Genomic DNA, 143,445 nt, shown 5'->3' on the forward strand with positions numbered 1-143,445 from the left:
CGCAGCGTGTCTCCAAAACCGCTTGTCAGATTCACTTAGAATTTCATAAAGTGGTAGACTAATATGTCTAGGTGAGCCATCAATCTTTCGTTTGTGAATTGGGGTCTATTAAGGGGTTTTTTTTTGGGGGGGGGGGGGTAGAAAGGAGGGAGGGGTTAACTTTAGAACCCTATGGGATTTTATTTTCTAAAATTTTCAAATGAATATAACTTGAAAACTGTAAGAGATAGATACATGCAGTCTTTAGAATTGATTTTAGGACAAATCATATGAAATATAGGGGGAGTCCCTGGGAGTTCATCCCCACCCCCTTCAATTTGAGAATATGCTTATATCTTGTAAACTGTACAGATTCCCATCCCTTAACCATATATATTCTTAAATGGGACGATAAAACAAATCAAATGCAATTAAAGGGATGTCCCCGGGAGTCATCCCCAGCCCGTTCAATTTGAGAATGTGCTATTATCTTGTAAACGGTCCAGATTCCCACCCCTAAACCGTATATATTGTTATAGGGGACAATAAAACAAATGAAATGAAATTAAAGGGAAGTCCCTAGGGGGTCACCCCACCCCCTTTTATTTGAAAGCTTGTAAACGGTCAACAACCCCACCCCTAAACCATATATATTCTTATAGGGGACAATAAAACAAATCAAATGAAATAAAGGGAAGTTCGGGGGGGGGGGTCACTCAAACCCCTCTTGTTCGAAAACTTGTAAACGGTCAACATCCCCACCCCTAAACCATATATATTCTTGTAGGGGACAATAAAACAAATGAAATGAAATAAGAGGGAAGTCCCAAGGGGGTCACCCCATCCCCTCTTGTTTGAAAACTTGTATACGGTCAACATCCCCACCCCTAAACCCTATATATTCTTGTATGGGACAATAAAGCTAATCAAATAAAATTAAAGGGAAGTTTCTGGGGGTCGCCCTACCCCGTTCAATTTGAGAATGTGCTATTATCGTGTAAACGGTCCAGATCCTCACCCTTAAACCATATACATTCTTGTAGGGGACAATAAAACAAATCAAATGAAATGTAGGTAAATTTACTAAGGGTCACCACCATCCCCTCCTGTTTGAATACTTGTAAATGGTGGAGATCCCTACTCGTAAGCCATATATATTCTTGTATGGGACAGAAAATCAAATCCAATGAACATGGGACCATATGAATGGCAAGTTATGGGAGCTTTGTTTGGGAAACTTCGTAACAGCATCCTGTTACAATTACTTCTTGTTTGTATTGTGATTGAGGACAAATTAAGTACTTCTTTGTTCCTCTCGCTTTTTTGTTGTTGCTAAAATTATCATTACAGGCTCAGAATTGTCTTATCTGAGCCTGTGATACTATTCTGAGGATTTACATTATTTTTTTTTTGTTTGTTTAAAGCTATGTGATTTGTTCTACCTTGATGACTTTTTTGTCTAATTAGAAAAAAAAAACAGATTCAGTAACATCTGTTTTTGACACTTTCTAACGAAAAGAAATGAATTTTAAAATTCTAATAGAGCGTGGCAAATATCTTTAAACTTCATTTAAAAGTGTGTCGAATCGAGCAAAATACAAAACAAAGTTAAGGTAGTTAAACCAAAGAGTTGCAATGAAAAATAGTTTCTTCAATCTTTCTTTGTAGGGTATTCGTGCTTTGCTGATGATTGTTTAAAATGGTATTCACCACTAGATGGCATTTACAGGCATCACTGCTACTGGTACAAAAGGTCAACCTTTTCAACGAATGCCTTTGAAGCTAACAGGCTTTGTGCTGAAGACGGTCATGGGTTGGCGCCATATATAGATACAAAACAGTACAATTATGTGGAAGGTTTAAGACCAAATGGCGCGTATGTTTTATTTGAATTTGGTATTGTGCATAACATGGAAAAAATAAAACAAATCAAGGGGTTAAACACATGTTATTTATGTTTAGCGTTAGTGTTATAAGGGTTGCTGCTGTATTTAGGTATATAGATAATTATACCTTACATGTCCTTTCTGAGAGTCAAATATATGCTCAAAAGGGACGTTTATATGTATCATTTTCCACTAGACGGTTTAAAGGTTCGAAAGGTTTCCAAAATCGGATAATAAATCTGAAATAGATCACATTCAAACTTTTCAATTACGTTTTATTCGAATTTTAACACCCCATATTTTTTAAACGAACTTTTCAGCTCTTACTTAAATTGCATCATTTTTGCCATCGTTCGTTGTCAATATAACGAAACATAAGTTTACGTGTTCTGACACATTCTTTAATGCCTGTCCAAAGCCAAAAGTCTGTAATTTAGTGCCTTCAGTTGCAGTCTCTATCATATTACTTTTAGTTTATTCTTTTGTTGGCTTTCCCTTTTTAATTGTTTTACATTTTGTTGTGTCGGCTCCTTATATAGCTTAATATGCGGTATGAATTTTGCTCATTGCAGAAAACCGTAAGGTAACATAAAGCTGCGTTAATCTACATTATTTGATCTAGTTTTCTCGATGGCAATCATTCCATATTTTTGTTATATTCATGGCATTTAATAGTATGATAAACCTGAAAACACAAATTACTTCACGTACCTGCCATCTGTTGCAATATCATTGATCGCGGTAATTGTGCCACATATATGTGTTTTTCTATTGGTATTTTGTTTTCATTCCATGATTTTGATCAGAGGTGAAGAGAATAAGATAAAACATAATACCTTAAGCTGCATTGACTATTATGTGGTCTCAAAAGCATCTTTAAACATCAAATAATATTTATACAGTAACAAGCGTGCAATAAAATTACTCGACTGATATCATGTATGTATATAACATTGCTTTTATAGAGGGGAAACATTTATTGGCGTGATGGATGTGGCTGTAGAAGACACATGGACCCATTTAGACGGATCAAGCATAGCAAACAATGATTTTTGGTCAACTTTTTGGGTTGACGCAGACTTAAGACTTAACCAGCCGAACGGAGGAACGGATCAAAACTGTGCAGTGATTAACAAAAGATCCTTTCGTCTTCCAAATAAAACTCAGGACAAGTCATGCACAAATGTTTTTCGGGACGAAATGCTATGTTATAAAAAAGGTAGGTTACTATTATTCATATCGTATTTTGACATGGCGATTTTCTTGTATATTCAACTCTCGCCTCGATATAGCCTGTTTGTGCTGATGTGGCGTAAAATAATCATCAATCAATCAATTATATTCAGCTTAATCTTACATGTGCTAAGGACCCTTTTGAACATATTTTCAAGTGCAGATTTTGTGTGTCATTGTTTCAGACCACACTGTCACATTGAGATTGTGAACAATACTAAAAGCGCTGCTACTTTGCTTTTAATATGTCTTTTTTGTTGATGTTGTCCCATAGATGTATACACCATATCATTTCTAATCCACAATTAAAAACACATCTAAATATTTGTAAAAATAATATATAAATACCAAAAGGTTAATTCCTGACATAAAATCACTACACTCAGTTGACAAAGCCAATAACTTACAAATAGCGGTTTTCTTGAGATTTCTCCTCTCGAAGTCACAGTAAAGCCGTTAAAACAAAAATAAAGCTCACTCCCTGCTGCAGCTATCTCCGACGTGAGGGGCAAAGTTAGCTATATGTTGACGATACCTTTACGACTTTTCTGCGGGGAGATATCACATGTATCAGCAAAAGCAAATATAAAGTATAATATATCATATAAAGAAATCTTAAGAAACTCCTTAAAAGAACAATCGACAATCTCATTGCTAACTTAGAAACAATCAGAACATTTACACAACCAAAGGTCACCTCAAGATATACATTTTAGAATACTATATGTCGGCCGGCAATTACGCCATGATATGTTTATAGGATGAAATGCAAAATGATTTGTATAAATTGCTACAATCTCGCGGAGGTAAATCACAGACACAAATTGGATCGTTCGCAAATTAAAACAGTCGGAAGTTAACGAAAGATGAACTTTAATCTGCAATAATTCTATCCACAAATCATTTTTAATTGTTAACGGTATAATGAGAGGAATAATGAATTTTAATTAAAATAATTAGAGACATATTTCAGAACCTAGCGGGGCACTACCATTTATGTTTTATATTATGAATATGAATATGAAAAACAATATTTTGCTGCAATATAAATTGATCTTTGAATAATTATAAATTGTGTATTCTTTTTCCGTATAAAAAGTGAACAGCAACTTTAAAACATTATTTAACATAAGTTCAAGAAAAGAATTATACCCGCATTGCTAAATTTGTTTTTAAAAGAAATGAACTGAGATCCGTAAATGAACATGTGAATCAGGTATATCGTCCGAGATATAACACGAACTTTGAATATCCGAGGGCCAGGATTTGGTTTACGGAAAGGAGAATCGTAGACAAAAAGTAGAGAATATATATGAAAATGGAATAAAGTTAAAGAAATATTATCTAAAAACTAAAGAATACAGTAAATGAGTTACTCCTCATCAAGCCTCTCATATTTACAATCTTTATTCGTCTTAATTCATCTTTTGGCTGGATCCTATTATTAAGTTGAGGTACTGCTGTCGCAGAACTATTAGTATCATGAGCACAGTGGCCAGTGCCTTCGATATTATTATGACTCAAATGATACAATAAAAAATAATTAACAAATGTTAAGAAGGAGGCATTTTTTTTTACCAATAGCTGGACCACGAAATGGGCATGTATATGTAGGATTATAAAGTGCGATGGTACTCTAAAGTGCGATGGTCACGCTAAAGTGCGATGGTCTACGCTGAAGTACGATGGTGTATCACGGCGTGACGCTAAAGTGCGATGGTTGTTTTGTTTATTAACGTACGATTGTATATCACGCTAAAGTGCAATGAACCAATATAGTAAGGTTCGAGTATAGCTAATTTCCTAATACTTGTAGAGTAAGACTTTTTAGTCAGCTTGCTTGCATATATGCAATATTCGCCAAGCTTTCTTCTTCTTCGTAATGAGTACCAATAGATATAGGTAGATGTTGTATGAGTGCCAATGAGACAACTTTTCATCCAACTGCATTGCAAATTTATAAAAGTAAACCATTATAAGTCAAGATAAGGCCTTCAACACAAAGGCATCACCGTATGTTATATTTTCCTACACTGTACAAAATAATGTTTTAGCGGACAATTTATGATTTACGTATGAATCTTCTAAATTACGAACGAAAAGGTGAGAATTCAATGAACTTGAATCCATTCTTAAGCGAGCATGAAGAATTTGACCAAAACGATGTTCTATATAATAATACACTGGGACCTTACTATTTTTGGTACTAATTTGTGTTTTGAATAATGACAGAGATTTACATTTTCTTATGTTTAGGTTAAGAGTGTTCCATAGTTTTGTTGTTGCAGGGATGAAATATTTAGATTATAAACAGGTCCGTGTGTTGACTTCTGTAATATTATTTCTTGTTTTGTATTATGATCATGCCTACTTCCTACTAAATCAGGCAATAAGTCTATTAAATATTTGAACGGGGACCGCAAAGTAGAAAGAAAACTGCAACATAAACAATAATTTCAATTATCCGTTATAGCTTCTAATATAGAAACAAGATCAAGGATACTTTTGTATCTCATCTGTATAGTAAAATGGTCGACTGCAGGACATCAGTCCTTCCAGAACCCGGAAAAAACATTTACTTCAGCCAACAAAGCACGGTTAGGTTTGAATTAAGTAAGTCATGGACATTTCGTTTAAAGTTATTGATCAAATACATTTTTTGTATTTTAAACATTTATCCTTCGGCATGTTCATTTTCGTTTGTATAAACGACTGTTCTCGTCATAATTCATTGTACGTTTATTACGTCTATGCTTTCGCGGACAATCGCACTTTAGCGTGTGTAGGCATCGTACTTTAGCGTAGACCATCGCACTTTAGCGTGACTATCGTACTTTAGCGTCCCCATCGCACTTTATATATATGGCAAAAGTAAAAAAAATATTGAAGACTTTCAAAAATATGTGATAGTTATTGAACAATCAATTTGATGTATGTTAGTTGTCAATATAATGGAATTACAAGTGAGAGGTTTAACTACATTTTTGTAGATATAAAACAAGGTTTTATCTACCATTTTATACATAAGCAAATGCTTGTACCAAGTCAGGAATATATCAGTTGTTATCCATTCGTGTTTGAGTTTTCTATTTTTCTATATGACGAGGGACTTTCCGTTAAGAATTTTCCGCGGAGTTCGTATTTTTGTTATTTTACTTTTTAGTTATACTGCTTAGCTTCGGTGACCCAATTTGACCCGAACGACGTCAGAAGTTCAGATTAACAAGTCACCGAATTTAAAAGTATTACTAACATATACCGATTTGATTGGTCAATAACAGTTATAACACATGACGTCATCAATTTACATGTTAAGGTTTTAGAGACAATTTGCAAGTCTTTACATACATTAACGCGCTTTCGTCGGTCTATGCGTCCTGTGAAAATTTGCTGCAATTAATATAGAAAGGAAAATACACTTAAGTAAAACAGACTAGTTACTGTTAAATTAGTAACTTTTTTTATTCCGAGACATTTTCCTTTATGATATGGCCACCTTATTTTTCAAGAATTAATTATAAGTTTTAATTTCAGATATTTGATAGCTTCTGTTTAATATTTTGGAAAGAGAAATTTATATAATTATGCTTGTATGAAATATTGACAAATCTTTGGCACAACTCAGCATAAAACAAATTAATGTACACATATGAACGACGTTTTTTTTTTTTAAATAATGAAGCAGTACCTTGAATTACATGTATATGATACTGTTGCATGGAGGTAAAACAAAAAATATATTGTACATTCTTCACGATGAAAAGGAAATGGCAATGTCTTTTAAACTGGCTATTATATATCTCAGAACCAACATTCGGTAATGATTATGAATAAAGTTATGTCTACCTGAAACGCCTGCAACAGTGTGTATTCACGATTTGTTTTTAGTAAAAAGCTTAAAATAAAACTGGAAATGTTGACAATATTTAAATATAATAAGAGCACAAGGCCCAACTGCACAGCCTCTACTCTGGTTAATAAGTTGCGATGCATACAACATTAACATATATTTTATTACATGGAATTAAACTCTTTCAGTAAATTGTTTGAAATGGAACTCCACCGCTGATCAACTATACCGAGAACACTGTTACTGGTTTACTAGTAAGCCTTCATCATTGACGTCATGGACAATTGTTGATGCAATGAACAAATGTCGGGATGACGGCGGCTACCTCGCACCATTAATAGATGACCTAAATTATCAGTTTATCAGGGTTGACGTTTTGAGTACTGTATTTTCGTAAGTAGATAAATTCAAGTTTCTAGGGTAAAAGTGTCTCAACTCATTTGTGTGAAGTCGGCGTATTGGTCTGCCTTTCACTCACAACGCGGGGATATATTGGAAGAGTCTCCATCCGTCCGACCGAAACACATCGATTCTTGTAGACCGTTTGAAAGAAAGCTTGATGATTTGTCGTTCTATTTTGTTAATCATACTATATTGTCATTTAAATTTGACCGTGTTTACAGGAGTTGTTGAAGTTTGTCTAATTTTAACAGTGCCACATTGTGAACGCATTTCTGCTGATATCGTGTTACTGAATGCTCTTTTACTTGGAAGCATTGCTTGCTGTCCTGTGCAGTGAACCATATTCTACCTTCATTTCTATGTGATCATTTTTTTAGTATCAAAATACTGAAACCTTGTTACACTATTTGACAAAAGGCTCCCATAATTGTTTACTACTGCATAACATTGACCATACTGTATTCTGATCGGTTTTTTTATTGGAATTATGGAACTTTGACCATAAGATAAGATAATCACAACGACCTACTGTGAACGAAACCTGTATGCGAACCTTTATCAGAAACCTCTCATACTATACCACATTTATGATTATTTTTATAACGGATGTTGTTTGTTAAACTTTAAAAATATGACATTCGGCATTCCACCTTTCTTTATTAAAACGTAGGCGATCCTTATTACAATTTAACTTTAAAACAGATCGATTTTTAACATCCTTGGGTAATGTGTTGACTCGAACTTTTATATGACGGCTATTACACACGAGTTAATGATTTGATCATTTGATGATAAAAGAACACCACATAATGAAAATTTAAAACTCATTATACCCCCTGTGATGAAAATAATAGATATATCGAGCTAAAAAAAATAGTTTTTCTGTTCACTCGAGTAATCCAAAGCCTTTTGTCGTTCATTTATTCATGACCAATGCATATATGATTATGGCTATCGATGCCTTATTCGGGTAATAGGACATTAACATATTTTAACACCCGAAGGCTAAAGAATAATTAAAACTTCACTTTCAAATCAACTATTAGGGTTTTTCACTTATAATAGCCTTTTTAATAGATTGTGTTTAACAGCTATGGTTGAGTATACTCTGCATTTCTAGCTGAATCGATATGTAATATTTTCATGTTATATTTAACATTCTTTAACTTGTCGGATATCGAAATATAAAATTATGTGAACCGTATGGATACAATCATGTCTGAGCATTACAGAATAAATAGACAAATGATATGCTATATTCTATAGATAATTGTATTCATTCGTGGTAAAAAAAAATGAATAAGACAGGCGTTTTACACGAAATGTTTTGATGAATTTAAATTATTAGAAGCAATTGTTGAATTTCGAAAAGAAAACCAAATTTCGGCAAACTAGAGATTGTGAGTTATCCTGTCCTAATCCACACTTCTGTTAAATGTTCTCATTCATATTTATAGTTACAATTTGTAATGCCATGATGTCGTGGTTAATTACCGCATGTTCGCTAATCATCTGTCCTGAATCAACTGGTTTCATATTAACGACTTTGTATGGTATAACTCAATATGGAATAGTCATTACTTAATGCTATTTCGATATTACACGATATTGTTTCGTATCGTCTTGATATAGTTTTGTCATTGTAATATATGGAACGCCAACACTGTCTTGTTATGACCATTTTCATTATATGATGTGCATTTACCTTTATATGATGTGCATTTACCTTTATATGATGTGCACTTGTCATTGTATGATGTGCAAACACCTTTATATGGTGTGCAAATATCCTTATATGATGTGCAAAATTACTTATATGATGTGCATATATACTTATATGATGTGCAAATATACTTATATGATGTGCATATATACTTATATGATGTGCATATACACGTATATGATGTGCACATATACTTATATGATGTGCAAACATTCTTATATGATGTGCAAACATTCTTATATGATGTGCAAACATTATTATATGATGTGCAAATGTACTTATATTATGTGCAAATATCCTTATATGATGTGCAAATATACTTATATGATGTGCACAGATCCTTATATGATGTGTACATATCATTATTTGATGTGCAGTTTCCCTTATATAAAGTGTAAACATCTTATATTATGTGCTTGTAATCTAATATGATGTGGTTAGGGTTACTTCATTATATGATGTCGAAACAACATTATATGATGTGCTTTTATCGGCGTTATGGTCAATGAACATGATTACGATTACAATGATTACTGTCTACGTCATAACTGATTCCGATCTGCTTCTGTAAACTATTAACCCGGCTCAAATATGTCTATTGCTAGCGAAAGTGAAATTTATAGGGAAAATGAGACAATGCAATTTAACAAAATCAACGTTTCAAACAGTTCAGAGGAAGATTAAGATCAGTTAATACAGGAACTAGTTGAAGAAATTCCCGGCTGTGGAGAAAATATGATAAAACAAATTTTGCAGCTCTTTATAGCTTATTATTCGGTTTAAGCATAGGCTCCGTGTTGAAGGTCGTACTTTGACCTATAACTGTTTCCTGTTACAAATTATGACTTGGATGGAGAGTTGTCTCAGTGGATCTCATACCAAATTCTCTTACTTCTATTCATTGCAAAAGACATCATTGAAATCACAGTCAGTTTTTAAAATATTTCATAACAATAGCTATAAAATTATCTACTCATGCATAATATGGCGAGATGATTTTTTTTATAAAATGTTATTGAATAATATTAATCTGTAAATGGTAAGATGTATAATGTAGTATTGAATATGTACAATGATATTAAATCTAGTATGTCATATAATCTATGCTACTTAAGGAAGAGACCGATTTCATTGAGCCGCAACTCTTCTAAAACCATACAAAGTCGGAAATATTTGTCATACGACGTATACATGTAGTTTTTTTTTTTACTTCTTTAATTTGTCTTTGAACCAATCTTTTTTCCACAGAAAATGCTAGTTATGTGAGAAAATACCCAATTTCGGAGACAGCAGGCTTAGTCGACGTAGTGTCAGCGAAATGCGAAATGGTCATGTTGGGTAATTATAAAAAATGAAGATGTGGTATGATTGCCAATGAGCAACTCTCCACAACAGACCAAATGACACATAAATTAACAACTATTAATAGGTCACCGTACGGTCTTCAACAATGAGCACATATTTGCATAATACAGATTGTTTATTTTCAACTTATTTTAATGGAGATTTTTTTAATTGCTAATAAAATTCTACAACTTGAGTTTGTTAATAGATTTGGAGTAGCGTCAACGATTTCTGAGATACAAGGGGTTGATTCCTGATGATGTCTTTTAGATTTAGTTTTTCGTCCGATTAGATCGGATTTTTTTCATTGTGGTACTCATTTTGATCCTTTTCGGTAATGTCTACAGATTTTACGTAGATGATACAGTTATGAAGTTAAAAGGGGTAAAAAAACACTGAAAATCACATTTTGCCACACTTTTTCCAATTTAGGGTATTTAATATTTTTATTTTCCAACCGAGATGAATGGGGTGACGCCCGTCTTTTGCATTTTGTTCCTCGTTTTCGATAGAATAGAATAAATAATATGAATGTGTACTTCAATCTAAACATAATAAATTTACTGTTGTTTTAAGAAATGATTTGGTCGTAGGTTGGTGATTAGAGAAGTCTCATTATTTTCCAAAAACAAGAACGCTAACTAAAAACATGTGCAAATACTTGTCAAAGAAGTTGGCGCTCGTCTCATCCGATATGATTCTATATTCATTGCAACTCTTTTTCTGATAGAAGGCCACTGTGTGTGCGTAATAAGTGTAGCTTTTTCAATAATTGGCATTGAAATCTTTTATACATATTTTATTTTTCGATATTTTATTCAGAGAAGAAGCGTTGTGTATGGTGTATAGCTGACCACATACATCCTTCTGTACGGTGCATATGTGAATGAATGTACGGTATATAGTTTTTCACGCTTTGAAGTACCTATAAAAAGCTATATCCGCTGTACCGATGATACACGGTGGTAATTATAATTCGGAATACTTTGCTTGCTTGTGACAATGGTGTTCGTCAAGGAGAAAACTTATCACCTTTCCTATTTTATTTACTTTTGATTGACTAACATAATTTCTTAGTGAGTAAAAATATTACAGGACTTAACAGAACTATACCAGAAGATCTGGAAAGAGAATTAGAAATATATCTTAAGTGTTTTGTTATATTGTTTGCAGATGATACGGTTTTGTTGGCTGAAACAGCACAGGACCTGCAGACTCAACTCTATTCTTTCCATGATTATTGTAAGGCTCGGAACTTGAAAGTAAAGTTGACAAAATCAAAGTCTTAGTGGTTTTTTTGGACGGATGACCAAAAATCTCCAATTTTCTTACAATGATACTAACATTGAGATGATAAAACAATATAACCATTTGGGAATTGTTGTTACTAAAACAGGAAATTTTAATATGACAAAAAAAATTTATTCGATAAGGCCTTAAAGCCATGTACGAAAACCTGAGAATGGGAAGGATGTATAAGCTTTCTGTAAAATGTCAACTTGATCTTTTTGACAAAATTATCAAGCCCATTCTGGTGTATGGGTGCGAAGTATGGGGTTTTAGAAAATAATTATAGATTACAAAAGATAAATTTAAAATTCTGTAAATTACTTTTAAATCTGAAATCCTAAATACCAATTATATGGTGAACTAAAAACTGTTACCTGTATAAAGCAAAGATTGTTAGACCAGTTTTTCGGTTTCGGAACTGTAATTCGCTAATCCAAAATTCATCAAAAGCTATTAATTACAATTTTTAAAAAACAGGAATTTGTGGAATATTTTAATATTTTGAACTTTAAACATGACGTTGTCTTCCGTCGATTTCAAATCACTAATAACAAATTGCCGATAGAAACAGGAAGATGGCAAAATGTGTTAAGATAAAACCATGTTTGCCATCAATGTAGCAATCGACAAATTGGAGACGTATATCACTTTAAAAACGTAAAGAGTATTTATCCTCCAATTTTTATACAACGACATGATACACTACAGTTAAATTCTTTGAACTTAAGTCGAGTACTCGAAACCCAGTCCTGCAGAAGCTTTGTTTATTTATAAAAAAGATATATATAAACACGTGCGTTTGTCCTCCAGCCCTCTTAGTAATTTTGAAACCTTTCTCTCTTGTTTTGTAAATATTGTAAATAGTTATTATTGTTATCTCTGTATACTGATGTCATACATTGACTTTGTGAGAATAAATGTATAGATTTAAAGGCCATGATTATACCGGTATGGATGATTGATTGGCTGTTATTTAGCGCCACTTTAAACACTATCATGCTATTTCGTGGCGGTGAGTTTATATTGGTGGAGAAAGCCGAAGTGCCCGGAGAGACCCCCTGACCTTCGTTTGGAAAACAGACCATTCTGGTCAATTAAGACTGAAGTCGAGCTTACCTGCCACGTGCGGGATTCGAACTCGCACACCTAAGTGTTGACATGCTAGTGATACAGTGTTCGACTACTTATAAAAAAGAAAAGGTGGTATGACTGCCAATGAGACAACTCTCCAAAAGAGGCCAAAATGACACAGAAATTAACAACTATAGGTCACAGTACGGCCTTCAACAATGAGCAAAGCCCATATCGCATAGTCAGCTATAAAAGGCCCCGAAATGATAATGTAACCACTCGACCACCGAGCGCCCACCCCTTTCACCCGAAATTAATTAAAGGAGATATGGAATGAACCTGAACTCGTTGCATTACATTTGCGTGCAACGTTTTGTTTTGTTTTTGTGCATATATTTCACAGTTTCAACTATAAATGATTATGGATGGATTCTTGACGTCCAGCGGCAAACTGATATGCATATTCGTACAAGAACATGTTAATGAGATATGAATAATAACCCTGCTTTGTACTAGACCGACACCCTGCGCTGGATTTTTAACATGCTAGTTCAAAAGGTAACATTCAGAAGGAAGACATGTTACCTTACCCGGACACATTATTCTGATTCCAAGCCGATCAGCTTTTCCTCTTAATCCTTAATCCCGCGTGCTTAGCAGGGACGCAACATGCAAATATGAATTTTAAAGTCTTTAGTTTCGACCCGGCCAGGGTTCGAACCACCACGACCTCCCTCACTCAAGACGAACATGCTAATATAAAAGGTTTCCTGGGAAGCCATTAATATACTAGTATACACCTCTAGACTCAATTAAACAGGGCTAACGTACCGACCATTGATTTTTTTTTGTGAGTGTGTGAGGGGGGGGGGGGGGGGGGGGGGCAAGTTTTTTTGTAAATGTTTGATTCTAAATTTCTTGAAAGAGATTTTATCTATTTCAGAAGGGAAGCGAAATGGTTCGTTTCCATTTTAAAAGAGGGGGAAATAAAACAATGATGAAATTTAAAAAAAAATAAACCATGTTATTTTTTTATTAATGTCGAACAAGGAAATACACGTGCTCCTTCCCACACTATAGTCGGTGTCTAACACATTTAATTAACATATAATGTACAGATCATCTGTTTAAGCTTTGGATACAAGGATCTGACAACACTGCATTTTACTTTCTGTCCTTGTATATATTACATCAGCCAATGAAATTTCAGCCTTCAAATTTTTGAAGGTGTGTATCAATCCGACAAAACCAGAGAATCCCAATCTTCTTGAATTGAGCGTTTTTAGATCGGCGTAAGCAAAGCTTGAACACACAATATCTGTAATCTAATCAGATTAGTGTCTAAATGAACTTAAAACAATGGATTTATGTATTGTTTACTGAGACCTGTTGTTCTCTTACAGATAAGTGAGTTGTGTTTTGAATTTTTCAAAGTAAAGATTTACGGCAGCAGCTTTTAATATTTTGTGTTTATCATGGAAACATAATAGATTTAAAAGAAAAGTAGTGTAATGTGTCTAAATATACTCTATAGTAAAGGTCCTTTTTGGGCAATTTTGGCCTTTCAGAGTTTTCTTGTTTTATTGGCTATTATCTTCATGACTAATAACAGAGAAACCTTTTCTTGCAAGGTATAGACAATATGTATGTGCCTGTCCCAAGTCAGGAGCCTGTAATTCAGTGGTTGTTGTTTGTTTATGTGTTACATATTAGTTTTTCGTTCATTTTTTTTTATAAATAAGGCCGTTAGTTGTCTCGTTTGTATAGTTTTACATTGTCATTTCGGGGCCTTTTATAGCTGACTATGCAGTATGGGCTTTGCACATTGTTGAAGGGCGAACGGTGACCTATAGTTTTTAATTTCTGTGTCATTTTGGTCTCTTGTGGAGAGTTGTCTCATTGGTAATCATACCACATCTTCTTTTTTATAAGAACAAATATAATCAAAGGTCTGAAGTATGAAAGTTATTTGCAACTTCAGGAAACAATTCAGGTGAGCGGAGCGAGGCGTACAGATTAATGCCTACGGATGACGAAGAATTCGTCATAACATAATACCGCGGCAAATTTATAACTATATAAAACTGAATGCCACTTTTCCATTCCCAAAATTATAAAATGAAAGGCCCCTTTCATTTCTTCCTATCCCCTCTTTTTTCGGTTACAAATGACCGGTCCCTTACATGAGCCATTACCCTATCAAAGTCCGATTTATTTTCCATTCTTTTGTGTCTATCTTGAGAATATATAAAGAGAAACTCGAACAGCTAAAATGATCAGCAAGGCAATATTTACATAAATGAACATACTAGAATTCGTGTATTAACTTCTTATAGAAAAAATGCTAACGTTGGTATACGGAAATTGACAAATATAATGCCTTCCCTCGTTAAAAAGATCATAGAGCATGACATAAAAGACTTATTTCTTAAATTTGATAACCTTAACCGTATGTTCATTATTGTAGACTGCGTATGTTCATTATTGAAGACCCGTCGATTTAAACAAAACTTTGCAATTCATATATATTTTGACAATTTTCCAACAATATCAGATGTGATTTATTGCATCTTAAAACGAGGTACCAATATGCCAAGGTCTATTTCTTTTAAGTCTCACCCATTTTCCAGACGGTATTTACAGATTTGAGCCTAATTAGTAGTTACTCCGCAGAAGCAGATCGGAATCAGTTATGACGTAGACAGTAATCATTCTAATCATAATCATGTTCATTGACCATAACGACGATGAAAGCACTTCATATAATGACGTTTCGACATCATATAATGAAGTAAATAAAACCACATCATATAAGATTATAAGCACATAATATAATGACACAAACACATCATATAAAGATGTGTGCACGTAATATAAGGGAAACTGCACATCATATAATGATATGTCCACATCATATAAGTATATATGCACAGTATATAAATATATTTGCACATCATATAAGGATATTTGCACATAATATAAGTATATTTGCACATCATATAAGAATGTTTGCAAATCATATAAGTACATTTGCACATTATATAAGTATATTTTCACATCATACAAGTATATATGTACATCATATAATGATGTTTGCACGTCACATAAGGATATTTGCACATCATATAAGGATATTTGCACATCATATAAAGATGTTTGCACATCATATGATGACAAGTGCACATCATATAAAGGTAAATGTACATCATATAAAGGTAAATGCACATCATATAAAGGTAAATGCACATCATATAATGAAAAATGGGCATAACAAGACAGTGTTGGCGTTCCATAGTAATATGGTTTTGTCATTACTCGATGTGGTTTCACCATTATTTAATGTGGTTTTAACATTACTTGATGTGTAGTGGTGTATGTGACTTAACGTTATGTAGTTGATTCATTACATGATGTGGTTTTGTTATTTCGTAATGATGATTTGCTAATTCTTTATATGACTTTACATTACGTAATGATGATTCAAAATTTGACGATTTTACACTACATGATGTGTTTGTTTCAGTATTTGATGTTGTCCTGTCATTCTTTGGTGTGATTATCACATTACGTGATGAGGTAAAACCACGTGACCATTTCGGAAAAAAATATGTTCTATTTTTAAACCGATTTCCATATGTCGTTTGTTTAATGTGCTTTGGATGAGTATCGTTATCCATTGAGTTAAAGTCAAGCAAGAGTAACGTAAAGAAGTAAAATTAAGCTTCCAATCGATTCAATTTTTTGGGAAATGATCGGCAAACAGTAAGCCTCCACCCCCCCCCCCCAACCACCCCCCCCCCCCCCCCGCAATTGCATTGTAACGTGTTTGATATATCTTCTTTTGGTTGCTCTTATTGAAAGAGTACCAGGATGTCCAACCACAGATTTAGTAATCATGGTTTATTTGCTAAAGCCAATGTCACAAAATATAGAAGACATTAATCCTATATGTTTTTGTGTTCTGTATAGAAACACATCTAGCATTTGTAAGAGGTTATAACTTCTTTAAGAAAAAGCAATAGTCCTTTTAAGAAAAGTAAAAGACGGAAATACTAACAAATGTATATGAAATAAAACAGAGACAACATAATGACAAAGATAAACACAGTTCGCAAAGACTCTTAAGACAAATCAAGATTTAGCAAAGAAACAACATCAAAACCACGCTGGTGCTTGGGATAAGTAATCAATGCGAAAAATTCCTGTTGAACTATTCGGACCTGTCATGTTTCGATTGGAATTTTGAAATTTGTGCATCAATATTTTAGTCTGACTGAAAAAACGTAATTTGTGATTACAACATTTAGATTGATTCGTAATGAAAACAAGCAACAATATTGCCTTACACTTGGAAACTGCATGTACAAAAATGTCTGGTCAATTGTAAACAATTCACGTTATGTATGGAAATGGTCAAGTCGCGATTTGTTTCATTTCATATTGTAAATACGCCTGGTCATTTTATTGATTTGATGAACTTGTTTTAAGGATGAAATTTCTGGAGAAATTTCGAAAACCTTTTTTGATAACAGAACATTATTTATATTTGCAGATTAAAAAGTACCCAAGTTTGGCTTGGTACCCATTCTATAATTGGTTCCCCATCAAACTGGAATAATGACCCAGCGTTTGTGTCATTGCTTTCACCGAGCTCTTCTAGTGAGAAATGTGTTGTTATTGATTCAAATCAAATTCAGTCATGGATACCCTGCAACACAAACAGTAGTGCTTTGACAGGAGCAGTATGCTTCAAGCATGGACTAGGTAAAACTATATGCACGCTTTTCACGTCGTCTTATAGTGATTTAAAGGTAAACTCGTCGCAGAAACCCAGCTTTAAATGTTTTACGCAAGATGAGCTCCTCTTCTACAAAGAATCAGCAGTGACGATCGAATCAAAAACGTAATGCTAAATAAGATACGAAATTGAGACCTAAACATCCGAAAAAAACCACATACAGCTAAGTTAACCTTTTCCTACGGTTTAACATCATAAGAATTAGAACGCAATCGTAGTTTAAGATCAAATCAATTTAGAATGTACTAATTGAAATAAAAAAACAAAACACGAGGGAGTCGCATGAAGTCCAAAAAAGGAATTGGTGTGACGTCAAGGTAAGCGTCTCTAATTTTTCGTGCATAACACGCCACGAAGATTCGCATCTAGTCTGAATTGTCCTTAAGGGCATACGATACAGTAACAGGGGAGGTATTGACCTTGCTAACGTAAAATTTTATATTTGCGACGTCAAACTGCGATACATCGAAGACACATGGATGTTTCGATTGAGTGTAATCATTACCTTGAAGCGACGCTCTAAATATTACAAACGGTATAATCAAAATATCAATCAATTAATATTATTCTGCAAACGTGCATTTTTTCACGCTGACGTTATAGATATTCAAAACAATGCTGTATATAGACAGTGACTGTATCACTGTGTACAGCGGCAACTGTTATGCAGTCAATATATTTTGACTGCGCAAAAATTACACATGCGTCACGCGGTATACACATCTGGATAAAATATAGGTCTTATTATCAATTGTAAAATATCTGCTTACAGCAGGAGACATCCCTCTTATAAGTCCAGAACCTATAACATGTGAACCTGAGATATCTTCTGTGAATATCAATTCAACAACTGTAGAGGAATTAAAACGTATCCTGTTTATTGACCCTGAACATACAAACGGTAAGCATGACCTATTGGAGACCTTCGGCTGTTGTCTGCTCTTTGGTCGGGTTGTTGTCTCTTTGACATATTCCCCATTTCCATTCTCAATTTTAATTTTACATATCACATGTGAAGCTTACATATGAATACGGTAACTATATTTATATTTTAGAATCGTATTTCCTTTTTATAAAATTGTTGCTAGTTTTCGAAATTAGGCAACGGTATTCAATCAGTGTTCAAATCCACTAGATCGATATAAAAAATCAAGGTAACAGAAAGAAATGCATAAACCCCAAAAGGATCATGTATTAGCAATATCTTTGGACGAAATAACAAATATCTTGTTGAAATTGTCATTTTAACCTTATTATCATGATTATGTATACATGTATATAATGTAATTATTTTTAAAAATAAAACACCTAAAATGAAATAACCACTGGATTATGACATTTCAATAGTTTAATACAAAAATAAAATGACGCAGACCCCTTACAATTTGAACGAACAAAACATATCATACTATAAAGAAAATATAGAAATAACATTTAAAAATAAGTAGACACAAGATAATATGTTTATATCTAATTTGATTATAATAAGAAATACCTTTTTTGAATATTTTTACACATTAAGATATTATTTATAGATTTTTCTCGTCTGTTAACTTTTTTGCAACCCTTTAGTAAGCAACCCGAGATTTGTTGTCACTTAAGGACGATGCACGTTAGTTATTAGATTGTTCATAACATCCAGAATTCAAGTATACAGTAAACGTATTTTAGCATTTTCATGTACTGTACATGTAATATTACTAAACAACATCGTAAAAAAGTGTTCATCAGAATGAAAAGACAAAAACATTTTGTTTTTGGCGACGAAGCAAGGCGTTAAAGGTATATTTGCTCTTTCTTTACCAAGACTGTTAAAATTGATAAATGACAAATTCGTTATTCGATACTCTTACTGTATAGTGTTTGAGAGCCAACTTACATCATCAAATAATTCTATTTCAGCGTATAAACTAACGAAGATCAGTGTGTACGAAGATAGACCAGTAGCAAAGGCTATAGGTGGTGTAGGAGTCGCCATCCTTATTTCTGTTATCTTATTCTTTGTGTTGTTAGATTGTCAACGAATGGAACAGTGTATTTCCAAAAAGAAAACAAATACATCGACTAATATGTAGTTTTTCTACGGTCGCAACGTTTTACTTTGTAAGAAAAATTTATAACAGTGACCAATGTTCTGTAATTGTAGTTGGAAATTACAGAACTGATATTGTTATACAATTTACTGCTGTTACGATGATCATGAACATTTTATACAAGAAGACTCTAGATTTTGGTTTGTCTTGTACCATGCACAGGTGTAGTTTACACTGAAACACAAACATCCTTCCCGAGTACTGGATATTTGGTTATGTTAATCATATTAATGTTTCTCATTATTTGAATTATTTTTGTAGTTTTTCTTGGATTGTTGTTTTTCTATACCGTATAAATTTTGTGGTTCATTTGCGCAAGGCATCACTTATATAATGCTTATAATATCTGACACCATCTTCAAATTGTCAGTGCATAAAATCATGATGTATATTATATACTAGGCGAGAAAGGGAACTCAATTGATGTGTCTGGCCTCTACGAAATCGCGTTGGTTCTTTTTATTGCGTTTGTTGTGACTTCTATAATCTATTGAATCACATTCAAGCCTAACAGCTAATCGCCATTCAGAATATTTGATATGCAGTTGTTTTACCATCAGATCATATATGGGCTATAACTGGGATCCCTCAGTCGTGGTTCATTGACAAAAACTAGTACACAATTTACATGTTAAAATTTTGATTGTGTATGTACAAAGGGAATCGCTTTTGATAGGTCGATGAAATTTGGAATTTTATTGAATTGATATGTATGAGGAAGTTTGAAAAGTAGGATCACTCAGTCGTTGTTAGTACACAGAAATACAAGTGCTAGATACTATTTACAACTCAACTAAGCCCCAAACATACATCAACGTTTATATTTCACTTTTGTTTAGTACTAAACAGTTCCTTTGTAAGTTTTGACATATTATTTGAAAATTACCCAGTATATTAATAATGCATATGTAGTTAAAATTTCATACTTATCTATATGCAACATTTTTAAAGGTGGCACTACGCATTAATAACAGTATATTCACCTTGTTAGCCTGGACTTGTATTATATTGGGTTATATGTGTCAGTTCCTGGTCACTTTCTTAAAAAAAAAAATTTTTTGTCATAACAGAGGTGTCATAATTTATAGAATGACAGACGAACTGTAGGGACTATTTTGTTGGCAATGTCCTGACATTCATGTTCAGTTCGACTGGTTTTAATATACTTGTAACGCAGAAAAGCAGCCTTTATTTAATAAATTTTACACAATTTAATATCAATAATTTTTATATCTCTTTTCTCACATAATAGTATTTATTTTGCAATTAGATTAATAAAACGTTTTAATATTTCCTTATTGAAAAATGTGGCTGTACCCTTAGACAATGAAAATATATTTGTAATTAGATTGCGGAAACGATATATTAATTGGAATGTTTCAAAAACAAAATAATATAAAATAAATCACATAATCACCTCTTGAATACATAAAACACAATAATATTTATAGGTCTAAGTTCGATTTTCATTACCATGTGATTCAGAAAGAGTCCCTATTTTTGTTTGGAATATTCTTTTATCAATGTGATACAATTTGGTTTTTTTAGAATACAAATATTACCCTTTAAATACGATGTGTCAGGATTGCCCAAAGCAAAAACAAAAAAAGGGAAAATAAAGGCAACAGTATACCGCTGTTTGATAGTCATAAATCGATTAGGCGAAAACACTACCCGGTAACAAACAAAAACCTAGGGAACACATCAACTCCAACGGGGAAACAACGGAACAGCAGAAACACTGAACTGCAACAAAAACAAACGCCAACAAACATAGGCACGGATTATTGGATAACAACTGCCTCGTCACTTGATACAGGGCATTATAAGAAAACATGGTTAGTTTTTATGGATAGTCAAACCTCCCGCCTATCTTTTAATGTTAAAGATACCGCTACGTGACAGGAATACAGTACAAACAAATGTAAGTACATTCAGTACAGAGAAACACTTGAATAAATAATATAACAGTACATTACAACTTCTACACCGAAGAATATTAAAAACGAACACCTCCCATAAATTTACGAGAGCACACCAGGACACCAAAAACGAAGTATAAACTGCACATCACATGAATTCACCAACGCCACAAAAAGTTACGTGTTTTTTGTGACGTCTATATTATCACAAGTAGATTACTAAAAAAATAGATTTGTTTTATTTAGGTACAAGAATATTAAATTGGATTTGAGTTTGAGTAAATTTGTTATGCACTAACAACAACAAGCCATAAAACGTATATAAAAGAAAACAACAGATGTATAACAAATGTAATGTCAATTTAATAAAACAAGAATAACATTTTATTTCGTAAAAAACAACACCCAAAAAATAAAAATTACCTGTCCTAACAACTATTCCACAAATTTGAAGTGTGAGAACCAGTTCTAGTGTAGGACTGTTAAAATCTTTTATATAGTATAACATATCAATAATAGAACTGTCAAAATCGTTTTAAGAGTAGAACTGTAAATATATTTTATAAAGTAAAACTGTGCAAAATTGTTTTATATCTATTATGTCATATCTCCGTGTAAGTATATTCGAGAAATTAAGAATTATATCACTCCACAAATTAGTCAATGTACACCTCATTGACATAGAATTGAATAGTTGAAAGATACCAAAGGGATATTCATATTCATAAGTATACAAACTGACAATGCCTTGCAAAAAAATGAAACTAATCAACACGAACGCAAGCAAACAATTAATATATTGTCACCTATTGTTTTAAAATCTCTGCGTTGCACACATAGAAAATCAAACGATATACTACACCTAAAACTATCTACAGCTTGGATATTTGACAAAAGTGTCCTGCAACACGTCCAGTTCTTAACTAGCTTGAATTATTTGAAGATAATAAAAAAAAAATGCTAGATTAATGTATAAAAATACAAAGTTAGAAAATTCAACACTATTTCTGATTTCCTTGTTTTCCTAACAGCAACAACCCTACTTTCAAGTGGCCATTCATCCTCGTAAAATGAAGAGGAGATTGGTCAGAAGTGTCTCATATATACGACATCGGCCGAATGTTGTAACAATTGTTTAACAATGTGAACATGTCCTTGTTGACTTGCTATACAAATAGGTGTCACACCGATATCATTCCTATTATCTACCATAGCTGAATTTTGTAACAATTCTGTAACAACATTTTCATGTCCTTCACGAATTGCCCCAAAAAGTGGAGAAGATTTATCATTATCACAGAGGTTAATATCATCAACATCATGCGCAAGAAGTTCTTTCACAACATTGACATGTCCGTTGTAACATGCTTTCAACAGTGGTGATATAAAATCATAGCGAATTACGTTTGCTGAATGTTGTGACAGTCTTTTGACAACGTTAACTTGTCCATTCTGACTTGCTTTACACAAAGGTGGTTCCCCATTAGTAAGGCTGCAGTTCATTCTGATACGTAATGTTGCCGAAAAAAATAAAATAAACAAAAACGATAAAAAGTGTAGGTTTACACAATTGTTTGTCAAATTTGTTTGTTTTCACAAGTTTATGCCATTCTAATGAAACTGTCAATTCTTAATAAATGAGAGCAGAGTGAGTGTAAAGGCAGGCTTCACTGTACAGCATTGTCTTAAAAGTAAATTAAAATCACGAAGCACTGTATTATGAAGAACAACCATAATATAGTATTGTAACTAGTATAACAATTCAGTAAACTATACAGTACTACATTCTATTGAAAAACTGTATACGATAGAATTCAAGTTTACATTATTCCATTATCGCATATCAGTTTAAAGAAAAGATATGTGTATCGTATTGTTTATTTAAAATAGGACACGCTTCATTCATTTGTTTACCATGAAGAATCAACTACAAGATATATTCATATTGGATTTATAAAGTGTCGCATGAATGAACCTATGCTTTGTTTTTTACATGAATGATTTCCCCTTATAGTATTTAACGGTGTTCATTGCAGAAACAAATGTTTTGCGTGTGTAGATTACCAACCGTGACCTTACTATTGTAAAACATGCGTTTTATTATATTGTTTCTGTATTACGAGAAAGGCAGTCATTGGTATATTTGTAATGTTATTTTTTTTATTGATGAACATATTATCTAAATCTGCTTTGCAGATCAAAGTGATATCTTAGATTAACTTAGTTTCTTTAAATTACTTACATATACTTCTGGTAGCTGATAATTCAGCCATAATGTATCTATATTTGACTTAGCAATCAGTTTAGCTGCACATTTATAGCTTTTTCGCAATGCTTGATCACTTAGTGTTTGCAATTTGAAGCTGTGATACTCGTCCCAGTTGGAACCATCAAATACTAGTCCACATGCACTCTTGGAAATCTTTATTTCTTCATCTGGTAAACTGTCATTACAGTTAGCCGGTCTACCTTGAAATTGATCCTTCAGACTAAAGAGCTCAATATTTATCACCATATGACCATGTACTTCTACGCAAGCTACTGGGACAGTTGATTTTATCCGAATAGTAACTTCCTTTCCGCTTTGCACGGTGTAAGATGTTTTCTCTATCTGTATCATAAACAAAGTAAAATAATAAAAAAAAGACTTAATACAACGTACAGAATATTGCTTTCATCAAGTTCCGGTTTTTGATTCGTTTGAAAATCCACATGGATGCAAATATTGTTCATGGACATAAGTTGTTGAGTGTTAAGAGTTAAGCGCTATTAATGATGCGTTTTGTTGCATCAATCTATTAGTGCATGCCCAAAGTCAGATGGGTGTAGATCATTGGTTGTCGTTTATCGCCGTCTATAGCAGTTTATTCTGATTGTTTATTGTTTTGTAGAATGTAGTTGTGCTAAATGTGCTGTTGCATTGCTGTCCTATGTTAAGGGGAAGGCTTGGCGCAATATAATCAATCTCAAGTAGCAGCATTGTATTCACCTGTCCAACGTTAATACAGTGTTGTTCAGTACTTGTGGATAATTGGCGACTCGTTATTCTTTTGATTCAAATGAAGAGTTGTTTTATTGTTACTCATATTACCTGTTCTTATTATTGTTAACCATTTTCAGGACTATGCGGTTACCGTGATATACTTAAATCCGCCTCATAGGGACTCTATTTGGTTATTGGATAGTTGCATCATTGCCAATCGTACCTCAATTTTCTTTCTCGTTAGGTAAAACATAAATAAAGGAACACATAAACGTGCACTGTGTTATTGTTGTGAATTACCTGTGCTCCAGCGAAAAACTCTTTACTGTTGTAATACTGCGAAGAAACACCGACAGAACTCGGTCTTGCTCTCATTTTGCATATTACCTGTATTATATATGTACTACGATCAATGTTTGTAGCCGTCCCAAGGCATTCTTATGAGAACATTTTATATTTTTGCAATCCGGAAACATCTTTAATTTTATTTTGTTTTTCATATCTTGCACTCAATGTCATTACTTCAGGGGTATTGTTAAAAGTACAAATACGACAGATATAGTTAAAAAGAGTTCCGAGTATCAGGCACTTTTTTGCATTAATGAATATTATATGAAATACTCGTGTACTATGTAACACAAGTTATATCTACTTTTCATAATAAGCCCAAGGCACACCTGTTTATTTGCAGTGCTCAATTTAGATAAAACAAAGAGCCTAAAATACCAAAAGAAAAACAAAAACTATGTTAGTTCATAGTTAAGACAGAATTTAATCGTATTTTGCAGCTCATAAACTATCAAAATTAATGTATTACTTATTACAATGTATTAACACGACGCCTGCCGCATGTGATGTGGAAATATTTTACATTTCAGGAGCAATTGCGTTAACATCCAGGCATTTTCGCTTGTTTTTCTTTCATTAGCTATTCATTTTGTATTTTATAAATTGTGATGTAGACTAGTTGGTCTTTTCATCATTTGTCTTTTTCGCCTAATGTGTTTATATTATCCCCTTGGTGTATCTTTCTCCACACCCCTCTTTAACACAGATTATTATTTTACACATCTGTTTTTTCGCCTAAGGTAAACAACGCATGGTACTTGATCAGTCGGCTGCGTAAAATCGGGAAGTTCTTTGAAATATAGATTTAAATCTCTGTAAAATGATTACAAATTAAATCATAAAAAAATTAAACCATTTTTTTTTTTTTGTTTATCATTTTCTCAACTAACCGAAACGTTTAAGTATTCATGCTGTATATAAAAAAAACTTCACTTACCCAAAATCCGAGAACTTTAGTTCCGTTTGGATGGGAATCCCAGTCTTTTCGGTGAAGAACTCCGTCGGTCACTAGCTATATAGCTTACTATGTGTGATATTGTACTTGTCGACGATTTTATTCTGATTAATAAACCAGGTTATGTCAAAGACGTATCTATGATAGTTTGATGGTATTAAGGCTTCGCATCGAAAAGCCAAAGATCTTTCATCAGATAAAAGATCGAATGAAGGTATAAATGGTATAACATGTGGTGTACCGCTAAAGGATATAGGAGGAGCTGAAAATAAAAGAATCGTTTTAATAAGGTATATTAACTCGGTCAAAAATAACTAAGCACAAACTAGTCAATTGTACATTTTGATACTCGATTAAATTTCCACACAATTAGAACATTCAACTCTGTATTTGTCGATCTGTAATGGCTATTTTTTCAATTCAGTTGACTCTCGGAATGTCACGAGCAGAAAACTCTAAACTTTCGTGTATTCAAACCGATTTACTTAATTCCAAAGGATTAGGTGCAAACAAGTGCAACGGACTTGGCAGTTTTGATAGATGTCAACCTTCATCCTTAAACGAAACAGTAGTGTAACGAAGAAAGACACACTATAAAAAAAACAATTGAAATGGCTGAGCTCAACCATACGACATATTAACGAAAGCGTTCATACACTGACAAAATAGATTTGGTCTATGACCCAATGTTAATACAAAAATCAAAAGACCACAATAATAGTGTCTGTCCGAACATGGTTTCTGAAAATATTTTACGGTAACCTACCTAATGTTATTATTGAATGTGATCATATAATATACAACCAAAGGATATAGGATATCGATCCATGACACAAAATCAGTACATGCATAGCAAAAAAAACCACACACATAAAACAACGTCACAGCGATTGTATTGTTGTTATTCATCCTAGAGTCAAATTTGCGCTTCAACACGGAGAATAAAAAGACTCTCACTTCACTAATCACATTACTATCCCTTTTAACAATACGTGCATACCCTGCTTGTAAGCCAGACGAACCAAATATCAAGACCAAATAAAATCACACACAATACATTTTTAAATCATCAAAGGTCTACAATAATACAGCATCCTTTGACAATCCATGCTGACAACGCTCGCTGCTCACATTAAGTACAAATTGTGTGATGAAATTCTTTCGATGATGTCATTTTTAAAGATAAGAGGACGGAATCGACTTGTAGATACGAAAGATTGAGATGTTTGAACTTGTGTCGCAGTACCACCTTTTGCATATCTGAACATGATAAGAAAGCAAGGTGTATGGTGTATTGATACAAAAAAAAAACACACATCAGTAAAACTCAATTGAAAAGAAGTTAGAGTCCAATAAAAATGTAACAGAAGAAACTAAGCAACATGACAATGAAACATGAATTAACAAAGGACTAATAGCAGTTACTGACGTGACAGCTTCAGAACCTCAATTAAACTGATTGAGAGAGTATGTCTCCTTAATACGAAAATCAAGCATATTCTATCGTCAGGGGTTTAGTATAATCCAGTCTTTGAAAGATATATGAGAAGAACTCAACCCGTATCATGCCAACAACTGGTTCTAAATGAAATGTGTGTATTTCCGATGCAAGAAACCTATGCGTGAACTAATATGTAAACCAAAATAAAACCATCTTTAATAACCTTATAAGTAACTATACCATTTCTAATCAAGTCTGTTTAAAGGTTAGGATAACTGTCTAGGTGAATGCCAAAATGTTCGTTGTAAAAATTATTTCCATTAATTCACAGTTTATACATTATTCATAGTTTACTTAAAGCCCTGATTGCAAAATTAATACATAATACATGCACATTTGCAATTCAAATTGTCTAGAAGTATTTTTACTCTTCGAAATTATTGCAACGAATTGGCCCCTTTCTGAATATAAGTGGAGGGGTATTTGTGTCCTGTTAATAACCAAAAGTAACCTGTAATATCTAAATATGCTATTTTTTAACAGCAACAGTCACATTAAAAGAATACAAGCTTTGAATACAAAAATACGTCAATAACAATAAAACTCACGATAATGTGTTTAATCTGAAATATGTACTACATATTCAGCCAAATAATTTGAAAAAAATGTGAGAAACAAGGGCCAAAAAAACCCAGAAAAATGCCTATCATAGTTACCAGTACAATAGCGTCCTGGACAGGCCGGAATTGTGGAAAGGTAGAAAACATTGAAATCATTGCAGTTTTGGACTTCAACTGAGAAAGGGTTTTCACAACATCGAAGAAACCCTCTCTGACATGCATTCAAGGTAACCCTTTGTCCTTCAACTGGAAGAGTACCTAAAAAACATAAGATACATGTAGTTATATTAATTATTGGAAATTGTTTATCTTTACAAAAAAAAAACCTAAGAGATGACAGATATGAAAACACCTCGCATGTTCAAATGCCAATTGATAACAATCTTCTGAAAACTCTGATTTTTTTTTAGAAAAGAGCAACGGACATCTCATGGGTTGGACAGACGGATGAAAATACAGCCGGACATGCGGATAACCAGATAGCGATAACATAATATATATGCACTTTTCAGCGAATGCATACAATGAAATAGAATTTAAGAAACTCATGGTAACATTATAAGAGGAGAAAGCACGCTTTTGAAATGCATGGAAGATGTTTTTTTAAATATGTGGTTATTCATTATTTATCATTAGGTTTCAGAAAAGTATCAGAAACAGTTTTACGATTACAAGTATTCTGTCTTTCACGCGATTAAACACATGGAAGAAATACTCATTAGCATTTCAACAATGCGCTTATGGTTTTATCCTTTGTGCAAATATTTGTTTTTTTTTATTCAATTTCAGATAGAAATTTTTTAATGAACGTGTATTCAAGAAGAAACCAAAGTTAATTAATAACATTTATATTGGAAGTAAGTTGTTATGGAAGAACGGCAAAAATTCTGAAGTATAAAATTGAGAATGGAATGTATTTGAAAAGGGTTTTTCATTTTGTTTTGGAGTCACCTCGAGACCTTTCAAATCGATGTAACAACATGATTAGTTATTTCCCTCTCCGTAATCGATCTCTCCTTTTTTTTTAAATCGTAGATCATTGAAATAAGACGACTAAATTATTCCGGTTATTAAGGTGTGTCTTTTTATCCGTTTTTTAATGAACGCATTAACGATTTGTTTACACGCGCAGTTGGTATTTCTTTTTTCAGTCGTATGGCCACACAGTGGCCTCTTACCTAAGATCTGAGTATACGGTAATACATCTATCTTATCTTTTGTTAAATATACTACTTACCGTTTAACCACACCGGATACAATGATCCGCATCTTAGAATTGCTGGACACTCAGTAGCAATGTTTCCATTTTCCAGAATCCTGTACCAGCCCTCATCAAGAAGTCTACGATCGCACAAATCAGTATCATTCGGACTAAATGGATAATTTACTGAACGAGTAGGCTCGACAATAATTTGATAGTTTCCTTGTTTGCATGGATCTTGGCAAATATGACTTATTTAATGATTTAATGAATTATGTTATTATGGAAAAATCACATTTAAATAAATTTGACAAAATGCCTTCCAACCAACAGCAAATCATAGCAAATACTATATAAAAACAAAAACAACCACAAAATAAGTAAACAACAACAAAACTTACATTGAAAAAAAATTAGTATTATTTATAAATCAACAGCTGTATCGATCTAGTAGCAGTAAACACAACATTATAAATATTGTGTGCAGATCAAAAGGAAAAAATATCTACATATATTTTTAAATTGATGATAATGAAAAAAAATCTTACCTTTCAGGAAAAGAGTGCTTACGAAAACATAGATCCACATGTTTCAGCACATTAAATTTCCAACTGCATATTTTTGCGTGTTTTTGATGTCGTTACTTTTATATCTAAATGTATTTTGCAATTTACAATGAGATGAGAAATACCGCTCACATTTTCTTCCCGGAGTGTTATGTGTACAATATGCAATAACGATATAAACTTCAAAGTTATTTTTTGAGCACTATTTTTAGTCGCAGACTATTTATTTGATAAAGTGCATAGTAAGACACATCAAAACATTTCAAGTATTGACACTTAAAGTTGATGTAGCAAAGCAAGTGCCACTTATGGTATAACTTAATAATGTAAATAAGTAAAACACATCAAGGAAGACTTCAGGGTAACACCAATCTCGTCTTTCTTTCGGAATCTACGCATATATTGATTATTCTGCGTCGTTGTGTACGAAGTTTTGCATTAGCGCCGATCTCATTCCATTTACGCTTATCTGTTTTCTTCATTTGCACCGATTTTTAGATGTCCGTAGTTTCCATTTTATCATCCATGTAAAGTATATAACTGATAAAAGCATTTCGGACATCACTTCAAAGTACCATCTATAAATATTTCTCGCAATCATTTGCACTGACCTTCCGATATATAGCCAGGATTAAATTACCTATGTTTTGCTGTAATTGCAATCAAGGGCAAATATAAAATCGGCGCAAATGAATAAAAATGAAATCGGCGCAATGAAAGAAGGAAATTAAAAATAAAGGTCGCCAATGTCATACACACCTTGTATGATGTTGTTTGCTACATGTATATAACGAATTTTCACAAATACGTTTTTGTAATTGAAATATACACACAAAGTGATCCAATAGCGTATAGGTCATCATGTATATCAGAATAAAACTTTGTTTACGCCAGACGCGTGTTTCGTCTACAAAAGACTCGACTGTGACGCTCAAATCAATAAAAAAAAAAACGCCAAATAATACAAAATCAAAAAGCATTGAGGACCAAACTTTTGATTTAAGGGAAACGTGCGTTATTTGGTTATGTAATTAGGAAAAAGAATATATCTTTCATAAAATAAAGTATGTCAATTGGCATTATATACCGTGTAATATTATTAAAATAATTGTACAATTGGAATTTGTCATCAAAAAAGATAATCTCTAAATATTTTGTTTTGATATTGAGTTTTTATAAACTTCGGAAACTTTCAACTTGGTACTTATTATTGGATTCGTCGGAAATGTTTATGTACACGTGATCTTGTTGTGTTGTAGTAGTGTTTGTTCTCTTTGTTTTGATTTGTTTGAATTATTGTTTTGTCAGGTTTATGTCCTGTTATATTTCCTGATTTATGACATAGTTTAATGTTTAGATATATGCTCTGCAAACCACAAAGTGTACTTGTTACAACTTATGTCTCAAGACTGTTACGTACATTTCGTTTTTTTAAAGGAACCTGAGAACAAATGTAGTAGATTACAAGTACAAGTCTTATTGTAAGTCCATTGATTTGATAGCATTGTTCATAACATCTTTGCAAATGATGACAATGGGTTCTTGTGCTTAGTTGTTTCTCTATGATGAACTGACCATCACTACAATTTTGAATCGTCTTTTGAATAAGGAACTGTTCATTTTCATTACTATTTGCTCATTTACTATTTTTTTCTTTCTTCCTGGTACAATGTATTTGGTGGTTCACAGTGTGCCTAATTATAGTATAAAGTCCCGCTACTGTTTAAAGGAAAAAAGATATTAAGCACAGAAATATAAATCGTATTATCAGGCAGTGGAATAAGAGTAGTTGATTAGCAAATAATTTATCGGAGTTGTGATTAATAACACGAAAGCAGTTATCTGGCTCTTTCTAACAACATATACAAAAAGCTTACCCGTATGTAAAACTCGACTTTTGAACATTTTCTTACATCATCAATCTATCGACTTTATTAAAAACATCAGATATATATATATATATATATATATATATATGCATTGAAAACATTTTAATATTCGATGAGTATACGGAAAGAAGGAGATGTGATCTTCGCCTGAAAATATGGCATTCGGTATGAAAAGCTAGACTTCATTGAGATTGAAGAGGGACGCACCTGGAGTGAAATGATAATAATAACCACTACCAGACTAGTCGGTTTGAATTTAAATATTGAATGAATTTTAACAGGCAGTTACCCTTTTTAACCTTTCAATGTCTTTCCATCACAAGACGATGTTCGAATAGTATTTGTTCATAATCCGCACGTCATGTATAGACTTTTTTGAATTGTGTAAGTCTTTGAGAGACGTAGCATATTTAAGAAGATATTTTTTAGAAAAAATAATTAGGTAATTAATAACTCATAGGGTTTATAGAATTTTGGATAATACTGTAATACTATAGTCTCAATGCTGAATTAAGTATTTACTTTAGTTATTTGTTTTGAGAACTGTTCAATATAACCAACTGTGCATCACGTAGATGTAATGTAGACATTGCTACAGTAAAGTTCATATAAATAATTATCAATATGTTTTATTATCTTCAATGTGGGACTTTTTACGCATTCATCTTTATCAATATTTCAACACGTAAAAAAGAAATAGCTCAATAATAAGTACTATCGTAAACATATATATATCAGTGGACAGTACTTTCAAATTCATTCGAAACAAATGCTTTAACATTTTATGTATTCGGAAAATTCAGGAGATGATGCAGTTACAAATAGGTTTAATATTTCTGCTTCTGCAAGGTAAGTCCGATCATATCCTGAAAATAAGGCAACAATTTGCCCCATATTTTCCCATCTTATCATTAATTGCAGTTGCAACAATTAGAACCTAAATTTTAAATTAACTGACTTATTATATCTTAAACCATGCGTTAAATGTACTAGCATTAAATTACTAAACACCGATCAGATCGCTTTAAAAATATGTGAATAACTGATTCTTATAATAATGTAAATTAAAGGTTACTCTGAACACAGGCAAAAGTCTATGTTTGTGTATTCAGAACAAAGATGGAGTACATTTTACAGCTTATTCGAAATAGAGGCTGTCGTCAACTGGGGTGTGTAGCTTTAAATGATAACAGACAAATAAGTACCCATCTGATGTGATTTTTAAGTGATGTTTATAGTTTGTTCTCATGTTGACATTTTTGTACTTTTACAGCACTATCCCAGGTTAAGGGACGGGTGGGTCGGGTTTGCTAAGAACTCACAAGCAATTTTATCCGAATACATTCTGTATGTGCCTGCGCCAAGTCAGGAGCATGTAGTTTAGTGATTGTCGTTTGCTTATGTTTGTCGTAATTGTTTTATGTAAACTGTTTTGTTATGAATACACCCATCATAGATACCAGGACTAAATTTAGTAGTATATACGCAAGACGCGCGTTTTGTCTACAAAAGATTCATCAGTGACGCTCGAATCCAAAAAAGTTAAAAAGTCAAATAAAGTACGAAGTTAAAGTAGATGGGGTGTCTAAATTATAATCCATAGATTTTTTTTAATAATTTGCCAAAATGTATTTTATATCTGCCTTGTTTCAAAACATTAATAAAAAGAATGGGTCACCGAACTTATTTTCACACTACAGGCTATGCAAAATTGTCAGATTTTGTATAGATTATGCATGGAAAACCTAATTTTCCGCCATAACATTAAAACTACACCATAGAATTTTGAGATAAAATATGAGAAGATAGCTTCAATATTATGTTTTTAGATAAGAAAAAGAAAAAACGGGGCCACCGGACTCGTTTTCTTGCTACATAATAAAATAGGTAAATTCCTAACACATTCTATTGTAAAAGTAATACTATTTGAATTATCTGCCCTTGCATTTGAGTTGCTTCCCCTTATTTGGCAAAGTTGGAAAAAAATGAATCAAACAAAAGTATTCGTTTTTTTGTAAAATGCAACCATAAATATGATACAAAATAGCTTTTTCTATAATATAATGAAAATTCGTACACATGAATTACCTACTTATCTCAAAATTTGCACATTTTATCAAAGATCAAGACCTTGTTTTCTGGTATTTCAAAATCCAAGATGGAGGAAGACACCCTATCTACCTTAAAGAGCATTGAGGACCAACATTCTTAAAAGTTTTGCCAAATACAGCTAAGGTAATCTATGCCTGAGGTAGAAAAGCCTTAGTATTTAAAAAAAATCCAAAATTTGTAAACAGTAAAATTTGCCCGTTAATTTTTTCAATTGAATTGTTTTGTATTGTTTGTGTCAGAGCGTTTTTAGCTCACCTGGCCCGAAGGGCCAAGTGAACTTTTCTCATCACTTGGCGTCCGTCGTCCGTCGTCCGTCGTAGTCGTTAACTTTTTACATTTTGAACTTCTTCTAGAGTACACTGAATGGATTGAAACAAAACATGGCATGAATGTTCCTTATGAGGTGCTGACCAAGAGTTGTTACTTTGTAGCAGATCCATCATCCAAGATGGCCGCCAGCGGGGGACTTAGTTTAACATAGGACCCTATAGGAAATGCATACAAATGACTTCTTCTAGAGAACAACTAAATAGAATGAAACCAAACATGGCATGAATGTTCCTTATGCAGTGCTGACCAAGTGTTGTTACTTTGTAGCCGATCTATTATCCAATATGGCCGCCAGCAGGGGACTTAGTTTAACATAGGACCCTATTGGAAATCCATAAAAATGACTTCTTCTAGAGAACCACTGAATAGAATGAAACCAAACATGGCACGAAGATTCCCTATGAGGTGCTGACCAGGTGTTGTTACTTTGTAGCAGATCCATCATCCAAGATTGCCGTCAGCGGGGAACTTAGTTTAACATAGGACCCTTAAAAAAGAAAATAATAATAAAACAAATAGGTCACCGAGGAGTTAAAAAAGATATTTCAATTTCAATGCCCAAAAATATAGGGAGATAATTTTTGAGCTTTTTCATTGAAACATATAGTTTGAAAGTCATCTGAGGCCAAAATGAATTGATTTATTTGAATGATGTGTGTACCAACTGATAAAGTAACAACTAATAAAGTAATATTTTTTTTTTTAAATGTTTTCACCCTCGAACCTCCTTAAATACAAGTATTGCTTTTTAGTATCGAATGTGTCTTTTCACATTTAAGGTCAAGTAACAGTAAAGGATCGCCGTCTAGCGGATTCCGCGAAATATTGCGACGTTTTGTACGAATTACGTCCCTTTGACCAGACTTTGCAATGTTAAAATTGCACCCGACGACTTTTCGATGAGACAACGTCAACGGTAAATTTGACGGAAAGTATGTTACTTCTAGGAGAATGAACTTGTTTTTCTAAAATTAAAAATTGAAAATGAATATGAAAACAGTCATGAAGACGATCTTCAAAATGGAAATTAGGTGTTTGACTGGCGTCAGGGACGTAGGGTGGTAGAGTTTGTATACCTGCTAATCAGTTAAAACAAGTGTGAAAACTGTTGCTCACTTCTATTTCTACATAATTGTTATGAGAAAAAAACAGTGTGGTCTCGGAAGTATTTTATATGTAGTATGTCAAAACTGTCCTCACAAAAGCCCTAGGCTAACATTCACTGGGAAAAGACATCGTTTAGCAGAAAACAAGCAGAAGGGGGTGCAAGTTTGGGACATTAATACTAAAGTTAATATATTTTCAAATTAGAGAAAAGGAAATGATCCACATAAACTAATACTGGTCATAAATTCGCCACTGCTGTCAGTCAGTCATAGATGGCACTAAACTATAATACACTTAATAAATTATTTAACCTTGTTCACGGTTGGAACAATAGTTTAATATTCATACACAGTTTTTAAACAATTACAAATTAAAAATACAGAAAAATGATGTTTCACGATTATTAATCCATCTCTACATTTTGCATTTTAACGTTGGTTTTATTTTTTTGTAATGGTGTTTTCTTTCACGTCCTCAATTTCGGTGTTGAAAATAGAACACAAGTCTTTAAATAGATACATGTATAAATAGTATATGATTTGAAGATTTATACATGGCTTAGTATCCTAATATTATTGATTCGTATGGTTTTCTCCTCAAAGGAAATTGTTTTATATATATATATATATATGGATAAAAATTAACCGAATAAAAAAAATGTACCTTAGCTGAAACTAGCATCTCAAATATAAAATAGAACTGTTCTCAATTCTATTCCACTCATAAAACTTGAAGGTTTAGAACGAGATTATATCGATCATCTCTATATCATACTACTACTAAAAAATATGCAGAGTGTCACAGACTTTCAGTACCTAAAGTAAGAATGTAAATCCCGTAAGTAGTCAGTACTTCAATAAGACAGCAACCAGACAACAACACAAGGCCAAAAGAATATTAAAAAGGAAAACACATCTTATGATATAATGCATTTGTCGATGGAAAAAGGGGAGATAGGGGTCCTGTGCCGAAATCCCGGACTTTAAAACATGAATCCCGAGGTCCCAAATTTATAGAAATTTAAATCCCGCCATCCCGAAATTCGAAAAAAGAATATCCGGATCCAGAAAGGATCAATCCCGAAGTCCCGTGCTTAAAAACATCCGATCCCGGAGTCCCGTTACCTCCCCCCCCCCCCCCCTCATTTGTGTAGATGGACTAAATAATAAAACACAATATTTCCAGTCATGTCTCAGCCTGCTGCGCGATTGTATTTTTCTTGTTTTTTTTCAGTTTGGGAGGGAGGGGGTGAGGGGGTATTTTTGTACGCATATTTAACATAAATATGTACATCTGTTTTTATGTCATATCTCATTTTCCGTATGTTTTGTTTCCTTGGAAATGTTTTTACACGATGTATTTTCTGGAAAATACACTGTACTACAAAGACTGTGCAATGTTTTGAGAGAAAGCGAAATTCAGAAAAAGAAGCACATTAATTTATTGTCACATATAATTAGATCTCAAAGTGAGTTGCAAAATAAAATATGCTGGCGAATGTCAAAATTGAACAAAAAAGTTGGCAAATTTATGAAAAGTAACAACGGAAAATAAAATAATTATTTAATACAATAGTGTAGACCATGTACAGAATTAAGAAATCATTTAATGATAGAAGAATTTTACAAAATTGTTAATTGAAGATTTTACAGAATAAGCGTTAGATTTAAAGATAAAGAACATTTAGGTCCACACTTCATATGGACCCTTACAAATCTTTTGATTATCTCGCTGGTTAGTAATGAATAAAAAATCACTGGTCAATTTAGAGGTTGTTGTAAGTGATGTAATATATTCTTATTTTCCTGTTCCCCTTATGTAACTTCCAGTTTTATTGAAGTTTACATCCATCAAAGCCTTAGTTTAATTTAGTTTCCTGTTATTACTACCCCCCTCCCTTTATTTGTCGCATGTTGTGCATGTAGTGTGTCATGTACTGATTATATATATAATTCGAGCATACATATGTACACTCATGGAACAATAACCATTTAGTAAACTTTTTAAAACGATTTTGTAGACTTGTATACAATAAATTTTATACAGAACAAAAAAGGTATTAACAAAGATGTCAGTTTGTCTGCGTCTTTTACTTGTTAACTTGCAGATGCATTAATACATGTAACCACACGACACTATTTGTAGAATCATTGATATAATGTTTGTTTATATATGCGATGTTAAGCAGCAGTATATGGACAGAACACGCTCTGTCGTGATATAGTACCAAAACACAAGCTATTAGAAGTTCCGATGCTAAAGAAACTGCTTTTTTTTTCAAAAGTGGCAAAATCATGTATCGGAACGGAGAAAAAAGAGTAAACAGATAACTTACAAGATAGTCTAAGAGATTTATGAATTGATTACCCAAAAATGACAAAGTTCAACTATCTCTCATTAGAGCAAATATTCATACGAATTAGACTATTTACTTACTGGATTTGTTATCACATAAGCAACACGACGGGTGCCACATGGGGAGCAGGATCTGCTTACCCTTCCGGAGCAACTGAGATCACCCCTATTTTTTTGGTGGGGTTCGTGTTGTTTATTCTTTAGTTTTCTATGTTGTGTCATGTGTGCTGTTGTTTGTGTGTCTTTCATTTTTAGCCATGGCGTTGTCAGTTTCTTTTAGATTTATGAGTTTGACTGTCCCTTTGGTATCTTTTGTCCCTCTTCTTTAATAAAGATCAAAACCCTGACCACATGCAAACAGACAGCAAAGTGAAAACGTTCTAGAACTCAAACTGTTATATTTTGCGGAATAACTAAAAAGGGGGGCACAAAAAATATAGCTTCAATAACATCTTGTATTGCGTCCCTGATGATTTCTATTTTTAAGTTTTTACCATTTTGCGTTTATGTACTTACAATGTATTTTTGTCTGAACTAGTAGTTGTTTTAGATGTGTATATTAATAATGAACATACATGTATAATATTTTTTTACAACGTAAATTTCAAATTTCTTTTTAAAATGTTCCATAAAAGAGGGTCTGATTGGGGTTTACGGAAAACAGAATAATGGGCAAACATTGCAGAATAAAATGCAAAAAAGAAAAAAAGAAAAGGAGTATAATGGGGTGCTAAGATATAAAGAATAAAGAATATTGGTAATACTAAATATTTTTTTTAAAAATTAATGATAATTACCCAGACTTGTATGATAAAAAGAATCTATCAATACTAAACACATAATCATCGGGCATAATTAACACGAAGAACGTTGGAAATTATTATCATGATAACTTGACGTTATGTAATAAAAATTATGACGTCACGAATTTTGATGTTATTTTTTTTGCCAAAATGTTGGTTTTGCGTCGCTTCTACTGGGAAAACGAAGTCGGTGACCATATTTTTTTTTAATATCATCTTATTCGTAAGACAAAGAGGAAGCAAATATCAATTTAAATTCTATGGAGCGGTTCACGTAATTTATACCGTAAAACCGAAAATTGTAGAAGAAAAGTATAGATTTACCTTATACATGTATATTCAATGTAATTAGTACCCTTTCGGATCATTTAAAAAATGAATTGCTTGAAAACGAAGTCGGTGACATATTCTTTTTTTTTTAACATTTTCTGGTGTATATTTTCAATATCTAATTGAGTTCTATTTTTTTTTTAACTGTATGAACTAGTTCATTTACTGATCCTTGACCTTGACTTATAAAACTATTAAACAATAAACTGGATGATGCCGTTATGTCAGCTTCTATTATAACCCTAGTAGATTTCTTTAATAATTTATTAAGTTTATGTATTTCACTTTGAACTGCCCCATATATTGCAACAATAATCAAATAATGGCAGAATATAAGCATTAAAATAGATAATACGTATATGCATAAAAAATTAGGTAAATATTTTCTTATCTTTTGTTACAAATTGATTCTATTGTACATGATATTTTATCTATTTGTTCATTCCAATTTAGGTTTTTGTCGATATATAAACAAAGACGTTTTTCATTCTACATTCTCTATTTGTTCATTTGAAATGTTGATATCTGAACTGTTCAAAGTCCAATAAAACATGTTTTGAACCAATAATCATTGATTTACACTTTTTGGTACTTTTGGTCATACAATTTTGCGAACACCAGTTTTAAATTACGTAAATATCATTTTGAAGGTTATCAATAAAGGACTATATCATAACATTGAAAACGGAAACGGGGAATCAGTCAAAGACAGCAACTCGACCAAAGAGCATAGTAACATTTGTAGACTGACAGTTACAATTGCAGGTGGACTTCGGTGGAAACTTTTGTCATTTTTATTAAATCGATGTATATCACGCTTCCTATCACATATGTGTCCCTGGGATATGTCAACATGTAAATTATACTTTTGGAGTACATTCATGTTGCCGGTTTGAAAATATGTCTGGTGGTTTTTTGACCCCACTACATGCAACATGTACAAAAGAGTGACGAAAGATACCAAAGGGACAGTCAAACACAGAAATCTAAAAGAAACTGACAACTCCATGGCTAAAAATGAAAAAAGACAAACAGACAAACAATAGTACACATGACACAGCATAGAAAACTAAAGAATAAACAACACGAACCCCACCAAAAACTAGGAGTGATCTCAGATGCTCCGGAAGGGTAAGCAGATCCTGCTCCACGTGTGACATCCCTCGTATTGCTTATGTGACTTATTCTACCTAAGATGACTTTTTGTCAACTTTAAAAGTGTTCGCTACTACAGGGGCGGATCCAGCCATTTTAAAAAAGGGGGGTTCCCAACCCAGGATAAAAAGGGGGGGTTCCAACTACATGTATATGTCCCAATTCAAATGCATTGATCGGCCGAAAAAAGGGGGGTTCCAACCGATGGAACCCCCCATCTGGATCCGCCACTGTACTATGTTTCAAAATAACATTGTTATAAATTGATTGTACAATGTACATAAATGAACATAAATAACGGAAAAAAATATTTTTAGAAAAAATGAAGGGTACATGACTTTGTTTACGAGATATAAACAATTGAAAAATTGCAGGAAAATTATGAATAAACGAAGAGGATTCCTAATAAATGACAAAAATCCAAAAACTGGAGGAGCGAAACATCCTTAAAAACAAAAGCAGAACCGCAAACATCTGATTGCTACATTTTCAGACAAAAAGAAATTATTTACAAATTCTAATAAATCGCGTCAAATATTTTGAATGTTCATTCGAAGTGTCTGTAATTAAACACAGGACAACAAAAAGTTACGGTAGTAAAACCAGACAGTTTGTTTTCATTTCAATATTTTTGTCTTTTATCATACTTTTAGGGTATTCGTGCTTTGCTGCTGATTGTTTAGCATGGTATTCACTGCTGGATGGCATTTACAGGCATCACTGTTATTGGTACAAAAGTTCATCGAATATGGTAAATGCCTTTGAAGCTAACAGGCTTTGTGCTGAAGACGGTCATGGATTGGCGCCATACATAGACGTAGCGCAGTACAATTTTGTAGAAAATTTAAGACCAGGTGGCTCGTATGTTTTATTTGATATTGCTGTTGTTTCTTATGAATAAAAATGGAAAAAAAATAAATAAAACAGGAGGTTAAAAACGTGTTATTCATGTTACGTGTTGTTGGGTTGCTCCTGTACTGAGGTATACAGGTGTAATACCACCAATTCATGAAACGTCACATCCGATTGTATACGAAAGTATTTCGAAAAAAAATATTCTTTTAAATTTAACAGTTAAAGGTAATTAATCCTACATTTTATTGCATTAAAAAAAATCTGTCTCGTAAACATATGTCTTGGGTATTTCAAAACACCATTTTTTTTTTAATTTGGGATTTCTATAGAATATTTGATGATCTTGAGTTTACATGGTGACTAAACCTTGTACACAGATTAAATATAGGGGATACATTTGATTGGTTAACTTCCAATGATGGTTATTGTCTTATATGCAATGAAATGTTATGTGAATTTTTTTCTATAGCACTGGACAGGATAAAAGTTTATTCATGCCAAGTATATCTTTTACAAGGGCTAATTGGGGAAAAACAATGTTGGTATTACACCTACTTACTTTTTTCTTAAATTGGACCAGTTAAGCCATCGTTCGTTGTCAATGTTGTAATATAGTGGTTGTCTTTGGTTGCAGTCTATTTCATATTTGTTTTATTTTATAATTTTGTTGGCTTTACCTTTTCAGTTGTTTTACATTATGTTGTGTCGGGTCCTTGCAAAGCTTAATATGCAGTACGCATAAATACTATAAGGTAACCCATCAATGCTTTAATCTACATTATTTGATTTAGTATTCTCGTTGGCAATCATTCCTTATTAATGTTATATTCATAGCATTTAAAAGCATGATAAACCTAAAAAAAAATAATCAATTCACGTACGTACCACATGATGTAAGAACAATTATAGCGGTAATTGTGTAACAGACATGTGGATTTTTATTGGTATTTTGTTTTAATTTCATGATTTTGATGTGAGCTGATGAGAATAAAATAAAACATAATAACTTAAGCTGCAATGCCTAGTATGTGGTCTCATCTTTAAACATCAAAGAGTAGATATACAGTAACACGTGTGCAATCAAATTACTTAACTTATATGATTCATGTGTGTACTTTCGCTTTTATAGAGGGGAAACATTTATTGGCGTGATGGACGTAGCTGTAGAAAACACATGGACCCATTTAGATGGATCAAGCATAGCAAACAATGATTTTCGGTCAACTTTTTGGCTTGATGAAGACCCAGAACTTAACCAGCCGAACGGAGGAACGGATCAAAACTGTGCTGTGATTAACAAAAGAAGCTTTCATCTTCCAAATAAAACTCAGGACAAGTCATGCTCAGATTATGTTCTGGACGAAATGCTATGTTATAAAAAAGGTGAATGCAGGTTGATATTATTTTAATTGTATTTTGACATAGTGATATGTTTTATTCATCCCTCGTCACGATATAGCTTTTTTGTGCTGGTGTGGCGTCAAGCAATCACCAATCAATCAGTTATATTTATTCTAAACTACCATGCACTAAAGACACACTTAAATCTTAAGTATTATTATAATTATTATTATTGTAAAGCTTGTATATACAGCAAAGTGATATTTTGTTAATAGTTAGTTTAGTTTAAACATATTTTGTTGTTTAAAATGACAAATGGACTAGACACAAGTTTTGCAATTTGGTATTTGGTAATGTCTTCTCCAAAAATTTTCACTGTATACGTTAAAGACCACCCTTTTACATTGATATTGAGAACAACACTTAAAGTGCTGCTACTTTGCTTTTGAAATGTGTTTTGTTGGTTTTGTCTCATAAATGTTTACACCTTATTATTTCTTTTCCATAATTAAAGACATAAGTGATAATTATGTCTGTATACCAAAAGGGTAATTCATGATATGAAGCACAACACTCAGCTGAAGAGCCAATAACTACAAATTAGCGGTTTTTTATTTGAATTTTTTTTATTTTTAAAATGTAGTCTAAAACCTAAAGAATGAAATATATTAGAACTGGCATTCGCTAATGATAATGTATACCTGAAAGGAGTGGGGGGGGGGGGGGGGGACAATGGGCGAGAAATACAAAAGGGAAGTCAAACTCATAGATTGAAAATAAACAGACAACACCATGGCTATATAATAAAAAGACAAACAGACAAATAATAGTACACAAGACACAACATAGTAAATTACAGACTAAGCAACTCGAACCCCACCAAAACTGATGGTGCTCTCATGAGCTCCGGAAGGGTACGCAGGTCCTGAACATGCGCGTCTGAAATAGTGTGTGTTTGCGAAATTATCTTTAGTAAGTAACACTCTTGAAATATGTAACTGAAAGTGTTGACAATATTTATATACATGATAAAGCACTATGTCAGACTCTACATCATCGACTATGATTAAGCAGCTGCGCTGCATATCACAGTTTCTAATACTTTTTTACATTGAAGTTGTGAATTGTCTAAACTGGACTTCCAGCGCTGATCAAATGTACCGAGAACACTGTTACTGGTTTACAAGTAAGCCTTCATCATTGACGTCATGGACAATTGTTGATGCCATGGTTAAGTGTCAGGAGGATGGTGGCTACATTGCATCATTAATAGATGACCAAAATTATCAGTTTATCGAGAATAACGTTTTGGGAACTGTATTTTCGTAAGTAGACATTTCAAGTTTCTATGGTAAAAGTTGTTCAAAAAGTAAAATCACAAAAATACTGAACTTAGAGGAAGATCAATTGGGAAAGTCCATAATCACATGGCAAAATCAAATAACAAAACGCATCAAAAACGAATGGACAAAAACTGTCATATTCCTGACTTGGTACAGGCATTTTCAAATGTAGAAAATGGTGGATTAAACCTGGTTCTATAGCGCTAACCCTCTCACTTTAATGACAGTCTCATCAATTTCCGATATTTTTACATTGATGCGTTAAATAAACAGACACAATAAATATAATAGTCAAAATATGGGTACATCAGTCATCATCGTTTAACAATTTTAAAAGGAACAATTTAACAGAACACAAAAACATCTACTATCTATGAACACATTTATTGATTTGAGTGTCTGACGTCAGAAAATTTTATACGTCACATAAATTTGTCGTTCAATGTTCGTACAAACAATTTAAAAATTTTCATGGGAATGTTAGCATACAGGGTTAAAAAATCAAAAGTATGTAAGAATAAATTTAAGAAATAGACCGAGATTTAAACTAGTCCAAAAGTTATATATAGAATTTATAAGAATCCAAAAATAGTTAATTCCACTACGCGATTGAATGATTTTGACGTTTGTGGTTCAACGTATATTGTAATTCATAATAGAAATATATCATAATGACATATAAATAGAACAATATCATACTGACGGGATCTTTTAAAGTACAGAGTCACGTTATAAATTAGTGTGACGTCGGTGTATTGATGTGCATTCAACTCACAACGCTTAATATTGGTTGCATAGTGTGCTAGAGATCTTATACGATATATATGGGGTACTTAAATTCCAAATGGGGTGAGAGCGAAGCTCGAATCCCCATATGAAATTTACTGACCCCATATATATCGTATTAGGTAACTTGCACACTATTATGTGACGAATTTATCTTACCGACTATCCTAACATGTAGTGTTTAGCCTATAGCGGATTATCAAAGTGTTAAAGCATGCAATATTGTTAGTATTAAGAACATTGATCAATTAGTCTATACAAAAATAAATGCCAACAATAACCGTGATAACTTTAAACATGTTAAATGTGTTTTATGAATATATTTCAATCGTTTATCAGCAGTTGTTTCGGCTGTTGAAACCTTTAAGATTTTTCCTCATCGCCGTGTTGTTTTTATAAAGGGACGTAACACATCTACTAACCGTGTATAGAAATGAACCTCACTTACTAGCCTTATATTGGATATACACCATCTTTACGCGGTTGCTTTCAATTTATTTGATTCTATGAAATGTATATGAGGTAAGATAAATCGAAAAGGTCTCCATCGGTTAAAAAAAAAGACATCGATTCTCGTAAACTATTTGACAGAAATCTTATTTGAAGGAGGATTTGTCGTTTTATTTTGTTGGTCATACTATATTGTTATTTGAAATTGACTGTTTTTACTGGAGTTTTTCTACTTTGTATAGTAACACCTTGTGCACGCATTTCCTCTGATGTCGTGTTATACTGAATACACTTTTATTTGTAACATTGCTTGCTATCTTGTTCAGTGAACCATAGTCAACCTTCATTTTGATATTATCCTTTTTAGCTCACCTCGTCCAAAGGATAGGTGAGCCTTTTCCATCACTTGGCGCCGTCGTCGTCGTCGTCAGTTGACTTTTACAAACATATTCTCCTCTGCAACTACTGGGCCAAATGTGAAACAAACTGAGCCTTGATCAACCTTAGGGTATTTAGTTTCAAATACTTATCCGATGACCCTATCCATCAACCAAGATGGTCACTATGGCTAAAAATAGAACATGTATGTAAAAATTTCTGTTAATTTCCGAGGCATCAAACAACCTGTTGATAAGTTACTGACTCAGGATTGATAATTATAAGTACATTTTGCAGTTTTTTGTTATTTTCTTGAATATTATAATGAATAGAAATAAACTGTAAACAGTAAAAAAGTCAGATAGACAAATAAATCACCATGACCCCTTTATGAGTTATTGCCCTTCATAGTAAATGTTTAATATATTTTTTGGTAATCAAATATTGTAATCTTTTGCAAAAACCTTCTCCTCTGCAACTACTGAGACAAATATAAACAAACTTGGCAACACTCATCCTTAAAGCATCTAGTTAACAACATTGTCATATAACCCTGACAGATGAAATATCAATGTTATCTCATCGACTCATTGTCAATGCAACCCTCGGATAAGCTTTAGCAGGAACGTCTCATACTTTATGCCAATAATTTTGTGATTACTTTATAAGGGATGTTATTTTTATCAAACTTTAAAAACATCAATTTCGGAATTCCACCTTTCATAACCAAAACGTAGGTGTTCCTTACTGTAATGTTATTCTGACAAGGATTGCTGTTCATCATCATTAAGAAATGTGTTGATTCACCTTAACACGACGACTATTACACCAGAGTTTAAAAATTAACTATTTATTATTTGACAATAAAAAAAGGTCGAACATACAAAATATAATGAAAATTTAAAACTTACTCCTTATACACCTTGTGATATCGATATATATATGTATGTGAATAGGAGGGATACAATCAAGTCCGAGTATTACATAATTAATAGACAATTTTATATACTATCATCTTAAGATAATTCGAAAGATTTGTTGTAAACCATAATTGAATAAGGCAGTCGTTTTAAAAGATGGGTGATATAAGTTAAATTTTTATATGCGAAAAAAAAACACTTAGTATGGCATACTAGGTTGTGAGTAATCCTGACCTAATACACACTCCCTTTGAATATTCGTATTCCTATTTGTAATAATTATTTGTAATGCCTTCATGCCGTGATTAATTGCTTCATATTCGTTAATGTTTGTCCTGAATGTTTGATATTCATTGGTAAACATGTTTAAAAAATCATTCTTCGGAAAACAAAAATAGCAAAATCATGAGTTGTTTTTAAGGGAGGCATGGTCTTTTTGTTAACGCAGATGTAGCTGAATATGGAAGAAATTCTTATTTATATTTGTGTTGTGATACATCTTGCATTTGTGAGAACATTACAGTTAAACGCAATAGTCCTTTTACTAAGAGTAAAAGAGAAAATACAAAAATTATATAAAATAAAACAAAGACAACATAACAACAAAGTTCACAAACACGTTAACGACAAACAAGAGTAGGCACAGAAACACAATCAAAAGCATGGTGTATACGCTGGTGCGTGGAATAGTTAATCAACACAAAAAAAATCCTGCTTAACTATTAGGGTTGTCATGTTTCTCATGTAATGTTAACATTGTTGCATCGATATTTTAGTATGACTGAAAAAAACGACGTCAACGTAAAATATGACAAACTCGATTGGGATGAGTCTGTATGAAAATCAAACATTACAAGTTTAATTTCAATGGTTCTGATTGGATGACTGTCAGCGTATACGTTTTTTTTTTATCTTTGTCTGTGACTAAGGAAGCCGACATTTTTAATTGCGTTTGTATGTGCTATTTCTGCAACAATTAGCAAAAAAACTCACGTTGCACCTAAATGTTATCTTTTTATCAAATTTTATTGCATTCTGAAACAGCCAAGAAGCAATAAAACGCCTTGTGTTTAGAAAGCAGACCAATAAAGTCACCTAGTTCACGGACAATAGATCGAAGATAACACATTTTTTCAGAATTTTCTTCAATAAAAATTTTACATTGAATAATGATTGAAATTTTATTATGAATTGTTTTCCATTAGAATAGAAATAACTTGATTGTACGAGTCGCCAGTTAAGGGGGCTCGCGGGTCTACATTTATTTTAATTTAATATAGGATTTCGCTATATTTTTCTATAAATGAGTTTTATTGTATACTTGATAGAAAAATGAAATCATAAAATGGGGTCACCGTTCATTTACGCTCACAATCTGCCTTCGAAAGGAGCATACATTTTTGTTAATTTCCTTTTTTTTTCTGTTGAACTACAATGTAATAGGAGAAATAGCGGTAATATCGAAATAAAAAAAAATACAACAATTATTTAGTTTATTTACAGCTTTTTCGAAAACAACAATAAAAATATAGGTCACCCATGCGTTAGAAAAGATATTTCAATTTTAATGCCACAAAATGGCATTTTGGCACCAAAGGGAGATAATGTTGAGCTTTTTCGATGCTATCTACATTTTAAAAGTCACCTGGGTCCAACACGAATTGATTTTTTTTTTTTGAATGATTTTTGTACCGTATAATAAAGTTACAACTGCTAAAGGTAATAAATAAAATATGTAATAAAAAAAAAGTTTATTTTTTTTCTGAAAATCTTATACCCGCGAGCCTCCTTAAACTAAATTTGGGACATTAAAACTATCAATGGACCTCAAAGCTGCAAATACAAAATTCAGTTATGTCCTAAATGTTGCCTTACACTTGAAAGCTTTCTTTTTGTCAATGTATGGTAAAATGTAAACCATTTACAAAACGTACGCATTGGTACGTAAATGTTCAATTCGACATGTTTTTTTCTTTTTAATTTTTTTTAAATACAGGCGTATTAATTGCTTTTATTTGATGACCATGCTTTTAGGACGAATTTACTGCAGAAATATCCAAAAATCAATTGATAACAGAAATTTATTCATATTTTTACATATTTGCAGAATAAAGAGTACTCAAGTTTGGCTTGGTACCCATTCCATTATGGGTTCCCCATCAAACTGGAATAATGACCCATCGTTTGTTACATGGCTATCATCGAGCTCTTCTAGTGAGGAATGTGTTGTTATTGATTCAAATCAAATTCAGTCATGGGCACCTTGCAACACAAACAGTAGTGCCTTGACAGGAGCAGTATGCTTCAAGCATGGACTAGGTAAATAAACTCATCAAAGATACCAGGACTAAAATTTGTATATACGCCAGACGCGCGTTTCGTCTACAAAAGATTCACCAGTGACGCTCGAATCCAAAAAAGTTAAATAGTGCCAAATATAGTAACCAATATGTAAACTCGTCATGTCTTCCTATAATTAGTTATAGGTCAACAAAACATAAACACCAAGCTTAAATTTGTTCATGCCAGTGGCAAAGAATAGGCAGTGACGCTGAAATTGAAACACATCAGGTAAAATGAAATATGCAATTAAGCATTAAGGACCATCAGATCAAATAAAATGACACATATAGCTTAATAAATCTAGTCCTACGGTTGAAAATAATAGGAATTAAAGTATATTTTGAATTTATACAAAATGCGTATTTTTTGTTAAAATATTAACTATCATGATTTTTTTTTTCAATTAATAGATAAATAAACAGCAAAAACATGTCCGTTTCTTCTAACATTGGGAAAATGTAGATGAACGAATTATTTCCAAAAAATTACTACAAAAATTGAGACCCTAACGGTAAAAGATATTCCAAATTTTTTACTAAAATCTACATGTGTTTATTTTTAGACATATATGTAATTGTGTACGCTTACATAGCCACAATCAATTTCATTTTGCCTGTTTTCACATTGAAAATAACTGCTTCGTAAACAATGCTGTATATATCTGTGATAAATGACTGTATAGTGGCAAAATTTATACGGTCGTTTTTCTTTCACTGCGACTGCGCAAAACTACACCGTGTCATATGGTATACACGTCTTTATAAAATAAAGGTATAATTAACGATTTTAAAACATTGAAATAACTGTTTCGCAAACAATGCTGTATATACATATATAACATGTAAGTGACTGTATAGTGGCACAATCTATACGGTCGATGTTCTTCGACTGCGAAAAGCTACATGCGGTATACACACCTGGATAAAATTTAGGTTTAATTAGCAATTGTAAACTATGTACTTACAGCACCTATAACTTGTGAACCTGATACATCTAATGTGAATATTAATTCAACAACAGTAGAAGAATTAAGACGTGTCCTGTTTATTGACCCTGAACAAACGAACGGTAAGAACATACCAAAAGTTATATCGTGTGTGCTGTTGTTTGTTTGTCTTTTTTCATTTTTAGCCATGGCGTTGTCAGTTTGTTTTAGATTTACGAGTTTGACTGCCCCTTTGGTATCTTTCGTCCCTCTTAAAGCTTTCATAAATACGGTAAACAGATTTGTATTTTACGAATCGTACGTATTTCCGTTTAATATCATTGTTGATTGTTTTCTAAATTTCGCTGCAATATTTGATCCACTGATCGATAAGGACAATTAAAGTTAAAAGCATCAACAACCAAAACAATCGCATCAACTCGAAAAGGATCATGAATAAGTGATAGCTTCGGACGAAATAACAAATATCTCGTTGAAAATTGTCATTTTAATCTTTTAACGTTAACATGTATACAATGTAACTTGTTTTATGAATAATACAGCTGAAAAGTAATAACCATTTGATAAGGGCATTGCAACAGTTTATCAAAAAAAAAAATGACGCAGACCTCTTATATATAAACGCGAAAAAATCATATAAAGCATATACAATGTACACAAATTTTACACATTAAGATATAATGTATGGATGTTTCTCGTCAGGTGCTTCAAGTTGCATACATGTGTTTATCAAGTCAGAAGCCTCTGGTCTTGTTAGTCTTTTATTTTTAGTTTTTAAATTAGTTCATTTATAGTTTTAATGTTTAGTGTAACGACCATTAACTAGTACACAATTGTTTAAGGAACAGCTGAGAACCACTCTGGGTGTGAGATTTTCTTGCTACGTTGAAAACCCCTTGGTGGTCTTCGGCTGTTGTCTGCTTTTTGGTTGGGTTTGTTGTTTCTTTGAAATATTTCCAATTTTCATTTTCAATTTTAACTTTTATGCTACCCTTTAGCATTTTTTAGCAAGCAATCCGATATTTGTTGTTACATACGGGCGATGAACGTGAGTAAGTAGATTGTTTCTAACATCCATAACTCAAGTATATTGTATACGTATTTTTAGCATTTCCATGAATGTACAAAACGTTTTATAAGAATACAATGACAAGTCTGGCGACGAAACAAAACATTTTTTAGCAAGCAATCCGATATTTGTTGTTACATACGGTTGATGAACGTGAGTTAGTAGATTGTTTCTAATATCCATAACTCAAGTATACTGTACATGTATTTCTAGCATTTCCATGAACTGTACAAAAAGTTTTATAAGAATACAATGACAAGTCTGGCGACGAAACAAGGCGCTTTTTTCCTCTTTGCTCATTTTTTACAAAGACTAATAACATTGGTCAATTACATATTCGTTATTCGGTTTTGTACTGTATTGTATTTTAGGGACAACTTATAACTTAATCTATCATTTTATTTCAGCCTATAAACTAACGAAGATCAGCGTGTACGAAGATAGACCAGTAGCGAAGGCTATAGGTGGTGTAGGAGTCGCCATCCTTATTTCTGTTATCTTATTCATTGTGTTGTTAGATTGTCAACGAATAGAACAGTGTATTACTAAAAAGAAAACAAAAGAATCTACCAATATGTAAATTGTCAACGGCCGCCTTTTTTCTTTCGAAGGAATTATTTTTAACATTGATTTATTTTCTGCAGTTCTTAGAAGTTGAATATTGTATAATTTCAGATAGAACCGAGGTACTATGTTTTACACTCATCGTGTTGTCGATTCTAGTTGTGCCGTATTTAACACAACTTTTTGGAATTTTTTATCTTCAATACTCTTCAACTTTGTACTTGTTTGGCTTTATAAATATTTTGATATGAGCGTCACTGATGCGTCTTATGTAGTCTGGCGTACTAAATTATAATTCTGGTACCTTTGATAACTAGAAGTCCTATACATAACTCAACATGTGAACTAGCATTTGTTTAATAACTGAAATGTATGTGTGAGGGATCATGCACAACAAAGCCAAGCGTTAAAAAGCGGAATTTCAACAGGAAATATTGCGAAATATACAAACAGTCTCTGTATACGACTGTCATACAAATGATAGATTTAGCTAGCTATGGTTTTGATTGTTTCCCTTCAACTTGCTCATGTAGCTAGTTTCGATTCTGTATTTGTTGTAGATTCGACTTCTTTTTTTGCAAGTAAAATAAACAGTTTGATTGGTTACACGAGTAAATGTGTCAAACAATGAGTTGCACATGCATAATACTGTTGTTTTTGAAACACCTGTAGTATTTAATTGTTAGTTACATTAGTGCGGAACGACTGTAGTTACGAAATATACGTTCGTCAACCAAATTTCAAACATCAACCACGTAGGACATTATGCACTGTGTCCATAATTATATAGTTAATATGCACACACCAGAATGTAACACTCTTCGAAGCAAAATTATCAGACGATAAGAGAGTTTGTTTGTAGCAAAAATAAACATAGTAATCATCCAGAAAACAATGCAAAAGATTGATCGCTTACAAACCAGCATACACTTATACAATTTATTTACTCTTTTTTTCCTAAATTAGCAAATGCAACACATGGGATACGTTATGTGGTTCGCTACTGATACCCTTCGGATCCATATATGGTTAGTAAAGTCCATAGGGGTTGAGAATTGAGGCCAACATGTCCCTTAGACTGTTTGGTAAATCATACTATGCATGCTATAATAGTTACGCTTTGCAATGTTGAATTAAGTTAGTTGTTTACTTTAATTATTAGTCTTCAGATCTGTTCAATATAACCTACTGTATTGTACGTAGATGTATGAAGACATTAGTACAGAAAAATTCATATACAAAATTATCAATATGTTTTATGTTTTATGTGATACTTTTAACGCATTAATATTGGCCAGCATTTCAACACGTGATAAAAAAGGAATAGCTCAATAATAAAAGCTATGATTAACATGTGAACATTGACAGTAACAGTAAATGACTATAGAACCATTCAAAAAGTTAACATTTCGTCTATTCGGAATATTCAAAAGAGGATGAATATTCAGAAACAAAGGCAATAGTCTCTTCGGGTGTATTTGAGTCAAAGCTTTAGTACCTTTTAATTCGGAACAAAGGTGTTAACATATAATATAATAACAAAATTCAGGAGATGATGAAGTTACAATTTGATTTTCTATTTCTTCTAATGCAAGGTAAGACAAATGATATTCTGCAAAAAAGATTACAAGTTGCCTCATTTTTTTTCTCGTATCATTAATTGTTTTTGTAACGATTAGTACCTCACATTAACTGACTCAATAATTCACAAACAAGTTCATCCCACCATATTCTATATGTGCCTGTTCAAAATCAAATGCATCAGTGATTGTCGTTGGTTTAAGTATGCCATACTAGTATTTGTTTTTCGTAAACCGCTATGTTATAAATTATGCCATTCGTTTTCTCAATTGAATGATGTTATATATTTCATGTCGGTGCCTTTTAAAGTCGACCATACAGACTAGGTTTTTCTCATTGTTGAAGACCGTACTATTCCCTATAATTGATTACATCCACATCATTTGAACGACCATTTAATTTTAAAATGGGAGGTATGTTTTTTCCTAAAATAATTCTGATCCTCAATTTGATAGAAAAAAAGTATTGTAGTCATGAAAAATATTCTGTATCAAGATTTTTTGTCTTTACATTATACATGTTATAGTATACTCGACTGTACTGAATTTTACTAGACATTCCTCGACCCGGGTCTTCACCGCACTAGACTGTACTGATTTGTACTTGACCCTTATCTTTGAAATTGAAAATAGTCTGAACTATTACTTGACCTGAAAAAAGTCTTAACCCGTTCTCGACCTGTACTCGACCTATTTTCTTCAGTCTTAACCATACTTGACCAAAGGTCTTAACAATACTCGACCTGTCTGAACCATACTTCTTACATGATTCTCAGGTTTATCAAATATAGATGGTTAAATCAAATTATCTTATATAATAATTAAATTTTATAAATTTTAAAGTTTGAGAGTTTTGTTAAAATAAGATTTTCTTTTACCTCAAAGCCCCACCTATACTGAGGGTGATAAAACCTTATTAAGGCGCTTCTTGTGTGGCATGGTTTTTTTAATCTTAATTTTCCTCAATCCTAAATAAAAACTATATAGGTTTCATGCATGGTTACATACGATAGTAATATTATTTTCTTTTAATGAGGTATCAACAGCCAACAAGCTCACTCAAATTGTTTAACCTTATATTAGAAATATATCTTTTTATTATAATTTGAGATATACTATCTATAATATATATCAAAATTGAAAAAAGAATAAAAAAATAAAAAAATTGATAAAATTGTTCTTCTAATTAGTGGTTAAGTATAAATTAATACCTCCTGATTAAGGCAAACTCATTAAACAGATCACACCTGGTCAGATAGAATTCAATTCTTAATCACATTCATTCAAAATTGTAACATCCTGTACAACTTAAATTGCAAGTCCTTTTGAATTCACTAGATAAGTTATACACGAGTTTGAGAAAAATAGGGCTTTCTTTTTACCTGTAGAACACACATGTACTGAGGTAATTAAACCTTATTAAAGTGCTTCTTGTATACCATGTCTTAAATTTTGACAAAAAAATATTTAAATTTGATTGAAATAAATAGATTTTTACTGCATATTTGGAAGAAATTTCCTTTTTTAAAAGGTTATCAAGGATTGCCATTGAAGTTCTATTATAATGATTATATAAATTCATGGTTTTACAAAACAAAGGTGTCATTTTTGAAATTTAATAAGTTGCTTTATACACTATTTTACATGTATACATATTTTATTAAAAAAAGAAATCACTGCATTGTTTACTAATTAACTCAACTGAAAATCTAAATATATTCTAGGCTTAAGTTTAAATGACGAAAATTGTCCAGTACATGTAACCATAAAATAGATCTGAAAGATTCAAAAACTTCTGAATAACAATGAAAATATTAGTTACAATTCAGTTATGAGATACTTTGATCAGCTTGTTTTATTTTTATTTCAAAGGTTATATATCTATATATATGTGTAAGTGTTGATAAATATGGTGTTGAAGTTTTATTAATGTTTATTGTGAAATTTTGGTTTAAATGCTATAATAAATACACTTTAATTTCTAATTGTTGTTCAAGTTTCTAGCCAGGGAAAAAATATGTTGTAATTAATTGATACAAGAGGCTGTCACAACGACAGCAAACCGGATTTATTAACATTTATTTGTGTCCTGGCAATATCACAAGAACCATTACTGGTGAAAGTGAAAATCGTCAATATCAAATTTGACTTCCATTTTGTCATCAGTATCAACATATTAAAATTTGAAAAGCTAAGATTGAATGGTTCATCAGTAAATGCAACAACGGGAATGGAAACGCCATTTTACTATCTTTCAAGAATCATAACTCCTGAACGGTAAAAGACAAAATCGTCATTATTGAACTTGACCTCTATTTTGTCATCAGTAACAACATATTAAAATTTCAAAAGCTTTGGTTGAATGGTTCATGAGAAAATGCACGGACACGACGGGAAACACCATTTTCAATCTTTCAAGAACCATAACTCCTAAAAGGTAGAAGTCAAAATCGTCATTATTGAACTTGGCCTCCATTTTGTCATCAGTAACAGCATATTAAAATTTCCGAAGCTTTGGTAGAACAGTTCATGCATAAATGCACGGACACGACTGGAAACTCCATTTTTCAATCTTTCAAGATCCATAACTCCTGAACGATAAAAGTCAAAATCGCCATTATTGAACTTGACCTTCGTATAGTTGTCAGTAATAATTTATTAAAATTTTAAAAGCTTTGTTTGAACGGTTCATGAGTTAATGCACGGACAACATGTGATTGCCGCCCGCTCGCCCGCCCGACAGCCCGACCGAAAGCCCGACCGCCCGCCCGCCCGCCCGCCCGATGTACATCCCCAAATCAATAACCGACATTTTTGTCACAAAAATCCAGTTAAAAATACAATAGATAGATACAAAAAAAGGTCTAGGCTGGTTCAGAATAGATCGAGTATGGTTCAGACTAGGTCGCGCATGATTCAGACTAGGTCAAGCATGGTTCAGACTAGGTCGAGCATGGTTCAGACGCGTTTAAAAATTTTCAAGTACAAGTTCAGACTATTAAGTATGGTTCAGACTACAGCCAAGTATTATCAAGTAAATTTCAGACCAATTCAGACTGGTCGAGTAAAAATCAGTACAGTCGAGTACAGATATAGGCCATTTCAGACTTTTATTGGTTTGTAGTGTATTAAATGTTTAAGAAAATCTGATTGATAGCTTGGAAAAACTTTTTTTGAGTTAAACATAACACCATAACCACAATATCACTGGTTGGCAATTAGATAATTTTTCATGTTATCATGTAATCATATGAAATGATGTTCTTTGAATCAGCAACCGTTTTGATAAATGTTTGATACAGACACCAAAATTAAATATTTTGTCTAATTCGTATACTTGTTTAGTAAAAAGACATAGTTAATTTCATAATTTTATATTTACTTTTGTGGAGCAGGATCTGCTTACCCTTCCGGAACACCTGCTATCACCCCCTTTTGTTTGTGGGGTTCGTGTTGCCTATTCTGTAGTTTTCTATGTTGTGTCATGTGTACTATTGTTTGTATTTTTTATTTTTAGCCATGGTATTGTCAGTTTATTTTCGATTGATGAGTTTGACTGTCCCTCTGGTATATTTCGTCCCTATTTTAAATGATTAATATAAGAATAAGATGATGTGGTACAATGAGACAACTCTCTACCAGAGACCAAATTACATAGAAGTTAACAGCTAAAAGTCACCGTACGGATGAACGTAGTACACATTTCTAAAAACTAAACAAATTAGTACTTGGTTACAGCTGTTCTAGCTTGAACTGTCTAAAAGGTGTCAAGATGACAGTTCTGTATCCTGTCCTAGAACAGTTCTTCTGATAGATTCTGACAGATTGTATGAGAGGTTAGAAGTGGTCTCCACTGTTCATGGTCTTGTTTTTCAATGATTCAATTGAAATTGATGTTTTAAACAAAACCTGCAGAGCTTTTATGTATTTTATATGACAATGATAATGACCATGGCTAGAACTCATACCCGCAGTATGAATGCATAGTATACATGTAGTAATTTCGTAAGACGGGCTAGATAAGGACGGCATGAGCATGATAGAATTGTACCATGGTCCTAAACACAACGTGGTATAAACGCGGTAAATGCGTAGTAGAAGCATGATTGAGTGGCGACGAAGACAAGCTGGTTGTAGTGAACTTGTAGTAACGTCGCTGTGAGATCGGAACGCAGTCTCTCCAGCTAAAATATCGGTTTTGTTTTAACAAACAAGTCACAAGTCTCGGATTTGTATAATTTATAACAACTTATTTTTTGTATCCTATTGATTATTCAATTGTCTTTATATTTTCATGCTACATTGTGCATATTATCGAACTCGAAATGGTATTCCTAAAACATGTTTACAATGAACTATAACTAATAATATCTTTTCTATTAAGCATGTTATTCCATATTAAAAATGTTGGAAGAAATCAAATATTCTTGAAAGGAAATTATATATTTCAATTAAAACAAACTTCCTGAAATATATTTAAATGTATAAAAATTCAATATACTTTATTCATTTTTTAAAAGAGAAAAATGTTAAGTACTTCTTTGTCCCTCGTTATTGATGTTAGTCCTATATCGGGCGCTACAAGATTCGTTTTTCTCGCTTTTTAATTGTTAAAATTGACAAAAGATGGATTGTGGTATTTCCAGCGTGTAATATTGTCTTAAATACTTTTATATTCTTTTAAAAAATAAATTCATCGACAATTGTATTTACTTTATCACAATATTGGCATTTTCATATAGATTTTTTTTTGTAAAAATGTGGAATTTTGTACATCCTTATTTAAGACGTGCTTGCTAATATTTGGTAAATATATATTGTTACTGTGCTTCATTTTAAATTAAGTATCTCGTAAATCTAGTTTGGCGAAGTAGTGATCTTTTGATTTACTTGTTGTTGTATTGATCAGGTATATTAATTTGTTAGATCAACATCTGAATCTTGGTGTTGTCAGTTAACTTTCGACCTATAGTTTGAATGTCCCTTTGTTATATATCGCCTCCTTTTAAGGTGGTACCTAACACTACAGGGAGATAACTCTGTAAAATCAGCTAAACGTTTTGATTACGTTGTGTTGTTAAGGGAATATCAAGCTTCTCAATTATCAAAATAAGTGTTCATCAAACTGCTGTATAACCAGTGTAATTTTTCTGATAAAACGGTTGGTTCAAATTTTTTGAAATTTTTATATCTTTGTCAAAGGGTCAAAGTAAATACTTTGTCAAAATTTTAAGAAAATTAAACGAGCCAAATTAATTTTAGTCAAAGTGTTGGGTACCAACTTAAAACATAAATAGTTATACTGTTAATATGTAATCTAATCTTGTTTTGAAAATTCACAATTATTTTTCGGAGAAAACTGGTGTGATTTATTCTGCCTATGATTATTTTTGTGTCTGCCTAATGGCTGTTCCCTTCTTTGTTTCAAAACATAATGTAAAAAGTTGTTATAAACTGATTGTTCATAAATGATCATAAATAACGGGACTAACAAATAGTAGAAAAAAATGAAAGGTCCGTGACTTTGTCTTCGAGATATAAACGATGGAAAGATTTGAGGAAAATGATTGTCCTTAGATTGTTCATACATTTATCAATGGCAACCTTTTTTTAAAAAAAAAAACTATTAAAAAATAACAAAGTAATTGAAAGATTTTGAAATATGGCTTTTACACTATATTTAATAAGACTAAGAAAAGAAACGTAGGGGTTAGCGGGCAAAATATTGATTTGCACTATATGAATAAATCCAAAAAAGTCCGTAAATCTGACGAAAATCCAAAACAGGAGGAGCGAACATCCTTAAAAAAAACCACAAAAGCAGATTCCCAAACATCTAGTTGTTGACATTTGTGGACGAAAAGAAAATATTTGTTAAATCTCAAAAAGCGCATAACATATTTTGAAACTTCATTCAAAAGAGCATCGAAAGGACAAAACCGCGTTTCCGATAAAAAAAAAAAAACAAAAAAAACAGAGAGTTTTATTAAATATTGTTTTCTTGTTTCATACTGTTAGGATTTCCATGCTCTGCTGTTGATTGTTGAAACTGGAATACATAAACTTAATAAATTATTAAAGAAATCTACTAGGGTTATAATAGAAGCTGACATAACGGCATCATCCAGTTTATTGTTTAATAGTTTAAACTAGTCAAGGTCAAGGATCAGTAAATGAACTAGTACATAAATATCATTTTGAAGGTTATCAATTAAGGACTATATCATAACATTGAAAACGGAAACGGGGAATCAGTCAAAGACAACAACTCGACCAAAGAGCATAGTAACACTTGTAGACTGACAGTTACAATTGCAGGTGGACTTCGGTGGAAACTTTTGTCATTTTTATTACATCGATGTATATCACGCTTCCTATCACAGATATGTGTCCCTGGGATATGTCAACATGTAAATTATACTTTTGGAGTACATTCATGTTGCCGGTTTGAAAATATGGTTGGTGTGTTTTTTACCCCCACTACATGTAACATGTACAAAAGAGTGACGAAAGATACCAAAAGGACAGTCAAACTCAGAAATCTAAAATAAACTGACAACGCGATGGCTAAAAATGAAAAAAGACAAACAGACAAACAATAGTACACATGACACAGCATAGAAAACTAAAGAATAAACAACACGAACCCCGCCAAAAACTAGGGGTGATCTCAGGTGCTCCGGAAGGGTAAGCAGATCCTGCTCCACATGTGGCACCCGTCGTGTTGCTTAAGTGATTACAAATCCGGTAAATAGTCTAATTCGGTAGGTCATATTCATGAAAGGGAAGGGGATTGTAGTTACGACGTAAGGAACATATCCGATATCATTTGTGAAACGGTTATTCCATAACGGTCAACCAACTCGTGATGGCGTCCGTAAAATTTACGAAGGGATGATTTCAACTTCACCATTTGGAACTCTTGGTTTAATAGCTTCCTTGTGAGCAGCAAACCTCTATCAAGAAAATCATGATAGGAAATGCAAGCAATAAATGATCATAAATAACGGGGGGAAAAATATTTTTAGAAAAAAAGAAAGGTACGTGACTTTGTTTTCGAGATATAAAATTGAAAAGTTGCAGGAAAATTATGAATACACGAAGAGGATTCCTAATATATGACAAAAATCCAAAAACTGGAGGAGCGAAGCATCCTTAAAAACAAAAGCAGAACCGCAAACATCTGATTGTTGACATTTTCAGACAAAAAGAAATTATTTACATATTCTAATAAATCGCGTCAAATATTTTGAAAGTTCATTCAAAGTGTCTGTAATTAAACACAGGACAACAAAAAGTTACGATAGTAAAACCAGACAGTTTGTTTTCATTTAAATATGTTTGTCTTTTATCATACTTTTAGGGTATTCGTGCTTTGCTGCTAATTGTTTAGCATGGTATTCACAGCTGGATGGCATTTACAGGCATCACTGTTATTGGTACAAAATTTCATCGAATATGGTAAATGCCTTTGAAGCTAACAGGCTTTGTGCTGAAGACGGTCATGGATTAGTGCCATACATAGACATAGCGCAGTACAATTTTGTAGAAAGTTTAAGACCAAGTGGCTCGTATGTTTTATTTGATATTGCTGTTGTATCTTATGATAAAAAATGGAAAAAATCAAATAAAATAGGGGGTTAAAAACGTGTTATTCGTGTTCCGTGTTGTTGGGTTGCTCCTGTACTGAGCTATACAGGTGTAATACCACCAATTCATGAAACGTCACATCCGATTTTATACGAAAGTATTTCGAAAAAAAATATTCCCTTGAATTTAACAGTTGTAGGTAATTTATCCTACATTTAATTGCATTAAAAAAAATCTGTTTCGTAAACATATGTCTTGGGTATTTCAAAACACCATATTTTTTTTTTAATTTGGGATTTCTATGAAATATTTGATGATCTTGAGGTTACATGGTGACTAAACCTTGTACACAGATTAAATATATGGGAGAAATTTGATTGGTTAACCTCCAATGATGGTTATTTTCTTATATGTAATGAAATGTTATGTGAATTTTTTTCCTATTGCACTGGACAGGATAAAACTTTCTTCATGCCAAGTATATCTTTTACAAAGACTAATTGAGGAAAACAAGGGTGGTATTACACCCACTTACTTTTTTCTTAAATTGGACCAGTTTAGCCATCGTTCGTTGTCAATGTTTTAATATAGTGGTTGTCTTTGGTTGCAGTCTATTTCATATTTGTTTTATTTTATAATTTTGTTGGCTTTACTTTTTCAGTTGTTTTACATTTTGTTGTGTCGGGTCCTTGCAAGCTTAATACGCAGTACGCATAAATACTATAAATCAATGCTTTAATCTACATTATTTGATTTAGTATTCTCGTTGGCAATCATTCTTTATTAATGTTATAATCATAACATTTAAAAGCATGATAAACCTAAAAAAAATTAATCAATTCACGTACGTACCGCATGATGTAAGAACAATTATAGCGGTAATTGTGTCACAGACATGTGGATTTTTATTGGTATTTTGTTTTAATTTCATGATTTTGATGTGAGCTGATGAGAATAAAATAAAACATGATAACTTAAGGTGCAATGCCTAGTATGTGGTCTCATAGGCATCTTTAAACATCAAAGAGTACATATCCAGTAAAACGTGTGCAATCAAATTACTTAACTTGTATGATTCATGTGTGTACTTTCGCTTTTATAGAGGGGAAACATTTATTGGCGTGATGGACGTAGCTGAAGAAGACACTTGGACCCATTTAGACGGGTCAAGCATTACAAACAACGATTTTTGGTCGACCTTAGACCTAAATAACCAGCAGCCTAACGGAGGACCGGACCAAAACTGTGCTGTGATAAACAGTAAAAGCTATATAGCGCCAAATAAATCTCAGGATAAGTCATGTACAAATTTGTTTCGGGATGAAATGTTATGTTATAAAAAAGGTAGGTTGTTAGTAATTATTTCAATTGTTGATTTTTTTTACACAACGATTTTCTTGTATATGAATCCCTCGCTGCGATATAGCCTTGTTGATGATGTGTATAAATTGATCACCAGTTCATCAATTATATTCATCCTTATCTTACATGTTTTTGTTGTATTGTATAAGACCACATTATCACATTGAGATTTGGGACACCAATAGAAATGCTGCTACTTTGCTTTTGATATCATATTTGTTTTTGTTGATATTGTCTCATAAATGTATGCGACATATAATTTCTTATATATGATTAAAACACGTGTCAATATTTAAAAAAAAATGTCTAAATGCCAAAAGGGTAATTCATGACATAAAATCATCACGTTCGGTTGACACAGCCAAAAACTAGAAAAATAGTGTTTTAGTTGAAAGTCTCTCTCTTTCGTAGTCCCAGTACAGCCTTTTAAACAGAAATTAGGCTCACTCCCTGTTGCACCTAACTCCACCTTTAGTGGAATAATTTGCTATATGGCGACGATATCTTAACGACTTTCGTGTGGGGCGATATCAACAATATTATACCTCATTCACCAAGGAAAGGATAAGACCATTCCTCTAAAATAGGATAGTATATATATAATATATATAAGAACTGGCATTCAGTACTAATTATGTCTACATGAAACGCCTGCAATAGTGTGTATTCTTGAACTCATCTTTGTACAAATCTTAAAATACAACTGAAAATGTTGACATATTTTAATCCACGGAAAAAAACACATGCAAAACTATATATAGACTCTTCTCTGGTTAATAAATTGCAGTTAATACACAATTTACATATGTTTTACTTCATTGAAATTAAACTCTTTTTAAAAGAAGAAAATTGTTTAAAATGGAACTCCACCGCTGATAAACAGTACAGAGAGCACTGTTACTGGTTTACAAGCAAGCCTTCATCATTGACGTCATGGACAATTGTCGATGCCATGAATCAGTGTAGGGACAACGGTGGCTACCTTGCATCAATTATAGACAACCAAAATTATCAGTTTATCATGGATGACGTTTTGAGTACAGTATTTTCGTAAGTAGATAACTCTAGTTTAAATGGTTAAAATTGCTCATCTCATTTAAGAGACATCGGCACACTAGAGTCTATAACTTTGAACCTATTTTACAGAAAGCTTGCTTATTTTGAACGCAATTTGTTGTTTTATGTTTGTTACCAAGTTATATTCTCATTGACCAGTTTTGCAGGAGCCATTTGTTTTTTGTCCATGGATTTACGAGTTTTGAACAGCGGTATACTACTGTTGCCTTTATTGAATTGTGGTTATTTTAAAGGTATTTTAAACATAACAGTTTTTAACGCATTTCCACTGAAATCGAGTAGCAAAAAACCTAGGTTCAGCCCACTATTTTTTTTAAATGTCCTGTTCCAAGTCAGGAACATTGCAGTTTTTATCTAAGAGTTAGTCATGTTAGTGTCGATGTATTTAGCACTGTCTTTGTTTTTCTGTGGCACTTACGTATTCTGTTGTTTCGTTGTTTCTCTTATACATGTTATAGTTGATGTGTTTCTCTCGGTTTTAGTTTTCAATTTGGATTTGTTTTTCTCTCAATCGATTTATGACTTTTAATCAGTGATATACTACTGTTGACTGTATTTACAGAACGTCCCTTTGTTTGGTAGGATTACTTGCTATATATACCTGTGCATCAAACCATTTTCAACCTTTATTTTCTATTGGATTTTTTTTTAGAATCAAAATACTGAGACCTTGTGACACCATTTGACAGAACGCTCCCATAATTCTTTAATACTTTTTTTCTAGTATACAGAATTGGCTGTATTTGGATATGTTTTGTTCATAAGAGGGAAGGGACTCTGACCATAAGATAAAACCTTTATCACAACGACCAATTGTGAAGGCACCCAAACTGAGTTCACGGTGGTGCTTTCGATATCTGAGCAATGCGAACTAGTCCTGTTATTGTTCGCATGGAATTTTAAAAAGAGTGCATCAATATTTTGCTACGACATTGACTCTGTATATGAATGAGTCAGTTATGAAAATATCAAGTTGTGAATACGGCGTGCACATCTTCTTATTTGAAGAACTAATTTAAGGGTAACAATTGTTTTTATGTTTGCAGAATAAAAAGTACACAAGTTTGGCTAGGTACCCATTCTATAACGGGTTCTCCATCCAACTGGAATAATGATCCATCGTTTGTTACATCGCTATTACCGAGCTCTTCTGGTGAGCAATGTGTTGTTATTGATTCAAATAAAATGCAGTCATGGGAACCTTGTAACACAAACAGTGGTGCCTTGACAGGAGCAGTATGCCTCAAGCATGGATTAGGTAAAACTATATGTAAAGTCGTCTTGTCTTCATATAATTGATTATAGGTAAACTCATCACAGTCACTAAGCTTTATGATGTACTTAGGTGAGGTTTTAGAAAGAGTGTCAAATGTTCGGACTTTTTTTGTGTTTTTCCATACAATAGAAGGTAAAGTATTAGGCCCAATCACAGCTATTTATCTTTCAACATTACATTGAATACTAGTAGCTCATGAAAGTGTATTTGACAAAATTTAAACAGATTCTTGAGTTTTATTTCTTTTGATTTGAGACCCAATTAATACCAATGCAAATATGAGGTAAAATTCCGAGTCAGCCTTTTCCCGTCATATTTGATGAATCAAATATCTCGAAAAGTATCTCCTTGACCTCTCAAAATTTATAGATATAGAAAGATGTGGTGTGAGTGCCAATGAGACAACTCTGCATCCAAATAACAATTTATAAAAGTAAACCATTATAGGTCATGTACGGCCTTCAACACGGAGCCTTGGCTCACACCGAGCAGCAAGCTATAAAGGACCCCAAAATTACTAGTGTAAAACCATTAAAACGGGAAAACTAACGGTCTAATCTTTATAAAATAAACGAGAAACGAGAAACACGTATAAATTACATAAACAAACGGCAACTACTGTACATCAGATTCCTGACTTAGGACAGGTGCAAACAGCTGCAGCGGGTTTAAAAGTTGTAATAGTACCAAACCTTCTCCCTTTTTTTGAAACAATAGCATAACATCACAACATAGAAAAACACACGATAAAATATCAATTGGCAGGCTTAACTCAATCAAACAACGTAAATTAACACACTATGAACGAATTAACTTGGATCCTTAACTTATACTTCTCCAGCTTAAAGTATAAATTTTGATAATATTACCCTACATTTGTAGATCACCTCAGAACCTGCTTAAGTTTAACATGTTGTACGCCAAGGGCGGTTTTTTTTATCTGCAAAAGAATCAACAGTGACGCTCGATACAAAAAATTAAAAAATAGCAAAATAAATTAAAAGTTGAGCATTTAAGAACCGAAATATTGAAAAGTTTTGTCACATACATCTAAGTTAATCTATTCAACGGGTTGAACACCATGAAAATTAAAACTCACTCGTAGTGTCAGATATTCAAATCAATTCAGAACGTGGATATCTTAAAAACAAACAAAACACGAGGGAGTCGCATGCACCCCAAAAAAGAACCTTAATCAAATGGCAAAATCAAAAGCTGAAATACAGCAAACGATTGAATAACAACTGTCATATACTGACTTTGTACACGCATTTTCGGAAAAAAACATGGAAGATTAAACCTGGTTTAAAAGCTCGCTAAACCACTCGAGCTCACTTGTATGACAGTCGTATAATTTCGACTATATTGACAAAGATTTGTGAACAACACAAACATACATAAAAGGTAAACATGCCAAAAATAGTGGTACAGCCGTCAACTTTGTTTTATAATCTTAATTTAGATTAAAAAAGAAACTAATATATACAAGACGAACAACATGGCACATATTCTAAAGCTTATTCCATAAACGTGCATTTTTATCACGATGACGCCAAAGGTAGCATTAACAATGTTGTATATACTCAGGGACTTAAAAGTGGCAACATCTATAATGCGATTTTCCTTGACTGCAAACACACTACACATGCGTCATGCGGTATACACATCTTGTTATCATATAGGTCTAAAAATAATTGTAAAATATATACCAACAGCAGGAGACATCCCACTTATTTGTCCAGAATCTTTAACATGTGAACCGGAGATATCTAGTGTGACAATCAATCCAACAACAATAACAGAATTGAAACGTACCCTGTCAATTGACCCTGAACAAACAAATGGTAAGCACTAATCAAATAGTTAAGCTTATATGAATACTGTAACTACCATTTTATCTTTATAATCGTACGTACCTCCGTTTAATATGAGTGTTGATTGTTTTCGAAATTAGGCACTTATGGTAAATAATTTGTGTTCAAATCCACAAGATCGATAAGGAAATAAAGGTAACAGACACCAAAAGCTGAAAGAATCAGATGATCTCAAAAGGAATCATGTTTTGGCGTATTGTTTGCTGACGTAACATTTTTAACATTTTCAGTTTGCCACGTCATCCTGCGATATATCGGGGAAACTTGAATGTTTCGATTGAGTTGGATCATTGCTGTGAAGCGAGTAATATACCTTTTTTTAAGTAAATTTTGATTTAATACAAAATGAGTATCATTTATTAAAATTTGTTTATGAAGAAATAAACGTTCATTTTTTTTTTTATTAAAAAAAAATACAGCAAAAAATGTCGGATTATTTTTACATTTTGAAAATTTTGAAGAATGAACTATTTCCACAAATGAAGACCATACCTTTCGGGAGAAGATATTTCAATTTTTTTCACCCAAATCTGCATGTGTTGTTTTTTTGATAAATATGTTATTGTGTACTTTGACATAGTCACAATTGATTTCGTTTTGTCTGTTCTCACATTGAAAAAACTGCTTGATAAACCAAGTATGTTCTGATCAGTTACGTCTACATCTACCATTCACTTGTAAAACACGATTCTAAAAGAGAAAACAAACTAATAGGTCCAGTCAAACATTAAAATTATTCGGTAACAACAAGAAATACAGCTAAACACGGAAGTTTATTGTGATGAATATCATTTGAAAGATAATGCATCTAGCGTACACAGATACACCTGATATTTGGGATGAGTTTGTTTGTGTATTGAAAGTCTTAGATTGTTTCAAATGGTATTATCAAAATATCAATCAATTAACCTTATTCTGCAAACGTGCATTGTTTTCACGCTGACGCTATAGATATTCCAAACAATGCTGTATATAGTTAGTGACTGTATCACTATGTGAAGCGGAAACTGTTACATGGTCATGCACAGAAATTACAAATGTGTCACGCGTTAAACACATCTTGATAAAATATAAGTCTAATTATTAATTGTAAAATATATACTAACAGCAGGAGACATCCCACTTATTAGTCCAGAGCCAATAACATGTAAACCGGAGATATCTAATGTGAAAATCAATCCAACAACAATAACAGAATTGAAACGTACCCTGTCAATTGACCCTGAACAAACAAATGGTAAGCACAAATCACATGTAAATTAGGCACTTCCGGTAAATAATGAGTGTTCAAATCCACAAGATCGATAAGGAGAATTAAGGTTACAGACACCAAAAACTGACAGAATCAGATGAACTGAAAAGGAATCATGTATTGGCGATATCTCCTGGCGATATAACAAATGTCTCGTTGGAAATTTTTATTTTAAGCTTTTTACGTAGACATGTATATGTTAGCGGCAATAAGTAAAATTAGGCATTAAGCTTTAATTCTAGACAATAAGCTAACGCCTAGGCAGTACGTCTATTTTCTAAATGATGTTAGGCATTAGTCTTACACAGTTCTTGTCCATTCGTTTTTGATACGTTTGGTTATTTGATTTTGCCATGTGATTATGGAATTTCCTAATTGATTTTCCTCTAAGATCAGTATTTTTGTGATTTTACTTTTTATCCTAGGATTTAAGCCTAAATCCTGAAAAATGTGTGCAGGCATTATAATTAATGCCTTAAATATCAATGTGAGTAAATAACAGACATTTATTCATTTAAATAAAAATATATTTGTTACATAATAGCATTATGAGATCAAGGTTGATCGAAATTAAAATGTCATAAGATTGGTCCTATAAGATTATATTCTCAGGACAGAAATTATGATAATGTAAGGACTGACTTACGACATGTCTCAGCATGCACTTAGAAGCAATCTGAGCTTTATCTTTGAGGATTATCCTAGCTAGTATGTTTTAACCGCTGTCCTTATTTTACTGATGCAAAACTGCGGGGACCAGTTTCATCCTAAATATATAATAAAAAAAAAGATGTGGTATGATTACCAATGAGACAACTGTCCACAAGAGACAACAAATAGAATCACTAATAAAATATGTTACTTATATTAAAACGCATCAAATAATCATTTAAAAATATGAAAACTTGATAGAAATTTATGTTATCACAAGTTGTGGAACTGTGAACAACAAAAATTCACCTAACCAATAAAATAAAATTGGAAAATGGTGTGAGCAAACAATCATATCTTAATGTTGTCTACTTTTGAGCAGTTCAAACCAGCTCGACTAGTGAAATATACAAGTTTTCAATTATTCTACAGAATTTCCCCTCTTTTGTAATTGGATACAGTCGATTTTTTACTATTTTAAATCTTTTTAATATTTTTTAAACTGCTAAAATAACTAATTAAACATACTTTTGAAGATCTGTCAAATGAATGTATATTATACATGTAATACTAGAAATATAATTCAGAAACGACTTTATATCAAGAATAAATCACGAAATATGCATAAATTACAGAGTTTATTTATTGCCTAAAATTATGATCGGCAATAGGATGAATAACCATTTCAGGAAATAAGCTTAATGCCTGAAAATTTCAGGCAATAACTTAATGCCTAGGCGTTAGCGTATTGCCTAGGATTTAAGCTTAATGCTTAGTTTCACTTATTGCCGCTAACATATATACAATGTAATTTGTCTTATAAATAAAACACATGGAAAGTGTCCATGGGGTAGGACATTCCAATATTTTAATATTGTAAAAATGACAGAGATCTCTCACAAGATGAACGGGAAAATTTTCATATGAAGCATAATGTACAGAAAAAAACATTAACCAATAACTTGAAACACGATAATATGTTATAATTGGATTGATTATAATACGAAATACTTTTTGAAACATTTTTCCACATAAAGTGATTTCTCGCGTATTAATTGCATTTTCACTTCCCTTTAAAAACAACCCGATTTTGTTGTTACATACGAACGATGAACTAGAGTTATTTGATTTTTCTTAACATCCATAAGTCAAGTATACAGAAAACGTATTTTCAACATTTTTTATACACTACACAAAAATTTTAATCAGAATGAAGTGACAAGTTTGGTGACAAAGTAAGGCTTATAGTGTATATTTGCTCTTACTTTACCAAAACTGATAAAATGGATCAATGACAAATTATTTATTCGATATTCATACTCTATTGTGTTTTAGTTGTAGCTTTCGTCATCAAATATTTCTATTTTCAGCGTATAAATTGACGAAGATCAGTGTATATGAAGATAGACCGACAGCGAAGGCTATAGGTTATGTAGGAGTTGTCGTTCTTATTTCTGTTATCGTACTCATTGTATTGTTAGATTGTCAACACTGTATTTCTAAAAAGAAAACAAGTTAATCTACCTATATCTGAATATGTAAATTCTCTACGACTGGCACTTTTCACCTCAATGGGAAAAAATATAGTTAGTTATAAAAGGTACCAGGCTTATAATTTGATACCACAGACGCACGTTTCGTCTCCATAAGAATCACCAGTTTCACTCAGATCAAAATAGTTAGAAAGCCAAACAGGTATAAAGTTGAATAGCAATCCTTAGTATTTCGAATGATTTATTACCTTTGCGAACAGTAATTTTATAAAAATGACCATATACTTGATATTCATGTCAAAACAGAATTGCTGAATACTGGGCTATTAAAACCCTTGCAGCCGAAACGTCCACCAGCAGTATTAACGTGTCAAATTTCCTGCAGTTGTTGGAAATTGCATAACTTATATTTATATTTTAAAAAGTAGATAACATCGAAATATATAGTTTTACGCAAAACTAGTTTTAATTGTCATTTGTTGTAACAATTTCAAATAAATGTCAGTAAACTTATGATACAGATTCTTGTTATCGGTTCTTGAAGTGTAACAAACAATGCAGCATGTAATCAAGCATATGCATTATTTTGAAAATTGACATGTTCATTTGAAGGATCATGTTAAACAAATACAAGCGCCATACCATGGATTTGCAATAGGAATATTGAGTACTTTAAGAACAGATTCTTACAAATACTTGGTTTTTTTGTAAATGTTATCTGATTAAAAGACTTTTAAACCATATATTAAACAGTTTTTGTTTGTTTTCTTGATTTTTTTGTCATCAAATCAATATGTATCAAATAAATAGTATTTGATTAAGATAAACATTATACTGCTATTACGATATAAAATTGAAGATGTGGTATGATTACCAATGATACAACTCTCCACAAGAGTTCAAATGACACAGATATTACGAATTTTAGATCACCGTATGGCCTTCAACAATGAGCAAAGCTCATACCGTATAGTCAGCTATACAAGGCCTCGAAATGAAAATATAAAACAATTCAAACGAGAAAACTAAAGGCCTAATTTAGGTACGAAAAATGAACGAAAAATAAATATCTAACACATAAACAAACGACAACCACTGAATGAAAGGTTCCTGACTTGGGACAAGCACATACATAAATAATAGGACGGGGGTAAACATGTTAGCGGGATCCCAATACTTCCCCTTACCTGGGACTATGGTGTAACATTACAATAAAAGAACAAACTATAAAAATTGATGTTCATCAAAATTGTGTATACATAAACTCTAGATTTTTGATTGTCTACTACCGTGAACACGTTTAGTTCACACTAATATATATACATCCTTCAAAGTACCGTTTATAAGTTTCCAGATTATCTTTAGTTAATTTTTTAACAGTTCATATCTTTTTGTTTAGTTTTTTCTTGGATTGTTGTTGCTATACCGTATTTTGGTTTTTGTCATTGTTTCGTTAGTCTCTTATCGACTTGCTAGATTATTCTTTATTTTGGACGCTTTGAATCCTTTTTCATGCGAGACTTATCACTTCTTTTATTTACAAATCAATTACCAATTTTCAATACATAATATAATAGTGAGTGAAGGTACAGGTTTAACTCTTCAGAACTTTCTGAAGTACTATAACGAAAAGAATCACTATAGTTTCTTAACTAGTTTACTCATTAAGTAAAATTTTCAGTATAAATGGTTACACGAATAAATGTGTCAAACAATGAGTGACGCGTGTACATGTATACTACTGTAGTTACTGAAATACTGATAGTTTTTTTATTGTAAGTTGCATCAATGAGGAACTGTAACTGCCAAATATACGTACATGGTTCGTCAAATTATTCCAAACATCAACTGCGGACGGTTTATAGCGATCCTGGGACATTATGCAATGTGTCAATAGTAATAAATTGTATATTAGATATGCATACACCAGAAAGTCAAAATAAGTTTTTCAAAACAAAAACTTCTGCAAATATAGGCATTGCAAATTTTCATAGGCACTCCATTTAATATGAAGTTTCGTAATAAATATATCCTAGCATGGAAAGTTCATATACAATACATTTTATAAAATATTGGGCTGTGCAGCATATTTCAAACAATTTATAACCTGAACTTCTATGAGTTTGAATTTATACTAAAATTATGTACTACCCCTCTCTTCATCTTCGGTCTGTCTCAGAATATAATTTAGCCACTATCCATGTATATTCCTACTTTAATATTCCACAAATATTCAACACAGATATTATATTCAGTAGGTAAACAAAACAAAATTTCTATGAATATTATACATCTCCAAACAAAAAGGAGTGGTTTGTGAAACACTGTATTTGATGAACACAACACTTTTAGTAACTATTCACACAAATTTCTAAAATTTTTTTTACATCTAACAATTTGAAATCTTCATGATTTAAACATAAAAACTCAAATAAATAACTTCAATTTTAAATGATCACCAGCCTGAAAGGTTGATAAACGCCAATGCAACACGTCAAGTTCTAAACTTGCTTTAATTATTTGAAAATTAGAAAACAAACTGGTAGATTAATAGATAAAAATACAACGTTCAATAGGTTTTTCTATGAATTGATATGTCGATAAGAAAAATGTTATAAACATATTTCAAAGGAATTATTGATTTTCTTGTTTTTCTAATAACAACAACTCAACATCCGAGTGGCCGTTCTTCCTTGCAAAATGGAGAGGTAATTGGCCATCATTGTCACATATATTGACATCGGCCGAATGTTGTAACAATTGTTTAACAATATAAGCATTTCCTTGTTGGCTTGCCATCCAAAGAGGTGTCACACCATTATCATTTCTATTATTTACTATAGCTGAGTGTTGTAATAACTCAGTCACAACCAGTTCATGTCCTTCATGGATTGCCCAAAAAAGTGGAGAACATTTATCTTTGTCACAGACGTTAACATCAACAGCATCACGTTCTAGAAGTTCTTTTACAACATTAATATGGCCGTAATAACTTGCCTTCAACAATGGTGTTTCAAAAGTATAGCTGTTTTCATCAGCCGAACGTTTTAATATTTTTTTGACATTGTTAACCTGCCTAGGCTGACTTGGTTTCTGCAATGTTGATTCTCCATTGGTTAGACTGCTGCTCATACTGTTACCTAATTTGCCGGAGAAAGATAAACAAACATTATTAAATATGATTTACACAATATTATTTGTTTCGATAAAATAATGTCATTCATATACATAACTGTATACGATAGACTTCCCTTTTATCACCAATTATTGATGCAGGTACTGCTGTAGCAGCGGGTACCCACTGGCGAACCTTATCTCTATCAGAAGCAGCAATCACTATCGGTTTATTTTTTATTTTTCTTGTCGAGCGCCTCAGCTTTAAAGACATGACTAGCAAGAATACGATGGTATATATTGTTCTCAAACTTTAAGAACTACAAGGACCTCGAACTAGTATGAAAAAGTAAATGAAAGGATACAAATAGCATGATTGACACCCTTATTTGACTGTAAAGTTGCATCTGATAAACCTTGAAAATTAGATTTGTTTTGGAGTTTTAGGCAAAATTAGTAAATTTTACCCATCGGGATAAAACAAAATAGCTTTATAATTGCCTTTTTGGCCTATTATAGTACTATTTGGTATGGGTTCATGCATAGTTAAACATCTGAGTCATCTTAGTCTCTGTTCGACGGTTGTCTCATTTACAATCCTATTACATCTTCTTCTTTTTATATATGCATGTAATAAAAAAAAATCAGTTTTCTTTAACATCATTTAATGGCTAGCACGACTGATGCCACTAAATTAGAAGGAACACAATAGTTTTTTTTAAATTAAATATGTGTCTTTTGTTTTTTCTTTTGACCATATGGTACTGTGTAATTTAATGGAACTTGTAAAATTTTTACTTTTTTTTTCATTTAGAAAGGACAGGGTTCACTTATGGCACAAAATGGCCTTAAATATCAACTTTATCATAAAACACTAAAAAGGTCTCAATTTGGTTCTAAAATGGGTCTTTTTTTTCAAAAGGCTAAATGCTGAATATATCAGTTCTTTTCATAAGAGTACTTAATATTCTCCAAAGTAAGCCCATTTTGGACATTTTGTCAAGATATGATGATTTTGTGCATATTTTAGACCTAAAAGCTTTAGAAACACTTTGGACGCCACCTACGATCTAAAATATGTTGTAACCAAAAGATTTTAATTTTGATATATAATAAATCAATATAAAAACTTTGTGAATCGGAGATGGCGGCCAAAGTTAATTATGCCAAAAACAATTAGAATAATGAGAAAAAAAAGTACCAAAATTGACCTTTTAATACAAATTATGTTTATTTAAGGGGTCATGGCTCGCTAAATTGTAAAGTAAAATGTCAGAAATTTTTTTTTGTCTTCACAGTATAATCACAAGTATTTCTATATAAAATTTGTAATTTTTTGGCCCAATTTAAAAAAAGACATAAAAAATTCAGGGCCTATTTCACCATTCGCGAACCTTCTCCTTTCATCCAGAGCGGTGATTTTAAAAGGACAAATATGGTAATAAAGAAAATAACTACCGAAAAGATAAGTGTTTGATGTACCTGCCTGTTCTATTTTACCTAATGCAAGATAAAGCTATACATTTCCAAAAAGTGCATTAGATGCCGCGATAGGTTATCAGTGTTCAAATTCCCAAAACACATTGAGGAAACAACGGTTTAGGTATAAAATATAAAGATGCTTGAAGAAACGTGTGAACTAAATAAAAGAGAAAAACACAGTGATAGGTTAGTGGTGTCTGCGAGGTTTCGACCCCACCCTCCTGCAAATCCATACTCAGACAGTTTTTCCATATTTGGAATTTGAACCAATCGGTGAATTTATAGGTTATGGTTAACATTTACAAATTTTGACTTGGATTGAGAGTTATCTCATTGGCACTCATACTACACCTTCTTCTATTTATATATTTATATCAGGTATAAATATCGTAGACTGCGAAAACATGTGTTCAGTTGTTAAAATGAATACCCGGGCTATGGCAAATATTAAAAGACGGTGAAAAAACAAACAAATTCACACGCCAGTACGTAAAAAACTAAAGACTAAGCAAAACAGGCAATAACAAAAATAGTAAATTGAAGTTTGTTAAACTATAATAAACAAATAAAATTGAGAATGGAATTGGGGAATGTGCCAAAGAGACAACCCGACCATAGAAAAAAAACAACAGCAGAAGGTCACCAACAGGTCTTCAATGTAGCGAGAAATTCCCGCACCCGGCGGCGTCCTTTAACTGGCCCCTAAACAAACATATACTAGTTCAGTGATAATGAACGCCATACTAATTTCCAAATTGTACACAAGAAACTAAAATTAAAATAATACAAGACTAACAAAGGCCAGAGGCTCCTGACTTGGGACAGGCGCAAAAATGCGGCGGGGTTAAACATGTTTGTGAGATCTCAACCCTCCCCCTATACCTCTAGCCAATGTAGAACAGTAAACGCATAACAATACGCACATTAAAATTCAGTTCAAGAGAAGTCCGAGTCTGATGTCAGAAGACGTAACCAAAGAAAATAAACAAAATGACAATAATACATAAATAACAACAGACTACTAGCAGTTAACTGACATGCCAGCTCCAGACTTCAATTAAACTGACTGAAAGATTATGATTTCATCATATGAAGACGTTTCTTGGAAATCAAATTGTATTCCCAACTTATGACTACTAATACCTTAAAGTTAATGTAAACCTTTAATATATCTTATTTGGTTGGGTAATCATGCATTGATTTGAACATACGAACATTTGACGTTACCTTTGAACGTCAGTTTTTACTAACTTACTATACATCGTAAAAAGAATTTTTGTACATGGTTATTTGATGCAACTGAACCGTCAGATTGATGTCGGACTCAATCAAAATAATAGTCATAATTTTATGTAAATATGTAATTTGCATTATTTAAATTGTGTACATTATGTGGGCAATGATATTTTGACAAATTCTATTATTTTGTACTGTTGAAAAGAACAATTCAATCGGGCTATTTTGTTATAAAATTGATCTGATTTCCTACAAAGCCTAGATAATCATGATGAAAAATATCATAAATGTAATATATTTTTGAATTTATGTTGTGTTTTTGTTTCCTTTGAGGACTTTTTTTGGAACAAAGTAGTTTGTAAAATATTTCTTCAGGAAAAAACTCCAAATTTTCGTATGAAATTCAAACGAAATAATGTTTCATTTGTCACTATGTCTTGTCCTTTACAACAAACTAATCTGTTCATTGGTAAGTATATCATTATGTATTTATAAAACATATACAATTTGTCAGATGGTCTACGGTGCATTCGATATGCTGATGACTCATTATTTCCGTCGGTACCAATTATCGTGGATTAAGAAAATCATGTTTATCGTTAATGGTTGAAGTCCTGGCGCTGTGCCAAGGTATGCATACTTTTTTAACGACCCTATGTAAGTAATCATCATATGTTCAACAATTTAATTCGTGTTTCATTCGTACCAACCAAACCACGACATCTGGTATTCAACGAATAAAAAAGAATTAATTGTAATTTCTGTACATCGATTTATTTATGAATCCACACTATGGCAAGGGTCGATGACCTAAGCTTAATTTAAAGATACACTTTTTTAGAATTGAAATCTATGATGAAATTATGAATAAGTTTTTTGTTGGAAGTACGCGCTCTTAAATAGAAGAATCGATCTTGTCTTCTGTTATTGACGATTCTTTTCTGCAAATGATGTAGAACATGTTCATATAATAAAATTGAGAATAGAAATGGGGAATGTGTAAAAGAGACAACAACTCGGCCATATAGCAGACAACAGCCGAAGGTCACAAATGGTTCTTCAATGGAACGAGAAACACCCCCCCCCCCCCCCGGACGCGTCCGTCAGTTGGCTCCTAAACAACTATGTATACTAGTTCAGTGATAACTGACGTCATACTAAACTCTGAATAACACACAAGAAACTACAAAAAATCTTACAAGACTAACAAAGGCCACAGGCTCCTGACTTAGGACAGGCGCAAAATTGAAGCGGGGCTAAACATATGTTTTTGGTATCTCAATCCTCCCACTATACATCTAGTCAATGTAGAAAAACAAACAACAACATTACGAATATCAAAACTCAGGTGCAAAAAGTTTCAGAGAAGTCCGAGTCCGATGTCCGAATACGAAACATTTTTAATTTTCTTTTAATAAAATGAACAAATTTTTCATACAATCTCTGATATATTCGTCGCTTTTTAAGGAATTAAATAAATAGCAAACCCCAATTATTAACAGATAGATTTGATATTAGAAATTAAGAAGTAACAAAAAAAAAATTAAACACAATCCTGCAAATGTGTAATATTACGGAGACTTTTACAACATTGTATAAAGCGAATCATCTAATGAAATATGGATTCAACGCAACAATATACACTTCCACGTAAATAACTATTGTTATGTATACGACCATATCATTCACCTATTTCATTATGTACATTGGAGACCATTCAAAGTAATCCAAGTCAATCGTTAAGTAATAAACCCAATGACCCTTTAAATTATACTAAGTCCTTTAAAATGCTTGAGAATAGTTTTTGACTTACTCAATGTACATTTGTTTGTTATCTCTTCTTTTTACCGTGTGTTTTTAAAATATAGATATTACACTACTGTACTTGCATTGAATAGTATTGATCATAATCAACAGTGAACTACTGTTATCGCTTATCACATATATAGACATAAGTGTTGAATTTAAACGCACATTTCTTGAATGGAATGACGTACATAAACTGGCAAATGTATAAACATCCAGTGAAAAAAAATCGTAAGTAAACTGAATTAAATCTTATACAGATTTTTCATAAAAATGGCCATAGTGCCTACATTGTATTTCCTAAAAAGATATTTAAATTTCTTACTCGTTTTATTCTATGATTCGAATCGAATACAGACCTCTTGAAAATTTTCGATTTTTGATACTATTGTTTGCTGTCATTTGGACATTTTATCCACATAAATATAAATAAGTGGTGGATTAAATCTGGTTTTAAAGCGCTAAACCTTTCACTTTGATGACGGTCTCATCACATTCCGTTATATTTACGATGATATAACTAAAATATAATTAAACAGACATAACAAATAAAATAGTCAAAATATGAGTACAGCAGTCATCATCGTGTAAAACTTTCAAAAGGAACGATTTAACAGAACACAAAAAAAACATCTATCTACAAATACATGACGCCTTTGCTGGAAATCAAGCCGTAAATAAAGGCAACAGTAGTATACCGCTGTATAAAACTCATAAATCCATGGACAAAAAACAAAATCGGGATAACAAACTAAAACCGAGGGAAACGCATTAAATATAAGAGGAGAACAACGACATAACACTAAAATGTAACCCATATAGACAAAATCCCACGAGAAAAACAAATATAACATATATATATAACATCAAAACCAAATACATGAATTTGGGATAGACAAGTACCGTGACACGTCTTATCGCAATGTGAATTTACACTCAAAAATAAGAGAAAACAAACGACACAACGTTATAATGTAATACACACAGAAACGAACTATAATATAACAATGACCATATTCCTGACTTGGTACAGGGCATTTTTAAAGGAAAAAATGGTGGGTTGAACCTGGTTTTGTGGCATGCCAAACCTCGCACTTTTATGGCCATGTGAAATATAACATCAAAATGACAACACAGGACTACAATATAAATAAATTGGAGAACACAATAGACAAAGAATCACACGAACAACAGCCAACAAAAGGCAACAAGTTCAAAATTTTAATACGCCAGAAGTGTATTTTGTCCACACAAGACCTATGTGTGACGCACAGATACAAAAGTTTGAAAGCCGAAACGAGTACAAAGTTGAACAGCATCGAGGACCAAAAGATCAAAAAGGTTGTGCCAAAAACGGCAAGGGTTTTCCGTTAAGTTACCAGAAAATCCCTATAATTTAGAGTAATTTATACTTTTGCAAACAGTAAATTTAATAAAATGAATATTCAAAAGATGTACATGATAAAGCTGAAGTATTAACTAATTACAGGAAACAACTGAAATACATTTACATAACCAGACATTTGAAACACAAAAGTAGACACATCCGAATACGTATAAACCTCTACGCCAAGTAACGTCCTATTTGAAACTGAAAAATGACGAAAAAATGACGTCATTAGAATTAGTAAAACAGAGCATCAAAAAATGAAAAATGACGTCATTAGAATTAGGATTAATTTAAGATTATATATTTGAACTAAATACTGATATTGCATTTAATAACAAAGCACATTTTAATTCTTATTAATATAAAACTGAGGTAGCAATTAACTATATTATAAAACTATGTCAGGTTTGTTATGAATCTAACTTCAAACGTAAAATATCGTACTGATTACTTTGAACGAAATCAAATCTGATAAATGAAGGCGGTGATTAATTTTCGTTACCATAACACAGAAATATAATAGAAAAGACATCAACACATTTGACAAAATCCGATGAGAATTACAAATATAACATTAAACATTTAAACTAAATACATGAATATGGGATGTATAAGTACCGTACCACGTCTTATAGTAATGCGAGTTCACACTCGGCAAAACAGTCACAATCGGGAATAAGTCACGTTTGGTAATTAAAAGATTAGACGACATTATGACAAAACACAATCTACCATGTGGTAAAAATGTCCTTAGCTAGTTTGGTCAACGAAACATCGTATGGATCCACCAAATCGTGATGGTGTCCATAAAATTTACGGAGTGTCAATTTTAATCTGTCCTCCTCATAACTTTGTTGGAGCAGTTTCTGCGTAAGGAGCACACTCCTGTATATGAAGTCCGTATAGTGTGAACAAGCACGTGAATAACGTATCAATTGTGATATGTAAACACCATACGAAGGGGCAGAGGGTATGTTACTGCTGAGAAATGGGAAATTGATAATTGGGAAGTTGAAATCGTCCCGTTTATCATAGATTTTCGTGTGAAGTCGTCCATCTACGTCAATATTGAGGAAAAGATCAAGGTATGAAGCAGTCCTTCTAGTATCAGTGGTATCCTTAATTTCAAGTTCACTTGGATATATGAGATGTAAGTATTGGCTGAAATATGGGTTATTCAATGATAGAACATCATCAATATATCGGAAAGTAAAATTAAAGAATTTCGCAAGGTGCTTTTTCTTTTTGTCTTTTAGAAGGTTCTGAATGAATTCTGCTTCATACGAGTACAAAAACAAATCAGCCAGCAGGGGTGCACAATTAGTACCCATTGGAATACCGACTGTCTGTTGAAATATAAATCCTCCAAACTCAACAAATATATTGTCGATCAAAAAGTCCAGCATTTTGATAATATCATCTTCAGTATATTTTCTGGGAGATTCAGTGTGATTTTTCACAAAATATGAATTATTGTAACCCAAAACAAGAAATTTGTATCTACGATTTCCATTTTTATAGAAAAAGCTCTGTTTTATGAGATGGTGTAGTCGATCTTTCAACTGAGCATGGGGAATAGTAGTATATAGCGTAGAAAAATCAAAAGTTTTTATGTTGCTGCAAAATTGCAAAGATTGTGATTGAAGGTTAAGCAGTAGATCTTTCGAATTTTTGAGAATCCACATCTGGTTAACACCACTGGTAGAATATATCTCCTCACAATATTTTTGAAGCCCATCTTTAACTGTCGAAAGAATAGTAGTCAGTACTTTAGAAAGATGTTTGGTTGAACATTTTGAAGACCCAGCTATGTATCGTTCTTTATATGGAGTTTTGTGTAATTTGGGTATCCAGTATAATGAAGGCAAGTTTTCTTCGTTTTCTTTGATGTTGATACCAAAAGAAAGAAGGACAGATTTATGATTTTGTAAAATTTCGTCCTTGGTAAATGATGTTAAAGAATATGTAGGATTACCAGTAGTTTTATCAATTCCAAGCTCTGTAGTGAGACATTGCAAATAATGTTTTTTACATATGAAGACAATATTATTGGAGGCTTTATCTGCTGGAACAACGACATATTTGTCATGCAAAGAGGATAAAGCATCCACAACCTCCGGATTCTTGAAAGGGTTAGAAACTTTAGTACTCATATTACATCGTAGTTTTTGTATGCGCCTCTGAATGCATGATCGAATAGCTTTGATCCATTCAGACAAAGTATCCAGTTCTGGTTCGTCTGGTTCGCGCTTTACCCATTTTCTTGCATAGTCCTCAACTGCATCCATCAGTAACTTGAAATTCTTTTTCCAGTTGATGGGCTGGGGGATTCTATATTTTGGTCCCTTGGCTAACAACTCTCTTAGTTGTTCATTGGTAACGATGCCAAGGTCTCCAGTAATAATATGACCAGCTGGACTGTAATTGTATTGTGACGATGCACATGAGCAATCCGGAGGCTTGGATTTTGTATCTTTGAGGTTAAAAGCCTCTAAAACTCTCTTGTGGTTGAAAATCTTGGATGCAATAGACTTGGTGTAAGTATAAGAAATAACAGGGGTAGCTTTATTTTTGAAGTAATCAGGTATAGTTTTTTGTACAGATTTTTGATGGAAAATATTGCTAATATTTATAGCATCTAAACCTTTATTGGCGAATTCTACCTTAAAAAAATAACGTTTTTCCTCACTATTGGATGTAGTCGATACGGGTTTGAATAGTCTATGGTTAGCAATGTCCATGATAATTGCAACTAATCTATACAAAACAGAACGAGAATCAGTAACGGAAGTATTTTGGGCATCTTGAAATAGTAAAGAAAGTTTTGACAATGGAATGGAGTATAATTTAGTTCTAATATGATGAATTCCTAAAGGTTTTTGAACAGACGTTAATAGACTAAAACCTGCTGACAATGAATATCTAAATTATTTTGCATATCTGCATAAGCGTCAAAATTGTATCAGTTAAGCATAATCCTGCCAAAAAGTATCAAAAATATGGACACAAAGTAGATATTCTCACAAATGTTAATCTATCACATTAATAGGTGGTAGTAATTTGCCATGTTTAAATTGAAAAAAATCGATGAAATACAAATCAATGCGACAAATACAATATTTAGTAATGTCAGTACCAAAGTAATGGCTACTGAGCTGAGGACAGCTTCTATAATTTATTTTCAATTTGCCTTTGTATCTATGCGTATATGAAAATGTTTTGAACTTATATCTAGTAGTTAGTTGTCAGTACTTTACAGCATTTAACTTATATCTAGTAGTTAGTTGTCAGTACTTTACAGCATTTAACTTATATCTAGTAGTTAGTTGTCAGTACTTTACAGCATTTAACTTATATCTAGTAGTTAGTTGTCAGTACTTTACAGCATTTAACTTATATCTAGTAGTTAGTTGTCAGTACTTTACAGCATTTATAATTTGGTTAAACGTATATTTATAAAATCTAACAAACCTGGTATGCTAAAAACCAATAAATTTGCTTTTTTGTTGATATACTTCACAGCTTTTTGATGAAAGTTACTGCGTCTCTGTGATATATCATCCAAAGTAAGTATAAAGGTTAAGTGTTATTTATTTTTTATTTAAAGCATTTAAATGGAATGCATTTCACAATTTTATGCGTAACGAGATATTCATATGGTCTTTAAATCATTATTGTTCTCGGTATTTAGTTCCTTGAATTACTGGTGATTAGATGTGGAAAACATTCTAGGAAGTTCATTTATAGATTATATTAATTTCAAAATAGATAGGAGACACCCTTTTCAACATGATGAGTTTCCATTTAATCAATTAATGTAAACAAAAAAGTTAACAAAAATCCAAAAACAGACATGACTTTTAATTTTAGTTTCTTGTGTATAATTCGGAGTTTAGTATGACGACAATTATCACTGTACTAGTATACATATTTTTTAGGGGCCAACTGAAGGACACCTACGGGTGCGGGAATTCTTGCTACATTGACGACCAATTGGTGGCCTTCGGCTGTTGTCTGCTCTAAGGTCGGGTTGTTGTCGCTTTGACACATTGCCCATTTCCTTTCTCAATTTTATGGAAATATTGATGCGTGACAAGGTTTTTTATACTTCTATTGAATTATCATGAATTGCACTTAACTGGTTTTCATTAAAGTAATTGTTTGTATCGGTCCAGTATTTTAACTTATTCATCTTTTTTTTCATTCACACATTTCAATTCCGTCCATTTATGATGATGTGATATGGCAAAATCTCTATGAAGCTTATATTATATATACGATTTGATTAATTTCAAGTAAAAAAAAAAAGATTAATATACACCCGTTTCAACGGTATGTGCTTGTCATTTGTTTATTCTAATGAAACCTTTCTTATTCCTTTAATCAAATTTATTTAAACATTTTGCTTACTTAGAACAGCACAAATGTGTTTTCCTATTGTTCATGTTGTATGCAACAGTAAAGTATAGAATGTATTAATCTTTACAGACGGAAATATAGGAATTTTAAACAACAGACATTGTAATATATTTCTCATAACTTTACAACATGTTGTATATACAAATATATACATTTTATATGATTTGACCTACCAACGAAAATCATTGTTTTTGTCAACGCAGTAGAGAAAGGTAACAGTAGTGTATGCCTTTCAAAAATCATAAATCCATGGAGAGAAATCAAAGACGGTTACAAAATATAACCGAAAGAAACACATCAACTACAAGGGGAAAAGAACGTTACAACAGAAACACTTAAAAAGTTTTTTTTTTCAATTCAATTATAATCATCCCTGTGATGTTTCTTTTTACCTCCCGTCAAAATGTTAAACGAAATTATTATCTGATCATTTATTTAGAAGCAGTAAAAGCTAATAATATGGTCTGAAAATAAGTATTTTGTTTGATTTGTATTACAATGTGTTTTCTTTTTAAGTCCTTTTGGGTTTGTTTTTTTCTCACAAAATATATTTCGTTATATGTACTAGGATTTATTCAGACAAACAATGTAGGATATTCATTCATAGGGTTAAAAACAATTCAAAACGAAAAGTTCCTAATCAAATGACAAAATTGAAAGCTCAAACACATTGAACGAATGGAAACAACTGTCATATTTCTCCCTTGGTACACACATTTTCTCTTATATTAAATAGTAGATCGAACCTGGTTTTAATGCCCTCTCTTATATAAAAGACGCATACAATTCCATTGTACTGTCAACAATGCGTGAACAAAAACAAAGGCATAACAGGTTAAAATGTGTTATAATCTCAATCACTATCAAATCAAACAAATATGTCAACAAAGAAAAACAAAAATGCATATAGACAAAGCCTATTAGCGAAAACAAATTAAAACACAAGAATACAAAAAGTAACTGGTTGTTCAAGACCTGATATGCGCACCAATAGACTAAATAGTAAAACCTAAATATACAAAGACATATACTGACAACATATAAAAGAACACTTGATACGGAATATAAATTAATAAGACATCGGTATCTTCCGATGAATTTTTTTCGAAACTGGTGCCGTTTTATAAGTGCTGACCGCCAACTGCAAGTTCCTAAGTACCGAATTAGTTGGGAAATGTATGTCCCATCTGGCTTCTTTGTTTTTTACAAGTGTCTGAGGGATCTCCGACTCATACAAGAATAAGAATATGTCGCAAGGAGAGGTGCATTTCGTATGATAAATTTGCAGACGACTATTTGGTATATAAAAATATAAGACCCTGACATCATGTAGCTAGTTGAATGAAAATAGTAACATCATGGCTTACAATCAAAATGAAATGAAATAACCTTACCACAAACACATTCATAATATACTACATACACGAAAGTGTTCAAAATTGCTTAGGAAGAGTACGCAAATCCGGCCGTTCATGTGTCTCTTAAGATATTTCTCGTGATAAGTCTAAATCTTTTCCTCTGAGATCACAATCGAGGAAAGGAAAATGGTTTTATAATAGTGAAATATACCCAAGGTTACAAACTGTATCTGTGACATAAATATGGCTATAGTGTCAACCAACTACTTATTATTAATACTATACCATGACACAGCAGTTACACAAGGGGGGAATTCATCCGGAAAAATCATCCCTGTTATTTCTTCTTTGTTTATTGCTTTAATTGATCCTGATAATGAGTTTGATATCACTGAAAAAAACTTTGACATTGATAGAATATTTTGTATTCCGCAAGGTCATGTGTTTTTTCCTGACTGTTAATGAAGTCGTGTATTAAATACATTTATTGTTGATTATCTATTGATTGTTTAATTCGTAGTTGATGACTCTTAACTGCCCTTCAGTAATTGCGAGTACTCTCCGACTTTGAAGATTGCTTTGGTTTTATTTTGGCTGGTGATAAAATGTGGGACAAAGATAATATTTAATTTATGAAATCTGAACAAATTATCACATTTCCATTGTTGATAATATCTTTAACCTTTTATGTAAATAAACTCTTTTGAAACTTATGAAATGGTCGTTAAAATAGTGAATTACATTTTTGACACTATCATCAATTATAATCACAAAATTTTGAAACCGTACGGGGGATAATACACTTAATCAATATTAGCATTTGATATTCTGTTTAGAATTTCATTCTCAGTAAATCAATTTTTTTAAAACGTTCAAAAATTCTAGGAACTAATTTGTTTTACCAACGTATGTATATTTTAACGCAAACGTATACCTATTGAGTAGTCACCATGCATAACGGACGAAATTCTGGACATCTGACATTTCCTTGTACACTTTAGTCAAAAGTTAACCTTTATTTAACTTGTAAAATTATTTGTCTTATTTTGTGCAGTGTGGCAATACTGTCAAATAAAAATGATTATATATTTCTTTCTCTGTGTTTGGCATTTTGGCAATATCTTTTTAACACAATAATGTTACCTAATTCCATCTTAAGTGTAAACAAACGCATATATTTAGTTTACCTTATAAGACTACAATTCAAAAAGAAAAGATGATATAGCGGTCATGCGTAAATTGAATTATTCATTTAAGATTTTTTTCAATTTTCCTCTTTGTACATATGTTCCAATAATAAGCTGATAAGGTGCTTGCGGTTTTGTTGTTTTGGTTCCAACAGCTTGAGTTCAAAGCCAATACGTGTATCTCATTTGGAAATTGTTCAAGGGACATAAAAAAAAATACCGTAGTAATGCTCAAAATGGACGAGTAAGTGTTATCATGATGTTCGAAAAAGACATCTTTGTATTATTCTGAATCTTTAAACTGTAAATAGTTTACCATAACGGCAATTCAGTAATAGGCTGTCATAAAATACACCAGTTTAAAAATATTACTTTCTATCCTAAAGAAGAATTATGATATAGTTTTTCAATTAAATAGTTGAAATAATAAAAAAAAATTACCAACGCATAAATTAATCCTTTAATAATACAATATTAATTTTCACTCCTATGTTGCTTGTATTCAAACTGATGGATGCACGTAGTAGCACGTTCCACAAGTAGCATCCGTCCAAATACTCACGATTGTTTGACTTCATTTTCAATTGATTACTTTTTATGATTTTAGTGTTGTAGAAAATTTAGTATAATATTGATGTGTACTCTTAAACATCAGCTACTTAATTTACTGCGGACAAACTGTCTGAGCAGTGAAAATTGAATTAAAGAATAATAATAAATTGAAACAATTTGTAGAGTGTTTAAGAGCGGCTCAGATCAAAATGACCGTTTCAGAACAAATTGGTTTACTAGTGCACAGTAGCAGAAAAGGGTACAGGCCAGTGGTTTCGACAAATTCAACACATGTCTGATCAACTGTCGTAATGGTGTCATTCGGCTGAGTTCTTACAATTATCAAATTATAAGCTTAGGAAATACACACACAAACATTAAGGTATAGTACAGACAAATTTAAGAATGACTGGAAAAAAGTCTGTAATTCCTTGTATTAATATAACATGACCTGATATAGCCATAAATGCATTCATAGATAGGATTGATATTAAATTAGATATAGACTATGATACACCCTTTTTAACAGTATGAGTTGCCATTCATCTATTCACGCCAATATGTCTATATATAGAACTTATTGATTTTAAATGTGAAAATAGACTAGAGAACCCCAATTTCAACAGTATGGGTTGCCATTTACTCATGGATATGAAATGTATTACACAAACAAAATAATAATGATAATTTTGATGCGGGACAAGTTTATATTGTGGTCCTATCTAAAATTATTAACAAAAATTTGCTTACATTAAAATCATTGTATCAATTAACCCTTTCCCTTTCATGCATTTTAGACCTTTGCTTATCAAAAATACATTATCGAAGTTTAAATGAATACAGAATTCGCATCAATGGTCATACACATGCCATGTTGGGCTCAAATGAAAGATAATTGGTAAAATATTTCAAAAAATTATGTTTGAAGATAATTCGTCATTTTTTGGTCACGTGGTATATTTCCAAAAGTCACGTGACTGTTGGAGAAAAAGTGAAAAAATACAAAATCCTTGGGCAAAAAGTCGTGCAGAGACATATTGGTGGGCTAATAGGGTCAGGTTTTGATGGAAACACAATGCCTCGTGTCTGTTGAAGCCATATAAGTTATCATAGTGGTATAAATAGACGCATAACGTGCTATAGGCCTTGAAATATCGATGTCCGTAACATTCAAAATAATTGATTTTAGACGCTCTTTTTGTCCGATTTCAAACTTGGACCCTAGTTATTTGTCTAATTCGTTTTCAATCCATCAGCAACCTCAACTTTGTTTTTACAAGGGAAAATTCATTGAATTACCAATGGTAGCTCGATCTGGGACACCCTTGACCGAGCCCGATGGAGCAAAGGGGGTAAAAAAGGGGGGGGGGCAATTTTGCACACACATTCTTTTAAAAAAAAATTCGTAGGTTTCCTTTTTGAAATTGAAAGTAAAGTTAAGTTAAGTAACATTTAATATAGGAAATTATTTTTCCAACTGCGGCAGTGAGATTCGAACTCTCAATCTTAGCGCCTTGGGTAGATCAGCGTACCCCTGCGCCACTGACATTGTAGTGAATTTATCGAAATTTAAGTACTTAAGTCTACTACTACGAAAGAAATGAAAAAAAAAAATATAATATAAAGATTCTCACCCAGTTTGTTTTCTTTTTGGAATTATGTGTTCAGATGATAATTTTTTTGTTGCCAAATGCATGATTTTTACGCAAATCTAGGAGGAATCCACTCTTTAAACTGTCATTTTTTCATTGAAATATACATGTTTCTTCATTCAAACAAAAGTGTTTTCAACTTTAGTATACCGCAACACTTACGAAACCATGTTTTGTTACACCTATTTCAACTTTGCCAAAAAAATTCAGAATATTTTAGTGGTTTTTGTCTCTTTTCTCATAATATCTTTAAGAAATGACTTCAGATTTTTAGCGTAATTCAAGTTTGTGATTGCGCTGCTACACTAAAAATTACATTTGCAACTAGTGTACAAGTTAGAACTATTAGTTTAATACTATTCTTCAAAAACTCACTGCACAGTCATTGAAAAAAGACATTAATCCTCTTAAAAGAGCAGTTTTCTTTGCACTTCTTTTTGAGAATTTCCCTCAAAATTCGAAGAAAAATAAATGGTTTTTACAGAAAAATTACACATCAGTAAGGGGCGACTAGTGCTGTACCGGTGTGAAAGGGAGAGGGTTAAAATCAAAAGTTAACAATTGTTTTATTGTAATACTTTTAATGTTCTTTCATTTTCTAGTACTAGCTCAAATTATATTTACAACTGCTCCCTATACCTCTATACTAAATGATTATATCATCTTGTTTTTTTTTCTTTTTCAGTTGATGACTGATATAAATTTCGATACTCAATAAAGGCATAACAAAATACACCGAAAACAAAATAAAGGACAGAAATTGCGTGACGTTATTAATCACGTCATTGCCATTGCCTCGAAATATTTATATGCCAGCTTTAGCTGTCACTTATGGTAGAAGCATCGTTTTGGAATAAAGAACGATAACTCTCTCTACACGACCCATCTGAAAAGTTTCGTCACTCTCGTTAAATCTCGTATGATTATGTTTTTAATGGCTGCTGAACTTAACGTTTCAACGCAAACTTGAAAAAATGGGACAGATAGGAATAATTTCTATGTGAAATATGACATGAATTTGTATGTGTATTTGTTTACAAAAACATTACACGAATTCAGAAATGTTGGTAACTTGTGAAGTTAATTTAAAAATTTTAATTTTATTGTACCACGGAAATTACCGAAGTTTGGACGTCACAACATCTGACGCCATGTTTCGTCTGCTTCATTTTCCATTGTCAGTGAGGTCAAAACAAAGTTCTTTAGTAATCACAGGTACTTCATTTAAAAGTCACAAAAAATTAGAATTAATGATAACCAGTGGCAGATCCAGGGGGGGGGGTTCCGGGGGTTGAAACCCCCCTTTTTTGGCCGATCAATGCATTTGAATGGGAGCATATAGTTGGAATCCAATCTGAATATTACGTCCACTACTACGGTAACAATCAAGTATGATGTTGTTTGTAAAATAAAAGTGTCAATCCAAATGCTATGAATCTTAATGTCTATCGATGTCAAAGTCTAAGTCCAAGAGTGTCTTTAACTTTAGTGTTTGTATATATATATATATATAGTTGTCACGGAATATTCTAGAACACTCTATAATGGAACGTCCTAACAAGTTACAACGGAAGTTTCTAGTAAAATGTAGAAGTTTATATAACGCATCTTTTATTAGGATCATTCTGGAAAGTTCCAATCATTCTGTAATTGTTTCAGTGATTTCTAAACTGCACAGTTCTAAGATTATTCTGTAAACAACTATCAGGCCACACAACACAAATCAGGCCAACATAAATAAATACAATAATTACAATATCATAACATAACATATTTAGCATAAAAGTTCCGTCCAGCCATGGGAACGCAGAAAAAACCTCTGCAAGCAATACATTATGGGATTTTTTTATAATGGCCATGCGGCATGTGAGGTAAACTCCGGTGCACTGGTTGACCATGACTACTTATGTTCACCTGCCACATAATTCCCCACATCGAAGAACAGTGATAATGACACTGGTTATACTGTTGAATGTGATCACGGTAAGTCATGTAAGCCCACAGACTAATTCAATACTTTAATTACACTCCCCCCCAACCCACCTCAATAATTCACAATCTGTCTGGTTCTTAAAAAAAGTTGGTTAAAAAACTGACAATATAGGAGATGGAAACTATTTTGTTTTCTCTCTCTAAGTTTAATCATAAAAGTAGACTTGGAGACTTGAGTCTGGCTAGTACATTTAAGTACAAACTGTATACATTGTATGCTCCCATATTGTCTAAAAAAAGGATTTTATGGGAAGATGGAGTTCATATGATAACCCATGATAATACCATGACTTTGATAGGTATATACATGTACAGAGCATGTTACTTGGGAGTATGTCATGTATGTGAGCTACATCCTAAAAATTCAAGCTGTAACAGTCACCTGTATATTTCATGCATCAGTTTAAACCTGATCAAAATTTAACACTAGTATTAAGATTCATCATAACAAATTGGCAAATAAAGCCTATTTATCACATAAAAAATTACTGTTTACAGACTTACCTGTGCCGTATGGGAAGTTTCAAATATTTTTAGATATATAAAAGTTAAATTTATTTTGCATTTCTGAAAGATAAAATCATTTTTGGTGAAGATCTGGATTTAAAATATTTTGTTTGTCCTCTGCTTGAACAGATTTTGTTTCCATCAATTTGGGAATAAGAATATATTTGTTTAAGAAAAATACCATAACCCCCTCCTGCCTTTTGAAGTTTTTGAAGTTCAATGATCATTCCTTAAACATTTTCAATCTGAACTTATAATTCTATTTTATACAAAAACTATATATATGTTAATGTAGCCTAGGACATTCATCCTGAAAATGCATGAAATATTTGCCACTGGACGTTAAACAACCAGTCAATATATAGGATATAGTATAGTCTTAGTATAAAGCTGACATTAAAGGTAGCCCCTTCCTCATATTATATAGGTATACGTAAGCTGTTGTAAATCTTATATTAACCTCTTGTAATTTTTCCAATGGTGTATATAATATTTTATCAAATAAAATCGTTTCCATATGCCTTGATCAAGTGAGGAAAGATATAATTTTTTAAGTCATTTAACAATAACATAATTTAGGAAAATGATTATGAAGTGTATTTATAGATTTGATCGATATCAAATTAAAAATAGACGAAAAAAAAATCAACAGCATTAGATACTATCAGTTAATATCTACATATAATATTCTTTTGTATTCCCTTTATTCAAATTTGTTACATTTGTTTGACCTGGATTGACACATCTTTGTTTTTTCTCTTGAATGCAACACTACAGACAAGTAGATAGTAGCATAGACTGATTATTCACAGAAGGAATGACGGGAATTTTCTGACAAGAGATCATTTATACACAGCATATACCGATTTGTATTTTTCACCTAGGGAAAATAAGATATTTGCAAGACGGATTATACGTGTGGAACAGGGTCTACTTTAATTTCTGGAGTGCATGATATTACCAAGGTTTTGTTGAGGTCCGTATAACGCTGTTTTAGACTTCGACTGTTTTTGACTGTTTTCTACATTAGTCGGGTTATTGCCTCTTTGACACATTCCCCATTTCTATTCTCAATTCGATTTACATATATATTTTGTGTACTGTTATTAGTCTGTTTTTCTTTAATTTTTTTTTTATATATACAAATGGCGATGTCAGTTTAATTTCGACGTTTGAATATAAATTTCGCTTTGGTATCTTCGTTTCTCCTTTATTCCCTCTCTTGATATCAGTTCAATTTTTACACCCTGCAATCTTATCGAACCTAGAGATGTAATGCAGTTCCTTTCTTATTGATGTTGCAATAGAAAAATTTTAAAAATTAAAAGCATAAATACAGAAGTTTTATTTGCACCAAGAAAGTAACATTCAATAAAAATCCTCCTTTCATCTGAAACAAAAAGTTCAGAAAGAAAGATAATTCAATATTAGCTATCCAAATATGAAATTCAAAATACGATATTCTAAACTTCCTCTTATTTATGTTTTGTTTGTGATTGTACGCATGCGTAGTTACTTTTTATTGTCTGCTTCATTTGACTTTCACTTTACCATGTTTACATCGCACAATTTTCGTCATATCCGATTTGTGTAGGAAATAATCTTCTCCATCGGCCATTAGGATCACGTATTTCATTTTGACATAATCGCCCACTTTGTGCGGAAATGAATCTTCATCGTATGACCACAACAAAAACTTAATTTCTCCTGTTTTATCTCTCACGTATACTTCTCGAAGATACTTTTCTTTCGGTCTGAACAACTCTCCAACTTTACTTATTCTTACCTTTGATGTTGACACCAACAAGTTCATTAATCTGCCATTCATTTCTGAAATTTTCATTCCTTTTTCTTTTGGTATCTCATCATACCCGTTTTTTATTGGCTTGATGATAGTATTTCCCCGAAGATATATCGTAAACTTTGTGTTGCTATATTTTTTATCATTGACCTTTATTGTGTAATACCGGAAACGGTATGTGCTTCCTACTTTCAATTTTAATTCTAAATTTTGGGCTGCTTCACCGAAAGCAACTCCCATCATGGAATAAAACGGATATTCTGACATTATCGTCTCCCCTGTACCTAATAAGGGGAGACATCGCTTTGACCCCGAGCGATATTGGAGTATGCATCTTCTTACGAGGCCCCAAAATAGAGAGTATAGTAGAAGACTTTCTTTTCAACTTGATTCCAGCAACCTGAAAATTATCGATAAAACATCATTTAGTGAGCTGAATACTTGCAGTTTATATGTTTGTTTTCTGAAATTTTAATCAAAAGATTGAATACATTACCCCTAAAGTACACACATACATACATACTACGATTGGGTGCTCCGAAATTGTATAGTCTCAGAATCTAAACTGTGTAGCGAGTAAAAAGCAGCTATAAATGAGTGAACTTGACAAATAAAGTTTGATTTCACTTTCTGCCATCTCTTCATATTTGTTCAACTAGAACAACAAAAAACTGAAGAGAAGTCCTATGTAACCATTCCCAATGTACAATGTACAATAGGAGTTTGAATGCGTCATCAGAGAATTTCATGAAACTTAGCCTAGCTAATTAACGCTTCATAGTATATTCAGATAACGAAAATCAGAAAATGCCCCAAAAAGAAGCTAATCAATGGTCCATACACAAATGTTAAAATATGCATTTAAAATGAATATGTGCTTGGTAACTGCTTTTGAAGGAAATGTTAAACTTAATATCAGTAATAATGTTTTTAAATCCAAGCAGACTTCTTAACCTAGAAACCGGGACATCAGCATCGCTTTCAAGAAACAACATTTCAAGAAAAACAAAGACATCGTGCTAGTTGAATTCAATTTGGTGGTTTCCGAAAACTGCTACGAACATTGGTTCAAACCCTTATAACACCGTCGTTTCAAATGTTTGATAAACTTCAAATAGCTTATTATTCTTGAGTATAAAGAGCGAGCAAGTCTTTACATGAATATTGCATGCATTGATAGCTTGGTCTCAAATATAAAAAAATGGAAGATGTGGTTTGATTGCCAATGTGACAACTATGTACAAAAAGAACAAAATTCCACATAATTTACCATCTATAGCTCACCGTTAGGTCTTGAGCAATGAGCAAAGCCTATACCACATAGTCAGCTTAAAAGAGCCCAAATCACAAATTGTATGTAAAACAATTGTATGTAATACATTTCGAACGAGAAATCTCACGATTTAATTTACAAAAAATATGAAGCAGAGCAAAAAACGACATCCATTGATTTACTGGCTCCACACCTAGGACAGTCACATACATACATAATATGGCGGGGATAAACATGTTATCGGGATCCTATCATCCCGTAACCAAAGACAGTGGTTTTACAGCTTTTTATATTTGGTCTAGATTGGCCTTGATTCATGTAATAACCCATTAAATATAATAAATGTACTCACTGCAGATTTACTAGCTTTTCTGTCATACCCTAAGTTGAATGGTGACTTGTTCTGTATTCTTTTATCTTAAAATGATGTGTATTTCTATATTAATGCATAAAACCATTTACACTCTAGGAAATTTTACTGTCATCTGCATATAATTTAATTATTTTATCAAATTTCGAGTCAAATATTTTTGTTTTGAAATCCTTCAGAATAATCAAATTCAAAATTAAAACCTTTTTTATAGATATTAATGCTATGAAACTGACAAAAAAGTCTTCGAAGGTCTCACACAGTTTGTCTTATGCTTTGTCAGAAAAAAAGAAAAAAACCCAGTTCGATGAGAAAATCACCTTTGTTGTATCAACTGATCCACCTCAAATACCTATCTTCAATTTCACCTATTACTTTCAGTAATTGTATCGGACATGAACTTGAGAAAGGAAATGGGGAATGTGTCAAAGCGACTTTATAGCAGACAACAGTCGAAGGCCACTAATAGGTCTTCAATGTAGCGATAAACTCATGCACCCGTAGGTGTCCTTCAGCTGGCCCCTTAAAAAATGTGTATATATACTAGTTCAGTGATAATGGACGTAATACTAAACTCCGAATTATACACAAGCATCTAAAATTAAAAATCATACAAGACTAACAAAGGCCAGAGGCTCCTGACTTAGGACAAGCGCAAAATTGCGACGGGGTTAAACATGTTTATGATACCTCATCCCTCCCCCTATACCTCTAGCTAATGTAGAAAAGTAAGCGCCATAACAATACGCACATTAAAATTCAGTTCAAGAGAATTCCGAGTCCAATGTCAGAAGATGTAACAAAAGAAAATAAATAAAATGACAATAATAACTAAATAACAACAGACTACCAGCAGTTAACTGACATGTCAGCTCCAGACCTTAATTAAACTGATTGAAAGATTATGTCTTCATCATATGAATATCAGGCACAATCCCTCCCGTTAAGGGTTTAGTATCATACTATCATGAAATATATGAGAAGAACATAACTGATTTATCTGGCTTATCACTAGCTACCGAATAATAGAATTTTAAATCAAGCAAAGTTGAGTGCATATTGTCAATGTTCAACCATGATGAAATAACTCGAGCTTGAACAAAATATGTGTTAATACTTTTCACTAAGTTTTGATCGAATAAAATCAAAGAGGTGATACTTACCTCTTTTTGCACCTGCCTTTGTAGTTTTAGCTCCATCACTTGTTTTAGATCTTTTAAAAGCTGGGCATTGCGTATAGTGTTTCTGTAAAAGACGTTTATACATGTGTGAATGCCATTAAATTAAACGATGTAATTTCTACTACATTAATTAAGTATTGTGTTAAAATAGTCCGGCGGCTACAAGCATATTTCAGACAAATTGTGCACAAGCATGAAATTTGGCATAGACCTTCTTCAACTATTACTCCTTTATTTCAGATAGGGAGGCATTTGAAAAAAAATGTTTCACTTACGGTAAAATCCAAAATGGCGGACAGCATACTTTAATCGGCCCAATATCGAAGGCTAGTGTGTGAAAAGGTATTATTATTATGCTTCTATACTAATATTTGATACAAACTGTTGTTATGTACTACTTTTGAATATATTATATAGATTAGATGTCTTTAAAAACCCTACTTACGGTAAAATCCAACATGGCGGACATTTTACTAAAATAAGCTTATTTTTTAGGGAGGGTGATCGAAATGTGTTTTAACGTATTGCTACTATCATTAAATTGTGCAGGAACCTTATTTTGATGCTTCTTAGGGATACAATGTATAAGACATATGTCTTAAAACCCTTACTTCCGTTAATATTCAAAATGGCGGACATAGAAATATTACTTTTTTTATTTTGATATCTAACTTCTTTTCAAAATGTGAAGAAAGGGTTTTTTTTTTTTTTTTGTGGTATTCTTTAAATTTTCGGCTTTAAGTTATCCTTTAAAACCACATATCATGTTCTGTATTTGATATTCAAATACAAAGTTAACACTTCCGGTAAAAGAAAACAATATGGAGTAAATGTCAAAAGATGAGTCCTCATTCCATATCTTCGATGTAGAGTTTTGAATGAATTGATTAAAACAAAATAAAATCGCCTAAGTACTAAAACATTTTTAAAAATTACCACTATTTGGCCAAAAAAACATGTTAATTCCCAGGCACCAGCACATGCACACGACGCAGGGCACAAGAGACTTGATTTTCCACATTAACAACAACCGCGGCAACCTTTCTTACATCCACAATGTGCAAGCTTCTGACAAAATGATGAGGCTTCAGAAGGAGTTTTAATAGTGATCCTCTGTGTCCCTTCGTCATCTATATATTAGCACCTGAACTGGGTAGCACAAGAGCCAATTTCAAGTTTGTCCCCTAAACACGCGTTTTAGTCTATTGTAATTTTTGTATGCTGTAAAAGACCAGCCTAAGTTGAGGGAATAGCCTCAATTAGCCTTCCCTTTTGCGTAAATAGTTATTTTTTGCTTTGTTAACCATGCTCACCTCATCTGATAAGTTTGTGCGATCTCACGGTAAACACCGGGGATTTAGGCGGATCAAATATCATTCTTTATGTGAAAGTCACATCTTCAAATGTCATCAATGTCTCCCACGCAGTCGTATAAAATACGCTTTCAAATAGTAAGAAAGTCAAAACATGACCAAAACGCATTTAAAGCAGAGGCAAACTTATTTCGGAAAATAAGTAAATGTGGATCATGCTGTGTCATCATTTCAATATCTTCTTTCAGACTTATAGTTCGTTTAAGCAAAGTGATATCTCCTTGACAAACGCTAATGAGAGTTCGTGAAAACGTCCTCGTCGTTTATCATTAAAAATATATCAACTAATCCGACAATGTTATCTAACCTCTACGTATTAGATTTGTTTAAAATTTGTATAGACGCTTATTTGATAAATTGATAAACTAATCAAATATAAACCGATAAAAAATAATGTTCTGATTTTTTACAGATGGCTTTGAAATGTGTTCCCAAATTAGTTGCTCTAGATGAAATTAAAAGGTCGTGTATGTAATATAATAATACAAGCCTAACATTATCATTATTAAGTACACAATATTGTTACCTTTAACTTTCTTTTTGTTCCACATGTTGTTGTATCTTTTTCCTCATTGAACTGATATGTTTTCTCCATCTTTCAATGGTATTGTGAATCACTAATTGGTTACTTCCGCCTGAAAGAAAAAGTCGGTTTTTTCTGATGAAAAGGCTGACATGTTTTCTACCACATCGTTTCCTTTTGTGAAAATGTGACTGACTGTAATGTTATATGGCAATATGTCCTGTAAAACCAGTGACGCTTTCCCAATCAACTTATTCTATCCTGCTACGTTTTAATTTGTGTCAAGTGTCACAGTAATTTTCAAACATTGATAATCCTTTATTATATGTGACATTAGAAATTCAAATTTAAAGGTATTTTTACAACGTAGTTTATCTCTACCTTTTAAGAGCAGATAATAAGATAACACATGTTGTTTATACCTTATGATATGACCTTGATGTTAAAATAGAGTTGTCATGATAAATGCCATCTTTATCAATAAAGTATAAATATGTCATGCACTTACATCATTCTCATAATGCCATCATGAATTTGCCATAAAAATTCAGTCGATATAAACAAGACCTACTAATATTATATTTTTAATCTTGATAAAAAACCTACCTGTGATTTTTGTTCAATACAATATATTTTACAAAATGCGTTCGTCGAAAGCGAAAATCATGACAACAAAATAATGTGTTAATTAAAACTGATACAAGTGCATTGTGCTTATCTCATCGACGAATACTGATACACCATTACGGCATATCTGCGCTGTCATATATTGAGAGGGAAGTCTCGCAATATACGTTCAACTTTGACCTTCACTTTAGTTTGAAACATTGGAAATGGCCAGTCAAATCAATGATTTTGTGAAGCAACTCAAATCTGAAGTATATCTGTACCTTTTATACCACATATAAACAGAATTCTTGAAATATCCTATATTTTTATGTACTGGAGAAGATATCCATGTAAAAATTCATGTGTTTATTTACAACACCTTACATGTACGGAGATGTGCACCTGTCAGAATTATGTAATGAAGAATTTTAAAATTAACTTCTTTGACAGGGAATACAGAATAAACAGGCTGAATTATGTTGTTATAACCTCTTCGACGGTATCAGATTAATTGTAATTATTTTAGAGTGATTAAGATTTTTTGTTTTTCTGATAATCATACATTTATCATTACTTTATTCAGCTATTTTTTTTTTTTTTTTTTTTTAATTTATGATATAAAGCTTCATCTGGTTATGCTTTGATATTCTACATGTTCTACATTGTGTTTGCTAAAAACCTCAATCTTTTAAATGGCGTGCGTGTGATGAGCTTCATCTTGTGTCCAATGTGAACACTGTTTTATGTCCAACTTCCTGTTTGCCGAAAAATTAATCAGAGGTATAATTTTGATCTTGTTATTGCTTTTGTCATTTATTTTCAATTTGCACGGTAGGATTCAATGTGATTTTTCCATTATGATTTAACCACCCGCTGTTTAATTCTAAGTAAAACTCCTTCTGCAGGAAATTATATGTTAAAAGAACAATACTGTAGAATTTTCAGGAATGACCATCTGAGTCGACAAAAATTCAGACTTAAGGGACATGTAGTTTTGAATTCTCTGTAATTAATATTTGAATAATCTTAAAGCTATTGTTAACGTGGTAGGAAATCTTGTTTCCCAATGGAATTCTTATGATATTTTGCATAAGCTGACTTTAAGAAGAATTTACAATTTAATATTACACATTCACACTGTCAACTATAATTTGACTTTAAATTATTTTTTTCATTTTTTTTCAGTTAGAAAAAAAACCCACTATTTTCTTACTGATGAAAAAGATAAATAACATGATGTTGTATAATTGCTAATGCGGTAATGTTCCACTAAAGAATTGCCCATTAGATTGACTAAAATTCTATCCGCAGTGAAAGAGGGTCTTCAGAAATACTGTGAAACTGTTTACTCGCGTAGTGGTATTAACCATATGTGGATTTTTTAAAATTCTAAAGAACTGCTACACAATTTTAAATCTCGGTCTTTTTCTGAAGTTAGTTAAGTCTGGTTTTTTTTAGATATCCTTTTTGACTTAATTCTGTGCTTATGTATCCCATCTTCTTCTTCTTTCGTAATTCCCTCCTGTTTAGGAGCACTCGGATGAGACCGATAAATGTTAACAGTATATGTACATTAAAACACACAATAAATCCTCTGTAAAATATGAATGAACAGCATCCTCCACCATAAAAACCAGTGTATTTACAACAAGTCGTGAATTTATATATAAGCATAAATATAGGGACTTTTAAGGTAATGTAGTATTAAATTGGCAAGAGATATACTAAATAAATTACATGTTCGCAGACTCATAAATTTAAACAGGTGCTTTTCAATGCAATATAAAACATAAGCATGACTAATTTGGATGTTGAGTTACATTATTTAATTAGGCTTAACGTTAATTTAAACTGCCAAGATATAGTATAATTATCATGTACTTTTAGTGTAAGAATAAAGTATCTAAGTTTTCTTATAAGATGAAAATTTATATAAACTGAAATCATGACTTTGATGTTATAGAAGTATTATTATTTTGATTAGTTTAATAATGTTCGTATGGTGTACTTTAACCTATAATGGTTTACTTTTTAAATTGTTATTTGTATGGAGAGTTGTCTCATTGGCACTCACACCACATCTTCCTATATCTATGTACTACTTTTTAAGTTTTTTGAAATGACACTGGCTTGACCTTACACAGAGATATACCCCTAACTCCACGCACTAGCTAGGCATTAGTAATGTTCATTCTTTTCATGTGGATTAGGTGGCAGTAGTCCCTTGATTTCATTTCTATTGTTCTTAGTATCAGTTTGTCATTCGGGAGAATATTCCTTTCAACAAAGCTTTGACAGTCTATCAATAATTCCGTGATAGCCAATTTGCTATTGAAATTGATTGTCCATACACTACTTCCAATTTTGCTAACAATATATTCTTTTATCTGTTGAAAGTGCGATTTTCGAATGTGTCTATACGCTGGGCAGCTTGTTAGAAGGTGTTGAAGATCTTCAGCTTCAATCTTACATATTGGGCAGGTAGGATCTATCTCTGCTTGATTGAATTTTGCTTTTAAGGTTTGAAGCATGTATGTTCCAGTTAACATGCGTACTTTTGTCGCTGCTTTTCTAACATCTTTGACGGAGCTCGATATTGTATCCCATACGTTGTGAGTTTGTCCAATATTCAGGTTTCTTTTTGATAACAAGTTGAGTGGCGATTTTTCTTCACAATCTGCTTTTAGTTTGACTGTCCAGTGAGATGAAATAGCTGTGCGTACGATGTTTTTCCAGTCAAGCTTGTTGTAATGTTGATTCATTATTTCGTTGAATGATGGAAGTTGATACATGTCCAGTATGTCATTTATTCTTTTGAAGAAGCTATTTGGTCGACCTGCTGTATGTTGCCTCCATGCAATTTCACGTATTGAGTTATTGTGACTCATTGCTATTGAGTGTAACAGACTCAGCTGTCTTTTGTGGAGCTCAGCAGTTATTGGCAGCGCTCCAAGAAGCAAGTAGACTGCTGATGTAGCTGTTCTATTTGGAAGTGATTGGATATGCCTCAGAGTGCTAGGATGAAAACTGCATAGTGCTACTGTGTCCTTGTTTTGGAGATTTAAAGTTTCTAAGCCATATAGAAGACATGGAATGACGTATACTTGGTAAATCTTGCATGAAGTTCTTGGGTTGAGTCCATTTGTACCATGAACGCCAGTCTTGATCAGAGAGTACAGAGTTCTTCGTGCTAGTGATATCCTGTTATTGATATTAATTTTAGTTTCCTCAGATGTTGTTCTTTTAAGACCTAGATGTGTTGTTTCTGATTTAAATTCCATAATGTTATCGCCTAAAGTAAAATTTTCTGTTGATTGTTGTATTCTTTCACTAGTTCTTTTGTTGACACTTTTAACTATTGTATTGCTTTTTACTGGGTGGATTAAGAATCTATGGTCGCTTGAGTAATCATACACCGTGTTGAGCATTTCTTGCATTTCATTTTGGTCGTTTGAGAGAAGTACAATATCATCTGCACAGCTAGGACAGCCTGCATAAGTATTCCCTATAGATATGCCCATGTTGTGAGTTTCTAGTTCAGAGAGTAACTCATTGATGTATTGTTTGTATAGATGTGAAGATAGGATTCCACCCTGTCTTACTCCCTGATCAATACTAAACGAGAGACTTGTGTCTCCTTGCCATTTCACAGTTGATGTGACACCATTGTACATATCCTCAATAACATCCCAATATTCAATATCTACTCCTAGATAGTAGAGTTTGTCTAGCAAGATTTGATGATTGACTACATCAAATGCTTTTTGACTGTCTAATGTTGTTATGAATAATAAATCTTTTCCATTGATTTCTGAGTATACTTCTGATAATATCAGTGCCGCCATAGTAGGTTAGAGTCTTTCAGTAAAACCGAATTGTAGGTTTGATTGATTGATATTCTTTAAACCTGCCTTTTCGATCAGCACGTACTCGTATACTTTCCCATGAGCAGATGTAACATCATGACAAAATTATTTTATTTATTAATAGTACTTTTACTGTTAACCCACTTTTTTGTGATATACATTTGACGTGACTCTGAACTCATGTATCCCGTCATACTTTGAACCACACTATTATTTTATTTATTATTACTTTATACTGTTTAGTCAGTTTTTGTTATATCTATTTTGCGTGACTGTATTTATGCATCCCGTCATACTTTGAACGACAAAATTATTTCATGTCTACCTGTGCGAATTTCAAACGCGCAATTTTACACTAGTACTCAAAACCCTCCTTCCTTGATGGGTGCATTTTACATAGACAAATAAAATCGTGTAATATAATCAAAATGAGGATGTTAATTTGATGTGTGCTTCTTCGTTACATTTGTTGTTTTTATAGTGATTAATATGATAACACAATGCTGACTGCTGTACCCCTATTTTTGACATTTTTGACTATTGTGTCTGTTTGTTTTGTTCAAACATCGGTGACAATATAATGGAATGTGATACGACTGTCATACAAGTGAGAGGTTTAGCTAGCTATAAAACCAGGTTCAATCCACCATTTTCTACATTTGAAAATGCTTGTACCAAGTCAGGAATATGACAGTTCTTGTCCATTCGTTTTTGATGCGTTTTGTTATTTGATTTTGCCATGTTATTATGGACTTTCCGAATTGATTTTCCTCTGAGTTCAGTATTTTTGTGATTTTACTTTTTATTATTCACTAAAGACAGTGAATAGTATAAGGAATTTTACAGGTATAGGACAACCATAACCTCAACAAGTTTAAAACCCATACTAGCTATAACCTATCAAACATGAATTTTTGCCAAATACGCGTTCGATGTTGTGGGCTTTAAGGGAAAAAAAACAAAATTTATCATTTATATCAGGCGAGGAAACTAATGTTACATCAATAAATGTGTCTTGATTTGGATAGTAGAAAAAATGTTTAAAGAACGTCAATATTTATAAAAATCGACTTTTGAAAGTTTTTCTTTATGTTTTCGAGATAAATTATCTTTTTTTGAATGTCAAAGATGTTTTTGTCTTAAATTCAACATAAATTGCTATAAATATCGATCGTAACATTTAAAAAATAAAGACAAAAAGTTAAAATAGTGCAGTTGATCTTTGATCTTATTTTATGCAAAACTGTTGCCACTTCTCTTTTTTGACGACATTGATATGTCAAAAATACTTTTTCAGACGAATCCTTCAAAACATTGTGTATACACAAACAAAGCAATATTTATCTTTTACGCAGTCTAGCCGGAGAATAAAAGTTTTTGCAATTTGTGTAGGATTTTAATTTTAGAATGCAATGAACAAGTGAGAAGATCGTTAGAAACCTTAAGTGAATCGGAAAATGAGCTATGCACGATGAAAGGGAAAAGTTTGGTGCGTCGATAAAAATTTCATTGATGCACTTGATAATTGTAAAATTTCAAGTCTTTAAATAAAATCCATTTGTAGAACTGATTTCGATCCTTCAAATATATGTAGAATAATAATAAAAAAATATATTATTAACTAAAGTCTCTTTCATATAAATACTGTAGATTTGCTTTTGATCATCGATTGCAAACATAACGTTCAGTGAGAAATATTTCATGTACTCGTACAGAGAACAAATCAACTTCTTTCAGAATACATTTGATTGGTTATTGAAGTAAATGATTTGCGACAGAATAAGTGACACTTGGCCAGCAGCTTACCTCTAAAATAAAGAAATATAAAAAAAGTAAAGTAAATTCTGTATTTTACTCACACTGCACTCAAGCACTTTTTACAGTCAATACCGAAAATATGAAATACATCGATTTAAATTATGTACACAATAAATAATTTCTGTGTAGTTTTCCGTGTCTACATTTACATACGAGTACAATATAGTAAACTGTATAATTTGTGTATGTATTTCATCCTATGAGCTGTATATTTTCTTACGGAATAAAGAATTATTATAGTAAAACAGAAAAAAAGAGAAACGGTAAATATACAGGAATACATAAAGTTTTGTAAATAGTTGCAAAGGACCACACGTAACTTACATGCCACGAGTTTTCATAGAACTTTGCAATTTTTGAAACTCATGTATATATGCGATAAAGATCTAGTGCATTTGAGCAAATCAAAATCATGCTATATATCTAACTATTTTATTTTCAACAGATTCACAAGTTTTGCATTTTTAAACCGCTTGTGCATATATATTTTAATGTTTTTATTTTAATTCCTTATATATGAACATGTCACGTGTATTATTCGGGCGCCCTATTATTCATTCGCTTGTTTAAATTGTGAAACATGCGACTTTACTATATACGACTGTACGCATTTAAAGTTTGAAACAAAAAACTGCAATTGGCGCAAATTGATTTTGCCCAAACGATAGATAAATCGAGGTCTTTTGCTTGAGTGATTTACCTGTAAAAAGCCCGGGTCTCATCCATGTTTAAAACGAATTAATGCATGTTTGAAATAGCTTAACAGGGGCGTGGCCTATTAGTTTGACGCAACTAACCACTAACTTGATTTCAATTGATCGACTGCAGATAAATCTATTTGACAGGCGTTAAAATGAATTGATATGAATTGAAATGAATTAAATATAGTTTTTAATTTTTGTCAATCTTTATCAAACAATGATCAATCTCATTTAAATAGCGTTAACACGTTTTTGTCCGATCAAGTTAAATTCGGGTTACTAGTGAATGATACATAACACAGCCATATATTATGTTTGCCTATTAAAGTTATAAAATTTCCAGTCTGGTCACCTTACTAGTGTACTGTTGTAGTCAGCTAAAAGTTAGTTAAAAACGTTTTGTATACTTGAACCTTTGCTACTTTTTTGTTCCATCTATGCTGCTATTGCTTTGTCATACCTTAATTTGTATAGTTTTTTTTTTAAATAAAATCAATCACTTCTGACAATAAAACAGTTTATTATAATCTATATCTTATTTTTTATTGTGAGAAAAAAATGGAAAACTTTAAGTAGATTTTTATAAAAACAAATATACTCATATCACTACGTATTTCATTGAAATCTTAACAAAGGCAAAAAAGAGTTAGTGCATCGGAATTTTAACACAATGGTTCCTGCAGCTGGTTCGATTCACGTGCCGGGATGAAAATTTCAGAGACTAAATTTTCGGCTCTCCCTTGACACTATTTGTAAGTATGGTCTTGAGGTAACGTGGATAGTTCGTCGGAAGGGGACGATAAATGCTGACCCGTATGAAGAGAGAGCTATATCTCTTGCACGTTAAAGACACCCTTGTAGATTTATAAAAAGAACAGGCTAATGCTGCTACAAGGCACCACTCACACCCGAAAAGTGAAAAGAGATTTACATACGTTGTAAAACTTGTTTCTTTTTGCACTATAAATAAATATATTTCAATTAAAGGCAAAAGATTTTTTTTTTTTACTTTTGATGATGTTATGGTAGATTGTTTTCTATCCATTCATTAAAGTCACTATCGTCTTCTAGGCCTCCATCTAATGGTTCGCCTACATGAATATACTTCGGTTGAGTGACTATCAAAAATATCAGGTTGTTACATATAATAAAGAAGATTTGGTATGATTGCCAATGAGACAAATATCTACAAGAGACCAACTGACACAGAAATTAACAACTATAGGTAACCGCACAGCCAGTTGAAAAGGCTTAACTCATGTAATGTTTTCAGATACTCCATTATATTTTGTACTCATACATAGTACTTGCAGTGACACATCTGTAGTATTTCAGAAACAAATCTTTTCTAGTGAGCTTCGTGTTCACTCATTCTCTTTTTGCATTTGATTTGTAAACTCGTGTAGCATTCAGCCGATTTAAAATGAATGTTTAATCTAGCAAAACATTTTGAATGCTGCGTAAGTCGAACAACGTGCACTGGGTCTCTTATTGACTAAATCAGAAGAGAGACCAGACGTAAATTATATTCAACAGGCATTGGTACCTTTGAATTAAAACAGTTGGGAGGAATGCTCAATCAAATACATATAAAAATCACGCAGTGGACAAAATATAAGTCAGAGGTAGAACAAACTTACAAATTGTTTGTCTATAGATGTGCGTCGACATGTTTAAACCCGTCGTATTTTTGCGCCTGTCAAAAGTCAGTGTTGTATTTTTTGTATTTTAGTTCCATTATATGTTTTGGTGTATGGTATGACGTCCATTTTCTCTTTACTAGTACAAATTATCATTTAGGGGCCAGCTGTTAAATACCTACGGGAGCGGGACTTTGTTACTGCGATGAAGATTGATTGGTTGTCTTCGGCTGTTGTCTACCCTTTGATTGGGTTATTGTCTCTTTGACATGTTATCCGTTGACATACTCATTGTACACGAGTTCGATGAAATTTGAATTTGTTTTACTTAGAAAAATGTAACATGTACCATTTAAACACAAGAAAACCTTTTGTAAAGGCAACATTAAATGTTCTCAGCTCTTCCTGTGTTTGGATTTTACAGCTTCATTCCGTGCGTCCCTTTGTCTGTCTATATGTAATCTTTTCGTAACCAACCCTTTTATTGTTTGCCTCTGTAGGATATACATTGATATATAATAAGATTTTAACAAGTCAAGTAAACTGTGTTTTTCTATTTATATTTTATATTGTGAAGTTAAGAGGCAAGTGATTTTAGCGGAAATGTTAAATGTTTTTTTTTACCATTATGTACATTTGTTGCTTAAATTGTACTTTTAGGGAAAGCATAGACTAGTTACGCACTGTGAATTAAAATACTGTATGAATTATCAAGTTCATTGTTGGTGACTTTTTTAGATTAACAAACAATTACTATCTTTCTTTGATAGACTTATTTGTATATTTAATTGATTTATTTAGTCAATTGTTTTGTACGTCTGTGATATATGATTGTCCGTTTCAGCAGTTTCAGCAGTTATCGTACGTCTCATACACCATGTTTATCTTTTTCAATTACTCAATTATTTGTTTAGTCAATGCAACTGAACAATTATAAAACTGTAATACACAGCATGAAACATGCATTTTAATAAAACGAAAAATGCCAAAATACACAGTTCCAATGATATTTTATTACTTGTACTTTATTTAGCCATTTTCACACTTTTTGATTCGAGCTTCACTGATGAGTATTTTGTAGACGAAACGCCCTTGTCGTAAAAATAGAATTTCAACACTGGTATCGACGATAAGTATATTAATCGTTATGACGTCCATTATCAAAAGCCGAAACACACTAAATGAATTGAAATCCACTGTCAAAGTCTTGGCTTTGAAGAAAATGTTGGGTTAACCCTGCTGCTATAGCTAGCTCAACCTCACACTTGTTTACAGTTGCCTAGAAGTATATTCTTCTTGCAACTTTTCACTTTTAGTCCATTTTTGGTGTTATACTTTTGGCATGGTTCGTTTTTTTTTCATCCCGCCATTTTTTACAAGTCGTGTCATGCAATGAACTCTCTTGTCTTTCATTTTGGCATATTTTATTACTTTGTGTCAATTTTTTTTCTTCTTTTATGATTTCGCTATCTGACTTATATATATATTATCATATCACAATGTTGTTAGCTATAACATATAATCCAACGGTCATAATATGGATAGATATGAATACATTAATCCACCATTTTATAAATACGGTAATGTCTGTAGCAAGTCAAGAACATGACATTGGTTTCCCATTCGTTTGATGTCTTGATTTAGCACTTTCATTTTACCATCTAAGAAAATACTTTCTTTTTTAAATTTCCCTTTCCCTTGTCATGTAATCCAACATTCATAATATGTCATAGATCTCTATGGGTGTTTTGTCTTTGAATATACAACGTTTTGATTGTGTGTGGTAAATGGTTTGTTTGACAACTTTGTTCATTGATTAGTTGTAAATATACAAAAGAAGGTGTGGTATTATTGCTAACGAAACAACTCTAAACAAAAAAAGGACAAAAAATCACAACTTAGGGTCAACATTCGGCCTTTAATAATGAACAAACCTCATGCCTCATTGTCAACTATTAAACGCTTCGAAATGACAATGGTAAACCAACTCAAAAGAGAAAACGGCATAATTTATGTACAAAATAATGGTAGCACTGTTTGTCTCTCTTAGGTAAAAAAAAGACATTGACTGTGTTTACCAATCCAATTAAATAAAAGAAAGAAAGTGCAAATTGTAACTATTCAGGCCGTATGTACGTAAAATTTTTCAGACCTGAAGGATACACAACAAACAAATCTGATTCCTACATATTGTATCAACGTGTTCTAAATGACAAAACATGTAATAGTACTTACAACTGTATAATGAATAAGGACACTTAAAATAATGCCATTCGTGTACTGTTTACTTCGTCGAATGTCATATGAATTATATCAATCTCAAAACGCATTCTGCTATCATGTACCTTTTTAATTACCTATTTTTTTTAGTTTATTTTTTTATCAAATTTTGTGTACATCTTTTCTTTTGCCATGTTTACTTGATTTTCCTTTTTTCTCAATTTATTGAACTTCCTTTTTTTAAAGAATATTTACGTCAAAAAAAAAATGAAAAAATATATAAAACATTATCTACGTCTACCTTTGATAACTATTATCTGTAGACAAAATGTTCTTCAATTACACATATGGCATTGTCCCTGCTGCAACGCTCTAATGAATAACGTTTGGTTCTGATAAAAAGGTGACCTTAACTGATCACCATTGCGTAATATCATTTTGTTATGATTGTGTTATTTTTCGGCTCTGGGTAGAGGAGTGCAGAATTGAGCTTGTCCCGTGTATTGTGGGTTGATTTTATATACCTTTCATTTAGAGACAAGCTAAACTAATGTGTCATTTTTACTATTGTTTGTTTTTGTTTGTTTTTTTCTTTTTTTTTCGCCATGGGGTTGTCAGTTTATTTTCAATTTATGAGATTGACTGTCCCTCTGGTATCTTTTGTTACTCATGGGTCATTGATTGTTTACACTTCAATTTCATAACGTAGAAATTTAACGGAAACTAATTGTTTGTTTTCTACAATATCCTGCAGTTCATGTGAAACTGATCGCCCTCTCTGTGTTCTGAAGTTAGTATGAATCTAATTTCCAACATTTCCCTTATTGCTGTTGACGAGTGACCTCTGATTGTGTATCGCTTTTGACGAGTTACCTTAGATTGTGTGATGCAATCGCATGCAATTGACGTATTGCCCCGTCTGAAATATGCAGGTCGTCTTTTTATGTAACGTTCACTTTTCGACAGGTTTAACAACATATAAAAAGAGTTCGCAATTCACACGCAATGCACGACCATTACATTTGTACGATTGTTTTATAAAACGGAATGTAAACGTAACGTTTCGTTAACGATCAAACGTACGCGATTGTTTTATGAAACGTCAACCAGATATCTATCTGAACCATATATTGCCTCGTTTGCCTTGCACAGGCCTTTGTAGAGAGTATATAGACTCAGTTCTGGGGAAACATTTCCATCTATTGAATATCTATAAACGGTTTAGTATCCTGGACACCGTGTGCTAAATGTTAAAATTCAAATTTTCATCCTTAAACTCATATAATTTAATGTTCAATTCATTCAACTGTCAATGTTTTATTATTTAGCAGGATAATACTCTTAACCAACAATTGTCTCCATAAGGAGATCCCTGTACTAAGTCATAAATATGTTGGTTTTTCATGTGTTTGATGTTTTTGAACTTTTGATTTTGACAAGGGACTTTCTGTTTTTGAATTGTTCTTGGAGCTCGGTATATTTCGTGTTGTTTATTTTTACATGTAGCTGCCGTGACCATGTGACCTGCACAACTGTTCAGTATTAAAATGTGTATGTTGAATCATTTCTTGACTCAGATGATTTCTATAGATAAAGATAAAGACGCCATTTTAGTTTCTTTCAACTAAAACAGTTAAACTTACTTGTGATGAGTAGCTATATTGCACCTGTTGTTTCTAACAGGGTTAATGTTAAGACAATGCTTTATTCAAAAATATAACAGTTCAATCTTATTGTTGTAGGTTGCTGTACTCAACCTGTTGTTTCTAACAGTAATAATATAAAGGCTGTGATGTATTCAGCTACAACAATTTAATCATCTTCTGGTTTTTAATAGTGATAATTTAAAGGCTATGCTTCATTCAATTAAACATTAATTGTTCGAAGTCGTTAAATAAAAAGCTTCGCTTAAATAATGTGAGGGCATACTCCTCCCAAGTCTGACTAAACGTTGAAATTTCATTCAATGGTTGCTCGATTTATCATTATATTCAATGTAATATTATCTAAAAATGTAGTTCATATATTTAAGTGCTACTTATGCGTCTGATACGGATGAAAACGCATATAAAATACCAGATTATACACCTGGTAACATTGATCTTTTCAAAATGTCAACCCTGGTATCTGTGATGATCCGAACTAACTTTTGATTCAAAAACAACGTTCTTTAATTGTGAAAACAACTGCTTCTTTTATCAGTCGTAAATGGTCTATTATAAAAGTTTCTCGTTTTGCATGCATAACCCGCAATGCAGATTCTCATCTAGTAAAAAATTGTCATTAAGGGCATACGATACAGTTTCAGGGGAGGTAATGACGTTGCTAACGTAATTTTTATTTCCGACGTCAAACGGCGACATATCGGGAAATGATGCATTTTTCGATTGATTTTAATCATTAGCTTCAAACGAGTACATCTTGTACATGGACCTCTCCTGTTTAAAAATGAATTTTGACTTGTTACTGTATGAAGATTATTTGTTTAAATTTTTATGAAGAAATGACCGATGAATTTTTAATTAGGTAAATATACAGCCAAAAATGCCATTTGTTTTCTAAAATCTTGAAAATTTAATAAAAAAGAAATATTTCCAAAGAATTGTTACACAAATTAAGACAATACATGTGTAAAGAAGATATTCCAAATCTGTTTTCAAAAAATCCGCATGTCTTTTGAAACAAAAAGTTAAGTACGTCTTTCCAAACATGGCTAAGGATTGAAATGTCCGATAAACCGAAATTTTAGGTTAATATCTAAATTTTCGACCTCATTTATCTCTAAATTTAGAGCATGGAGGTATATTTTTATTACATATTTGTATTGACTAGAAAAAAAAGCTTTCATACATATTTCCGTAAAAATCATCGTTGGATCAAAACTTTATCGTATGCTTTTAAGAAAAAGAGAAAAAAGTTAAAAGATATAACAGTACGAACATATGTTGCCTGTGGATTTAAGCACGGGTATATATTATCTGTTAACTCAATCTTAATCATCATAGTATGTGTAAAACTTTGCCAACACCATTTTTTTTTTTTAAAATATGTATAATCTAAACACGTATGTGCATATGGTATCCATTGAAATATGTAAACATGCAAAAGAGCAGACAGTACGTTCCTGCTAAAAAAAATGAAAAGCTGAAATCGTGTACGCTTGTCTTAGATTTCAGTATGAAACCTTTTATCTGTGTTGCGGTATTCACGTACTGTGTTTAAAAATCAGTCTATACGTACGTAATTTGCAAACAAACAAAATTCAAGGTTATGCTTCCGAAAACAAACAAATTACTCAATATTAGATATAAAGATCAATTAAATTCTAATTCGTAAAGTCAAACGAACATAAAATATTTATCAAATAACCACAAACTCTTACACGTGAGATGCCTAGTTTCCATGTTATTCATTATTTAAATTTTAGTGGGGAACATTAGCTGGACGCACTTTTTGAAATGTAGACTTTTTAGTTACAAAAAAAAGTAAAATCACAAAAATACTGAACTCAGAGGAAAATCAATTCGGAAAGTCCATAATCACATGGCAAAAGCAAATAACAAAACGCATCAAACACGAATGGACAAGAACTGTCATATTCCTGATTGGTACAGTCATTTTCAAATGTAGAAAATGGTGGATTGAACCTGGTTTTATAGCTAGCTAAACCTCTCACTTGTATGACAGTCGCATCAATATGTCATTAATTGAAAATTACATTTAATACCAAGCTTCACATTAATGCGGTGAGTCAAAAACTCAAGGATTTCGGTGATATAATCATTGGGGTGTGAATGTTATATTTGGTGTTGGGATCTATGTGGTTTTTACATGGAAATGTGTTATGACAGCAACATCACTGTTTAATGAGGAGATATAGTTGAACTTTCAATTTAGCTCGGGGAATAGTAGTATAAAACATAACAAAATTAAACTTTTTAATATTATAACAAACTAGTAATGATTAAAAAAAATGTCTCCGATCTTTATAAATTTTATGAACCATTTCCTTATCACATATCTGGCTGAGTATAACTAACCACAGTATATTTAAAAAAATGTCGTTAATCATATAGGCGAGCGTTCCTTGTGTCGGTCCTTTTTAATGTTTTTTGCCATCGCAATTCGTTTGTTTTTTAAACTGTTTTGATTTTAGCGCTACTGGTTAATCTTATGTAGACGAGACGAAAATGCTAAAGCAAGTATCTCTGATCAGAATTGACTTCTTCTTGTGGAATACTTTTAAGGCAAACCATATTGTAAATTGTTACTTGTATTGTATCTTCCAGTTAAGGGATATTTGTACGGCTTCCATTACCCATACACATATTTTTATATTATATAATGTTATGATATTGTAATTATTATGTTTATTTATGTTGGCCTAATTTGTGTTGTATGGCCTGATAGTTGTTTACCAAATAATCTTATAACTGTGCAGTTTAGGAATCACTGGAACAATCACAGAATGATTGGAACTTTCTAGAATGATCCTTATAAAAGATGCGTAATTTAAACTTCTACGTTATTCCAGAAACTTCCGTTGTAACTTTCCAGGATTTTCCACAATGTTCCATTATAGAGTGTTCTAGAATTTTCCATGACAACACTATATATACAGACACTAAAGTTAAACTCTCATAATTAAACTTGGACATAGACATTGATAGACATTAGTATTCACAGCATTTGGACTGACACTTTTATTCTACAAACAACATCATACTGGATTGTGACATTAGTAGTGAACGTAATATTCAAATTGGATTCCGAAAGATTTCCGGATACAGATAAAGATAACTGATTGGACTCATATTTTGACAGTTAAGTTAACAGTAATATTTGTGTAATACCTTTTGTAAACTTTTGTATATTAAATATTGTTAAATTTTATTATTGATTTGTGTCTTTTGTTGGCTACAATTTAAAGGCGATTTCTGGCCTTAACAGAAATTGGGGGCTCGTCCGGGATCTTAAAAATATTTTATTCAAAATTTGTTTAGTATTTGTATTATAACTAGCCAACAAAATTCTACAAAATGGCATTTGATGCTGGTAAATTTTTGAAAACGCCAGACCTGGAGAGTTTTGATAATTTAAAGAAAGAGGAATTAGTGTTGCTTGCTAAACAACTGAAATTAGTTTTTAAAGTATCTATGAGAAAACAAGTTATAAAAAATTTGGTTATAGACAAATTAGTTGAATCAGAAATTTTAGGTGAAGAGGCTCTTGATCTTAAGGTCGAAAATGTTGACGCCTTTAAATTAAAACAGCTTGAATTAGAACATACACTTAAATTAAAAGAACTTGAAATGAGGGAAAGGCTAGAGATGGAAAAAATGAAAATTGAAATTGGCAAAGAGGAAAATAACACTAAAGTCCAGTCGAAATCAGATTATTTTGATGCAGCAAAAAATATACGTTTGGTTCCGAAATTTTGTGAAAAAACAGTTGATAAATATTTTCCACAGTTTGAGAAAATTGCAAATAATTTGAAATGGCCGAAACCATATTGGACAACGATGCTGCAAAGTGTTTTTGAGGGTAAGGCCGCTGAAATATACTCCAAACTTCCATCAGAAAAAAGTTCCGATTATGACACGGTGAAACAGGAAGTTTTGAAAGCTTATGAGCTAGTACCAGAAGCATATAGACAGAAATTTAGATCTTATAAAAAGTTTGATTCGCAAACCTATGTGGAATTTGCTCGGGAAAAAGAAGATCTATTTGATAAATGGCTTACGTCAAAGAAAACAGATAACAATTTTGATAACCTAAGACAATTGATGTTATTAGAAGAGTTCAAACAATGTGTTCATTTAGACTTAAAAACACATTTAGACGACAAAACTGTTGAGTCAATACATGATGCAGCTGTTATTTCAGATAATTATACTCTTTCACATAAAAGAAGTTTCAAGGGTCAAAATGTTAATACTTCCAGTGGAAATTACAAAAATCAAAGCACTGAGCATACTGATAGTAAGCCTGTTCCACAGAATAAGAGTCAGTCCAGTTATAATATGTCTAGTCCAAAATTTGATACTTTTGAGAAGAAGTCACTGACTTGTGCTTATTGTAAGAAGATTGGTCACCTGATGGCTGATTGTTTTAGACTCCAAAAGAAGAATGAACGAGATAATAAGCCGAAGACCAGTGCTTGTACGACACCTTATATTACCAGTACATTGGAATGCCCTGCGCGTCAGGCTTTTAAGTCCAGTTTTTGTGATTACATGGAGGAATACAAACCCTTTATGTCTGATGGGTTTGTTTCTATTGTTGATGATACCACTCTTCAGCCTATTAAGATTTTACGGGACACTGGAGCTTCTCAGTCTTTATTGTTAGAAGGTGTGTTGCCTTTGTCCGAGAAGACTTCTGTTGGTGCCTCCGTTTTGTTACAAGGTGTAGAGTTAGGTTGTATAGATGTTCCTCTCCATTGTATTTATCTGAAGTCAGATTTGATAACTGGACCAGTTGTTGTAGGTGTTCGTCCTAATCTCCCTGTTGAGGGTGTTACCTTATTGCTAGGAAATGATCTAGCTAGGAACAAAGTGGTTGCTGAACCAATTGTTACCAGTGAACCGGTGGTGGATGTTAAATCACCTGAAGATGATGCTGAATTGTATCCAGCTTGTGTTGTTACTAGGGCGATGGCTAGAAAACAACAAAATGAGAATTTGCAAGAAGACAAGTTTGATTACATGGACCTTTCTGACACTTTTATAGCTGATATTGAAGATCCTGGTAACTCAGAAAAGGCTATTATAAAACCACCTAGTGTTAACAAAAATGTTATTATGCCATGGCCAGATGTAAACAGCCATTCATTAGACCGAAATAATTTACTCGAAGAACAACATAAAGACCCTGAGGTTCTTCAGCTCAACCAGCGGGCTCAACCACAGGAGGAAGCAGACAAAGTGGCCGAATGCTTTTACCATCAGGACGGCATTTTAATGAGGAAGTGGAGGCCTCCTGATGCTACCCCAGAGGAGGAATGGAGAGTGGTGTACCAAGTGGTGGTGCCTAAAGTTTATAGGCAAGAAATTATTGGTCTTGCCCATGACACCCCCTTGGCTGGACACTTAGGTATAAGGAAGACTTGCCTTAAGATCTTGCAGCATTTCTACTGGCCCAAACTTCGAAATGATGTCGCAGAATACTGCAAATCATGCCATATATGCCAGGTTGTTGGTAAGCCTAACCAGAAAATACCACCAGCACCACTTCTGCCTATTCCAGCCTTTGACGAACCTTTCAGCAGAATTCTAATTGACTGCGTTGGACCTTTACCAAAAACCAAAACTGGAAAGGCGTATTTATTGACAATCATGTGTACATCCACTCGTTTTCCTGAAGCTATTCCGCTCAGAAATATCAAGACACCTACTATCGTCAAAGCTTTGATCAAATTTTTCACATTAGTAGGACTTCCTAAGTCTATACAGTCCGACCAGGGATCAAATTTCATGTCAGGTTTATTTCAGCAAGTCGTATATCAGTTAGGGATTGCTCAGTACAGATCAAGTGCTTATCATCCAGAATCTCAAGGTGCCTTAGAACGTTTTCATCAAACATTGAAGAACATGATTAGAACTTTTTGTCTTCAATTTGACAGGGACTGGGATGATGGAGTTCACTTTCTACTTTTTGCAGTTCGAGAGGCTGTTCAAGAATCCCTTGGATTTAGTCCCTTTGAGTTGGTATTTGGCCATACTGTAAGGGGACCGTTAAAATTGATTAAGGAAAAGTGGCTAACTGAACATACTGACCTGAATCTCTTAGACTATGTATCTAGATTTAAAGAAAAATTGTATACTGCTTGTCAAATTGCTCAGAAAAACTTAAAAAATGTACAGAACAAGATGAAAATTTGGTATGATAAAGATGCCAGGGATAGAGTTTTTGAGCCTGGTGATAGGGTACCTGTATTTTTGCCAGTCCCTGGAATCCTTTACAGGCTAAATATTGTGGTCCTTATACAATAGAGAGTAAAATCAATGATTTGAATTATATTGTAAAAACTCCAGGTCGGCGCAAACAAAATAGAGTGTGTCATATTAATATGTTAAAACCATATTTTGAGCGTACTACTGTTCTATGTGATAGTAAACCAGTTGCCACTTTAGGCATGGTTAAATTTGAGAACAATCATGACAAACCAGATGTAATTGAACCACCTTTTAGTTCTAAAACTTTGGAAGAGACAGTTAGATTGAAAAATTCAGACATTTTGTCAAATTTAGACTCAAAACTTGCACATCTGTCTTTTGATCATAGAGAAGAAATAAAAACTTTGGTATTTTCTTTTAAAAATCTTTTTCCAGATGTGCCAAACAAAACCACTGCTGTTTGTCATGATGTTGATGTAGGAGATGCTTCTCCAATTAAGCAACATCCTTACAGGCTCAATCCACTCAAACTTGAAGTTATGAGAAAAGAAATTAAATATATGCTTGACAATGATATTATTCAGCCGAGTAACAGTGAATGGAGCTCTCCTTGTCTCCTTGTGCCAAAACCAGATAAAACTTTTCGTTTCGTGACTGATTTCAGAAAAGTAAATTCAGTCTCAAAATCTGATTCCTATCCGATTCCAAGGATAGACGATTGTATTGACAATATTGGTCAAGCAAAATTTGTGAGCAAATTTGATTTGTTGAAAGGTTATTGGCAAGTTCCACTGACACAGAGAGCTCGTGAAATATCAGCTTTTGTTACACCAGATGGCTTATTTCAATATACTGTAATGCCGTTTGGCATGAAAAGTGCACCAGCTACATTTCAAAGAATGATCAATAATGTTATAAAAGATTTAAACTGTTGTTATGCTTATATTGATGATCTTATTGTATGTAGTGATAGCTGGGAACAGCATTTAACACATTTGTATGATACTTTTGATAGATTGTCACATTCAAATTTGACTGTTAATCTTGGTAAAAGTGAATTTTGTCAGGCCACTGTTGATTATTTAGGGCATACAGTTGGCCAAGGTCAAGTAAAACCTATTATGGCTAAAGTGGAAGCTATTTCCAAATTTCCACCTCCTACAAATAGAAAACAACTTATGAGATATTTAAGCATGATAGGATTTTACAGGAAATTCTGTTCAAATTTTGCTACTGTTGTTCAACCATTGACTCATCTTTTACGAAAAGATTCTAAATTTATCTGGAGTGAAATTGTCAAAAAGCTTTTGAAAATAGCAAATCACTTTTAATTAATAGTCCAGTTCTGATTACTCCAGACTTTGAAAAACAATTTAAACTTGCCGTTGATGCAAGCGATGTAGGAATTGGAGCTGTTTTATATCAAGAGACAGATGATAATGTTGAAAAACCTATATCATATTTTTCTAAGAAATTAGATAAACATCAGAAAAATTATTCAACTATTGAAAAAGAGTGTTTTGCAATGTTGTCAGCACTTCAACATTTTGATGTATATTTGAATCCCACTGTATATCCTATTCTTGTTTATACTGATCATAATCCTCTCACCTTCATGCATAAAATGAGAAACAAGAATCAGAGGTTGACTAGGTGGAGTTTATTGTTACAGGAATATGATGTAATTGTAAAACATATTAAGGGTAAAGATAATGTAATAGCTGATGCTTTATCTAGAGCTTATTAAATCACTTTGTATATATTATGTATTTTTGTTCATATTATTCATGATAAGTTTTTGTTACACTAAAACTTCTTTTAAGGGGGGAGGTGTTATGATATTGTAATTATTATGTTTATTTATGTTGGCCTAATTTGTGTTGTATGGCCTGATAGTTGTTTACCAAATAATCTTATAACTGTGCAGTTTAGGAATCACTGGAACAATCACAGAATGATTGGAACTTTCTAGAATGATCCTTATAAAAGATGCGTAATTTAAACTTCTACGTTATTCCAGAAACTTCCGTTGTAACTTTCCAGGATTTTCCACAATGTTCCATAATAGAGTGTTCTAGAATTTTCCATGACAACACTATATATACAGACACTAAAGTTAAACTCTCATAATTAAACTTGGACATAGACATTGATAGACATTAGTATTCACAGCATTTGGATTGACACTTTTATTCTACAAACAACATCATACTGGATTGTGACATTAGTAGTGAACGTAATATTCAAATTGGATTCCGAAAGATTTCCGGGTACAGATAAAGATAACTGATTGGACTCATATTTTGACAGTTAAGTTAACAGTAATATTTGTGTAATACCTTTTGTAAACTTTTGTATATTAAATATTGTTAAATTTTATTATTGATTTGTGTCTTTTGTTGGCTACAATTTAAAGGCGATTTCTGGCCGTAACAATAAGGTTGCATTTCTTTTAATATTGACAATGCAATTTCCCATAGGAACTCCTTTTACGGCTCAAACTGTACTCAAATTGTACCACTTTTACTATGAAGTTTAGAAAAAAAATGTTATCCTAGAATTGAAAGTTCATTTGCACCCCAATTTTTTTTTCAAAATGGTCAAAATATAGGGCTGTGCGGCATATTTTCAACGTTAGTTTACATATGTTGACCCTTACTGAGTACCGGATATCAAACCCCGGAATTTGGTTGGGTTAATGTTTCTTAGTCTTTTAAGGTTTTGGTAGTGTTTCGCGGACTGTTGTTTTTTATGTCGTATTTTGTTTTTGCCATGTTTTCGTTAGTCTCTCTTCGACTTGTTAGTTTTGAATCTTCAAGTTTGTAGCGTTAGCCCCTTTTTTATGCAGGACCTCATGTTCATGTACACAAGGTATCACTTACAATGTATAAAATGCTTATAATACCTGGAAACATCTCTCTATGCACAAAATAATCATGTATATCATATATTAGGAGAGAAAAGAATCCCAATAGTTGTATCTGACCTCGACGAAATCGCTTTGTTTGGTTGTGACATTTATTAAGTTCACAATTAAGATCAAAAGTTAATCGCCATTTGAAATATTCGGTATGCAGTTGTTTTACCATCCGATCATTTCATTGCCATAGATTTGTTATATCACTCGGTCCACTCAGACATGGTCCATTGACAGACACTACTTCATAGTTCACATGTAAAAGTTTCATTGACAGAAACTACTGCATAGTTTACATGTAAAGTTTTGATTTGGTCTTTTGAAGGGAATCGCTTTTGATGGATCGATGATACTTTGAACGAATTATTTTGTCAAATGCGATTATTTGACCCCAAATCTTAAGTTATATTTCATTGGTTGTTGATGTTAAGCATACAAAGTCTACATTTTATAACTTGACCTTGAATGGTTTGCACTAGTTGCATAGTACAGTTTTTCAATTTTAATGCCAACATTTTTATTATTTATTAAAACTTCATACCATGTATAAGTGAAACATATTTCCGTTTTAAAAGTAAATGTTTGTTAGATTAAAAAGGCAAGATGCACATCTTAATATGTGTATTTGGTATGGAAAGACACGAAGCAAATATGGATAGAATAATTATACGTAAATTCACATTGCAAATATGTTGTGTGGAATGAATAGATATGTATCACCAAGTTTTAAAACTAGTGATCACTCAGCCATTGTTAGTAAAACACATATCACAAGTTATGTATACTGTTTACAACTCAACTAAGCCCCTCACATACATGAACGAGTTAATGGCACGTTTATTTAGTACTAAACAGTTACATTTGTAAGTTTTGACATAATGTTTGAAAGTTTACTTTGTAATTTGAACATGTATATGTAGTTCAAAACTCATTCTTATCTATTTGCAACATTTGTGAAAGTGGTGGTATGCATTTGTGATTAATAAAAGTATAGTTAACTTGTTAGCTGGAACTTGTTTCATATGTGATTATATGTGTAAGTTCCCGGTCACTTTCATTGATATAATGCGTATGTGTTGTCGTATGTGTCATAAAAGAGGTGTCAGAATTGACAGCATGAAAGACCAACCGTAGGAACTTTTTTTTGGCAGTATTTAGACATTAATGTTGGGTTTGACTGGTTTTTATACATTTGTAATACAGAAAAGCATTCTTTTTACAATCAATTTTAGATGATTTATTATGATATTTGTTATCTATCTTTGTCTGATAACAGTATTCATTTTTCACTTCAGTTTGGTCAGCATTAAACGTTTTATCATTCCATTATAAAACTACGTGGTTTTACCCTTAGACATTTTATTTGTAATTGGATAGTGAAAAACATATAAAAAAATGGAATGTGTAAAAGGTAAAATTGTAGAAGATACATCACATACTCATCTTGTGTATACACAAGTTCTTGTCCATTCGTTTTTGATGCGTTTTGTTATTTGATTTTGCCATGTGATTATAGACTTTCCGAATTGATTTTCCTCTGAGTTCAGTATTTTTGTGATTATACTTTATACATAACACGCACAAAAACGGACATTCCTAGGTCTTCATACAATTTTCTCTCCTATGTGATTGAGATAGATTTCATAGTGTTGGTTCGAATATCCCTTAATCAACAGTTTGGTTTGTTTTAAATAAAAAGAACAACGTTTAAATAAGTTGCGATAGGAACGCTCCAAGTAAAAATTTTGAAAGACAGAATGTATAAATGTAATGACAAAATTTCCGAAATCCAAGGTAAATTTTAATTAAAGAGATCAATAAAATCTGTCAACATCAGACGTCAGACTATATCGACCAACGGTATAAGTACTTAAAACGTGAGAAGCTATTTGACCAACATGTCGACTTTGCCTTTGGAATTAGGACATTAGGTTTTAATCATTTCTAAATTTACGAACGGAGAAGTTAAAAAAATTGTATGGAATAAATATTATTTCTCCTCGTATAAACTTCCAGGAATATAATTGGTATGAAAGAATACTTGGGAACCGTGTATATTTACTATTACGTAAGTTGGCATGGATTATTTCAAATGCACGGTTAGTACTAGTAAGTAGAAAGTTAAAATGCTTTAAAAATCGGTGTTGTTCTCAAATCAACATACATTGTTAATTTACAAAATTAATATTTTCAAGCTATAAGACAAAAACATTACTACGTCATAATAGATAGTAGGTCAGAGAAATTTGTTATACAGTGTGCGTATGACCTAAAGTGTGCTGTTATACCATTGTCCCAGGTTAGGGTGATGTTTGACAGCTATCAAACAAGTTTGACCCGCCACATTATGTATGTGCCTGTCCCAAGTCAGGATCCTGTAGTTCAGTGTTTGTCGTTGGTTGAAGTCTGTCGTATGTGTTTTTCGTAAATTGTTTTGTTATAAATTACGCTGTTCATTTTCTCAATTGAAATGTTTCATATTTTTCATATCTGGGCCTATTATAGCCGACTATCTGGTGTGGGTTTTCCTCCTTGTTGAAGGCCGTTCGATAGCCTAAAATTGCTTTCATCCACGTTATTTAAACTTTGGACAATAGATGTCTCCTTTGCAATCATACCACATCTCCTTATTTTTCATATTTATACGATATATACGGATCAATAAATTACATATTTGGTCGCACTTTGATCGCTTTCGCCCCATATTGAATTTGCAGACGCTGATATATCATATTAGGTTACAAGCACACTGGGTAAGTTCTTATATTAATACCGAAGTTCTGTCTACTTATCTGATGATACCCTCGGGCGCTAGCATGATATCATCGAAAGTAGCAACCCAGTTATAGTAAATGACAGTAACCATGATAAGAGTTTTCTACATTAGTAGCGTCTGAAGCACGTTGTTTGGTATACCTTCATCAGGAATTCAGAATATGTATGAAGTTTTATTTTTATTTGCGCTGCGATAAACAAATACAACTTTACACAATGTGGGTAAACCGTGAACGGTGTTTTCCCCAGGGCAATAAATACATGTAGCAAGCAGAATTTGTGTACGTAAAACTCATCAAGGATAGAAAATATATAATTTAATACACAAGAAACACGTTCTTTCTTCATTAGCCTCATCATCACTCGAATCAAAAAGCTTTCAATCATAAATATATACAAGATGGAAACTGGTAAATGGTAGTTTTCATTTATTGTAGCACTTTTAACATCAATTTAAATAAGCCTTCAGTGTCGCTTGAACTAAAAATCTTTAGCACACATTTAAGATAGAAAAAAGTTCTGTATAAAAGTGTAAAAGCACAAAAATACTGAACTTAGAGGAACATTCAAAACGGAAAGTCTGGAATCAAATGGCAAAATCAAATGATAAAACAAATCCAACGAATGGGCAACAACTGTCATATTCCTGACTTGATACAGGCATTTTCAAATAAAGAAAATGGGGGATTGAACCTGGTTTTCTAGCGCTAAACCTCTTATTTGTAGAAAAGTTGCATCCCCCACCCCACCCCACCCCCACCAAAAAAAAATAACTTGGGATGATTTAAGGGGCTCCAGAAGGCGAAGCAGATCCTGCTCCACATGAGGTACCCGTCGTGTAGCTCATGTTGTTACAAAGCCGAAAAGGGAAGGGGATTGTAGTAACGACATAAGGAACATATCCGATATCATCTGTATAACGACTATATCAAAACGTTCAACTAACTCGAGATGACGTCCGCAATATTTACGAAGTCATGATTACAACTTCACCATTCGGATCTCTTGGTTTAAAAATGAAAAGGTAACAGTTGGGAAGCTGACATCATCTCTTTTGTTCTAAAGTTTTGTTTTCAACTGACCCTCATAGTAAATTTCTAGATATAAGTCCTAATCAAATGGCAAAATCAAAAGCTCAAACACACCAAACGAATGGATAACAACTGTCATATTCCTGACTTGGTGCAGGCATTTTCTTAATGTAAAAACTGGTGGATTGAACCTGGTTTTATAGCGCTAAACCGCTCACTTATATGACAGCCGCATCAAATTCCATTAAATTTACAACGATGTGTGAACAAAAAGGATATAATCGGTAAAATTGTCAAGATAGGGATACAACAGTCATCACTCTGTCATAATCTCAATTAGAACAAAAACAGACAAATATTTAACAAAGAAACACAAAAAGCATCTATCAAATTTAACAACCACATTTTCCCGACTAAAATAGTTGATTTTTGCGAATATGGAAAACATCAACGAAAAGTTTTTAGTATGTTTATATGAGACATTAATCACACCATTTGTATTGGTTTAAATACACCAATCAACTACGTTTCCTTTTACTTTTTTCTATACATGTGTAGTTTTGTTTAAGATCAGGTTTGTTATAAGTATTTCTCAGTGGATATTGCAGTTTATGTGATACAATAAACTTCTGTTTCTGCATATCTTCGTGTATTTTTATAAGCAGTCGGTTTAAAACGATATTATTCATGGTAGATATGTGCATATGACGGTATCTGACATATATATGAGGTCGATGTTCCTTTTCAAAATCAGAATTAGAAAATATTACGACTCTTTTTACTAGATCTATTAATTGTTTTTATATTTCATATAATGAATCTTCATTAAGCATGGTTCTGTTTTCTACAAAATTTGACATGGCATATACGGCAATTATTCGTTTATTGTCATGAAATATCTCATTATCATTGTCTAATCACCGAATGAGGTTTATGATCATATGTGTATGGAAAAGAATCTGCATATCCTCAAGGAGCACCTGCGTTCATAATGGAATTCTACTACATGTAGCTCACTTATTAGTTTTTGTGTAGTGTTTTGTGAACACGTTTATCTTCCGTCATTTATTTACCATGACATTGTTAGTGTCTAATTGACTTATGAATTCAATGTATTTGGCGTGGCAACTAGACTGATTCCAACAACAAATGCACTGTAGACGATATCATTGCTTGAAGTTTGATCGACCAACATTTCAAAATTGTTGGATTGCTGTCTCAACAGACAAATTGCAAATTTTGACAGGCACTAATTCATTATTAATCATGCACACTTTTTTTGTCAGCTCTTCAGTTTTTGCATTAACTTTCGGATTTGGAAGTCCGCAAATTTTCGAAATCATCACTGAAGAGACATAAATAGACAAAAATGCACATTTGGTGCAGAAAAAATTATACCGATATGTTGGTTCTACTCATAGACTATTGATTCTGAATTCATAAGAAGTAGAATTCACACAAAACGTTAGTAATAATAAAACAAAGAACGCTTTTTACTATTTAAGTTCTTAAGTTTCACGTTCAAATATATTGTTAATGTCTGGTCGCTCATTAATCTATGTTTCGACAGGTACTTTCATCTCAGAAGATGTATGTTGTCTACTTGATGAGGTGTCCAGTTTGTTTTAAGTGTGCCTTATAATGTATATTTCTCTGCATTTTGGTTTTTAATAGGGTCCATATTTCCCAGTTGTATTTGCATCTAGATCGGCTGGGTTTTTCAATTAAGGAAATCTTTTTAATAATACATTATACTATACGCCTCTGCAAAGTTAAGTTAAGTTATGCATTTATGTGTTTACATTATTTTTCTCAGTTCAAAATGTCTATACAAATTGTTAACTATTGTCTATGTTTTGTTTTCCCCCATAATATGCGTATAAAACTTTTTTTTTTATAAATCATTAAAGGAAAAAGGAGCGTGAATATTTAAGTTGGTACATACATTTTTAACACTACAGGGAGATAACTCTGTAAAAATCAGCTGAACGTTTCAATCACGATCTAGGAAACATTCAACTTCTCAATGATCAAAATTAGTGTTTGTCAAACTGCTATATATCTAATGATTTTTTTCGATAAAGTGTATGGTTCAGGCTTTTTGAAATGTTTATTTTTTTGTCAAATGGTGAAAGTAAATATTTTGTAAAATGTTATGAAAATTAAACGAGCCAAATTGCTTTTAGTTAAGGTGTTTGGTACCATATTTAACAAGATTAAAAAATCTTTAAGAGACAACTTTAATCGTCTTTGTAAATGCAGATACTTTTCTAATTGGTATAATTCAAACACGTGACAGAATAAATCGCTTAGTATAATTATTGGAAACTTATGAATAGCGACAGATTGAATTAACCATTGGAAAAGATACATTTGATATATGTTTAGATATAATGAAACTATTATCAATATTTGTATGGTTGTTTATACAAGGTAAGTGACTTTGCGAATATTAAGACAGTGACATGATATTCTGCAGTTCTGATATTATTTTATCAGCTAAATATAAATTGCATATATTTTTTATATTTCTTAATATTTCAGCATCGAGTATCACTAGAGAGACATTATTTGTCAAAATGCTCATCTACTGTTAGTAGTAAATGGAAATAGTCCTATATACATTTCAGTAAAATTGGTACCGTTAATGATACATGTAAATATATACGTAACTTTTGATTAAAAAAATTCCCAATTTTTATTAATATAAATTAGATCGTGCTTTCCAGGCAGATATTTACTTAATAAAAAGCTTCCGAATATTAGACAACTTTTAGTCAAAAAATTGAATTATTGTTTCTTGGGACCGTTCAATATTTATAATAGAGATAGTCCGATGTATTCTAAATTTCGTTTTTTTTTAAGAAGTGGAAGCCCATCCTCTTGAATCATGAAAATGTTCCGATCATCTAAAAGTTTCTGTAAACAAAGTCGTTGTCCATCTAAGAATACCTGAATAAACAAGTTAAAAATTGTTATTTTTTTTTCTTTTTGGAAATCTCCGAATAGGCTAGATTCAAGTATGTGATATAGTTATTCTAATTGTAGGAACCATTTAGAAATGTATTTCACAAATTAGTCTTATTTTACACGATAAGAACATTCCCTTGATACAACTTATCACCGGGTTTTTTTTTACTTGTCATTATCAACACATACATGACATATGCTGTAGTGGGGCAGGATCTACTTTACCGTCGGAATACTTGAGAATACACCCGATATTGTGTGTGATTCGTGATTCTTAGTCTCTGGTTGCCAGCGTAATGATTTGTTCAGTGATCTTTGTCTTTCAGTCGTTTTTTTTTTTTTTTTTATTTTGCCTTTTTTGTATATACCCTGGACTTATCATTTTGTGTCCAATATGTATATTATCCTTCTTTCTTCATTGGAACATTAATGTGATAATATTGATGTACAAATTTATTCTTGGTTTTTAAATGATTTTTTGTTTGTCTTTAAGTTTGAATTTTTTTTCAATATGATCGTTTCTTGGTGTTTCAAAATCGATAGCAGTGTATTCTAAAACAGACAAATCAGGTTATAAAGTCTAGAAGAGTTTCATAGTATCAACTTGACAAGTCGTTTTACAAAATGTTTAAGTAGTAGTCTTTCAAAAAATCATGTAAAGTGTAGCATACTGATAATCTCAGATTTTGATAACAAAGTCTCTACATTATTGCCCTATATAAACATGCACAGTAAAATGTTCATTAGACTATGGTTGTTAGGTATCATGAGGCTTTGTAATTTCTAAATCAACCAGAATTAACATTTTTAGATAGTTTTTAGAAATACATGTATGTCTTTTTATTGTGATGTTTATAACAGGCTACATGTTTTATGATAAACTGCATTTTTGAATGAGCGATAGATACAAGCACAATAAGTTTTTGTCATTTTTTTTACCAAAAATATCGTTTTAATTAATTTTACATAGAACTTTACTAAAAAATGAATACTGACAATGTATTTCTAATACGTTTTGTATTAACTGATTGCCAGCAATTTCGGGTTTACCCTGTTCAAGGGGACCATGCTCATGTGAACCATAATTCTTCGACATTCTACTTTTTTTTACACTTTTTTAAAAGTGATTATTTATCAAAAATTTAGAGGTATGAGACTTGCAATGTTGGAACATCTTCAAAGGATTTTGTGAGGCAAACTACATGCACAATGATGAATATATTATAAACATTGACCTAGCACACATAAGGTTATACTGTTGACTTATGTTTCTTTAAGAAAGAGGGATTGGAATAGAGCTTGATTTGGTAAATAATGTTTTTTTTTATTTTTTTTTTTTTATGTTTTTTTTTTGTCTTGAGGTAAATTCAAACACTCTTAATCCTTAAGATGAGAGATTCATTACATTTCAGAGTAATATCCCATATAGGTTTTGATAAAATCAATACTAGAGGGTAGAATAAATTTTTCAAAATTGGAAGGTTGTCAGCTATTACATTTACAATCACAAGTGTATCTATATTCTTTTTGATACTTTATTTAAAAAATTAGTTTAAATCAATAAGCAAGTAAGTTTGCATCATTAAACATTCTTTCTGATATTTAATGAATATTTTATTAGACATTTCAATATAACTCATTGCTTCTTTTCAAAAGTAAATCGAACTATCTCTTTAATAAATACAGTTTTCAAATATTTGCGAAAAATTCTACACTTCTAGGTAAACGTCAATAACTTATAGATGGAGGAGACTATCAATGTCGGTAGTGTTAATTTTTTGTTAGACTATTTTGCTGACATCTTTAAATAAGATTAACAATTTGCAAAAAAAAAAAATGGTAAAAATTATGTTTGGGCAGTAACTCCTACCCTTAATTTCAATAACTTACTTTTTATAAAAAAAAATATACATAATTCCCTCAATTGATTACATTACTGTGTTGTCTCCTCTGAAGGTAAGAATTGTGATCTTTTTTTGTAAAAAAAAACTATTTTGAAAATTTGCAGAAAAACAAACAAAAAATGGTATAAGTAATCATGTCTGGGCAGTAACTCCTACCTTATTTTAATTAACTTTTATAAAAAAAACTACATAATTGTGTTCTCTCATTATTAAAGGCCGTACGGTGACCTATATTGTTAACTTTGAGGTCATTTGGTCTCTGAACGTTGATGGGTATTTGTCTCATTTGCGATTATACGACATATTTTTATTTCTATATTGACATGTCAGCAAATACTGATGAAAACACAGAAATAACTGTTAATGGGATATACATTTTTAACCAAAATTAATTCAGTATTAGAACGTGTTTATACGAATAATGTTTGAAATAAGGAATCAATTTTAATAGCATTATATACAAATCTTTCATTGAAATTCTAAAGACAAAAAAAAATTTCATTTTGTACAACATTGGGAATAAATTTGAAATGGAAATAAAGCATAAATATATTTATTTTCATTTATCATGTTTATATCCTTATCATAAAATGGTGTTTTACAATATATGAGATTTTGTAAAGCACAAATTAAGTTTTCCTTTGACATGTTTGAATTTGACACTGGCAATCAATTTGGAATATTATATTATGCGTATGAAAATATTTTCCTATATTCTGAGCATAAAAATATTTGATTTTTAGCAAAACGTTTTATTTCATTTTTTTTATTTTCATTTTTAATTGTTGGCACCTGTAATCCATAAAAACAAACACTTATAAATTGATATATAAGTTTTCGAATCATTCACTCAGTAAGTCGACAGTTCAAACGAAAATTTCGAAATTTAGATAATAAGTCCTAATGTATGTAACCTGTACATAATTTTATTTAAATTCTAAATGTCATAATTTATGCAGAAAAATAGTATTGAAATGTTTACAATCCCTATACAATATTAGCTTATTTTTAAAACTGAAGCAAAAACCTTGTTACATAAGTGGGTTTAATGAAAAAAGTACATCCATTTATTTATATTTCAGCAATTTAAGATAATTATATGATTATGAGTAGGGCATTACTTTTCCATTTTGCATGATTCTTGCAATTGGAAATGCTACTTTTTAAACTTTCTATTATAAATACATAATGTGAAATTAATATATTCATATTTGGGGGGAGGGGGGATATGATACCGCCAAGTAATTTAAAAAGTCTTACATTTAAAGGTAAATATCAGTAAAAAAGCTTCTCCGTATCAATTGCACTTAACATATACCCCTTGTATTATGCTTATACAGTAGGTCTCCTACTTGGTACACATATGTAATTGGCGGCGACAATTTACACTTTGTATGTTTTTAATCTTTATTATACATGTATTTAAATACACGTTATAATCATAATCACTAATCAAATGCGTTGGTGCTCTTATACATTTGAGATGTTAAATACCAAACTGCTAACATGCATTCTTTGTCATTTCAATTTATACCCATGAATTGTTAATTTAATATACTGTTGACATTGTACGTGAAAATATGACCATTGGTTTGATTTTTTTGTCAATTTTATTTCATTTCTTAAGTTTTATTTACAAGAAGTGCTTTGCATGTTTCGGCGAATCCAGTGTGTTAGTATACATGTTATATAAAGGTTTACCATTGACAATTTGAGAGCCGAGAGTCAAGAGTTAAAACAATAAGTGTTTATCTCAAAAGCATAAATTTCATTATTGTACTCGGTACATTACAGCCTTTATAACAGTGATATCAACCAATCAGTATAGAATACTTATTTCAGCAAATAACTATTTCGCGAACAATTGTAAATGAATGTCAATTCTTATTTGTTTTTGGTTATAATGGTTTGTAGGTTGAATGCCCTATTGGTTGTGCCTCATATTTTATATTGACTAATACGTTTATTGAATGTCTGTGTGACTTCTAGCGACACATATTTAACGAAGATTCTTCAATATAAGAAAAACAGGTTAAAAAGATATCTTCTAGTAAAAGAGAAACGGGAAGAAAACACTTTCTCTTTTGGATATACGGAGACGATTTTCTTGGAGCAAGCGAACAAAACATTACAAGATATTTTCAGATTAAACAACAGAACCAAAAGTTAAGATTCGGATTCGATTTCAATTACTTTGAGAAAACACAACAAAAACATGAAACATAAAAAAAAAATATGGAAATTTATGAAGGAATATTCGAAGAAATTTGAGGAGGGTTGTTTATTCTTGAATAATCCCATTCAAATTTACAAAGTATATACAGGGATATTTTGAGAAGGGGAAATGGGGTGATAAATACTATGGTTAAAAGACAAATTAACATGTTGCACTGACCCGAAAACCGTTAATCTAAGAGAAACAGGCCATATCTTTTATTTGTTTGTTCCTAGAAACCAAACCTTATGAATTTTTGTAATCGAGGATATGATTCCCGTCCTGTCTCTTCATAGTGATAACAGAATAATTATCACTATGTGATTAAATAATGTGCGGTAAATATTTGTCACTGGACGTCACATTAACAACCAATGAATGAATATATCAATAATTGTCAATCAATCGATCAATAAATCCTTCGACCAAGTGATTGGATGATCAAAGCCATTCTGTTAATTAATTATTTCAAAGTTCGTCGAAAATGGCATTATGCAACATGTCAAAAAATCAATCAACAAACTAACCTACCCACTACCAATTCAAAACAACCAATTTATATCCAAACTTGTTACTTGATGTTATGCAAAAATTTTATCAACAAACCCAATAGCCAATATTCATGCAACAAAAGGAAGAAAGACTTCTCTCACAACTATTGTTTGGAAGCATTTGAAAAAAAACTTATTGGTGTACCGAGTAAACCAAACATCAAATTAATACTTTTGAGATGAACTCCTTATTTGAATGCCTGAAGACACTCGACTCTATATTGTCAACGGTACATGTATATATTTATCTAAAATGTATAGTTGTAAATGTATTAAAAGTCTCTAACTGAGAAGAAAAACTCACAGCTGATTGTACAAAAATCGTTTGAATATACAAGAGAAAATTTTTGAAACGATTTCAAAAGACGATCCATTTGTTACATTTATCATAGTTGAAGATTTTTACATTTTGTAAGCGCTACACATACATATATCATGCGGTGTCCGAACTGTTTTGATTCGAAAGCAATTGATTGTTTTTTTAAACGCAACAATGATAATCTTTTAAATAACGCATAACGTAATTATATTTCTTTGACAATTATTTAACTATATTTGAGATAAATGTTGACTGTCGGGCGACATATATTGTATGTTCTGCAGAGTTGAAAAAGCTAGACGAATTGAATATTTGTAATACTATCATGATACCTAGTTTAATTCCAACATAATTTGCAGTGTCATCATGTATCTATAAACGAGAAAAATTTCTCTAACTTTTAATTGATAGCGCACAATAGAAAGTTGCTTTAACAGTTTCTCAAAACAAACCTAATACAAGATGAAAAGAAAATACTAAAACATTATCACAGATCATATATAATGGTAGCTATTTAATTCACAGACTTTTTGTGCATTGCTTGGAATTGTACAAAGTGGATTTCAGTACTAGATGGCATCTACAGGCATCATTGTTACTTGTACAAAAAGTCAGACATAGCTGTGAATGCCTTCGAAGCTAACAAACTATGTGCAATAGAGGGTCACGGGTTGGCGCCATATATAGACATAGACCAGTACAACTATATGGAAAGTTTACGACCGAGCAACGCGTAAGTTTCATGTTGTTAGTATGCCCACCTACGATAGTAGCAGGGGCATTATGTTTTCTAGTCTGTGTACAGTTCATTCGTCCATCCGTTCGTCCGTCCGTTCGTCCGTCCAACTGTCCTGCTTCAGGTTTAAGCTTTCGGTCAAGTTTTGATGAAGTTGAAGTCAACTCAACTTGAAACTATTATACATGTTCCCTTTGATATCATTTTTTTAATTTCAATGAGTTTTTACCCCAATTTTACGGTCCACTGAACATAGAAAATTATACTGCAAGTGGGGCATCCGTGTACTGTGGACACATTTTTGTTTTTAAATATATTACAGTACATAAACACAAACAAACAAACAAACAAACAAACAAATATTGTATTTGCCAATCACGGCGCCCAAAATGAGCAGAATAATTACAATATAATTTTCAAACATAATATAAAGTAAATTAAAAATAGGTTAAACAAAGTACATAATATGATTGATTTTGATTTAATTCATTGATATAAAATATTAAATCAAATGAAGTAGGCAATTTGTAATAATAAAAATATATATTATATGACCAAGTGTCTGTTACTCTGGTCCCTTTATTGGACAGCACACCTCATAGTATACTACTAATTTATTAAATGTAAAAGAAATAACTAATGTAAATGCATATTTCATCATACATATCATTCTATATCTTTATATAGAGAAATCTAATTTAATATTGCATTTCTGTTTATATTTAAAACCTCTAATAATTGACAAATTATTATCACAATGTTTTTATCTTCATTTCCCATTAGCCAAATAAAAAGAGATTTGTAATCAAAATTTGAAATATTTTTATTTTTACTATATATTTTTCTTAAGCCTCGGTCACACCTTACCGGATAGCTCGAACGGACGCCTAACGGATAACTTTTGTTCAATCCGTTCATGTCCGTTAGACGTCCGTCCATATCCGTTGCATGTCCGTTAAGCGTACGTTTTGTCTGTCGACGTCCGTTCTGTCCGGTGGAAAATTTTGAGCATGTTCAAAACTTTGAACAGACGTCCAACGGATGAAATGTCCGTTGAACGTCCGTTAGGCGTCCGTTTTGTACGTTACATCCGTTGGATGTCTGGAAGATAAATTCACCAACGGACTTCTACCGGACGTTTAACGGATAAAACGGATGTTGAACGAATGAGAAACGGACTTCTACCGGACGTATAACGGATAAAACGGATGCTGAACGGATCTGAAACGGATGAATGCCTATTGAAAAATTTCGCGTCAGAAATGCCAATTATTGGTATGTCAGATTTCTAAAGGTTCATGAATTCATTTTATTCATAATCGATCTTAGAGTAAAGGCACGTCGTCACAATCAAGCAGCTCTTATTCAGACCAGACACTGCCCTTTGGCAGCATTTTGAAAAACAAACCAAAACCAGTTACACAGAAACATTTTGAATATTTATGCGATTTACATGTATTATTTTTGTCGCCTTTAATTTTCCGTATATCTTGTTTATCCGTTTTATCCGGTACTCTTCCGTTAGGTGTCCGTTTTATGCGGTACTCGTCCGTTGGATGTACATTCGATATCCGTTCCGTCTATTACGTTTCCCTTTCTCGTACGTTGCATATCCAGTGTGTGTCCGTTATGCATTTGTTACACGTCCGTTTTATTCGGTCAGTACATCAACGGACTCCCAACGGATAACAATTTAATCAACGGACAACTTTTATTTTCATCCGTTAGGCGTCCGTTCGAGCTATCCGGTAAGGTGTGACCGAGGCTTTAGAAAGGGATTTCTAACATTATCCAAAGTTTTACATGTTAAAAGAAAATGCATCTCATCTTCTATTTCCTCATTACAGAGTTTGTATATTCTATTTTCTAGTTTAATATTAAAGTAACGACCTTTTTCTATTTCAAGTTTGTGAGCCTTAATTCTAAATCTTGTTAAAACACATCTTTGAATATATGGTAATTTCAATAAGTAAGGCTCAAAATCAAAATTTGGTTTAAATAATCGATAAGTTCTAAGTTTATTTCCAGAGGTCTTATTTTGTCTTTTATCATTAAATAATTCTTTCTTCCATATGCTGCAATACTTTAAATATAATTAATTTTCTTTTTCACCATATTTCTAATGTTTATTTTAGATGAGAGCACCTGATACTCTTTTAAATCAAGTAATTTTAAGATAGCATCAATACTACTAGCCCAACAATTCTTCCCAGCTTCAGATAATGTATTTGAGAAAGAGTATGCATTTGTTCAAAAATATTACTTTTAACATGAATTCTTTTCCAATATTTAATCATGTTTGTTAAAATATCTATCATTAGAGGATAACGACCTAATTCGCCAAATATGGCTAAATTTGTTGCGTGCTTATTCACTCCTAATGTAAATCTGCAGAATTTTAGATGCACTTTTTCATTTTTTAGATCTTTACACAATCTATAGAAATAATTCAGTTCTGTGTCATTATTTAACTTTTTTGAATTAAAACAACCTCATATTTCTGAACCATATAATAATACTGGTTTCACTGTGTGATCAAAAATGTGCATTAGAGTGGAGATATTAGGTTTATAATCAGTAAAATATTTTGTATCTTTAAAGAATGCTTTTAAGCCTTTTTTATATAACATGTTTTTGGCTTCTGAAAAGCTGCCAGATGCACTAAAAGTTACGCCAAGATAAGTATAATGTTGGGTACTTTGGATGTACGTGTCTTTATATGAAAGCTGTGCATCTTTAATACGGCCAGATGTATTAAAAACTACAGACTTTGTTTTCTTTAAATTAACTTCTAACCCCCAATTTTGACAATAGATTTCCAGCTTATTTAATGCATTCTGTAAGCATTTTTTAGATTCAGAGAGCAGTACAAGATCGTCAGCATAAAAAAGACAATTCAATGAAACATTTGTTAGCAATACTGGGTCACAGGTTTCATCTAATAAAGATTTAAAATCATTTATAAATATTTTAAAGAGAATTGGGCTCAGATTATCTCCTTGTCTGACTCCAATATTTGATTTAAAGTCTGAAGTTAACATGTTTCGTGTTTTTATACATAGTATGTTATTAGAATGCATACTTTTGATTATATTATAAAAATGAGTTCCTACTCCAATTTTACTAAGTTTACAAAACAGTCCTGTGTGATTAACCGTATCAAAAGCTCTTCTAGTCAACAAAACATGTGTATAATGGTTTCGAACCTTTTGGTGTGTGTTTATCTATTAGAGTTTTTAAGACAAAAAGATGATCACTAGTCATTTTACCTTTAGAGAAACCAATTTGTTCTTGGGATATAATGCTATGCTTTTCTAAATATTTTTCTAGTCTGTTATTTAATATTCTAGTAAACAACTTTCCAATATTACTAATTATTGCAATTCCCCTGTAATTACTAGGTTCTGATGTATCAATTGACTTATGTATAGGAGTTAAAAAACTTTTACACCAAATTTTAGGAAACATTCCACAAGTTAGAACATTATTAAATATTTTCAAAAGGGGTTGAGAAAAATGTAGAAAACCATATTTTAACATTTCATTTGATATTTGGTCAAATCCGGAGGCTTTTTTTTTATTTTTTAAAGATTTCAGTGCATCAAGAACCTCTTTTTCAGAAATTTTAAAATCTAGCTTATTAAATTGCTTACATTTCTCTGCTTCAGGTAACAATTTATTTAGATCCTGGTTATTTATATTTTTAGCAGTATTGAATTCCCTAAAATAGTTCAACCATTCTTCGGCTGATATATTGTCTTGCGATTGTACTCTAGAATCTCCACCATCACTTAAAAATTTATTCAGAAGTTTCCAATAAGCTTTTGGATTGTTATCTTTTAAAGTATCAAGCTGATTTACTAAATGTTGTCTATAGAGACGTATTGTGTTTTTTCTAGATTTTCTATAATGCTTTAAAGCACTAAAATAAGATGATCTAATATATGGATTTTTATTATATTTGTTTAAATAAATTTTCTTTATAAATGAGATGCTTTTTTAGGACTGACAGAGATAGATTTTCCCAATTAGGTTTTTTTTTCTTTTTCTTGTTAGATTTTTTAAAACTATGATGTTTCTTTCTTAGACTTTTGTTTGCCACAGCATAAAGTAGCGGATTAAAGTTATTAATTAAAGAATTGATTCCTGATTCCGTTTGATCAACATGTAATTTCATGAAATTGGACAGATCATTCTGAATTTCTGATGAAGACAACACATTTTGGAATTCCGCAGAAGATTTATCTGTCCATATGTATGAAGGCGGAAGAGGTTCAAGAGGACAACCACCATGTTTACAATCATTTTCTACAGAGTATTTTACATTTAACATCATATATATTTGACAATGGTCAGACATTGTTCCAATAAAATCATGTACATGAAAAAATGAAATATATTTTACTAAATATTCAGATACAATGAAATAATCTATGACGCTACTACCATTAGGTTGATGCGAGGTGTACTGTCCAAAAGTATCTCCAAATGTTCTACCATTTAGAATTCTTAATTTATCTTGAATACATATTAAACAAAAGTTATAAGTTATTTAAATCAAATCGTTTTGTTATATTGAAGTGAAAAAAGAAAAGCAACTATTATGTTTTCTTCAACAATAGGGCCTTTCCACCCGTGTTGACGGAAAAGTTATTGTCCAGTCACCAGGAAATGGTGCTTTGTGCGGGATGACCCTTCAAGTCGGCCAACAGTATGTTATCATGGGTAGGTAAAGATAAATATAGAAACAACTGCGAGCTTTTATTTATATGTTGTTGATCACATTTTTGGAAATACCCTAGGTTAAATAGAAACAACATATACTAAAAAACATGGAAACTCATAAGTGGAAAAATGAATTGACCACGCTGTTGCTAAACAAGATATAATGCAGTGCACACAACACAATATTGAAAACTAAAGACTGAGAAATACGAACTACATCACAAACTTGGATTATCTTAGATGATCCAATAGGATAATCAGATCCTGCTCCACACAGTACGCCTGTCGAGATGCTTATGTAAGCCCTTTCTTGTAAATAAGCACGATAAAAGTATCCAGTGCAAAACTCTCCTTATCTTCAAAAAATATTAACAAATCTATTTGAAGGGGCACTCAGTTAGTCTGTTGCACAATGTGTACCCTTTTAGTGGTAGTATATACTTCCTACTCTTCAGACTGATTCACTTTATTAGAATTCTAATTGTCTCTACTCTGTATGATTTGTTGACCATTTTTCTCTAGAAATTGATTTCCACTATTCTCTATTCTCAAAATCCCTTCGGCACTTTCATAATTCACAATACTCTTATGTATTATAGGTCATAGAGATGGAAGGAAAAAGATGATAAGATCATGTGACTTTGTAAAGAAAACAACTAGTATGTCATTTGAGCAAATGTTTTACATATTTACCACTGGTTCATATTCATACTTGAAAAACTGCAAAGATGATTGCAATGTAAGTTTCAGTTGTGTTTTGAAAAACTAGTTGATAAATATTTAGAATATACCTTCAGCAATATTTTAAACATTATTGTTTGTGTAAGATGCTAAAAGTACAGCGGCAAAACAATGTACAAAAAATGTATGCTTCTTAAGGCGACAGCATTACCAATAATTCAAACAAATATGTTAATCAAAGGCGATGAGATTTGTAGAATAAGCAGGAAATGATTTAATACATTTAGAGATTATTGGTACAAATGGGTATAAGATACGTACAGAAATCAACACTTGCAATTGGTCATTCACTGACCCCTCAAGGAGTTTCTGTGGAACTCACTCTTAATCTCATTATAAAAAATGAACAACCTAATTTTTGCCAGAGGCGTCACAAAATTAGTACAGATATTCATGTATAGACGATCGATCCCTTGTTAAATAAAAACAAAAGCATATTGAAGTTCATAAAAAGGAAATTGCATGAAAATACATATCTCCACAGGGGGAGTTGACACGAATTCCCGGCAATGTTTTGTACATCGTATTAACTGAGAGGCTAAGTTGATTAACTGCGTTAATGTGATGTAATTCTATAATTCTATGAGAACTTAAAATAAAACAAAAAACTTTTTTAAACTTAAATATCCTGATGAAAATAAAACTATCTTCTTCAATGTGTTTGTTAACCAACTATGTTTGTTGAAAACTATAAAGTATTTTGTTAGTTGTTGTTGGAACAAAATTCACGAATGGAAGGTTTGCAAAGATTGTTGATGAATAACATGTCCTAATACCCAAAAATACAAACTAAGATTATATCTCTATATATTTTTCAGGACATAAGCGATAGTTCTAGAGGATGCCACTTATCACATGACAACTATTTTGCAATGGATTGTTTCTCTGGGTCAGCTTTATGCCGTAAGGAGAAAAACGTTTGTAAATGGTATAATGATGAGAACTGTCCATCAGTAACATTCCGGCCAAACAATCCAACAACAACCACCGCGACCAATCATACGTAGTTAGAATAAATTCAATTGCTAAATGGAAATAGTTTGTTTAATAAATCTTTATGTTTGGACCTATACATATAAAAGAGGGACGAAAGATACCAAAGGGACAGTCAAACTCATAAGTCTAAAACAAACTGACAACGCCATGGCTAAAAATGAAAAAGACAAACAGATAAACAATAGTACACATGACACAACATAGAAAACATATCTGATTATCGCTTGTATTTTCACGTACACATATTAGATTTCATGAATATGTGGTATACTTTTATGTTACAGAAACATACATTTGAACGGTAGTATAGTTTCAAACAGGGGACAAGTGCTAAAAATATGAAAATCAGTTTAAGTATTTCACAAATGTGAATAAATAAAACAGAAACTATGATCAGCATCAAATTATCCTAATGAAAAAAAAACACAAACGTCGAGTTATAACTTTTTATAACTGATGACGTTTCTGATTCAACAGGCTCATGTGTACCGTTTGCAATTGTGTTTTTAAATCCACTTGTAAATCCTAACCGTGACTTCTATCTTATGTTTTTTAATCTTGATTAGTAGACTTTAAATCATGTTTGAAAATAAAGATATAGGGTATGCATTCATTGCACAAAGTATATACGCAGAAAAACACACAAAAAAATTTGATTGTTCTTTTTAGTCTAAAAGACACAGTAAAGCCTTAATTCTGGTCTGGAGCAAACATCTTCACATTGCTGCATAGTTAAGACGACATCAACACCGGTTTTAGTTGAATCAATGCAAAAAGTAAAATTACAGAAATAACAAACTCTATAGAAAATTCAAAACAAAAAATCGTTTCACAAATGTCAAAAAAAAAGCTCATACACATCATTCATTTACGAACGAAAAACAGATGTCATATTCCTATGAACATTTTGCCATTAATAGAAAATTGTGGGTAAAATCTGGTGGTATTTGAAAATTGACGGATCACAGGTATAACTGTGAATTGAACAACACACCAATTAAATAAATCTGGCACAAAATTCCAGCATTTATCGCCATGATAATTAAGCCTGACTATTACACTGAGTAGTGAGAAAAAACAAAGCAAACATTCAAACAAACAAGGAACACATTGATATGTATGTTAGAGGTCTAGTCAAGAATTAACGTATAAACAGGACAAATCAATTAAGTAGGCTATATATTGTTACCAAAGGTACCATGATAATAATTTAATCCACCAGACGCTCGTTTTATCAAAAGACGCATCAGTGTCGCTCAGATTAAAATAGTTATTAAGTCAAACAAATACAAAGTTAAAGAGCATTGAGAATACAAATTTCCAAAATTGGTGCCATGATAAACGGCCAACGTATGCCAGCTGTGTAAGATATTACACCACCTTCTCAGTTCAGGAGGAAAAAAGTACACAATTAAGACAAACTAGTTCATGCGTATAGATGAAAATCTCACATCTGGATTACAAACTAAAAAAGAAGGAAACAGATCAACTATAAAAGGGAAACAACAGAAAAACTAACGTGCAACAAAAACAAACGACAATGTACAAGGTATATATTGAAATGACGTTCCGGTTTTTGAAATCTAAAGTTCTGGTAATCAGTTCGCTCTGCAATATAATTAATGGTTTATTCAGGTGACAATACGGTCAGAACTGCAGCTTTCAAATGGAGATAAATAACAATCGATGTTTCTTTGTGTGCTTTGTATAACTACTGCAAACATAATCTATCATAATTCTAGTTTATATTATAGTGCCGTCTCATCCATTACACCGTACGCTCCATCATACATGTATACTAGTTTTACATATATACTTGTACATTGTATATCATAATCAACGTGTTTTTTTTTCTTCATACAATGAACAATTTATAGGCAGATTTTTGAGAGAACACATTCAGTACCAGCTCTGGTATAAATTTACACCTAACATATATTTCAACTATTCTTTATCGTTCTTTAAATCAAAAACACACGAATAAAAGCAAATTAAATAGTTACATAGTTTATTCTTGTACATAGTTGTGAATATAGTAGACATACATGAGACTGTCATACAAGTGAGATATTAAGATACATGTAGCTATAAAACTAGGTTCATTCCATCGTTAACATCGATAACGTTTGAGAATATTAATACAAGAAAATGATCCGCTGCAGATTCAAGAATGACCGTTTCTTTTTATCTGAAAGAAGATAAAACAAGGAATGGTTAACGGGACATACGATAAAGAGGTATTGCTAGAGTTCATGTGTTCAAACCCAAGCTATGTCAATGCAAAATCTAAACTGGTATTTGATTATTCTACGTTAAGCACTGTGCGCAAAGACTGGTTGGCTACAGACTGTTTTAATTTTCAACTAACACGTTAAAGATTTAGGTACAAGGCATAATTACTATTCATATTCCATCATCATGTTATTGTCCTTAGTAGGCATATCAATTGGAAGTTGTACCGTTCGAAGTTATTTTCCATCAGCTTCCCTAAACTTTGTGGAAAAACCATTGTTAGAAACCTTAAACCGATATTAACTTTCTATTCTTCATTATGATTTACTTATTTTGAATTCAGCTTTTAGACTAATTGTTCATGTTGTTATGTTACTAAATTCAAATATCCGTTTAAAAAAAAACCTTAAAGATTGTGAAAGCAAAGTATTGGGCCAATAGGTCAGATGTATATTATTGTGTCCGAGACATATTTGTATTATTACTTTTATGACATCAATGTCGATAAAATACCAAACACAATAATGAAAAAAACATGTGATAGAACAACGCTAGGTATAGACGTATTATAGCAGTGTTTGGGATGTGTGTCATTGTACAATTAAAAATACATCAAAAATATAACAAAAATAATTTGAAATATAATCATAACTAAATTTAACATTTATTTATATAGATTATATCGTATGTCAAATATGTATATGAAAAACGAAACGTACATTGTATATTTTTTTATTTACTGATGTTTTCTCGTCTGTTTCAAAGCGATGAGCGTTTGAAAAGACTGTATGTCTTGATAACGAAACTTAAAAAGGACTTACACTAACAAGCCCGTATTCTTATTTTCGGGATATTCTCGATTAAAAATTTAGCGAGAATGCATATCTCTCGATGCTTTATACTTCGTACTTTATTTGGCCTGATAAAAATTTTTGATTCGAGCGTCACTGATGAGTTTTTTGGAGACTAAACGCGTGGATGGCGTAAACATAAAATTTAAATCCTGGTATCTATGAAGAGTTTATTATACCATGTATACAGTTTATATTGGAACTTTTTTTCTTTCAAAAAATATAAAATAATAAAGATTTTAACAAGATTTTTAAAAATTATATGTAATAAAGTTATGAAAAGACAAACAAAAGGGGTTACCTTGCCAACTTTGTATTGGCATTGAACAGATAAAACTAGAGGATGTTGAATATACGAAAAACAAGAGTGAAAATATTTTAAAACTATTTACATACCTTCGCATTCAGTAAAAGTATTATTCAAGTTCATTTTTTTATCTTGTATTTCCAAAACCCTCTCCTCCGTTCACATGATCGAGTTTCGAGTGCGCATCAATATGACTGTCCACACCTTTATGTTGGTTTCCATGGATACGTTGTAAAATTGATTTTTCATTAATTTCATTTAAATTAGTACGACGATCAGGAGGTTGATTACTTCTGAGCACATTTCGTGGTAACAGGGTAGATGGAATTATGATTTGGCTGAAACTTCCTCGGCCATAAGAGGTTGTCGAAAAGAGTGAAATCAAGGGTGAATTACCACTTCCATTGAAGGTTACACGATATGATTTTAACATTGGTACTCCATCAACATAATATGGAACTCTAGTCAAAGACAAATTGTAAACAAAAGCATAGATTAAAATCAAAAAGCATCTCATTATCATTCGAAATGATTTTGTGAATAAGTCTTAAACAAGCAGCTAGTCAATCGTGCATGTTTTGTGTTTTTTTTTTTTTTTGTTAACTTTGTGTTAGCAATCTTGTTTCTTCTAATTACACCATTCATCAATGTTTTTCATATTTACAAACCGTTTTAATGGTGTTTCCACAGATTTATTATAATATTGTAGTTGAAATTGTGGTCTTTGTGGTGAGAAAATATATCTGTGTATGAAAACATTAACAAAAAACCTGAAAAATGAAGTATAAATGGCAACAAAGAAGATTGAAAATGTAACACTTTTGTTTTTCTTTTAAATATTGTGTTTATAAGAACATTTGTAATGTTACATGATCTTGATGATGAATTGTACATGTACATTTCACAACAAAGTAGAATTGTCGTTGGTTTTTTGTCTTCTCCAATATACAATGATATAATGTATATTTAACCACATCTCACCAGTTTGATACACCAGCAGCTTATTAATCGTATAATACGATATGAAACATTGAGATAGCAATAAATTTGAAAAATAGGTGCAAAACATATTAATTTCTTAAATTGACGAGCCTATTTTCAATGGTTTTAAATTATATATACAAGTAAACAAACAGTGCAATTTCTATCCAATAAATACATTCGTAAATAACTTTCTATATCCTAGGTGTATTGTTATAATACTCAAACGCTGATTTCAAATTTGGCAAATACAAAATCTTTATGTTACACTTAACCATTTTCCGACGAAAGAGTTTGTCTGATTTTACTTTTAAATCTTCTTCTTGAACATGCGTAAAGTAGTTTTCATCTTATTGTATCAAGTGTAATTGAACGGTATAATAATCATGAAAAATAACCCGTATGAACAACTTAAAAAGCTGTCAGTTGTTTACGGTCCACTGTTATAAGGCATCTGTTAAAAAAATACAAATGTGCACATATATAGCATGATGCACATTAAGCAAACAGAAGACCATTCAAATCGGCGCATGCCATGTTTGGTATAGCCTTATTGTGTCGTTTAGATGAACATAAGTAAAAACAGCTCCCTTTTTGTAAGTATCAGTTTTGGTTTTCACAATTGTTTCAGTGTACTATGAAGTTGTACAGTCCCCTTTGTGTCATCTCAGGCCTACGCTTAGATGTTTTTTTTTTCTGTTTTTATTTTCCTTTTTGAGAACCACTGACCTAAAGTTAATTATAAACGGTTACCTTTTGTAACTTCAAACAATTGCCAACCAAACCCCACAATTCTGCGGATATATGTTTCAAATGTTTTGTTAATTCCAGTAATTGTCATAAAGATTCCTTTCTTTTCAAAAAAGATAAAACACATGAAAATGTGTTTTTTTTTTTTAAATTCAAAGTCTTTTCAGTATCCATTCTTAGCACAAAAACAGTTAATGCACAACAAATAATACATAAACAAACAAAGCAAGGGAACAGCGCTTGTATTGCTGTTCATTATTTCAAAGTCACAAAGAGGCCTTCAAGACGAAGCAACAGACAATATCTCACCTTACTGCAAATTGAGACGGCCCCTAGCACCGGTTTGAGCGGAATGAATCCATCTGTATTACCCAACAAATTTTGATTGAGAAAATAATAAATTAATAATGGGGTTTAATTAGTTTTATCGTTGCATTGTTTCTCGTTTGTCATATCAAAGCCCTTTTAAGTTGACTGAGGGGTGTATATTTTGATTATTGCTGAAGGCGTACGTAGACCTATAGGGGTTTATGTCTGATACATTAGGGCTCTTGTGGAGCCTTCTCTTTGGTAATGGTAAAACATCTTTGTGTGTATGTGTTATGCTATTGAATTTCGTAACGTTCGATGAAGCATGTGAATCAGTGACATTGTCAGTTGGTTTTTGATCTATGAGTTTAAATGTCCCTCTGTTATATTTTGCCTCTTTTTCTTAATTAATAATTTCCTGACAAGTAATTTTACATATCAGCTGTCATGCGAATCTTTGTAGAGAATCCATCCAGAACTGTTGCGACAGATGATCTTGCACTTAATCATGTTAAGCATGACTTTTTCAGCTTTTTGAATGAACAGGGAGAAATTGAAGTCAACATCAATATTCCTTATTTTCAATTATAAAAAATGACTTACAAAAGTTCTCTCAATCAATGAAAAATATGTTCATCCCTTAAAGTTTCTAGTTTTGGCTGATAACCTTGGGCGTTCATTTGAGAAAAAAATCCATGTAGTGGGTATATTGCCGCGTTCTTAGCCCATTTCAGATTTTCCTTACTAATATAGAGTGTCCGTAATTTGTTCCTATATATAGTTTGAAATGTATGTTAACTTTTTATCTTTTTTCTAAAGAGGGCAATCCGTTTGATTCTGCGTGATGTATACTTACTTTTTATATGTCTTGATAATTCTTTGTCATTCTGAGTAGTGTACTATAAATGGAATGTTCGACTCTGCACATTAGGTAACTGAAAGCTACTAAGCAATACAATATATTCTTGATTTTAACTTCAGACTAATAGTGGATGTTCATGGCATGAACACAACCAATATTTCCTATATACGCTGTTGGCCATGAGCTACTACTTATTTAAAAAAACTGCTTTGAAGTTCACTATGAAAATAAAGTTCTGGGTTTGTTTTATACTGAATTTAAATTTCAATTTAAGATGAAGACGTTGATCTGTCTTGCAGTAATGTTGTTGAACACCTGGACTATAGCTGTAGAATCCCATATTCGGTGTTCAGTTGAGTGTTTTTAACT

General features: G+C 32.2%; 2 protein-coding genes and 2 long non-coding RNA genes across 6 annotated transcripts; 1 reads left to right on the forward strand and 3 right to left on the reverse strand.

The window, feature by feature from the left end:
* Positions 1–21,934: 21,934 nt before the first annotated feature.
* LOC143074899 (uncharacterized) lies at positions 21,935–24,468 on the reverse strand. The gene is made up of 2 exons (XR_012978153.1): positions 23,834–24,468; positions 21,935–23,095 (listed from the first exon to the last, which is right to left on the reverse strand). It is a non-coding gene; the product is annotated as an uncharacterized LOC143074899 (long non-coding RNA).
* A 406-nt stretch (positions 24,469–24,874) lies between these two features.
* LOC143074900 (uncharacterized) lies at positions 24,875–29,385 on the reverse strand. Its single transcript, XR_012978154.1, has 4 exons — positions 29,176–29,385; positions 28,035–28,196; positions 25,860–26,139; positions 24,875–24,961 (listed from the first exon to the last, which is right to left on the reverse strand). It is a non-coding gene; the product is annotated as an uncharacterized LOC143074900 (long non-coding RNA).
* Positions 29,386–40,442: 11,057 nt separating this feature from the next.
* On the forward strand, positions 40,443–51,181 carry LOC143074232 (uncharacterized). The gene is made up of 6 exons (XM_076249781.1): positions 40,443–40,647; positions 41,771–42,034; positions 43,128–43,307; positions 47,967–48,178; positions 49,169–49,270; positions 50,625–51,181. Exons 1-6 carry the CDS (start codon positions 40,535–40,537, stop codon positions 50,795–50,797), a joined length of 1,044 nt encoding a protein of 347 aa, XP_076105896.1. The 5' UTR covers positions 40,443–40,534; the 3' UTR covers positions 50,798–51,181.
* A 39,564-nt stretch (positions 51,182–90,745) lies between these two features.
* On the reverse strand, positions 90,746–97,157 carry LOC143076885 (uncharacterized). Of its 3 annotated transcripts, none has more exons than XR_012978823.1 (5): positions 96,156–96,516; positions 94,239–94,320; positions 93,058–93,122; positions 91,418–91,832; positions 90,746–91,021 (listed from the first exon to the last, which is right to left on the reverse strand). XR_012978823.1 is itself a non-coding variant. In XM_076252772.1 (5 exons), exons 2-5 carry the CDS (start codon positions 96,222–96,224, stop codon positions 91,653–91,655), a joined length of 396 nt encoding a protein of 131 aa, XP_076108887.1. In that variant the 5' UTR covers positions 96,225–96,264; positions 97,043–97,157; the 3' UTR covers positions 91,043–91,652. The 3 variants fall into 3 exon arrangements, 2 of the variants coding, with proteins under 2 accessions (XP_076108887.1, XP_076108888.1); XM_076252772.1 differs by lacking the exon at positions 90,746–91,021 and adding an exon at positions 97,043–97,157 and having other exon boundaries at positions 91,043–91,832; positions 96,156–96,264; XM_076252773.1 differs by lacking the exon at positions 90,746–91,021 and adding an exon at positions 96,661–96,729 and having other exon boundaries at positions 91,043–91,832; positions 96,156–96,264.
* Positions 97,158–143,445: the final 46,288 nt, after the last annotated feature.

This window comes from Mytilus galloprovincialis, chromosome 5 (assembly GCF_965363235.1).
Source record: "Mytilus galloprovincialis chromosome 5, xbMytGall1.hap1.1, whole genome shotgun sequence".
NCBI lineage: Eukaryota > Metazoa > Mollusca > Bivalvia > Mytilida > Mytilidae > Mytilus > Mytilus galloprovincialis.

Excerpts from the sequence above, each read along its gene's own strand:
- LOC143074232 (XM_076249781.1), top strand. The coding sequence starts at position 40,535 with ATGGTAAATGCCTTTGAAGCTAACAGGCTTTGTGCTGAAGACGGTCAT. Across the intron at positions 40,648-41,770 it reads AATTTAAGACCAGGTGGCTC|AGGGGAAACATTTATTGGCG; the intron begins GTATGTTTTATT and ends TCGCTTTTATAG. Across the intron at positions 49,271-50,624 it reads TGACCCTGAACAAACGAACG|CCTATAAACTAACGAAGATC; the intron begins GTAAGAACATAC and ends ATTTTATTTCAG.
- LOC143076885 (XM_076252772.1), bottom strand. The coding sequence starts at position 96,224 with ATGGAGAAAACATATCAGTTCAATGAGGAAAAAGATACAACAACATGT. Across the intron at positions 93,123-94,238 it reads AAAGGCAGGTGCAAAAAGAG|ATAAAAGAATACAGAACAAG; the intron begins GTAAGTATCACC and ends CATCATTTTAAG. Across the intron at positions 91,833-93,057 it reads GAAAAGCTAGTAAATCTGCA|GTTGCTGGAATCAAGTTGAA; the intron begins GTGAGTACATTT and ends GATAATTTTCAG.